We start from the raw sequence: 142,476 nt of genomic DNA, 5'->3' as shown, positions 1-142,476 counted from the left end.
CATCTCTACCTGTATTACCCAGCTCCAGAAACAGCTTCAAAAGACTCTCTCAGAAAGAATCAAGGGCAGTTCCAGCTGAAGCTCTCTGAAAGAAACTTGAAGTAGACACTCTCACCTTCAGGGTACTCTGACACATTAATTTCCTTCAGCCACCCCACTTAAAGCAGTAAGTCTGGCACCACAGTGGCGGGGGCTCTAATCAGATACCAAACCGGTGCTGACTGCGTCAGGAATGATGTCAGATGAACGGCAGTCCCCCCGACCACTGCCTCATTTGGAGCAAACACTGAAACGCTTGTTTTTGAGGCTACTTTATGACTTGCTTGAAAAATGACTTTGTTCACCATGGAAGGCCAATAACGTATGAGGTGTTATCCGGGATTTTAACACTTCTTCTGCATGCACGACATTCTTTATGTACACATAGCTACTCAGTGAGCGTATCCCTGAACTGCTCACAGCGTCACTACCGTCTACCAGGGGAGCCACGGCATGGCAACAGCTGTGTTGATACTTCCCCGTACATAAAATCTGGTAAGAAACCATATTACCAAAAGTACAGGAAGAAATGTTTTCATTTGACGCCATATGGTTTGGCTTATATCGGATTTACACATTTGGGCTTTCTTGTTTATTTTTAATGGTGGTCTTTCACCTCGGGTACATGAATGTGCTTTTCACCTCTGCTCTTTGGGGACTGTGCCTGTCAAAGGCTCGGTCAGATGCAGTCTGAGAACTCACGGCCTCTCCTATAGGCAGATTCTCCATTCTCCTGCCTCCTCATAAGAAAACCACGTCGTCTGAGAAGCAGCGCGGGGTGGAGGGGGAACTGTAACCACCGCACTGGGACAGCAACGGGAGCATCATGATCCTCTTGGCGACATGCCTGTGATTCGCTCCCTCAGTCGCTGTGGAGTTACACAGCACAGAGGATATCTGCTCCTCCCGACTCTCCCTCTCTTCTGCCCTGCTACTGGATAATCAGGCCCAAGCCTGGTTCCCTTCTGAAAATTATCTGGTAATAAGAAACAGACCTGAGTCAGTGTTGTGAGGTGAGCCTGTGACCTTTCACCATCACAGACTGGGTGCTGAGCCTTTCTGGAGGTTGGTGGTCTCCACCTAGCCCACAGTAGGTATTTTCAGTGCCTCCAAATCATATGACATTTGTAATCAACAGGGCCTGGATCCCAAGGAAGAGTCTGTACCACTGTATTTAAGCACAGGATCTATGGGCAAGTAGAACCACACTATATACTGTTCTCTTCTATCATCACTGTTTCTGATCCAGTAGACTTCTTACTTTAATTCCAGCATTTTGTAGTAGATCCACTTTTTTTTTGTGGAGGTCAAGTATAGTATAGTATTCGTGATTTGGCTTCAAGTGTTTCTACATTGTGATCTGTCCAGATTCTAAAGCATGCTAATGGATGTCATTCTTTGGATTTATACTTCTAATTTCTTCTATTTAAGAAACTTCAGCTGGAACAGATTGCAGGCACATCACAGTAATATTTTTTTCCACCTTCTTTACCTTCAAGTATAACCTAAGTATCAATTTCATTGATCAACTGTGTCGCCTTGCTTACTTTAGCATTGCTGAGCATTATCACACACCACATCTTCAAATGGCTTTATACTATCATCACAGATCCAAGATTAAGCTACAGACACTGGGAAACCCAGGCTCTTTCAATGTCTCAGTGCTCCAGCTCCCCAAAGCCAATTACATACAAAGCTAAGTTTCAGTGGCTCTGAGATTAGTGGGAGCCATGGTGCTTGGGTTCAAATCCCAGTTCTGTCTCTAATTGTGTGACTCTGGGTGAGGTACTTAACCTCTAGGCATCCCATTATTCTTATCTATGAAATGAGGCTGATAACGGTATCTTTGTTGGAAGTTGTGGCTTGGCCTATGTGAAATGCTTGGAACTGTGTCCGGTACACAGTGTGTTAAAGAAAGGCTATTATCCCATAAAGAAAATCAACAACAAACTTCCTCTAATTTGACAAGCATTTCCAAATGATCATTTGATAATGGAAGTACTTCATGTGAAATCTAAAAACAAATTACCTGTATACTTCATTTTCAAAGAAAGAGAGAGACAGAGAGAGAGAGAGAGAGAGAGAGAGAGAGAGAGAGAGACAGAGAGAGACAGAGAGAGACAGAGAGAGGGGGTAGGGAGAGGGAGAGAGGGAGAGGGAGAGAGAGAGGGAGAGGGAGGAAAGGGAGAGGGAGAGAGAGAGGGAGAGGGAGAGGGAGAACAAAATCATGAGACAACACCACTAGCCAATATCAGTGTTAGATCAGTCAGTATCACTGAGACTTATGCATGTAGAAAAACTAGAGATGGTTGCTTGTTCATTCTCTTTTGGGGCTCAATTTTTATCCAATGGTAGCATTTAATATTAAGTATGCCTAAGATGTCCTTTACTCATTTTACTCCAAATATAATATTCCCCAGACTCCCAAGGTCCTAAGTACCATTGATTTTCAAAATGCACCTACTAGGGCTCAAATAATCAAACAAGAACAAAAGAAAAAAACAAGACTAGTTAACTGGAACATTGACCTCTACACATTGGGCAGTGAGTAGAATTTAGGAGTTTAGGAAGATTCTGACTATACTAGTGCTTCCCGAATTGCTTGTCTGAGGCACTGCACTGTTTTGAAAGAATGGACAGAGGAAAGATTTTATGGGCCAGGCCCAAAGGTTTTTCTGACACTGAACAGCTAAACTGAAAAAGTCTTCCTTTGGTGCAGGCACATCTTTCTTAGCATAGAATGAGCAAAGATGTTCAGGCCACTCATGGGAGATACCCTTCCTTGTGTATAATCTTCCTTGCAGCACCTTTAGGGGTTTTTGTTGTTGTTTTAAGGAAGCAAAGAGCATATACACCCCCAGAGTGAGGTGGGCAACACCCTGTGATGCAGTGGAAAGGAATTCTAACTCCGTTTTGGAGAAATACATTTGATTTTTCTGGACTATAACTGAAACATTGCTTCAAATACACATTTCAGATCTCAGCACTGAATAATCTTCCATAATAGAAATGCTAGCTTAAGAAAATCAAGTTTACAAATTATTTTTAAAATACGTAATATAAGAAAAGTTATTATATAATTAAAAGTATCATCCTTTATTATATGTTATGCTTAATTTTGAGATTGCTGTTAGTGATAAGAGTATGTATCTCCTGCTCAGAAAGCATTAATGGCAATAAAATCTACAAAGGTATGAGATGAAAGCATGCATGCTATCTGGAAGCATGTAAAAGTTTTCTTGAACTTGAAGATGCTCATTTTAAGGCTTGAAAATGCTTCCAAGAATTTGAAAAAATGTGTGTTATTATCACATCCGTGACTCAAAGAGCAGCATTTCATAGAAAATAAAGAAGATTCTCATGCATGGATTTCCTATCAATATCATGAATTCTTTAGAGAAATGAATGATATTAGGTTCCAAAACTGTTGAGATTAGTCCCGGAAATAATAGTGTGCTATAAATTAAGAAATTTATTTTAAGAAGGATTATGTCAGGGCTGGGAATATGATTCAATTATGGGGTAAACATGAGTACCTAAGTTCAGATCCCCAGCACCCACACAAACAATAAGCAGATTTAGCAGCCAATTCATAATCCCATAACCCAAAAAACAGACAGAGGGCATCCCTGGGCAAGCAGTCTAAATGGACTAGTCAAATCTTCAGGCTCTGGATTCAAGTGAGTGACCCTATCTCAATAAATAGAGTGAAGAACAATTAAGGAAACACTTAACACCAAACTCTGGTCTCTGTCTGTGTGTGTGAGCGCGCGCTCTCTCTCTCACACACACACACACACACACACACATGGGCATGCACACAGACATACACACACATGCACACACACACACAGAGATATGTGCATAAATACACATGAACTACATCACACAAACGTGCATGCACATATGAATACACACAACACACATATACCCACACAAAAACAAAGGAATTATGTCATGTCAAATGGACAGAGCAGACAACATGAAGATGAGAAAATTTAGTAAAAAATATAACCACAGCAAATGAAGACACACCATGAACATATGGATTTATAATGATGCACCTCTCCCAGAAAGACTCTACATTGGGTATGTTTAGAATTGGGATATGTAGCATATTGCCAAAAGCCTCAGTGAATACCAGGAAAAGGCCTTGAATATCTCATGTAAACTAGATTTCAGCATAACTACATAGTTGATCTATGCACTCTTGGTCAACGGAAGCTTAAAAAACCTAAGTGAAAGTGTGTGAGGCTCATTATACTAGTGAAGCAGGCTGACCTCTGACCTTGCTGATCCATCTTAGTAATAGTGAGAGCAGGATGACCAGACAGGTGCCACGTAGAAAGGTGTACAGGTGCTACAGTACAATTTCAGCACCGTCTATAAATAGAACTAAATTTAATGTAATCAGCCACAGTCTACCGACTAAGAAACAAAAAATGGCAATGGGAAGCAACTGAACAAATGCAGGATGCAAAACTTTCTAATTATTCCGTCAATCCAGGGGAGTAAATGGACCAAGGAAGCCCAACTAGCAACAAAGCCCCATTGCATTGATGTCATTTGAATCCTTGTTGCAACAAGCCCTGCGTACACAGACATTTTAAAGCCCATCATTACTTTGAATAGAGATTGGAAACGCGAGCAAAGATTATATTTGGTAGTTATTTGTTGTTGTTGTTTTTTTAATGATGGGGCTTGGTAACTAACTGAAGAATAAGAGTCTTTAAGCCCATTGTTTTACAGGTAAAATAAAATGAAACTTGTATTTTTTTTTATTGTTTGATAGTTTCATACATTACATAACAAGCCTTAGTCATTTACAAGCCCCAATTCCTTCCATCACCCCATGCCTGTCTCACTGAAACCTCTCTTCCTAAGCCTCTTCTCTTGCTTTCACATCTTTTTTCTGTGTATCCACTAAGTTTAGAGGGTTTTTTTTGTCCCTGTGTGAGTGGGAGGCTATTTACGGGAGCAAGGGCGAATCATCAGTGGCTACATCACTGAAGAAAAGACACCTCTTCCTCCAACAGCTGTTAATTGCTAATGAACCCTTAGGGAAGGGTGAGGTTCCATGATATATATATACCTGAAAACACATTTTTAGAGGAAGTTATCTAAGAAAAAATTGCTGGGAAATGTTGATCACATTGAAATTCAGTGAAGGGTTATGCAGTTCTACTTTGTGGGGTGGTCTTTACTTTTGCTTATTCTTCCAACTCAGTTTTAAAATCAGTGCTTAGAATCTGGATAATAGAATAGGTTTTTCATATCTGGATGTCTACATGTATGCAACAGACTGATGGATTTTCTGGAAGATTTTCTATCTAGTTTTGTAGTATAACAGCATGATAAAAAATATCACATCATTGTTATCTATTCTTGAGATTCTGTGTCGAGTATTAATTTATTAGGCAAAATTGCGACAGAAGCTGTACTTATTCTTGGTGTTTTCTGACTAATATCATTGGCAACAGCTGAGTACATGTTCTGAATTGTTTCCTTTAAAAATGATAGTAATGAAAATAACGTTAGACTGCAGTGAGGCACCCTGAGACAGCATAGAGATGCACATCACCTTTTGAAGACACTCTGCTGAATTTGGAGTCACCTCCACATCTCAGAATAAAAAGGAATTGAGAGCTTTGTCTCTTAATGTGGATTCACGAATTCCATAGGAGCAAGTCTTTGCTAAGTTTCCTGGTAATATAGCAGCCATTGGATGGTCCAAGATTCTCCTAGATAACAGCTGCGGATGCTGCAATCTGAGGAAGGGCCAGCTCCAAGCCTTACGCAGCATTCTCTGAAAGATGCCGTCTGTTAGTGAAATAGTAACAGGTTGTCAACACCATTGATGTCTGGTGTCTGCACACATTCTGTTACTGGTATCCATCATTCTGGCATTTGTATTCAAATATGTATTTGTTAGTGCTTTATGAAGAATGAAAAAGATCCTTTTCAAACAAATAGAATGACAACTGTCACTTCTATAAGTTCTGCAAAGGTCAGGTGACATCTACAGAGTACTTGGGAAGAACTTGTTCAACTTCTGATTTGCATATGACTTCTAAGTATTTGTGAGTAAAAGTAATGCAAGTGTTTGCTTAGGTCCAATTCAGTTTATTTCTACCTGTCATTGCCCCAAATCCCTTACCAACTAAAGGAATCTGAAGCTTTTGCTCCCAAATCCTTGCTAGTTTACAAGTGGACTAAGGATTGAGATACTGGGTGGCAGCCCTGCCAAGCTGAGTAGAGAACAGAGCCTCTGAGTCTATATACTGAAGGTTAATTGTGCATCAAAAGGAAACTTGAGAAGCTGAGTTCCAGAAGCCTCCACCAGCTGCTGGTCCATTTCTCCCAGTTACCCCACATACATGGAGTAAATACACTAAGCAGCATAGCAACTCATAGAATGAATTTTATTGAAGTCACTGAGTGTAGAGAAGGCTAATTTAAAATCAACCATGACTTTAAACAGGGTCTGAAAGTTTCACCTGTGAGTCAACACTGCAAGCCTGTAAATAAGCTTTGAGTTAATGAAAGTATTCTTTATAAAGCCCTATAATTCAATTTAAAAGAAAAATTTAAATGATACCTTAAGAGCTAGACCATGAATTCAGTTGAGTTGTATATTGACCTTTCATAGGGAGTTTTGAAAGACTCTACAGCTCTTTATTAAAAAGAAAGGACACCTGTTAAGGTAGATAATGACCCTATTCAATTATGTAATTGATTATATATATGTATTTATGATCTATATAATAAATATATTATATTTATGAATAAATGCATGTGTGTATTTATTCAACAAATATGTGCATTGACTACTGTGTTCCATGTATCACTCTAAGAGCTTAAAACACTTAATAAAGCTTGTGTTCAAGTGAATATACAACAAAAATTAATCTACAAGGGTGACAATTTCCCCAGATCTAGAGATGGAAAGGGTGCTACGATTTTGCAATATAATAAAAAATTTGTGTCTAGGAAGACACTCCCCATCAAAAGAGTAGCCTGTGCTTATTGCTTACCAACAGGCTATTGTTTGACTCTTAGGTCTATAGACAGACTTACATTTTGGGAGACACAATAATCATAAGAAATGGTCTTTAAGAAATCCTTGCTCTCCTGGACAGGAATAAGATACTCAAAAGATTTCAGGAACCTTCTGTGAGCTTTGAGAAACTGCTTACAAAAAGGCTGTCTAAACGAAGCCAGAAATGGCTTTCTAAGTCTAGTTTCCATGCCAAAGAACCTGAATTATATCCCGGAGGAGGGTAGGTAAAATGGTGATAATTGAAGGATATTGGTTCTGGGAAATACAGTTTCTATGAGTTCGTGTCAGATAACAAAAAGATTATGCAACTAAGAATACAGGAGATAAACTACTATTGTTTTCAAAAGATAGCTCCAATGGCCTTTCACACCCTTCCCTCTACCTCATTTCTTACGATGTTTAGAAAGAAAACACTGCTGAGAGAGAAGATATTATGACATAGCCTCTCATATGTAAGAAGCTTCGGCGTGTTTACACTGTTTATGATTCATTGCTATTCCCTTCTCCATGGGAAAATTTCACCAGTGAAACACTCACATTCTTCCATTGTAAAATAAAGGCTTAAAAATAATACCCATCCATCCTTGTAAAACGACAAGCCAATTTAAACTCAGGGGGGAACAACTTGAAATAAGTTGGGGAAGGGTACCAAGGAGCTTTCATTTACTGACTTTTGTTGGCTCACTAGATAAGGACATACTCCTTCACTTTTATGTTGGCTGATCTCCCATTGACCCTCAGAGCCATGATGTGGCATCCATCACTAATTGAACAGAAGGATTTTGCTCTCTGATTGCATCCATTGACACTTTTTCTTCCTGAAGACAGATTGTCTTCTTTCTTCATGGAGTCAATTTAACTCAAGTTAATTTTTATTTCATTCAAAATCTGAAGGCATGCTGTTTGTAGGCAGGAAAAAAAATCTTCTATGCAAATTCCAGTGGAATGATGTATGTAATTCTCATATTACCACAACATTTTAGAGTATAAATATCTGATTGTTTTTTATTTAAGCATTTCTGTAAGCGCAACATCAAAACAGCCTTGATGTTTGCAGGAGAACAGCAGTTCAATGAGTTGGTGTGTGCAGTTAAGAATCAGTCACAGAAGAAAACACTGTAGGCTGGTTTACAGCCCCCAAATTTACTGAGCCAGATGTGAGTACTTTAAAGCATCATTGATGGGCTAACCTTCTTTGAGAGGTGAAACGAAGTTCTTTTTAAAAGTGGCCTAAGAATCTGCCTCACTTAAGGAACCAATGGCATCTGAGGTGATAACAGAACAGAGTCACTTCAGGCTGGCTGCCCAACTTGACTGAAAACTTAGTGACAGATAAAGCATAAATCAGAGCTCTTATCATCCCCCTTCCTTGCTTGCCAAATGGGGGTTTAGTTTATCAGCGACCTGGGGCCCACAGACTGCTATTCCCCTTAGAGCTGGCCAGCCTGGTTGAGCTGGCTGGAAGCTAAATGGCTGTTCTAAAACATGTTCATGTAAACAAGCTGGGGGAAGACTTCCTTGAACTGCCAGCTAGTAAAGTGTCATCCATCTCACTAAACTGTACATTTGATAGGGGCATATCATCTATATCTACAAAGAAAACAAATAATAAAAAAACAAGTTCTGTGGTATAGGCTGGGACCTCTCATGGTGATAAAAGTACTCAGAATTAAATTGCCTGACTCTAACGGCGTCTGCACATTCAAAGGAGTTGGGGGATGGGGTGGCACAGGAAGAGGTGGGGTTTTTGTTGTTGTTGTTGTTGTTATTCATTTCAGTTTGGGGAAAAAAACATGTGATTAGTTCCTTTAATTTTCATGCAACATTATCCGAACTGAAGTATGTTTTTGGAGATGTAAAGGGACAATTCCAGGAATGTGTTGGAAAGATGTTTCCAAACAAGCTTTTCCCATCATCTTTTTATCCAGTTTCCATGTGGTAACAAATGTGGTGTCCTAGCCATAGTTTTGAAAGCTCACATTCCCATCCAACATTTCTGTCTCACATGGGAATGTATTGATACTTGCAAAGTGTTAAGCTATCTTTTATACATGTACTAGTAGATTTGGATTTTGTTGTTGTTGTTTTTCTTTTTTAAAGTAGCAGTAGTCCAAGTGGTCCCTGTTTGGAAGAATGGATGCACATGGTTTTGGAAATAGCTAGGACAACGCCACTTAGAAGGCAAATATGCAACCATTATTAAAGGCCAAATTGTCATGTGCTGGCTCTGAGAGGGAAGAAACATTCCAGACCAAGATAGAAGGGATGGATGGAACTAACTATGTTTGGCATGGTTAAAAATGTTTGAAGGTAGGTGATGGTTTAGGAAGATCAAGAGGAAGAGGAGGAGGAGGAGGAGGAGGAAGAGGAAAACAGTAGATTCCTTATAGGAAGATCTAGTTAAAATTGCTTTTCCTCAGTATTGTCGTAAGGATAAATCTCCTAGTGATTAACTCTACTGTAAGTTCCTCATGTGGTGGAGACACGAGATGCATATAAATGTGCGTTATTTTTGGCTGCACCCAGATATTCTACCATGTGTTGTGAGAGTACTACTTCCTCTCCCAGGATTGGCTCACAGCCACCGAAAATGCAGATGTTTCCATTTAAAAATTAGTACTTGTATATAAAGATACAGAAAACACCTGTGACCCACTCAAGCTATAAGCGTCTGGCTGAACTGAGTTCTATGAAAGTGGAGGACAGGACATTCTGTCTAAAGAATCTAAAATCCCACGCTGCAAGTCACTTCAGATGTACTTTGCAATGCACCATGTGTATAAGCCACGCTCTTAACTTGATGGAGAACTTCCATTTCAACAGAATGCTTTCACTTATGAAGTTGGGTGTCCTCCTTTGGTTGTCTTGTACTAATACAAATAATGAATGTTTCTTCACTGAGTAATTAAAGCCTGTGGGAAGGGCTTATCGTGCATAGCATTTTAAAGTACCAAAAATGTTAGAGAAACTTGTTAACTTATGGGTACAGATAACTAACCCATATCTGTCTTATAAAACATCCCAGCTTTATTATGCGTAAGTGTAATAAAGTAATCTTCATTATATAAATAGATGCACTGGACCCAACATGAGGATGAATGGGGTGGCAGTGGGTTTCAGATACTCTTTAGCTCTTTTGTCTACTCAAGCTACGGAAATGCAGACATTTGATACTTTTTATTATTCAATATGTACTTATTCATCAAATAGTTTTGAATAGCTATTGTGTCCTATAATGCTAATACACATTTAACAATATACTTACATGCATACAAGGGATTATTATAATAAAAGGTAGTTTTTATATAATAATACAAAATTTTGAATAATAAAATACACTGTTTATATTTTCAGGAACTTTCAGATTTTTCTGTGTTTTAACATGTAAATTTTCTAAGATGATGATAAGGGACCATTAAGCTTAGGGGGATTGTCATTAACATCTTAGAGAAAAATCAGAGATGGCTTCAGATAGACATCTACTATGTTTATGAGGACTGGTGTCTCGTCCCACCTTGTCACCAACTTTCAGAGGCTCTCAAAGTATCTGAGGAAGGGCTGCTATCTTAATCTGTCTCCTCCAGTCTTGCACTTATCTGAGACTTCAGAGAAAACCCTACCTTATTATCATGGCCCTCCAGAGAAGGAAAAGCCACAGACTTTCCCAAATACTCAACAAGCCCAACTCTTTAGAAACCATTTAGTTACCCTCCGACCTTCATGCTGCAATCTAAGGGAGCCTCATTGGGTCCATAGCAGTTACTTCTTAAATTCTATCTTACAATCCTCTCCTCCATACTGAACAGTGCCACTTCTGCCTTTCTAGAAGTTGAATATCAATTGTCCTTTCTTTTTGCTGGTTTTTGTAGGATTTTCCTATTAAGTATATATTACATGTTAGGCATACCCTCCAACCCACCCAACCTTTCTTTCTCTCTCTCTCTCTCTCTCTCTCTCTCTCTCTCTCTCTCTCTCTCTCTCTCTCTCATTTGTTCCCCTAGACAGTTTCATTTCTAATCTTCTGTCCTATATATGGTCATGATTTTATTATTGCAATATAAAATCTAGTAACTCCAAGAGAGAGAAAACACTTAATTTGTTTTCTGAGATTGACTTAATCCATTTAGTATAAACATACCTAGGTTCATCCATTTTTTTAAATAAATAACATAGCATAACTGAAGACTTCATTGTGTATCTATACCACATTTTCTTTTGCTTTGTTTATTTTCCCATTTTATTAAACATACTCTTTTCTCATACAATATAATCTGAATACAGTTTCCCCTGCCTGTATTCCTCCCAGTTCCTCCCCACTTCCTCTCCCATCCTGATCCGGCTCCTTTCTGTCTCTCATTAGAAAGGAGCAGGCTTCTAGGATATAGCAACAAACAAACAAATCAAATATAACAAAACAAAACGAAAGCCATCATATCAAAGTTGGACAAAATGAGCCAACAGAAAAATCCAAGAGCCCCAAGAGAAGGAGCAAGAGTCAGAAACCCACTACTTACATGTTCAGGAGTCTCACAAAAATACTGGACAAAAAGCTGTGGTGCATATGCTGAGAACCTGGCGCAGACCCACACAGGCCCCCCATGCAACTGCTTCAGTCTCAGTGAGCTCATGTGAGCTTTGCTCAGTTGATTTAGAGGGTCTTGTTCTCCTGGTGTCCCCCATCCCCTCTGTCTCCCACACACCCTCTGCCTCCTCCTCCAGGGGGTTTCCTGAGCTCTGAGAGGAGGGATTTCATAACGACATCTTGTTTAGAGCTCTAGGTTCCAATATGATATTTTCTTTACCCATTCCTTTGTTGTGGGACCCCTAGTGATGGTTCCATAACTTACTTACTGTGAATATGCTATTTTCATTCTTAAATAAAATATTGGCATTATGATACTTATTTTCCATTTATTATTATCACAATTCCCACCTCTTCAATTAAGAGCTAAATGATTTTGCACACAGTCTGGCTTAGGGGATAGAATGGGCTAGAAAACTGAATCACATCTTCCACAGGTCAGAGAGGACACTAACTCAGGGAAGCATGAATGTGGTGCGTATGCCCACGTGCAGACAAAACAGCCTCCCACACAAACTACAATGAAAAAAAGTAAGAAAAAAATGCCAGAAAAAAAAAAAGAATAATTCAAATAAGGACCACAGATCTAACATAAACAACCAGTTCCAAGTACTCTATCGACAGCATTTTCCTATTTACAAACATAATCCCTTAATAGCGGATTTTTCTTTTGAAGCAAGTGAATTCAACTGCCAGTTTAATTTTATTAAAAGTCTGGATTCTTATTAGATGTTCTACCCAGGCTCACGCAAAACACAATGTGCAAAACCTCCCTTGCCTCAGCTCTTTTCCTCTGTTATCAGGTGATTTTTTTTTAGCATCCTTTCTTCTAGCTTTCAAATTTCTATGACCTTAATATGACATTTGAGTTGGGTGATAAATTGCTATTAAATGGCATTTTGCCGATTAAACAAGGCCTTGCTGGCGTAGCAGTCTGTTACAATGCTTCGATTCAGTGTGATAAGCTTAAACATGTACAATTAGATGGAGGGATATCTAATTTGTCAAAGCTCTTGTGGCTTAATTTTCTGCCACAAGGCTTGAAAGGCACGGAGGCCGAACAAAAGCTTCAGATTTATTGCTCCTGAGTCTTTAGTAAATTGCTCTTGCCCATTGTGTAATTTCATTTTGGACATTTTGGGAGACATTGAGGAGCAACCAGATTGAAACCTCCTTAAAAATAGGCCTGAGGGTTCCTGATCAAGAACTTGGAAGCTAAGTGGCAAGATATGATTGTCTCTTCAGAGGCAGACAACAGCCAATTCGCCTGACCGGAGCTTTCTCTGCAGGATAATTGCATAAAAAGAATAAATGTCAGTAAAAGGATGAAAGATTCATGGAGGGAAGTAAAAATATACACCAGGTCCTGAAAACATCAGGCTGACACAGACTATGGCTCTATTATGAGGAAAATAAAACAAGAGTGGCTAAGATTTCTTCTAAACCAGTTATTGAAATCATAATTATTTTATAGTAACAACAGTCGGCTTTCCTGGCATATATCTTCAAAGCCAGTGAGAATTTTCTAATTGGAAAAAAATAGATACAAGAGACCCTTCTCTTGCAATCTATAAAACAGCAATTACTCTTCTCTTTGGTCAGTAGGAAAAGAGTGACTATGAGCATTTTTTTTTAAATTAGAAAAAAATACCTATTTGAGCCTACTAAGTAAACAGAGTAAGAATATACCTAATGAATATCCCACAATTGTATATTGGGTTACTGAGAGCTTGTTAATATATGATATACTTCCCTAGATATCATGGAAAGAGGAAAATTAGTAAGATTATTGCCCCTGTTTTGAAGTCACAAGTAGAATCTATAGCCAAATGAACAATGATATCACATGACATGAAGGAAGCTGAAAGGAAGGTTTAATGTCATCAGAAACAGGCTAGATGATACAGGATCAGCTCAGGAAGAAAAGCAGTGTCAGTACAAACTAGTATGTCAATGGTCTCTGAGAGCAAACTATTGCTAGAAAACTAGAATTCATACCCATGGGCATGGGCATTATGAGGTACAAATAAAACCTGATATTGTGAAGGTACAAGGTGAAATTATTTTATATGTAAATCAATATTCCATTAAGTCGTTTACACAAATTTCCACTTTAACATCCATTGGTGATAGTGTATGCAGTAAGGTCTAGACATAGAGACTCCCCAAACACAGTTGTCCAAACATGATGGAAGTTTTGTTCTTCCTTGGAGCAGGCTCAGTGGGAGCTGGAAGGTCAAAGCGGGTAGGTATCCGAGCTCCATGAAGTCATAGACCTTCAGAATTATTGCTTATGAAATAAATCTGGTCTCTTCCATGACTGTTAGGATCACCCTCACCTCAGGTTGAAGCAAGCTCACTAGAATCCTCCCTGCTTTCTTCCTTCTGGGTAAGAGAAATGGTGGAGAGCAAGAAGGCTCTTTCCTAAGGATGGCCCAGGAATGGGATCCATACCCAACATTAAGGATCTAGTCAGGAGGTTGATGTCTGGAAATTCAAAGAGTTCTAGGACTAATCATAAGGTGAGATCAGACACTGAGACAATTAAGCAGCTTCAGATAATAGATATGTGGTCAATGCTCACTGCAGAACTAATAATTGAATAATTGAATGGACAATTGAAAGTTTTCATGTCTCAAACTGAACAAAAGTTAACACAGGCATCAGTGACTTCTTACTTCCTTTTGTGAACCAAAAGAATAAAAAAAAAATATTCTGTAAGTAAGAAAAACTGAAACTGTCAGAGAAAGACTGGGGTGTTACTTGTAACAGCAGCCTCCCCTTAAATGCCGTCTCCTTTATTAAGGGAAGAACTTCTTCACAAGAAAGACAGTTGCTAACTTTTCAGCACTGAGGTCCTGGAGTAGTCACACTAGCTCCATGGTTCTACTCTACCAGCCATGTGTTCTCATTGTTTTCAACAACACGTTCATTCTGTGCCTTTGATCCAGCGGCTATGAAATGGCTTTCCCGAGGGAGAAAATACACAGTACACGATGATGGGTTTCATATCCCCAAGTCTCCAAGTGTTCCTCCACCTGCTTGTAGCAATATCCAATTTTCACTGGAAAAAAAAAAATGTGTCTGATGGCTAGGAAGATGTCTCAGTTCATAAAGTGCTTGCCTGGCAAGTGTAAGGATCCGAGTTCAAGCCCCTAAAGCCTATGTTAAAAAAGCCAAGTGTTACATCATGGATGCTTATGATTCCAGTGCAAGAAATAGACAGATCCTGGGCTTCCTAGGCAGCCAGTCTAGCTTATTTGGCAAGTTCCAGGTCATTTAGAGACACTATCTTAAAAAAAAAAAAAAAGTAGATAGTTTCAAGCAACAGCGTTAAGTATTCTTATCACAAGTGAGGGTGCTATGAAAACCTTGAAAAGACAAAGGCCTTGCAAAGAAGCACTGGTAAGTAGGATGTTAAAAACAACTGGTGAGGGGCTCAGCTACCAGGAATGAAACTCTGGGGAGCTGTCAGAGAACAAGGAAAAGCAGAAGGGTGACTGGTTGAAGCTTGTCTGCGCGAGACCTTTCTTTGGACAGTTCACATCCATCTTGGGCAGAATCATTGTTGATTCTCGTTGGGCCATGTTTCCTCTAGTGTGCTGCTGCTCCTCTGGGGTGTCATAGTCCGGTAGTTTGAGTTTTCAAATTTCAAAGAGTTTTGAGATTCCAAAACAACAACATGTAAAGGATAGCCCGCAGCACAGTTTCCTTAAGAGGTTTTAATCATAATACTCTCCATAGTGTACTGGACACTTCCTGCCTCCATGTCTCCTCTCTTTCTCTGTAGCATCTAAGGAAAAGCCAAAAGCTCCCCCCACTCCCCATTTAAATACCCTATAAAACTTTTGGAAGTATTTTGTACCATTCTGTCTTCTTGCGAATTGTATTTTCTGTTTTTACCAAATTAACATGTAAGAGCTCCCACTGACACCATGTGATAAAGTGGGTCACAGGTAGAAAGTCAAATGCTGTCTTACGACACTTTGTGGTGGACACTGTGAAATTTGGACAGCCCTGTGAATGCCGGTGTATGTCATGGCCCTGCGTGCATTCTACATCTTCTGAGATCTCGCAAGACTCACCGCAGCCTCTGTTGAGCTGGAACTGTAAATACTGACTTTGATGAATAGATGTCTGATAGACGTGATCGAAAAACATCGTCTGGGCAAAAAGGCATGAAGCAAGATCAGACTCCCATAATTCGAGCATGACAAAGAAAGCGGTCACAAAAAACAGCAATGCACAATCATCACGACAGACAGCGCATGAGTTATTTCTCTCCTGCCTGGTCTTACCACAGTCGCCTCCCGCTTGGTTACACATGGCAAGCCTTCAACTAACCTCCATGGCGATCTCCCAGCCTTATCAGGAGATCTTCACTCCCCACAACTGGAGCAGGATGGAGTACATATCTCCAGGGAAAAGGGATTGACATCATTTTTATTTTAATTAACCAGTTGCTAGTTTACATTTTTCCCCTCCCTTTTCTCTCCTTTTCCTCACCCAGTGAAAATTCCCAACACACACACACACACACACACACACACACACACACACACACACACAAATTAGTTCATTACATTTAGTGGAAGAAATAAAACTGGTTGTCAGTATAGGCCAGGAGATTCTGCAATAACGTAGTCTGTTTTCTTAGCTGTCACAATACTCCTGTGGTCACTGAAGTGGTGATGTGAGGGCTGGTGACACTGTCATACTGAGATCTTAAACTTCCTTGTGACAAGATAGTCTTTAAGAAAGAAAGAACAGGGCGTTTCCTTGAATGGCTTGTCCCAGTGAAAAGAAACTAGTCATTTATTTTATATTTATCAAGAAAGAGAAAACAATAAACATAAATTTAAAATGCTGATAAGTTAACAGTAAATATAAACAAAATAAAAATTATAAGCATGGTTTATCAAGGGTGATCAGACAAATAAGTTTGCTGTACATAAAATTACTTTGTGTTCAGCTTTCTCTGTGAATTTTTATACACACTCTAAGGATTGTGCATTTTGCATGCATAACTTGACTGAAACGCTTTCGGAGACTTCAGGAAGAACGGTGATAAGCATGTTACAGTCTCCTCAAAGGTCCTTTTAAATTTCTCAGTACATTTTAAAAAACAGGTTTGGTGACACACATATTTTCTCCGACTTGGAAGAATCAGCTTCCTGTTGTAATCAATACAGATTACTCTTAGACTTAAAAAAAAAAATTAGACAAATATTCTAAATTGTTGAACTTTCTGGGTATATGTATCTTCTGCCCAGAGTTTGTTTACTTTATACAGTTTCCCTTCTTTATTCCTTCAAGGCCTGTTTAATGTCAATGAGTAAACCACAGCAGGGGCAGCAGAGCAGCAGCAGCATCTACTTGAGGCCCAGTCACTGAAGCAAGAAAATGTTTGTTCAAAGACCCGGGATAAGTGCTGGATGATCTCTCACCTTTGCTCACTGGAAGACTCACATATAATACAGATACTGTTTGTAATTAGAATACACCAACTGGATATCCAATACCAAACAGTTAGCCCTGAAAACATACACAGAAGTAATATCATATGGACTGAACAGCTTATATTTAGAAGTATATATATATATATATATATATATATATATATATATATATATATATACATATATATATATTCATACAATAACAATTAGTAAAAAAAAAGGCCATGAATTTGGGCTTGGAGGGAGGAAAGGGGAAAGAGAAATGTAATTATATTATAATCTCAAAAGTAAAAATTAAAAGAGGAGGAAAAATTTCATCTAAAAAAGTCACATTTTATGTATTTGCAACCATTTGAAAAACTGCACGTGCTAATAATCATACTTTTAAAAATAAATTTATTTATTGGTATTTTTCTTCTTTATTTTATATAATGGTTTATCTTCTTCTTAAGTTTATGTTTACTTATACCCAAAATGCCTCATTCTACAGTCTTACCATAAATATCTAATTGAATATTAGAGTCCTTAAACAAGATGAAATTACTACTCATTTGTTTTAATGTCAGTAACCATCATTGAATGTCCCCATCTTTCTCCTTTTGGGTTACAGCACTTGAGATGAGGATTTAAAATTCCTCGAGAGAAAGACACTTGGTGATCCAAAGTATGGACCCAAAGGGTAGAAAATTGAGAGGGGATGGAATGAGGGTGTCTCCAATGTCATCTGCACCACAGCCAGTGGTCAATGAAGGGAGATAGCGGATTAAACAAACCTTCACATTATAGAGAGGATAACAGAAGGCAAGAGGCATAGAGTAGAGCCACACTGGCTAACCAAACAACACGTTTCCTAGTTTTTCATAAAATGAAAACAATTATATTTAACTGAAATCTCATGCTCCAAACACGAGTTAGTATAAGCCTCTGTGGATTAAAATATGACTCCTATTCTTTTTCATATTGGATTGTAGAGTGAAATAACCAGATGTTCATTTAGTATTCGGCTGATCTACATCATAGCATAAGCTAATTTTTAGGTGCAGAAGATACCGAGTGATCAAGAGTTTCTCCTCTCAGGATTCACGAGCTCTAACTATAGTTGGAGGTAAATGGAAAAAAGGCAACTGGCTAATGGGCAGTTCCAAATAGGGAGATAAATATATAATACAGACAAGACATGCTGGATTGCATGATTTTTTTTAAAACATTTGAATTTTCATGTGATAGGAAAAGAGCAATTAGTTTACAAATAACATGTTACGTGCTAACTCAGAGCAACCATAAGGAATAAGTCTGTTTGCATTAATGGATGAAGAACCTGGGATTCTTGTCTCTAAACAGACACAAACTATGTGTCATTAAAAGAGACAGATTCAATGCATGCCTGTAACCCCAGTATTTGGGATGCCAATGCAGGAAATTTTCCTTGAGTTAAAGACCAGTCAGGGCTATAAATAAATAAATAAATAAATAAATAAATAAATAAATAAATAAATAAATAAATAAATAAAAACAAGCATCAGAAACAGTGACATGCTAGGATTTGAACATAAGGGTTTCTAAATGTCTAACATCATTACATGAGAACACTGGGGATATCAATGTGAAGACAGACAGTGACACAGAGGGAAAAAATATGTTTCCATGGGGCAGTCACCCGCACAGAATAGCAGAAGTACAGAGTTCTGAAAAAGAGGTCAGAAAGGTAGAGTGGGTAAGTAGTGTAGGTTTAACTCATACGGAATACTCTGTTTATGAGTCCATATTTCTAGCCCTCATGGACTGTCTGTAGGATCCCTGATGCTAATTCTATATTTTAAGTTTCCAAATATTTGGTTTTGAATGAAATAGTGATTTTCCTTACACGGTACAAATGATATAATTCTTCTATATATCAGAAAGTAAAATTTCAACGGGGCAAGGTAATTTGTTCATGACCACATTAGAGATCAGGAACACTAGCCAGAACGTTGGTGTCATATCTTAGCTGAGCGTCTTTTCACTCTGCCATATGTCTACCTTGTAATATAAGGAAAACTGAAGCTGCCTTTCTCGATTTCTGTCTCCTATTAATTAGCCCAGGTAATGCCAGATTATCATTCAAATATTTAAAGTACAATTTAAAACCTGTTGCTCTTTTATTTACACATAATCATAGAATATCTGTCTATGGCCAGTAGAATTAGTCAAATATTTAGATTGAAAGGATTTATTATCATTTTGGCTCATAATGCATATTATACTGTTCAGTTCACTTCTTGGAACTAAAGAACTATTTAATCAATTTTTAAAAAGTACTTTCTTTCCCATGAAACTGGTAATATACATATTTGGGTAAAAGCGTTATCACAAATTTGGTTTTATCAGAGAATATGGAGGATGCTTCAGAAAATAAGAAAACAATGTGATTTCCTCTATACATCTCTAATCTGCAATTCCATATTTTCCTTCTGGGAACCTTCATCTATCCTCTGAGTCACCATTCAGCTCTTAGTTACTTTCATCTTATCTCTACAAGTTTCCTCCACAAAAAAGGAGTCACATGTGAATTCAAGATAGAGATACTTTTGAATGGAAATACAAAGGGAATGTACTGTGTTTTTATAAATTACCTATAGCTATTCACTCTATCAACAGGAGAAAATTTGAAAACAGATACTCTATAGATTTAAACTCTAAAGAGTAATTTTATCAAACCATTTTATTTTAAATCTGCTTTAAGAATATCATATTCTTCTCTAAATCAGCTTTTCCCTAAAACAAAGTTCTGAGAAGGCTTCTGCTCAAACACTGTGACTAGAGGAATGTGTGCCTTAACAACTTGTGCAGCTCTAAAGCACACATATGCTCATGTAGAGTAGAAATCCCTGGAGTCCAAGAAGCCAAGATAGCACTCCCAAGACACCTCTGCAAGATCCGATACCTAAAGCAGAAGGCTACAAATGTTTCCTCATATCCCTTTCTATGTCAGAACAAAGAACCCCAAAGAGTTAGCTATCCCATCACCATGTTTCAATAACTGATTCTCTTTCAGTCTCCACTGCATCCTTCCTGATTCCACTGCAAGATTTGCTCAACATCTGTCATTCACTGATGCAATCTTCAAAAGGCAGTAATTAAAAATGTAGGACTACAAATGTGGACGCTCTTGTGATTGGGGGTATAAATGTTGAGTATTGAGACCTCATCTTGGTGGATTTTTCCTTTGATGAGTATGAAGAGTTCTTCTCCATCTCTTTTGATTAATTTGGTTTGAAGACTATTTTGTTAGATATTAGAATAGCTACACCAGCTGGCTTCCTGGAATTATTTGCTTAGGATACTTTTTTCCAGCCTTTCACTCTGAGGTATTGAGGTGTGTTTCTTGCATGGAGCAAAAGGATGGATCCTGTTTCACTTCCACTTTCTTAGTTGGTATCTTTTTATTGGGGAATTGAATCCATTGATATTGAGAAATATTAATGACCAAAGATTGTTAATTCCTGTTATTTTGTTGTAGTTGTGAATGGTGGTTGTGTGTGTGTGTGTGTGTGTGTGTGTGTGTGTGTGTGTGTGTGTGTATGTGTTCCCTTTTAGGGTTATGCTGGTGTGAGATTATTTATTGTATTTTTGAGGGTTTATTTAACCTCCTTGGCTTGGAGTTTTCCTTCTAGTAACTTCTATAGGGATGGATTTGTGAATAGATACTGTTTAAATTTGGCTTTATCATGGAATATCTTGTTTTCTCCATCTATGAATATTGTCAATAGGACAGAACTGTAATAGCACTGTCAATAGCTAGAACCTGTAAACAACCTCAATCAAATGTCTCTCAATCAAATAATGGCTAAAGAAACTGTGGTACATTTATTTACACGATGGAGTATTACTCAGATGTTAAAACTGACATCATGAAATTTGAAGGCAAATGGATGGAACTAGAAAAAAAATACATCCTGAGTGAGGTAACCCAGACTCAGAAAGAGAAATGTGGTGTGTACTCAAGTTTAAGTGGATATTAGTTGTAAAGTAAAAGATAACCAGGCTACAATCCTGAGACCAGAGAGGCTAGATAACAAGGAGGACTCAAGGAGGACAAATGAATCTCCTTGGGAAGGGAAAATAGAAGAAATTTCATGGATGGACTGTGAGTGGGTGGGGATGGGAACATGAGGGGTCAGGTGGGAGTGGAGTGGAGAGGGGAGAATACTGAACAGATGACTGGAAAGAGAGATATTTCAGGGTCAGATAGAAACCTAATGCAAGGAAAATTCCCAGGAATCTACAAGGATGATCCCAGATAAGAGTCCTAGAAATAGGGAATACATAGCCTGAACTGGCCATCTCCTGTCACCAGGCAAGACTACCAGTTGAGGGATTGGGACACCAACCCAGCCACACAACGTTTGGCATACAGTCTGCCCTGCCTGTGTGATGTCCTGGGATAAGGGTGTCACAGAGATTGTGGAAATGGCCAACCAATGACTTGTCCATCCTGAGACCCATGCCATGAGAGTGAGTCCACCCTGACACTGTCTGGAGTGCCAGGACTCAGAGGCTGGATGACTCAGAGACCTAGATTAGGACCAAACAAGACTGGAAGAAAAAAACGTCAATGTAATGATGCCTAACGATATTCTGCTATACTCATAGATTGGTGCCTAGCTCAGTAATCATCAGAGAGGCTTCATCCAGCAACTGGTTGAAACATGCAGAGACTCAGTCAAACGTTAGGCAGAGCTCTGGAAATCCTGCTGAAGAGAGGGAGGAAGGATTGTAGGAGCCAGAGGGGTCAAAGACACCACAAGAAAACCCAGAGAATCAGTTAACCTGGGCTCATAGGAGCTCACAAAGACTGAACCAACAACCAGCGAGCCTGCATGAGACTGACCTAGGCCCTCTGCATATGTGTTACAGTTGTATAGCTTGGCTTTCTTTTTTTTTGCGGGGGGGGGGGGGTTAAGACAGGGTTTCTCTGTGTAGCTTTTGTGCCTCTCCTGGAACTGTAGTTTGGCCTTCTTGTAGGACATCTAACAAAGGGAACAGGGGCTGTCTCTGACTCTTTTCCTGGCTTTTGGGACCCTAATCCTCATACTGGGTTGCCTTACTCAGTTTTAATACAAGGCAAGGTTTCTTAGTTCTACTGCAACTTTATATGTCATGTTTTGTTGATATCCATGGGAGGCCTGCCCCTTTCTGAATAGAAAAGGAGGAGTGAATGGGAGGAAGACAGAGAGAACGCTATGGAGAGGGCAAGCGGGGGACTGAGAGGAGAGGCGGGAGGGAGAACTGTGGTCGGTATATAAAATAAATAAGATTTCTTTAAAAAAAATAGTACTACTAGCTGGGCATGATGGAACATGCCTTTAATCTCAGCAGTTGGGAGGGAGGTGTGTGTGTGTGTGTATGTGTTTGTGTGTGTGTGTGTGTGTGTGTGTGTGTTTGTGTGTGTGTTGCACTACTTCTTGAAATATTATTTTATCTTTATAAAAGTTTCATATGCATATGAAGTCTATATAGCTTCATATTTAAAGGATGACTGAAAAAGAAAAGCTATGCTTATTTCTTCTCAAACCATTAGTTTTATTATCGAGGAATGCTGGAAGTCACACAATTGAAGCTTGAAATAGTTAATTTTGCAAAGAAACTCATTCATTACTTTCAGTGATGAAACTCTTAAAGCTAAAACATTCAATTCTTGGGTTCTGTCCAAAGGTTCTGTTCAGTTGTTTTGAAGTTACAAGGAGAAAAAAATGTACTTTTCATATCGTACCCATTGACATTTTTAAACAAAAATAATTCAAAAATTTTTAAACAGTAAGACTTCACATGTCTGTAGTTAATCCATTGCGGAGAAGAATCTGTAGAAGAAAAAAAAACATGAAAAAATAAACTTAGAGTTTGATCATCTTTCAAACACTGGAATCAAACTAAATTTTTCTAGGCTTTTGATTGTCCTATCAAAGTGTAGTTTATTTTAAGCTAAACGAGAATACAGCTTCCTTTATTGTTTTCATCTAAGGTCCTTTTAAAGCCTCTTTTGAAAATCATTCCAGATCCTATCACATTTAGAATCTCAGAAAAAAAGGTCACTTATCCCCGAGTTCCTGATCATAAAAAATTAACTTAATCATTCTATTGTTTAAGACCCTTAAAGAGAACCTATTAAGATCGGACAAAGTAAAATTAACATGTGACCTTCCCATTATAACTAAAATCCAAATTAAATTCTTTTTGGGAACTGGGGATCTTTTCAAGATGGGTTTCTCTGTGTAACAGAGTCCTGGCTGTCCTAGAACTTGCTTTGTAGACCAGGCTGGCTTGACCTCACAGAGTTCTGCCTGCCTCTGCCTCCCAAGTGCTGGGTTTAAAGGCATGCTCCACCACTGCCTGGCCCAAATTAAATTCTTAAACAGTCAAGAATATATACATAAATGTGTGAAAGTGTCATGGAGCTAATGTGATTAGTCAAAAATGCATAATTTAGAGGGAAAAACACATGATACTGTAGCACAGAGAAATAAGTTTACAGATATGTAATCTTGTAGATGCCATAAATAGCCTCTTGAATTTGGAGACATGGAAAATCTATGGGTTTGAATATATTAACAAACATGTATACAATAACACATATGTCAAACGGTCATGATATATTTAAAGCAGTGTAGATAATACTTTGAACAGCATACATATTTTGTACTTTTCAGCTCCCTTCTTTTATTTAAGGCAATTATTCTTTAATGTATTTAAAATTATGAAATACAGGTAAACTAAAACAACAGTTGATACAAAAAATAATAATGAACATTCTCGTAATGTTTTTCATGTTGCCGTATATATACCATTAGTGAATGTAAAATCATCTTGTTGATTCTTACCAAAGAGTAGTAAGGAAAAGATAAAGTATTAGATTGTATTACATGTGAGGGTATTTCTTTACTGAACTTTCAATTCACTTGCACACATGCTGTATATAGGCTTTATAATCTTGTTCATAATATAAAATGTACTTCTCACTAGGGAATGAAGTTTTTTAAAAAAGTTAGTTTTCCTGTTCTCACTAACTTCATTTTCCATTTGAAGGTTTGTATGTGTAAAGATCACCTTGTGCCATTAATGTTTTTTTTTTTTTTCTGTGAAACACATGCTCCCTATCACACAGTATAAAACATTCTCAGCATTTGAACCACACAGGCGTTGTTGGGTGGCCTCTGAGCCACATTGTAAGTGTAGAAATCGCTTCCATGGCTAATGCCCTGTGGTCAAAGGTTTGCTGAACATCGAGTAAAACATGAAGGGCAAAGAATGTACCACACAAAGGAGACAGCACATGACTGGTAATGAACATTTCCCTCACAGAACAAACTGGGTCTATCAGTGACCGGTTTAGTCATAACACTGTTAGCCTTTTAAAGAGTCAGAATTGTATAAATACAGTACAGGAAGTTCAAAAAGTAATATTTTAGAGACTGCATTCCTTTCTCCAGAGCAGACAGGACAGAAGGTCCCATTTCCCACATTAAAACACTCTGTCTTCTCCTGGGGACACAGTGAAACATTTACCAAGAAGTCTGAGCAGCCAGGATCATGAACTCTGATTTTTTTTTCTGTTGTGTTCACAAGAGCAATGGATTCGATGGCTGTCCAAGATTCTGAAATAGCCTGTTCAGATTTCTTTGCTCCTGCTCAGCTAATACGAAATCGCTTTGACTAAGTGTTGCCTTGCTTTGCAGAACGGTATTCTGACATTATTAATAGTTGGCTCAGTTGAGTTGACCACAATAAGAGCTTTCTCCAGCCTGAGATACAGCCAGCAAGCCCTTGTGAATGTCAGCATTAAGCTTGAGATGGACTCAGATCCAAACTCTAAACTATAATAAACACTCTCCAGAGATAAATTACAACGGCTAGCTACTAAAAACCATCATAATAGTGCAATTGTGGAACTCCAAATGAAACTTAATTTTTAATGTTTCAAATGAGAATATATCATAGAATGGAACTTCTTAAAGGAATTTCATAATATTTACTAAAGCATGTTCATTTCCTGCTTACTGGATGGGGGAGGGGCAAATGAACCCCTATCTCTACCTGACACATGATTGACACTTGATGGCTGCTAAGGGAGGAAAAGCCATTTTTTTATCTTTATTTTAAGGATGTGATTCCTGCTTGGTTGACCATACCCTAGTGGATGGGCCTACACCCATGCATATATGGATGGCACTAATTGGATTTAGTGGGTTATAAACAAACAAAAGAAGAGGGCACGATGTTGGAAAAATAATGGTGTCTTCAGGGAATAGTCAAGAGGAGACTGGGGATGCATATGATCTGTGAGTGACATCATATGTTTCACATGAGCCAAGTAGAAAGAATACTTGCATGGACCACACTTACCGGGGCTTTGGGAACTGACTCTAGACACCACGTGTACCTTAATATAACACTTTCCCACTAACAAGTGATAAGATAGAACTCCAATCAAACAGATTCAAGCCACCATATTTAGACGAGAAGAACCATTTAAGTCATGTAATTTCATGCCTAGACTAAGAAAGGCTGATATTTAATGACAAAACTATCATTTGTCTGCTTTTCTTGGAGGAAAAAAAAATGAATTTTCAACAATAAAATTTTAGAGCATTGTAGAACTTTCCCTTCATTCTAGTCCCTCGCACTACAACAGAACACAAGCTGCAGCTCCCCTCCCCCTGCCCACATCCCCTGTTGTTCCCACAGATCGTCCCCTCCTAACCTACCTTCCCCCACTCATTGCTGTAGCTCAGCCCCCAACTCTAGTACCACAGGCCATACCTGACAGAAAACCAGGTGGGCTGCCTACAGATCTTTTCCCCTCTCTCCATCCCTCCAGATCCAACCCCTCAATCTCCCCCACCAGGCTAAATTCCAGCCTCCAACACCAGCAGATTGCAATCCCTGTGAAAACAGCAGCTGAGCAGGTCAGGAAAACAGGCAATGCACAGCCATCTCACTCTGAAAATGCAGAGAGGAAACAGAAAACAAGCAACAAATACCCACCCACAAAGACAAACCCAGAAATCATAACCTAGACCTATAATAACCCCAAACCGAGATGCTTAGAAACCAGTTTAAGAACAGAATAACAGCCAGGGCAGAGCCCAGCTATCCTACCACAGTAGGCCATGAATATTCCAACATAGCTGAAACACACGTGTGTACACACACACACACACACACACACACACACACACACACACACACGAAGACCTTAAAACCAACTCTCTGAAAATGATAGAGATCCTTAAAGAGATAATGAATAAATCATTAAAGAAATCCAGGAAAACACAAACAATTGGAAGAAATAATAAACCCCTTAAATAAATTCAAGAAAAAAATGAAGAGTTGAATAATACTGTTTAGTAAATGAAAAGGAAAATAGAAGCAATAAAGAAAACACAAACTGAGGGAATTCTGGAAATGAAAAATTTAGAAATGTGAACAGCAATGACAGAGGCAAGCTTCACCAACAGAATACGAGAGATGGAAGAAAGAATCTCAGACATTGAAGATACAATAGAAGAAATGGATACATCAGTCAAAGAAAATGTTAAATCTAAAAGTGAAAAAAAATTCTGATACATCCAGGAAATCAGGAACACTATGAGAAGACCAAACCTAAGAATAATAGTAATAGAAGAAGGCCAAAGTTTAAAGGTCCAGAAAATATTTTCTTTTTTCATTGAGACAAATTTTTATTATTATTATTTTCACATCCTGGACACAGTTACCCTGATATTCTAACCACATAAAGGCTCAACAATGGAAGAGAATTACAGACCAATTTTCCATATGAACATAGATGCAAAAATACTCAATAAAGTACCTAGAAACAGAATGCAAGAGTACATCAAAAAGATCATCCATCATGATCAAGTAGGCTTTATACTAGACATGTAAGGTTCAGATGTATGAAAATCAGTCAATGTGATCCACCATTGAAACAAACTGGAAGAAAAAATGTGATCATATCATTAGATGCTGAAAAAGAATTAATTGTGTAAAGAAGATACAACATTTTATGATTTTCATATATCACAAATACTATTTTCTTAATTTTCCATTTTGTTTATATTTTTGTAGACACTGAAGTTTGTGTGTGTGTGTGTGTGTGTGTGTGTGTGTGTGTGTGTAGCTTTCAATTTGTTATAGAAAAGTCAACCCATAGTGCCAGGCATGGTAGTGTACACCTTTAATCCCAGCATTTGGGAGGCAGAGACAGGAGGATCTCTGTGAGTTCGAGAGCAGCTCCGTCGACACAGTGAATTCCAGGACAAAAAAAACAGACTACCAAAAGAGACGAGAGAGAGAGAGAGAGAGAGAGAGAGAGAGAGAGAGAGAGAGAGAGGAGGAGGAGGAGGAGGAGGAGGAGGAGGAGGAGGAGGAGGAGGAGGAGGAGGAGGAGGAGGAGGAAAGGAAGGAAGGAAGGAAGGAAGGAAGGAAGGAAGGAAGGAAGGAAGGAAGGAAGGAAGGAAGGAAGGAAGGAAGGAAGGAAGGAAGGAAGGAAGGAAGGAAGGGAAGAAAAGAAAGAATGGGAAGAAAAGAAAGAATGGGAAGAAAAGAAAGAAAGAAAAGAAAAGAAAGAAAAGAGAGAAGAAATAAAAGTCTACCCATGTAACTGCATGCACAAGACCTATATATAAGGTCTACCCAAACTAAATTTCAGCATGGATGGGGAAGGTAGTCATGAAGTCTCACCCCTTGTGGAGGAGCTACTGGCAGCTGATGGCTGCTGGGGGAGGAAAAGCCAGTCTTCTTCAAGACTCTGCTCTGAGAGACCACTCATGCGCCAATAGATGATCCTATACTCATACACATTCAGATAGCACTAAGTGGATTTGATAGTTAAAGAAAAAAAAAAGCATATGAAGTTAAGAAGGAATAGGGAGGTGAGGTGGTAAGAAAGGCAGTGGAGGGGAGGAATGAAGAGTGGATGAGTTTAAAGCACATGATATGCATGCATGAAATTCTCAAACAACAAAGAAAAAAAAGTCCATTCGTGGTTTCTTTTATAGTTTTTTCATCTGTTAGTGCAGAGAAAAATCTTTACCACTAAATTAGGCTATGTGTTTTCTAATTGTTGTAGATAACAAAACATAAACCCGTAACTCTTTAATGTGCTAATTTCCCTGTTTATGCCAATGCAGTGCATATGTCCGCAGCTTTTCATAAACTTGGCTCTCTTTAGCCAAGGAGTTACTCAAAAGAGTGAAGCATGTTTGTATAAAATCACACATGAGCACTAATAACTCTTACCTTCCAAATGGACTTCTGATGTCCATATAAGTATTTACTGGGTAATATTTTTTCAGACTCATTGGAATTCTGTCTCTTTTATTACATAGTAAATTCTGAGGGTATCACTTCTCAAAATGTGGCCTGTGGGCCCTGTGGGGGTCACTAGAAATTTTCACAAGTTCTAAAAGATCAAAAGATGCTTTGATAAAGTATCAAAAATGATTTGTTTTGTCAAATTTGACTTTGAGTAAATTATTTTTTGATATGCTGTGTGATGTGACAGAAAATACTTGGAAAAATCTTTTCCTACAGAAAGGAGAACATGTGTATGATTGTCTTAAAAAATGTGTGTACGGTTCTCAAAATGACTCATGAACACCACTTTTACTTGAATGGATGATTGATGAACTGACCTGTGCTTATTGAGTCTTGGGGACAGTTTCTTGAAAATTAGTCACGTGAAATTGTCACTAAAAAAGGAAAACAATTGAGATTATTGTTCCCAAATGACATAAGTCTGAGCTTTCATGTGAATATTATAACTTGTGCAGAACTGGCCTTCAAAGATTCCCTTGATGAGGTATGTCTCTGACTCTGTTGCCTTATTTTGGGACCCATTCCTGCTGCCGGATTGCCTCATCCAACCTTGGTGGAAGAGAGGGAGCCTGGTCTGAAGAAAAACAGTGGAGAAGGGGTGGATGCGGTATGGGGGGAGGGAGGGGAAGCTTTGGTTAGGATGTAAAAACAAGGACATTTTTAAAAAAAGATTCCCTTGATGAGACCAGCAACAACATTAACACGTTTGATATTCTGGCATCGTGTAATAAAGTCTGTCAGCATCTAGAAGACCTGCAGAACTAGATTCAAAGTGGAAGACAGATGAGTGGACGCTTCAGTACCCGAGTTTGTTTCTTGGGATCCCATGCTTCATTCTTTAAGAAGTCAGCATGGTGAGTTTTAGCGCTGTATCAAAGAAGCACAGTGACACTTCTTCCCTCCTCCAGCATCATGTCTGTGTGAGGCCAGGGTGGTTTTCTTTTCTTTCTTTCTTTTTTTTTTCACACACATTAACTAAAGCAACATATGGTAAAAGGACTGAGCGCAGAGGCAAATATTAAAGTCCAGCTGTCTTTTATTAAGCACAACAATAAAGAAATTTTGAAAAAGCGCAAAGCAATACCATTCTCATTACCAGTTGCTTTTTCATTTTGGAAAAATAACAGGTTTTGAAATACAGACATGGTGTATATGCTCATATGCAGTTGATTCAATTGTGGCTAATTTCAAGTTAAGTCCATTAATGGATGGGTATTTATTGGTTCCTCAGTTATGATTTCTCATAGAATAATGTTGATAAAAATATAACCCACACAGACAAGTGGGGCCCCCCTTTCTCTCTCTCTCATGATATGTCTACTACATTCTTCCTCTCAGCTTTTAAACACACTTGCTCAAGCCCTGACATTCTTAGCCCCACTTCCTCTCCTAGATACTGCTCCCTGCCTCCCCTTGAAAACCATTCTCTGCCCTTAGACTCTCACTGAAAACAAGCTGCCCACATTTCCTTCCCTAATGGAGCCTTATGCTCAAGCAACTTCAACTCTGCATCAGCCTTTATCTTGATAGTTTTCAAACGTTTGGAGTACTGTAAGCTCACACCTCAGCTCTTGCCACATTCCTTCCTCCTCTGCCCCTCATTGCTTGCTTCCATCTTTATGTCTCTGCAATCCCCATCAATATTTATTCTCTTGGGTTTCGTTTCATACAGACATATGATGGATTTTTTTATGTTGCTAAAGCATTCTGCTGAAAATTACAATGCTTCATCCACCCACGTTTCGTACATTTACAGAAATAGAAGGATTAGACTAGCAGTTCTCCATCTTGTACTGCAGCCTGGCATGTTTCAAATGGCGATCTCGGGTATGAACCAGAATTTGGAAAGAGCAGGCAATTGTTCATAGAAAAGACTTAAGCAAGCTGGGTGTGGGGGAGCAAATCTTCAATACCAGCTTCTGAGAGGGAGAGACAGGAAGACAACTACTTTAAGGCCAGCCTCAACTACTTACTGCAAAGTTTGAAGCCAGATTAAACCACAGGAGACACTATCTCAGATGACAAGCAAAACATTTAAGGTGCTTCAAGGAGAAATTAACTGAATAAGTGAATTAAATACCATCACCTATGACTATCTATATCCTTCCCTTCAAGAAGTTTACAAGCTTGTATCATCAGTGTACTAAATTACTCATATAATCCCCATCAACTAAACTATATTTAAAAGGATACTTAAAAGAAATCAACCACTGTTCTTATGGAACAAAAGAGGTTTTTACACTTCTTTGTTTTTTCAGCAGGACTTTCACACTGTTGATTCATGTTGGAAGCATACAACCAATAATTCATTCATTATTTTCAATACAATCATATATGTGAATGTACAAGTACCCATGGTTTTAGTTGAGTATAAATATTAAAATCTATTTTAGTGGATTTTATAAGCACATAATGCAAATTATGTGATTTGATCTATGATGAATGTTGTATACAAAATGCTAACTTTGGAATTTTGTTATGCTGACATCCGATTGGAATATTATTTACTTTTCTGCTCTATCCAAATTCTCCTGTTGCTTGAAAGCCATCCATGACTCTCATTCTTACAATATAATTATGCTGCTGTTCTGGCATGTATGAACTTACTGTGTGGCCTTAGGGTAGCCTTGACCTCTTTGATACTTGGTTTCAGAAATTTTAAAATCTATCATCAGCATAGCCTGATCATAGACATGAAGCTGCAAATAAATAAATGCATATAGAATTTCATTTTACCACATTGAAATTCTACCGCAGTTAAAGGAAATTCAGGAATTTTCTAATATTTCACATGCTACCACAACATTGATTTTCTATTTATTTCCTCTTGAAGCAGTGTCCCTGAACTGAACTGTTTGGCCATCGCCACTAAATAACATGGGTTACACTGAGTGGGTAAAACCAGCAGTGAACGTCTAGATTGGTACATTTGCACACAAGAAATCGATAGCAGACCACCAACTTACTTCACATTGAGACCAAACTGCACTCAGATGGAAACAATGACTTTTAGTCATTAACAGCCCGATTAAACAGAAACCATTGACCCAGAGGTGAAAGGCTCCATCCTCCATTCCCTAGTCTTGGGCCTGAACTAACCTACCAGTTTTCTTGGCTTAATTACTTCACTCATTAATGAAATGACAAACTGAACATGTGTGTGACCCACACCCACAGACACATGTCTGCTACTAGAGCAGATTTCATATTTCAGCCGTCCACTTTCTCAGCTTCATTTTGGAGATAACCCGGGGGAGTCGGTGGCTTTGCTCAAGTCACACATATCACACGGGAAAATACATGGAACACAGAAAGGACGCTTAAGAAGATCAGAGGAGATTACATTAGAAAGCGATATTTATACCATCACATACACCAACAGTCCTACAATGATTAGGGCCATGTTTCAGGTTTCAGAGGCAGGCAGTTCTGGCAGGGATGAGTTATTGCTGCACTAAGAGCTATGTGGCTGTTGAAAGACTCCCAGCCCCTGATAGGTTTGTGAACTGATGGGGTCTTTTTTCCCCTTTCTCCAGATGAGTGCTATCAAAAACATAGTGAGAACTTCAGAGTGTTGCTGTACAGCACTGAGGGGAATATATTCACATGAGGTGATTACCCTTGATGTTTCTGGACAATCTAAAGATACATTACATTTTCCTAATAATACTTACCTTCTTTTTAATATGATGTTTTAGAAGAACAGCTTGCACTTCTAATCAGGACAATTTATCACCTACCCCCAAAGTACCCTGCCGCTGAAATGCCTGACATATATATTGGGTGTCATGGATTTAGCAAAAATTGAATTATAAATTGCCCTGCCAGTTTTTGCCTCTGGAAATAATGAAAAAGCAAGGTAAAGAAATGTTCTCCTGAAGGATTTACTTCTAAAATGAGTAGGAAGAAAGAAACAACCAGAGCGGATTGCCAAGATATTATCTCTCTGAGCAGAGGTTATTTGGGCATCTAAGAAACCTATGACAACAGAATTAAGATAATGTGAAAACTCTACTTCCAGGGGGAAAGGAACAGTGGCAGAGGCAGTCACTTTAAACACACGAAGAATTTAATGTCTGACAATTTCAGAGTCCACCTACACAAAGCCCAAACCAAGGCTACATAAAGTTCTTCTTAGAAATTCTAAACATTTTATTCAGATGACCAAAACGCTGGTCTGCTGGAGTTCATTATTTCACTGATGAACCGTCAAAACTGACTTGTTCTTCAACATCATTCAATTTATTTAAACTTGTTACTAGGTTTATGAACAATTTCATGTAAACGTTTTATTAAATGTTCATCACATAAAAATGGGAAATGCACAGGTTTATGGAAAAGCTAAATTTCATGCCTTACCCCAGTCTGATGTGTGTCCTCCTAATCTTTTATATCTTAAACAAAATTATGTGGATATTCCATATGTTTATACATTCTTTTCCAGCCTAATTATGGGCTAGTGATTAGATAGTACAAGAAAATACATGGTGGATGTCACATGAAAATGTGCCTGCTTTATTTGAACTTGGGGTTTTTCTAATTTTCACCTATGGGAAATAACAATGTAATAAACAATGTAATAAAATTGTAATTTGTAACTAATCTGTCTGCCTTTTCTAAATATTTGCTGAGAAATAGAATTACTGAACCAAAATAAAAAACTTTTGAAGCTGCTTGCGGAAATTTCCAAGTGTCTCTTTAATATTTCAGATCTTTCAATCTACAAGGGCCCAGTTGTCTATCAGACCCACAAGAGGCTTAACCAATCTTAAATATTTTAGTATTTTGGACTTTGAACGGATTAGATATCTTCTCTCTATTTAACTGGAATATTTTGTTAACAAGTTACAAAGGTTTCCTTTTCTTAGAAGTTTATTGGCTTTGAGCCAAGAATTGCCTATTAGTGATCTTCACATTTATCAAGATGAATAATCTATTTAAACTTACTTCAGTGGAATTGAAACTACAATTTTTCTCTTACTAATATCATAAAACGAAAACCATGATTGGTTATACTTGTTTTTCATTATATATATAATATATGTATATTAGAACATATTTTTAATATCCTGAAAGATGCTGAATCACCATTGAAGTATGTTTTTTAGACTGCTTTATCTGTAGTAACTATCTAGCTTGATCTTCTTAAATCTTGAGTCCTTTCAGGCTTTGACCCAGTCATGTACATTTAGAAAGGAAGATCTCATAGGATGGCTGACAGTTTTCACAGAATTTCAGCCTTTTGTTGTTTTGTTTCTGCTTTCTTTTTTTCTCTCATATTAACTTCAGCAATACATTTACCTAGGTAGAGGCATTTATTTTAGAGGTTTACAGAGCACCCATCGTACCTGAGGTTCTTAATATTGTTTTTCTGTTCATTTCTTAGCCAGAATGGACCATAAAGATCTTGTCAATTTCAAAGAATTTCTCATGATCATGCAAATATATCTTTGTTCCCTCTCAGAAATAGAGGCCTTATTAACTCATATTCTCTTGGGTCCTAATGCAAAAGCTAGAACTATGAAAACAGGAACATAACACGAACCACTTCAAATAAGAAGAACAAAGTACATCTGCATGTTCTACCCAAACATATCTAACATTCACCTCTTGGCTTTAATATTACAGTGCACGTTTGCTGAGAATCTTCAGACAAATTGCTTGTTTGTCTGAAATACAGCTTTTTTGTCTCACGAAGATGGCATTTAAAAAACAGTCCACAAAGCTATTGGACATTAAAAAAGAACTTTAGGAACACCATTCAGAACAGCTGTTAGTAGACACTAGGAGCTTCTAAGGAAAATGTGATTTGAGTTTGACTATGACTTGAGTATCAGAGCCCCATGTGTGGAAGACTGTTTTTCAGTGTGGGGATGCTGAGAGGCAGTGGGATCTTTAAGAGGTGGATCCAGTGGGAAGTAGCTCAGTGACATGGAGCATCACATGTTGGAGATATTAATATGGTTCTCATAGATAGCTAGTAAGTTCCTATAAGAGCAGCTTGTTATATTAAAAAAAGGCAGGCCATGTCCCTGGCTTCTTTTCTCACCATGACTTCTTCCACAAATGATTTCACCACTATCCTGCCTTCCACCTTGAGTTCCTAACCAGAGGCTTAACAGGTGGTGACTTTGAATCTTGAACATCCATTCTTCAAAAAGTGTTGACTGCATACCCTGCTCTCGCCCTTTGGAGAGTACTCAGACTCAGACATTTTGTTATACCTACAGGAAACAACTAATACAGATATTCAACAAATGATAGCCACAATACCTAATTCTATTACCACAGTTTCTGTGGCAATATTAAGATACTCATATTTAAATATGAAATTATTAATTTATTTGAAATGGTATTCACTTCATGATTTCAATAAAAATATTTTCAATTTTATGAAAAACTCTCGTTTGATAGTAGTTCACTCAAAGCTCTCATCTGACCTTTACAAAAAACCCTTTGGAATGAGCAAGAGAGGTATCATGGCCTTAATTTTATAAATGCAAAACTAAGTTCTAGGATTAGAAATAAATTCTAGCATTAGAACCCACATCTTAAATTTTTATTTTGGCCTGTTTCCACCTTCTTTGCCATCATCAGGGATAGCTGTCAGTCTTGAGGATATAGATTTCAGATGAAGGCAAATGAGTTCCCCTCTTCCGGTCCTCTTGGTACATTGGCTTCTTTCACTGTCTTATTCATCAAATAAATGTCACTTGGGTTCTAGGGAAAAGACCCATTCTTCTCAAGGTAGGTAAATTAATGAAATGAATGTGTACACTAAAGCTCTCATGGGAAGTGTTGGTCACTAATGCTGATGGTTTACAAAGGCAGCTGCTCCTAAGAAGCTTTTGCACAATTAGGTGTTCCCTAAAGCTTATGATCAGTCTTTATATTTGTGTGTAAATTTGACAGCATAGCATAGTTGGAGTGTCTATATCTACATCATGAATTGTTTTGTAAAAACTTGAGTCCAAATTTTAAGTTTTTGAAATTATTGCTTTGCTTGTTTATTGAGCAGCACAAAGAATTGGCATTCTTGTTCAGTCTTTTGAAACTGAAAATTCTATTCTTAGAGGGAGAATAAGCTGGGCTTTACAATGCATAGAAACCCAGTTCTACTTCCAAAGTTATTGTGGCCCCCTTGATCTCCTGCTAGGTGATATTTCACTCCAGAGAATTAAGAATCAAGTATTTAAAGAAACATCTACAGACAGAGCAAACCATAAATCTACTAACTCTTTTCTTCTGGGTTTATGTGTGGCAGGACAGACAAGAAACTCAGATCTACATAATAAAAGTAGCCAATATATCCTTGCTAATAGCAGGCTTGCTGCCACTGGAATTACTGTCCTAAATAAATGCTATTTTAAAATATCTCCTGGGCTTCGTTTTATTTTGGCTGACTTCCTGACTTTCCAAAATAGTGATAGAAGTCAAGACCCCAAAGGGAGAATAGAGCCAAAAAAGAAGGAGGATTCTTGTCACATAGACATAACACAGATCAGCTCAACCCACCTTCACCTAACAAACACTAGATAGGGGAGACAGAAAATAGAGCCGCTGTACTTCATAGAAGGAATACAGACAGCTCCAAACATCCATGCAGTGTATATGCTCATAATTTAATCCTTCCATTAAAACTTTAAATCTGCAATCAAAAAAAAAAAGGAAAAAAGGAAGAGAAATAGGAAAAAAAAGTAAAAAGTATAAGGAAAAAAGAAAAGAAAAGAAAAAAAGGAAAGAACCAACCTACAGAAATTGCTTTGGATTTTGATGAGTCTAACTCAATGCTAAGTTGAGGATCTGGGCTATGAAATGTGGAAGGGTGGATTTCCTCTCTTTCAGGAGCCTGGAGAAAGGAGAAAGGTTTCAAATCATATTTCTTTTGATTTTTTCATAACAGTACTGTAGCAAATGAGATCGAAACACACTCACATTCACAAAAATAGTTATGATTCATCTGCAATAGCCAGAGGTTTGTTTAATTGCCATTTCTGATTCTAAATGATCAGATCCTGATGGCCCAAAGCTACCTCAGAAAAAAAAATAAAAATAAAGGTTTGCTGGGTCAATTTCTAAAGCCAGTATTTTGTCTCTAGTTTTTAGAATTAGGCCAAACATCATTATTTGGCTTATTTGATTTGACTCAACTCTAGGAAGACATTATTTTTATAAATAGAAGGTGTAAAAGTTAAGAGTTTTCCTAAGAGTTAGGAAACTGTATGAAGATCTTGTATGTACAAATTCACATTAAATAAATACACTGATATTTTATGAAGTCATATGAAGTGTTGAAATATAAATAAATCTATCTAGTAGGCTGTTTTATATCTGTAAGGAGAGGGTCTGTCTGATAATATCAGTTCTGACTCAGACTTTAAAAATTCTAAGATTGACTTGTTGCCCCATCTGCATTCTTAGTCTGTACACCTCACTGTGCCTTTCCTGTCCCTTTAATTGTTAGGATTTTATCTTGACCTGTGTGCTTACAGGATCCCAGGTCTGTCTTAGACTTAGAAATACAATCTTCTATGTTTCCTCCTATAAAACTCTTAGAATGTATCACTGAAATAAAGCCTAGGAACATTGCTTTGTTGTTGTTGGTGGTGGTGGTGGTGGTTTGGTTGGTTGGTTGGTTTTTGTTTTTTGGCTTGTTTATTTTTTAGACCAAGGTATACACTAAGTAGCTCTGGATGGCCTCAAACTCTATAGAAATCTGCCTGCCTCTGCTTATGCCTCCCGAGTGCTGGAATTCAGGGTGAGCACCATCACACCTAGTATGAAAGAAGAATTTTAAGTAACTGCCTGTTTGTTCTAGAATTCTGCCTGTTTGGGATTCCCAACAACGCTAACTTGGCTGTGATCTCCACTGGCTTTATAAAGCATCCCTGTAGGAGAGATGTTTCACTCCAGAAACCTAGTTCAGATACCTCATCCGTGTTTGATGTCATACAGATATCCTACACTTAAAACGTTTTGAAGTGATCTATTGGTCATCCACCCCATATTTACTCCTTTGGTAAATATGGCTCTTTTATCTGCAAATGACACTGAAATCCGCTTAGTTACCCAAAGGCCTGGCAGCAGTCGTGATCTCTCCCTCGTTCTTAACTCCTACTTTCAAACCATTACCAAGATCTGTGAATCACACCTCCAAAACACACTGTACCCATCCACTATCATCTTTTACATTTTCATCACCACTTTCTTCAGAAATAAGACAACAACAACGCCTTGCCTAAAACACTGTGATCGTGTCATATTTTTGCTCCCAATAACCAGATGATCTTAGCTTGCAACCTGGATCAGCCTTCCCCGACTTCCCCGCCCGCCCCCCGAAAAAAAAGAAAGAAAGAAAATTTCTAACTGTTTAGAATAAATTCCAGTTCTTCCCCCAATCTTCCTTAAGTTGCCCCCTCTCTAAATATCTGGAAGTGGCCTTCCACGTGTGCCTTTTGTCTTCCCGATGGCCAGTCCCATGCATGATGATTGGCATTGTCATGGCGGAGGTTCTCTCTCACCCCTCAATCAAATCCTTACCTCCCACAAACTCTTATACACTTTTCCTTTTCTACCATTTATGTGTTTATTTCCTTTTTGGCAATGTAGTCCACTAAATCACACATGCTTGAAGGCAGATCTTTTTCACACTTTTCTAAGCATACTGCTCTATGGTTCAGTAGATTTGCATGCTGGGCTTTTAATGATGCTCTTTGAAGGAAGGAAGGAAGGAAGGAAGGAAGGAAGGAAGGAAGGAAGGAAGGAAGGAAGGAAGGAAGGACATCAAGTACTGAGGACACATTAAAAATCAAATAGAAAAGAATTCATGCTTATAAGGATCTAAAGTTCAACAAAGGAGACATTATAACCAGAGTCACTTTCTATATCTAGGGACAGAGGTGGGTATAAATTAAAAATCCTAACATGAAAACCTTTTACATTCATTTACATTCATTTATTCACGATATGGAAGCTAACTACTTACCATGTAAGGAGCTATGCTGTTGAACCCTTTGAGAACTTGTAGAGTAATTGGGATTTTTTTTTTAATTTCTCATGGAAAACCTTTTAATGAGATTTTGAATTTTGTCACCAACTTTTCTGGATAAAGGATAAATCCCAAAACCAAGAGACTTTGCATAGAGAGAAGCTACACATGGTAGCCCCATGCTTATATGCTGCTGTTCATACCCCCACTGAGACACCAGAATGAGACTGCTCTCTCTGCTTTATTAGTGAGGTGGAAGCTGAGGATAAAAGCCATGAAGATAGTCCCACCAGGGGCCTTACAAACGCAAACTTTAAAACATTCACACTAACGATGAAGTGAATGACAAACTATTGAAACTAAATTATGGACTGGGAATGAGGCTCTGTTGGTAGACTGTTTGCCCAGCATTCACAAAGCCCTGGGATGGGTCCTCAGCCACAGATGGGTTGATGCACACCTATAATCTCAGCAACATGGGGGAACTGGAAACAACAGTAGTGCAAGATCATTCTCAGCTCATTGAAGAGTTCAAGGCCAGCCTGTGCTACATGCAACCCTACCTCAAAAAGGAGTGAGAAACTGAACAGTCGGAGCCTGCCAATATGCTACTTCAGAGTGTGCTTAATGTCAGAAACATTTTATAGAAGTGCTAGAAAAAAAAGAGAGAGAGAGAGAGAGAGAAAGAGAGAGAGAGAGAGAGAGAGAGAGAGAGAGAGAGAGAGAGAGAGAGAGAGAGAAAGCCTCTACATCCGAACTCGATAACAAGTTCAGAATAAACTCCCAGGCTGTGTTAATGCTAATCAGACTACAGGGTAGCTAAAAGGCACCTGGTGGAGAAAAAAGACCAACAATGTGCCATGTTTTCTTCCCTAGAAACCAGTGAGCACAGTCTGTTTTAATTGGAGCCCTCCTCACACTCTACAAGGAAAACATTGTCCTGATTTTCATTGCCTTGAAAGCACGAGATCCTGCATAAAAATGTCAGCATCAGATTTCTAAGCAAATGTTTCCTTTTACAATACGGCACACATCATAACTCCTTTGCCCTGGTTCTCCCTGGAAAGGGGGGAGTATAATCCACTAACTAGCAGACACTCTTCTTCTAAAAAATGCAGTGAAAAGAGATGAAATATAGGCACAACAAAAGGAGTTGTCCAGAGCAAAGGTCTTACCCGGGATTTATCATTTGTTTATACTTCCTTTAAAATTCTTAGGTATATCCTTAAAAAAAAAAAAAAAAGAAGACACTTAGTAAATTCATCTTGTAAGCATTTTCTACAAACAATGTGATTAAATCCATGACAAACAATTGCTGGAAAATTTTTATTGTGTTCATGTTATAGCACGATGTACCTGGTAGTCTTCAGTTCTAACACTTAAGCCAATTGTTTTTAAATGGAGAAATTCTCCTTGCACAAAGAAAGAGCCCTCTTAATGGAGAATGAGTTCCTTTAGATCCATGTGTTCCTGGCTTTCTCTTTTCCCCTGGGGATTTATCTATTTGCACACTGAGCTTCATGTGCCAATTTTCAGACCATTGTTGTTCTAAAAATGTTATAAGACTGACTTGACTGTAACAATATTCAAATATTTAACCAAGTGCCATGAGCAACATTGCTGCAAAGAACAATCTATCCTTTAGTTAACTTCAAGGGCCATGGGGAACTTTCATCTCAATTCCATTCCATCGTCTCTAAAGACTGAAAAGGGAAACTTCTTAGAATAATATTGTTAAGCTTCCCACTCAGGATAGTGGAAACTTTCAGATAAGTGTGGATAATTGTTTTGTCCCAAGAGGCCCTTGCAAGCCCAGTAGATCTACATGGGAGCAGTCTTTTATAAGCTATTAACATTTACAACTCTTCATAGTTTACCTCAACTGTGACACTGGGAAATTAGGAAGGATCCATCCATCATTCCTGCTATTCACCTAGCCAAAAGTAAAGGACCGCCAAACAATTAAAGATCCAACTGATGCCTGCGGATTGTAAAAAACACATGCGAGACCTTTACAAAGCATCTCATGATTTATTAATAATGCTATTATATTTTTCTTCCTCTGAAAGTTTCTCTGTAAAATCTATTGTCATGCACTCTTGATTTATTTTTGCTAAAAGACAGTTATAACAATATTCCTTCTTTGAAATATTAAAAAAAGAAAACACTGATATTCTATTCTCGTCCAAATAAAGAATAGGAATATGCTTATCAAGATATAAGATGTCAAGATATCAGCTGGGTGGTGGTGGCACATGCCTTTAATTCCAGCACTCGGGAGGCAGAGCCAGGTGGATCTCTGTCAGTTCGAGGCCAGCCTGGGCTACAGAGTGAGATCCAGGACAGGCTCCAAAGCTACACAGAGAAACCCTGTCTCAAAAAGAAAATACCAAAATAAAACAACAACAACAACAACAAAAAAAAGATATCAAGCCCTCAGAGATATGGCTGAGATTGGGAGCACAGTCAATAAATAAAAAAAAAATAGAAGATTATCTTTGAATTCAATACTTCTAATGACTTAATTAACATAAAATGCAGAGTGTGTGGGGGGGGTGTGTGTTGGATGAGAGAGTGATGCATGCATGTGAAAATGTAGGTACCTATGATTGTGCATGTACATACGGAAGCCAGAGAAGTACATGGGGTGTCATTATCAGTCACTGCCTTTCTGCTCTGCAACAGAATCTCTCACAGAGCTGTAAGCTCACCAGCTAGACTAGGCTGGAGGGATGGATTCCCAAACTCCAGGGATTCACTTGTATCTACCACCAAATGCTCAGGTAGTAGACATGCATAGCTATACCTGATATTCTGAGAAGATGGAATAGGGATTCTTGGGATTCAAACTTGGATCTTCATGCTTGCATGCTTGTAGAACAAACACTTAAATCCACCGAACCATCTTCCAAACCCCAAATGCAGCTGTTTCCATGGGTGATGGCCTGACATATGTATCTCATGTATAAACAAATGTGCCGCATTTCTATCCCTGCTCTACTCTTATTATTCTTACTTCCAAAGAATGATTATTGGACTCTGATACATTTTAGGTATCAGTGTGCCTGAAAAGTCACTCAGATTTTAAGGACTGTCAAATCTATGAAGTAAAATTTGTAAGGACCTGTTCATGTCTTTCCAAAATAAATACAGCATTTGACAACATATGGCTAAATAAAATTTGATTCATTAAATAGACATTCATTAAATATATTATCTTCAAGTCTTTCTTTAAGTGACAACAGTGAGGACAATAGAATATGAGGTTTTATGACTTAAAAGAGCTCTGATGGGGTGGCTAACCCCAAATTGTTAAGATGTATGCCATCCAATGGCATAAGCTTAGAGTAAACAGAAATTTTAAGTCACTGGGAGTCGAAACTGTACATGAAAATAATGCAGCTTATTACAGCTCAGTACTATAGATAGACAGCCCAGCTTATAGCTGCTCGATAATGTGGGTAGGTAACCCAGTATATGCTACTCAGTACTGTAGGTAGGTAACCCACTATATGCTGCTCAGTACTGTAGGTAGGTAATCCAGCTTGTAGCTGCTCAGTACTGTAGGTAGATAACCCAGTTTATAGCTTCTCAGTACTGTGGGTAGGTAACCCAGCTTACAGCTATTCAGTACCATAGGTAGAAGCATATAAACTGGCTATAAGTGTGCTTAGATTTCCTGAATTGCATTTTGGTTGCTTTCATTTTCTCCCTTCAGTTCTCATTGTTTGTTTGAACTCTTTCACAATTAACCTACGATGAAACAACAAATCCTATATTCTCATGGGCATTCCTCACAGGAATCAAGAAATTTCCTGAGTTAAGTACCATGAGATATTACAGCAAAATAATGTTGTTACAATGTTACAGTAATTCTATAAGTGATATGAAAATCTTAGGAACCCACAAGTCACTCATACTACCTGGAACAATAAGAACACTTGAAAGTCAATGTATAGAGTTTGCTTAAGGAAAACAAAGGCACACACTGAATAAACGGCTTAAGGTAATGTTTAGCAATTCTATAAAATGGCATAGGACAATGAGTGTATTTTAAAGATCACATAGGCTATATTATCTTTCATGGACTAAGTTGAACTGCTCATTCATCCTTTACTGTGTTTCCCATTGCTGTGTGGCTGTGTGTATCACTTGAGGTTACTCTTTTGTCACCTTCTTCTCTTGGCATCCATAGCCCTCTCACTGAAAGTATTCTACACCCACCCTTTGTCTTCTCGTTTCCGCTCAAGTGCTAGTAGCATATGCAGGATGGAATCCTGAGCTGTCTGTACACAATGCTGGACCACTGAAATTCAAGTTGGAAGATGACTTTCTGTAACACAAATTGCTAAACAGTCTTATTAATTGAAACAAACAAACCTGGAGCCAGGTATTGGGGTGAAAGCTGAAAGATCAGAGAAGCAGAACAAGCCACAGCCAACCTCACCTCGCCAGCTCCTCAGCCAATCCTGTTTCCACGAGTCCTCAGATTGAAAGCCTCTGAGTCCTCACCCAAAAGTGTCCTCACACCATAGTAGCATGAGTTCCTGTTTCCTCACACCTTATGTACCTTTCTGCTTCCTGCAATCATTTCCTGGGATTAAAGGCATGTGTCCTTCCCAAGAAAAAACATGAGTTCTCAAGTGCTGGGATTAAAGATGTGTACCACCGTGCCTGGCTGTTCCCAATGTGGCCTTGAACTCACAGAGATCCAGACAGATCTCTGCCTCCCAAGTGGTAGGATTGAGGGTGTGTGCCACCAATGCCTGGCCTCTATGTCTAATCTAGTGGCTGGCTCTGTCCTCTGAACCCAAGTAAGTTTTATTTGTTAGAGCACAAACAAAATATCACCACAGCTTGCCATCATGAAAAAAAAAGAAAGTTCCAGAAATAATAATAATGTCTCAAACCCTGGGAATATCCGTGAGACTAGCTAGGAGATGGAATCTTATATTAGTGATGGGCTTAAGAAACTGTAAAGAGATGAGCTACAGCATTATATTGTTCGTTACATCAAAATCGAAGATAGAGATTGATAGGGAAGACACATGAAAGAAAACAGAAGAAATGGCTTTTATTGTAGGGAAACACTTTTCAAACTGAATAGGCTGAAATTCCATGCGCCACCATAATCAGAACTGCTGTTCACTTATACGAAGAAAATATGTTTAAAAGCAAAAACCTTAGTGCTTTCGATGTTAAATTAGTCAGAAATGTGTAAAATAAATCTCATATAAGGTGTTTAGAATTATAATGAAGGAAGATATGCTGTCTGATATCAAATGTTTAAACGCTCTATTGGAAGAAAAATGATGAATAGAGGAGGGAAAATGCAAGGAGCCTGGGGTAAAGGAAGAACACGAGAAGTATGAGATAGGTTTTAAAGCTATTTTTACACCATTTTAATATCTTTATGCATGTATATCCTCCCTTGTAGCAGACAAGATTTATGGCACATCCATGGTTACAATCAGGGATATTCCAGGAGCTGCAATATACATCAGCCTTAACAATTCAGAGGGAGGTTACAGGCAGGAGGATAGGTACAGAGAAAATCTCTGGAAAGTCGTGGAAAGTGAGCCTCTGGGGGCCGGGGATGCATATGAAGGATTTCAAAGGCCAAATGGAGGATCTGGGGTGTAAAAGATGGGGATTCTTCAAGGGGTCTGGAGTAGTTCTTTGAGAAGAAAAGCTTATTAGTCTGGTCATGAACTATCTGGAGAAGACAAAGAACTGGAACCAGCAATCTTTATGCAACAGTGACCCAGGCACAGGAGGATGTGTCCTTTTACTCCTTAGTATCATGGACAGGAAGGGTGGGACAGATCTTATCTGGAAATCAAGAGGATAAAAGAGACAAAAAAGACATTGAAGTCGTACACAAACTCTAATATTACACAACTCTAACACTGGATATTTCACATACACTCACCCAGTCTCACACTCTTTCTCTCTTCTCCCTCTTCCACGCTCCTAGGGAGCGCTACTAGGCTAGAAGTTTGGGTTTGCATAAGTTCACAAGTTACTTAAGCTCATGTGTAAAACTGCATCTACAATATATGACTGCAAGCTCTTTTTCAGTAAATCGTATTCGGCTCCCCTTTGTAGAATAATAGCATTTGTGAATATCTTGCATTCCTCTCAAGATATGTCAAGAAGAGATGAGAGCTGCTCAGGATGGAAGACCACTCTGAAATCATTAAGCAAAGTTGTCTGCTTCAAGCCAGTGAACTAAAGCACTCCCACATGGCCTGAATCCCAAGAAACACTATATTAAAGGTGAATTTTCTCAGCACATTAATTGGAATAGAGAAAGCATAATTGGATTCCTGACCCATTTGCCTACTCCATGCTTTAGAATCCACTGGTTACATACACTTTACTTCCATATACCAATGAAAACATTTGGAGAGAACAAGTGTCAAAAAATGTGAATGCAAAAGAGAAAACTTAATTCAACCTAGATTAATCATAAACTAGAATCAGGACAAATTTAAATAATAGGTTATAGTCAACACTTAGGAAACATGAAGTCACAGCTAAAAAATAAAAATTTCTATCCAGATTTTATTCTCTGACACTGCTGATAGACTTTGATACAATGAAAATAATTTGGTGATCTGACCAAAATCTTCAAAAATGACAAGCCTTAATTCCAATTCTATTAATAATAATTATCATTATTCCTTAATAATTCCAGTATTCAGTAGGCAGAGGCAGGAGAATCTCTGTGAATTTAAGACTGCACTGGTCTACACAGTGAGTCACAGGACAGCTAGAGCTATTCTGCTTCAGAGAGAGGTAGAGAGAGAGATAGAGAGAGAGGGAGGGAGGGAGGAGAGGGAGAGAGGGAGGGAGGAGAGGGAGAGAGGGAGGGAGGAGAGGGAGAGAGGGAGAGCAAAGTCAAGAGATGAAGATGCTGCATTAGTCTCTCATTTGAAAAAAAAGCTTTCCTATAAAGAAGCAAAAATTCTTCAGAAATTTTACGTGTGTGTGTGTGTGTGTGTGTGTGTGTGTGTGTGTGTGTCCAGACTAAATATCTGAATTTCTGAAACTGCCATTAGAAGTCCATTTTAATGTCAGTCTACATGACACTAACTACTGTAATAAGTTCATCAAATGTGTAGGTAAGTTACCCTATTAAAGAAGAAGATGTACTCAAATTCCTCTGATTGCTATGGTATCATCAGCTTTCCTAGATTAAAATTCTATCCTCTCTTCATATGTGCAGTCCCTAAAGGAGATTGAGCTGTCTAATAATCAGGTGTAGTAGACATGGATAGGTATGCTTCTCTGCCTTGGTCTCTCCTTTGGAACTGGCGTATTCCCAAGAGCATAAGTTGGAGGCTGCCCTGAGCCGTTCACTCTAGTAGTAGACAGTGAGAGTCTTCAACCCGGGTTCACACCTGTTTCTACTGGACAATCTGGAACACACTGGATACTCAGAAATGATCTTTCATATACCACCTTCCTAAAAGTTTTATGAAGTAACTGGTGTGATCCTTGGTGTAAAGTTTCTTTAATTCTATCCTATTATTTCATTTTTTGTTTTTAATTACTGTCTGTAATCTACTGGATTGATCTAGAAGCCTAAAAGCTTAACCAGCCAAATGCTTCTAGTTTTTGGTCTTCACGCCTTAAATATCTTTCTGATTCTGCCACCACTCCCTGGGATTAAAGGCGTGTGTCACCATGCTTGGCTGTATCCTTGTGGCCTTGAACTCACAGAGATCCAGAAGTATTTCTGCCACTGGAATGCTAGGATTAAAGGTGTGTGCTACCACTGCCTAACCTCTATGTTTAATATTGTGGCTGTTCTGTTCTCTGACCCCAGATAAGTTTATTAGAGTGCACAATATTTTGGGGAACACAATACCATCACAGATCCCACAACCCACTAATAGGTAATATTATAAAGTCTCAAAGAATTTCCCAGGCTCCTCCCACTTGGCCTTTTCATCAAAGCAGAATCTTACTTCTGTCTGACTTCCTCGTGTTCCCAGAATCTAGATTTCCTTCTCCTTTACCTCTCTGGAACATAAGTGCATGCTCTACCGATGTCTCACCGAAACTATCTCAATAGTACAAGTAGTGACAGTAATTCCACCACCAGAGCTTACTCTATAACAAGTCTCAAAAAGCTTTGCATGTGTCATATTGCTTTCCTGCAAATCACAGTCTTGGATCATCTCCACACTTGACTCGAGATATACAGAAGACTCTTCCACCAGCTTTCCAAATTGGTTCCAACAGAGTCATTAGAAATGCAAGCGAAAACACATCACCCTGATATTTGCAATGACCCCAATTTAAAGGACCAGCTCCTTAGCAGAAAACATCAGTCTTAGTGGGACCTCCCAAGCCTGTCTACTTCCCCTCCACTAGCACGTTCTGCTCAAATCACCTCCTGACTCCTTCCTCCTGGCTTAGTCATCCTCTGTGCTCCCACAGGCTGTGATTCGTATCTTCCACCCATCTTCTCTTTGGTTTGATGTGTTTTCCTGACTGCCTTCCACGGGACTTTAAGCCCCGGGAGGGTCAGCACTGCAATGTCATCTCTACACTCCTCCTTACATTACAAAAATTCTACAGGCTATGCTAACCCCATCCCTTCTGGACCATTGTGTGCCACTTTGGGAACATTAAGTCTCTAAGTGCCATCCTGGTTATGTTGCTATTCCTGTTCAAGCAGTAGTCTGTCATCACGTCTTGACCTTTCAAATCCAATTTTTGAGCTTTCTCTCTCCCTCTGTCTCTCTCTCTATCTCTGTCTCTCTCTCTGTCTCTCTGTATGTCTTTCTCTCTGTCTCTCTCTCTCTCTCTCTGTCTCTCTCTCTCTCTCATACTTTTGATGAGACAGAGCTTGTTAAGTAGCCCAGGCTGGCCTCAAATTCACTACATAAAGCAAGCTGGGATATCGTCCTGCCTCAGCCTTATCGGTATGGAATTACAAGTGTACACCATGATATCCTGCTTTGACTACATTTTAGAGCCTTTGGGACTAGGCCACTCTCTACAAATATGAACAGTGTTTCTCATATCATTATCCATAAAGATCTCATATTTAGTCTTCAGATTGGACCATGCTTGGTGGTAACATGTCTTATATTTTACAGTCAGTCCTTTGTATGCTATTTAGATAGAATCTAAGAGATGGTGGAGCATCCTTGCTGTCTGATATGTTGAGTGAGCTAGCCCAGGCAATGCTGGAGAGCTTGCCTGAGTGATGACGATGAAGGAAAGCTGGCAGGCTGAATAACCAGCTACTAACCAGGCCCAGAACCCGGACTATAAGATGACCCACCCTAACACCCACTTCATCTATGAACTGCTGCAGCATGTGAAGGGGCCGGACCTGCAGATCCAAAGCTACAGAATCTCGAAGACACAAAAAAACAGTAGGATACCCAAGAGGAGTCCCTGTGAAGGCCCAGTATTGAGAGTGCATCAGAAGCCAGAGGCTTGAGCCAGACCAATGACTCATTGCAATGAACACTTGCAAGCAAAGACGTATGGACTAAAGGGTAAACTGTGTGACTCACTGGGCCACACTACAGCTTCCATGCTGAGAGATTTTTGTTTGTTTGGTTGGTTTTTTGTTTTGTTTTGTACTTACTTTTAAATTTTGTTTTAAGGGGGAAGTTCCAGGGGCAGAGGCTGGAGGGGCAAGGGCACAGGGAGATGCATGGGATCAGGATGCACGATGTGAAATCCGCAAAGAATTAATAAAAAGTTTTAAAAAATAAAAGGAGGCATTGGAGCATAAAATACTTACTACTGAGTGTATCCAACCAACAATAATTATCCACCTGAATGACCTTGTTCAATGTCATGAAAATGAAACTCTAATTCTAATTTAATTAATACAGACAGCATAAGATAACTTCTTATTTTTAATTATGCTATAACATTTGTGGCATAAGTAGTATGCTGCATCTTAGGTTTAGGGATATATATAAGACTTGGTATGCATTCCACTGCTTACAAGCTTTTCAAGGTCCTCAAGTGTCTTTTTGTTGTTATTTACATTGCCTGCAGAGCCCACAGTCCTTATAGATTATTTTCTTTCTACATTCTTGATCAAAGGACAATGTGAAACTGAAATTGTTTGTATTAAAGTGTAGCTAGCTTTAACACTCATTTATAAACAAAGAGGGGAAGAAAAGCAGGAGGGGGCCTTGGCAGGAAGATCCGAATGTATGACTGCATACTTTTGAAGCTAAAATAAAATGACCTTTCTTCCTACCCTATAGGATTATACAACCAGCAAATTAAGTAATCTGGGATAAAAAAAGGAATGTTTTGTGATCTATAATTGTACACAGACATATGTTATTATGTTATCAGCTTTATCTAAAACCCTTTTGCTACTAGATAAGTGTACCAATTTATTATAAAAAATATTAAAGAAAAATCAATAATAAAATATCAACATAGAGGGCATGAATGATATCATGAATGCACTAGATCAGTGGTTCTCAATCTTCCTTATGCTATGATCTTTTAATATAGTTGTTCATATTATGGTGACTCCCCCAAACCATAAGATGATTTTCATTACTACTTCATAACTGTAATTTTGTTACTGTTATGAATTACAATGTAAATATTTTTGGATAGAGGTTTGCCAAAGGGGTCACAGCCCATAGGTTGAGAACTGCTGCACTAGGTTAAGACTCTGTAGACAGGTAGGAGAAAAAAACACTAAAGAGAACAAATTTTTCGCCAGGCGGTGGTGGCACACGCCTTTAATCCCAGCACTCGGGAGGCAGAGCCAGGCGGATCTCTGAGTTCAAGGCCAGCCTGGTCTACAGAGTGAGTTCCAGGAAAGGCGCAAAGCTACACAGAGAAACCCTGTCTCAAAAAACCAAACAAAAAAGAGAGAGAGAGAGAGAGAGAGAGAGAGAGACAGAGACAGAGAGACAGAGAGACAGAGAGACAGAGATAATTTCCTCATTTTATTTTTCAAGTATAATTAACTAAAATAATGAAATTACCATATAACCATATAATAGAGATATTATGGCATGACATATTTCTCATCTTTAACAATGGTTTGGTTTTGAATTTAGATGTCTTACCATGTCAATTACAGACTTTTTCCTGCCTGACACTCTAGGTTCTCTTTAGTATGGACCAGCCTGACTTTTCCAAGCTTATTTCCATTTCCTGTGCACTGTAAACCCTGATGGCCTAGTAATAGTCATAATTTTACTGTAGTCAGAGAGCGCCCTAAATGTTGTTGGCCTGCCCTGTTTGTGATGGCTCCTTTAGGAGAAGAGAACAAGGCTACCCAATACACATTATACCTTGTACAGCAATGAGCTCATGATAGGAATTCAATATACCATTGTTCAACCAGCCAAGCATCAGATGAGCACTTCATAATTTATATTATTCGTCTGAAACCTGCTAAGTATGGTTGAAGATTGAGATGCAAACCACAGAGAATATGTACCAAGAAAAGAGTCATTTTTTTTTTTTACAGCAATGAACAGAGACACTTAACACATCACATGAACAGGTGCTAGGAAGCAACACATAATTCTGAACTACTGTTGTGCTTCTTGGTTCGTGTTGAATGTGCAGCTTGCTCCCTGATGTGTAAGGTCATCTCTTCTTCGGGAATATTAACACAGTTATTTAACATATCATATTAATATACAATATACCAAAACAGTGTTTTGGTGAGTATTGTACACATAATACTCTGAATTCAAGCAGGTTGTGCAGACCAACTGTAATTGTATGGTGGTTAAAAAGTGGCTGGCTATGAGACCAGAACATCTAAATCTAAGTTCTACAAATTTGTAGCTGAATGACCTTGTTCAAGTTAATCTCTATGTCTGATTCTATACTTTTGAAACTAAAATAAAATAACCTTTCTTCCTATTTTATGGGATTATATAATCATCAAATTAAGTAATCTGGGGTAGAAGGAGCATTTTGTAAACTACAGTTGTACACAGGCATATGTTATTAGCTTTTTCTAAAACCTCTTTGCTAACTGATAAGTATCCAAATTTATTACAAAGAAATTAAAGAAGAATCAATAATGCATTATCAATTTAGAGGACATGAATTTTTTTTCCAAAAGAACCATCCTGGGCCAGAAATATTTAATAACATTTTAATGGCACCAATAGATTTGGGAGGCGCTCATTATGAGAGGCACCATGCTGCGTAGGGAGCTTAGCAACTTGGGAAAATAATTACACTTTAAAATGACCTTGGGAAATAAACAGAAAAGTAATGAGAATAAAACTGTAATCTGAACAAGCAAAAAGAGGAAGGTAAACTTTACAAACAATGATAAAGACTTGGTTACAGGCAAATACAGCATAAACAAAAGACAGAATTATAGAGCTCACATGAGTCATCAGTGCTAGTTAATGTTCACAACTGTATTGATAATGAAGTGAAATAAATAGGATTTTAGCTTGTGGGAGTTCCTAGACAAGTTTCCCACCAGCCCCCAAATTTTATCATTCTGAAAACAACTTCTCAACCACCTACTGCCTGAAAGGCATGGTGATAGAGAAATGTGTCTGATTTGAGGCCTTAAAAATGAGGTGTGGACTCCTTGGATGGGATCCCAAAAGAAGCAGTAAAATGATTCATAGTTTGCAAAATTAAGGGCTCTCAAGTAGAAGTTAAAAGGATTAGGTTTATTTAGGACTGAGGAAGAAAAGGCAGGGATGCGGAGGCTGGATGCAATCAACACATGTCTGGAACTACAAGAAGGAATGTAGAGATAGAACAAGAGACATAGCCGTGTACTGGCCACTGGAAGGATTTTCTTGGACCATGCAAAGCACTGTTAGAGGATGCCATGGAAAGGCATCCTGCCAAAAGAGGACTTCTGTTATCATGTCCTGAACGACTGTGTGTTCAATAAAGGCCAGCCTATGCAGCTGAAAATGGAGCCTGCATTTATTAAAACTGTCTTCTGAGCCCTCGTTTTTCTCGGTTTAATTTGTGAAAGCTTGGCTGCTTTTGACATCTTATTGCTTTCCAACTTTCCAGTCTATTTCCTTATGCAAGCTGGATGCCCACCAATCAACCTTGGTTTCTCCCTTCCCCACTTGTAACCACCTCCTGAATTCCCCTTAAGTTTCCATCTCCTCAGCCTCAGCATCAGTCCTTTTTGTTTAAAAAGCTTTTTATCATACAATATATTCTGATCAAGGTTTCTCCTCCCTCATTTCCCCCCAGGACCTCCCCACCCTTCCCACCCTTCCAACCCCATGCGTTCTTTCTCTCTCTCTTAAGAGAGCAAATAGGTAAATCTTTGCTGATAACTGACTGCATCTTACCTGCCAGCCTTCTCAAGCTAGGTTCTTCTAGTTACGTCATTAATAAAGTTAAGTCCAGACTCTTTGATTGACAAACTTGTTCTTGATTGACACCTCCTCATCACTCGGAGGTTGTTTTTCTCTCATCTGCTGCTAGTGCTCTTTTTTTTGCCTCCGGATCTGAACTGGTTTCTCTTCTCCTTTCTCAAATCAGTTCCAAGGGCTCTTTACATGCTCTGCTGAGACATCTATCCTGACCCCTTGCATTAAGAGGCACTATCGCTCATAAGTCTGTCTCTGAAATACCTGGTTATGTGACCATCTCACCCAGATAAGTGAGCACCTCGCAGACAAGATCAAGAACGTAGAACCTAGACTGAATCATTTTGGATCCCCTAAGGCCCTCCCATAGTATCTATTAAAATAAATGTGGGATACATTTTTAAAGATCTTTTTTTTTTTTTTTTTTTGGTTTTTCGAGACAGGGTTTCTCTGTATAGCTTTGTGCCTTTCCTGGAGCTCACTTGGTAGCCCAGGCTGGCCTCGAACTCACAGAGATCCGCCTGGCTCTGCCTCCCGAGTGCTGGGATTAAAGGCGTGCGCCACCACCGCCCGGCTTAAAGATCTTTTATAAACTATAATTGAAGGAATGAAGAACAAGAGTATCAGCTGCTTCCAGTAAAATTCTTAATAAGCACTTCGATTTTCTTTTAAATTTAGAACTGGGGAAGGAGCTGAGCAGCTAAACTTGGTCCTTGCTTAGCAAAAACTATGCCCTGGATTCAATTCCTAGCATTGCAAGGGGGAAAATAATTTACAATGTGACTTATAACTGCCCCCCCTCACAAACCTGTCTTCTTTTCTGAATCTACATTTAAAAAATCTTCAATGGAACTTCCTGCATTGGAAGTTAGTCAATGGATTGCTCCGCTTCTCGAAATTAACAGTCATTTATACTTGATAACACCTCTTTCCCTTAGAACTTTAAAAACAACAGAAAATATAAATAACAGTTTTACTCTACATTAAGTATTAGAATTTTTATTATAAAATAGTTAAACTAGTAAGAATTTAAGTTCTACTGGAACAGAATATCTGCACATATATGAACGGCAAATTATTTCTTTTTCATTTTGCCAGTCTAGACAGTTAGATAAAATGACTGAGTACATGATAGAAAACATTTTTTAATGAAAACCATGACAAAGCATGAAATATGATGACAACCACAAGGCACTACTGAGTTAGAAACTTGAAAACTTTCGGAGGTAAAACTTGAAAAATATTGGAAATTTAGTATTTGCAAAATGAACGTTAGAAAAATTGATTAGTTAATGTGAACAAGCTGAGCAGAATCCATTCTTCCTATTTGCTATGACATCACAAACTCTTGTGTTCTCTGGTTTCCACCTACTTCTTCCTCACTCCACTTTTCCCCAGGGCTACCTGGCTGTCTAGATCAGGCTCTGGATCAAGGATGTGCTTTCTTTGAAATGCATCCCGCAGCTTGCTGAACAACTCCTAAATTATTACGCAATATGCATCCATCGTGCAGAAAGAATGCAAGAAGGGACTGGGTGAACAAGTTCAGTTTTGACTTAGTTTACTTCCTGCTCCCTTGTCTGGTAGACTTTCTCTCAGTCTCAGCATGGGGACTTAGAAATGCTATCTCTAAGCCAGTAAGTTTCCCTGTCCTCTGCAGGTCATTCTTCAGCTTTTAATTTGAGCCCCGCCCCCTTTCACAGCAGGAGTCCTACCTCTCCAATCAGAACAGTTCTACAGTCAGTAAGCTTTCATCAAACCCCAAAACTCATATAACACTTCCAAGTATGTTTTTGTAGAATCGCTGGATTGATAGCTTTCCCACTGTATCAGAAACTCAATTAGGCAACTAGGAAATCTATTTTTATTAGTATTATAGCCTCAGAATGTGTGATATGTGTCAAATATTTATAGAATTAATACATTAATTTCTGAAGACCATAGAAGGTCATGTAATAAATTTTGCTCAGTGATTGAATTGCTACATTTCATTCCCAAATCATTTAGTTGCTATTTAAAGTAAAATAAAATCTGGTATAATGGTCTGTCTTCTCTACACTTTGATTGGTTCTTCTTCATTTATCTTGATTCATCTTTGCAGTGATATGCTCACTTATTAATAATACATTAATAATTGACTTTATACCCTAGAACTCAGAAGCATTTATTTAATCACCCATCAAAACTGAGTTTAACACAGACTTTCTATACAAGTTGGTAGAATCTTAAGATGTATGCCTACTAAGTAATGAAGTTAATACAAATTTCGGTAATGAAGACAGGTTGATTATAACTGTAAACTGCATGCTTATATGCTTAGGACTTTTACAGCTTTTAATTTATCAAAGGAAATAATTAGCACACTGTGGCAGTGAGTGATGGAATTTATTCATTTGAAAGGCCATGGGTTTCCTGTCATTAAAACTACATCATGTCCTTCCTTTTCTATTAAACCCCTTCTAAGGGTAGTAAGAAGTCACCAAGAGGAAATGAAGAAGGTTTTTGGCAACGTTCTCCCACAATGATTTAATACTCTTAAAAGATAGCAAACCCACAATGTATGCCAACAAGTGTATTATATAAGATGAGGGGCCCAATTACCACATTATTTCTTTTATTTGAAGTTTAATTTGGGTCTCAATTAGCTGCTATTTGCAAAGCTGTGTCAATAAATTTAGCTGCTTTTTTTGAAAGCTAATGTACTTTTTGTTTTAATTAGTAATGTTTCGCTAAAGCAAAGGAATAGATACATATTCTATAAGCACCACATGAAGATTTATATGCCAAAGGCTATTACTTTTCTCCTGGGATAATCAGTGGCAACTCATTAGCCATGGAATCATTGTAGTTAGAGCTCAAACACATTTTTTTTCCTGCCTCCCTGAAGGGTTCTTCAGGGAGATAAATAGCAAATTCTGATATTTGTTCTATTTAAATAAGACTAAGGCTTGATGTCACTCTGTGCCAAATCCTTGAATTATATATAGCTCCTAATAAATGTTATCCAGTTTGGGAAGATTTTCCTAAGGTCTAAAATAGGCCTGTGGGGGAGGTAGACTTGGCCTCTCACCCCCCAGAAGTGGGTGGTCCTTTGAAGCCACAATCAAGGGACACTGTGGGTAAAGGTTTTAGTCACAGGGCTCCATTAAGGCCTTTGCAGGAGAAGGGAATTCAGACAACAGGAGATGGGGCTATTTGGCCTAAATGTAAACAAACAGTTGGTGAAAATGCTTCACTCAACTTCATGGGGTCCTTTTGCATGGCATATACTAAGAAACAAAAATGCCCTTCCTGCTTAAAATGAAAGGATAAGCAGCATCACAAACTCCAAAAAAACTTGGTTTCATCTTAAGCCAAAAATAATGGACTACTCTCTAGGTTAGCACACCACAATTTTATCGGGGCTTGTAGGTAGTTCATGAATTTTTTAGGCCACATTTTATTGAAAGGATTGTCATATAATATAGATAATATGAATTCTTCTCACCTAGTACCTCTGATTCTTATCAGCATCTTACCCAATTCCTTGTAAAACTGAGAAGTTGACATTTAATACATCAACATTTAAAAAAAGGAATTTCATGATTAAAATGTTCTCTTTTAAAAGAAAAGGGTTTTTTTAGTATAGTAGATATTTTGGGGAATTTCTATGGCTACATCATTAATTTCAAGATTCTTTTCTCTGGGCCACTTAGAGCAGGCCCTAAGATTGCTGCTGAGTTTGAAAATTAAGATGGAAGATCAGAGCCTGGTGAGATTGTCATATCGTCTCCTTTAATTTGGAAAAGTAGAAGGGGGCTAGAGAGAGACTCATAAAACAGACTTTATGACTCTCTCTGAGACAGATATGGAAGTCCGTGCTCCAGCCCCTTCGCCCAGCTTCTGCAATTACATTTCCGCAGGAGGAAAGAAAAGGGATTAGAACAGGATAATGTAGTCTTAAATCACCATTCTTACCCTTTACCTTCTTGTGGGAGCCCCGAGTTTTTATGACGTGGCCCTCATATTGTATAGTGTGACACAACAAAAAACACAACTTGTTTGACCCTTCCTCAATAAAAAATCATTTTGTCTGACATCCTATAAAACCTGCACACAAGTCCACACTAAGCTCAGTGTCTCCTCCAATTGGCAAAGGAGAAACACCGTGAACACATACAGTGCCGCTAGAGATGTTTCAACACAGTGCATGAGGAGCTGGTAATTTCACATTTCTGCTGCACCATTCCCAAGTCTGAGGTAGACTGTCAATCACCAATGTGGAAAAATAGCACAAGTGTGGAACACTGTCATGGCATGGAAGATAGAGTCCTCCATTGTTTAAGTTTCTTCCTAATTCTCTACTGTCCCCTGTAAATTACATGAAAGTGTTTTTAGAATAACAACATAATTTGATTGACTATCTAAGCCAAATTTGTAGCACACCAACTAGTTGACAAAAGAAAATTGACTATCTTGAGCTCATTGGAGGTGGATGACGGGTGTAACACGTTACAGTATTTTCCCCCAGAAAGCACGGTTGATCCTCAAGCTTTTCCCATCACTGCTCATCTGAGACATTGGCAATGTCAAGAAAGCAGGCCTTGTGTGTCTGAGCATGTTCTGGAGAGGCCTCACAGTCTCTGCTAGCCACTGGTTTACAGTAAGGCCAGTCCCAATGGTATGGAGAGTTAGGAGAACCCATGACTCACAGCTAGTCTAGATAGTTTACATAACAATTCCTCTGAGCTGACCGTCTGTGTAAACTGGTACTAGCAAACACATACAAATCCTACATAAATACATACATTTTATGTGACTGTTTTTCATAAGATATTCCACATCATGATAATGCTATGACTATCAAAGTTGAGTGGAAGTGGAAAGAGTTTTTCAGGATATACTACCCTTCATTTTCTAGCCTCATTTCTAGGTCAAAAAGAGAGATTTTTTGCCCTCCAAAATGAAAATAAGTAGTTATATATAATATATTGCATAATTAAATATTACTTCTAACTAACATATGAGCATCTGTCTCTCCAGTTTTTGTAACTGATAAAGTAAGTAAAGATTTCATAGCAAAAAATGCCATGATCTGTATTTTGCTGTGATTTAAAATTAGTACATTAATTATAAATAAATAAGCATTCAATTGTCTTATAATGAAACTATAGCACTGACCAAAGATGGAAAAACCTAGGTTTTCCCCTCTCTCGACCAGGTGTAGAAATGTAATCTCATCTGCCTTCCTGAATGTTTCATGCCTCAGTTTCTCCTCTGACAGAATGACTAGGATAGTAAAAAGAGGGAGAGACAAAAAAAATAACGATAGTGATTTCATGTGGCTGACTTAGATTTAAACTTATACCATCAGCATACATTGAAATAAGGTACAGTATCACAACACACACAAACAGAAATCAGAATTCTTTTTACTTACAGAACAAGAAATAAATCAAATCTACTTTGGTTTATAAAGCAACTTATATATGGACAAGAACCATTTTCTAAGGGTTTGGTATTATACATTATAACATACTATGAGTTATATTTATTAAAAAATAATTACTTTCCTGAATACAACGATGGGTCTGTCCCCTACAGATCTGAACACATAAAATGCTTACCTAAGCTTTGAAATTCTGACATTTTCTCTCTGTATATAAAACTAAACATTGTTAAGACTTGCAAAATATTTAAAAGTTGTCATTTACACATATATTGTTGTGGTTCCCCATTCTTAAAGCATGTTGTGTAGATTTGGCCGTAAAGAAAAAACAATCCTTCATCAATTATGCTTAAGGATCCCCAAACTGAAACACATGTGGATGAACATCATTCAAGGGGCCAATCTACCCTCGTCTGGTGAGGGGTGGGGGCAGGGAAGAGGAGACAAATGGCCCACATGATTGATTTCAACTAAGACCAAAATCTTAGAGGACAATTATTGGATTTACTGTTTGTTTTTCAACATTTTGGAAGTTGAGAGCCAAAAAAAGAAATTATAAAATCAAAGAGATGTGTGCCAGCTTTTTAAAAAAATAAATAAATAAAAGTGTGTGTGTGTGTGTGTGTGTGTGTTGTTTTTCTAAAATTTTTAAATTTATCTTACCTGACTCAAAGCATTGGAAATCACCATCCTTGGTGAAATCATCAGCCATAAAACTTAAAATGTGAGACTGGTGCAAAACATAGTCCAGTGTGTATTTCTACAATACATGGATCTAATATGTGTTTTAAAGTTTCAGTGTTAAAGTACTTTAAGTTTGCACTCGCCTTTTATCGTCTGACTTTTTTTTTTCTAAAAAGCTAATTCTTTCCATTTTGTCCAAAGAGAGGTATTACATCTAATTAACATATCAACTTGTCTCCTCCAGTAACTGACAAATGCTAAATGCTTTATCAGTCTGGCACCAAAAATGATGTTGTCTCGGGTTTTCCCAGACTGCCCTGTCTGAAACGCTACATGAAAAGCTTTAATGATCATATATTAGGTGGGAACTTTAACCTTCTTTGTCCCAGGTCAATTGAGTGGGTCATTAGAAAAGTCAGCTCCACTTGTAATCCATTCAAAAGGCAACTTAGATTTACACGAAATGTGGCCTTGTGGCCATAGAAAAAGTGCAGGGCTTTGCAGAAGAGCAAAACAGGACACAGTCACACTAGATATCACCTTCCATTTATTTAATGACACCGGGTAGAATATTAAAATAATAACAAGTGTGCAGCACATAGAAAAACCTTTTTACATTGTATGCCTTCCTTCTGAATAATAGAAAAAATTAAACTTACTTATCAATTTAAATATAAATAAGTAAGTTATTGGGAGTTGATTATGTATCTGAAACTACATGATTTTTACACACACACACACACACACACACACACACACACACACACAACATATCATTTTATTTTACCCTCAAAACAATCTAGTAAAAGATAGACACTTATAACCACATTACAGCTATCACTTGTATAGTAGCACTGTTAGGTGTCAAGACCTGGTACCTCACTCATATCTATTACTTTTTACCTGCATAACCTAAGGCAGGTGAATTCACTTCCTGATGCATCAGATTTTTCCATCCTTAAGAAAATAAATGATACAGTATCCACCTTATAGGGATGCTGTGAGGAGCAGAAGGCTGACTGCATGTTCCATGGAAGTAGTTCTTTTGTTGCTATTGTTGTTATTCAACAGATAATGAGGCAGAGGTTATAAGAGGTTTTAAAACTTAACTAATCACAGTTAAGTGGCAGGACAGAGGTCTGGGCCTACATGTTTTTCTGGAATCTACAGATTAGTAAAAAAGGCAGAGAAAACCAGATGTACGTTCCTCTGATTTAGAGGTGGGATGTAGGATCGTCCAAGACTTCCCAATGGTAAAGCAACAGATAGGCTTCCAACTAGATAGAGCCCTCCCTGGGGGTGTATGGAGCAAAGCAGAGACTTCCAGCTATCTGGAAGAAGAGATGGATCTGTGGATAGATGTCCAGGGGTGGATTCAGATGCAGGTGGAACACACAAAGCTATCCTACCTATCCACCCTGTCATTCTTTTCACTGTAACTGACAGTTGAAGTCATGGACAGGACCGATCGTGCTTCATTAGGGCCTAAAGATGGAAAGTGAAAAATAGAATTCTCTGCCAAAATGTGTAGCATTCCAAACACACCTACTTCTACAAGTGAACCCTTTCCTATGCACTATGTATCATAAATTAAAACTATTATTTTCAGACTAGATGTCAATTTTCTCTGTAAAGTCAGTGAGAATTGACATAATCCAGCCAGTCATATTAAGTAATGTCTCACCTTGGAGCAGTCTTATCAACCTCCCTCCATTAGGGGTCCCCTTGGAGCCACAGAGCTTTTGAAGATGTTATTCCCATTGTTTAGGACACTCCTTTACACCTATGCTATGCCCTACCAACTTTTTTTTTTTTTTTTTTTTTTTTATCTCAGTTCTGGAATCACTCACAAAAGGAAGCTCTTAGTCAAAAAAGAAGCTCTTTGAAGACCATTTGGGAAAGAACATGAGCAGGGGATGGGAGAGCAAGCCGGGGGCAAGTGGAAGAAGTGGCCAATGCATATGAGTAAAGTAACTAATACGCATGTACAAAAATAAAAATATTAGAATGGACCCCACTAACTTGTATGATGAACACATGCTAATAAAAGAAGCATGTTTTCTCCTTTCTCATTTTCTTTCCTATTCTCTATTTTCCCTGCTTTCTTTTTCTCTCCATCTTCCTTGTGTTCTGATAGATCCTAGAATTTCCTGCCCCTTTATTGATTAAATAAACTGCCCTATTTAGCAATTACTTAGCCCTGGGAATACAAAAGTGAGGGCCAGTTCCTGCTTGTACTATTTGTTTTCTTCATGAATTTGATTCACCCCCTTCCCCAGCAAGCATGTGGGCTCCAGGACCTGTAGCTAGGGGTAATTTTGCTCTTTATTCACCTCAGTTGTTTCCTCCAAATCTTCCATAAAGTCCAGGTCATAGAAAATAATGAACATTGACTGAACAAGTTACAAATGAAATCAATAAGAATGAAATTCAAAGTTAGTTCAGGTTGTGGTTTGAACTTAAAATGTTCCCCCCACAAACTCATGAGTTGCACGCTTGGTTCCTAGTGGACCATCAAGGATACTTTGGGAGGTGGTGCCTACGTGAAGGATTTGGGTCAGTAGGGGCATTTGTTTGAAGGCCATAACTGGTCCTTGGCTCCTTGCTCCCTTTCTGCTTCCTCTCCACCCCGTGTAAAGAGTGACATCCTCCATGCACTCCCACCAGCGTGATGCTCTGCCCTAATACGTGAAGCAAGCCTCTATGGTCCAACCCCTCAAAAACTATGAGCGAAAATGTCTTTCTTCTCCTGCTTCCGTTAGGTATTTGGTCACAGCAATGGGAAAGCTAATATAGCCAACATACCCTTAAAGTGGCTTGAAAGAATATGAACATATAAAGTCCAGAGCTCTCTAACAACAGATAGAAAGGACTGGAAGCCACATGACAAGACTTCTCCATAGCTAGACCTTGAGTTCCCTTTCATGAGCCTGATGAACTGTTCAACAAGAATTCTGAGGACATGAGGTCATAGAATACATTTTTGAACCTCCTCTAAGGAAAGTAGGTGTATGGAAAGGATGAGGGGGTAACTACTTTGGATTATGCCTGCTAAGAAAGATGCACTGATGCCACTCATAATCTGTGTTCATTTTCAAGAGGTAAGATGAAACAAAATTCTATTCTCTAGTGCATGCATGTTTTGCTACTTGTACTTATTATAATAATCAAAAAACAGAATGAATTTAAATTTTTAAGTGAAATAAACAAGTAGCCGGGACATGTATGATTAAATCTGGTACAAAAAATGAAAAATATTAGATTATATAAATATTAATTAGTGAGAATGAAATTGATATAAGGATCATAAACATAGCAAAAATTGAATAGGTAAGTGAAGTCCATAGATGATACTATGAAAAATATTTCAACTGTATCAAGAACCAAAGATTAGAAACAGATAAAAGTCTTCTAAGAATGACAATGTTTGCTGGGCAGTGGTGGCGCACGCCTTTAATTCCAGCACTCAGGAGGCAGAGCCAGGCAGATCTCTGTGAGTTCGAAGCCAGCCTGGGCTACCAAGTAAGTTCCAGGAAAGGCGCAAAGCTACACAGAGAAACCCTGTCTCGGGGAAAAAAAAAAAAAGAAGAAGAAGAATGACAATGTTCACTCATTGATGTAAGAGGAATTCCAGATCTTATCAAAATTAAATTAACCAAGCAGAAAAAAAGACCAGAGCCAAAACCAGATGTGAATTCTCAAAGCCAGAAAGTAGTGATGGAAAATAAGGGAACCAGGATTGTACTAAGCATAATAACCGAGGCACACCAAAGCCCTATTCTCTCTTCTAAATCACTCTGTCACTCAAAGCTCTCTGTAGTACAGAGAGCTCAGAATCATAGAGAGCTGTAGCTCAGTAGTAGAGTGCTTGCCTAGCAGGTGTGAGGTCCTGCTTTCAATCTGTACAACTGCAAAAAGAGGAAATAAAATCAGGAAAAGAGAGCAGAGGCAGAGGCACAGCACGGGAAAGTGGTTTACCGCTACAATCTAGCTGAAGTACACCAACTTGTGGGCATGTGGACTTACACAGCAGCATGGAATTTGGTTGGGATCATAACAACTATTACATCAGAGTGCTTTCTTTGATGCTGATAGCATCAGAGGGGCATCCATATTGATGAAGTTAAGCCATCTCTCTACAGCTTGATTTTTATTACGAGCAACATATATAGTTTGTTTTATGGATGTTTTTTAATTGAAATATGCTCACTTAGAAATTTAGCCAAAAATCTAATTTTAAACTCTGTAAAGTTTATGTCTGAAGCCACCAAGAATGTTACTCACCATACCTTTTGTTTCTTTTGATAGTTCATAACATTTTATTTTTTATGTGTCTCTCTATGTGTGCAGTAATCACATGACCATGTACACATATGTGGCGGGAGCTGTGCACATGCGTGCGAGGGGGTGGGGGTTCAAATCAGATGTCTTCCTGGATTGTTCTCTACCTTACTTTTTGAGACAGGGCTGCTCAGCAAGCCTGGAGCTCCCCTGTTCATCTAGTCCTGCTAAGCAGCAAGCTCCTTCGATCCGCCTGACTCTACCCCTCAGTACTGGTATTACAGACATGTGAGCCCATGCCCGCCTTTAACATGTATGCAAACATTTCACCACCAAGTGATCTTCCCAACCATGGAATGACCTTTCTTACTTTTCTTTGATGTTGAGTACCTTCCCTTGTATCTGTTTTCTTGATGCTAAATGCAAGATGGGCAACAAGGAAGAAAGAAAAAAAGGAAAGAAGGAAGGAAGGAAGGAAGGAAGGAAGGAAGGAAGGAAGGAAGGAAGGAAGGAAGGAAGGAAGGAAGGAAGGAAGAAAACAAACAACAACAACAAAAAGCACAGAACAAGTTCCTCTAAATACTTTTCGACTTGTAGTACCTGAGAAACTATGCCCTTAAGCCTTTGTAAATGCTATATTATTTCAAGTAAGATTTTTTTTTAATTCATCTTAGTGTAGAATCATTCTAGTTGAATGAAACAATGTATGTACTACAAATGCAAATTAATTAATATTTAAGAAAAGTATTACTCCACAATAAAAATTCCTCCTGGTCATAGTGTGTGTGTGTGTGTGTGTGTGTGTGTGTGTGTGTGTGTGTGTGTGTGATTAGATAGATCACATTAGTTTTAGTTTTGCTTAGTTATTGCTTATCTGAAGTGTTTATTCCTAACTTACATCATTTAGGGATATTTTCGATTCCTGTGGAATTTTGGCTTTACTGTGTCTCCTTCATTCAGGACTTTAAAGATGTTGCTATTGGACTTCCAGTCCCTATTACTTATGTAAGGAGCTTGCAAGTCACCACCACACCTTTATCAATAAGTTAGAAGGATGGACAAACTGAAAAGTCAAAAAAGCTCTTCTTAGATTGGACTCTGAGAGATATAAGGGCTGCAGTCACTGGGCATGCATCAATTTTTTTTTCTTTTCTGTGATAGACTATGGGACAGACCAACATATGAGAGGAAGGATTTCTTTCAGGTCATGGTTGCTAGGGAATTTTGGTTCACTATGGTGGAAAAGTATGGCGTACCTCATGGTGATAGGAGATGAAGCAAAGACTTCTCACATCAGAGCAAATAGGACTCAGAAAGCATTGAGAGGCAACCAGAAAAGGGTATGACCTTCAAGGCCTGCCCCAGTAATGCCCCTCCTCCAGACTTCCAAACAGAGTGATAAGGAAGACACTTTATCTTGCCTGGCCTACTTCTTTACAGCATACTCAATAACCTCTGGAAGAAGGGGCAGTGTAGAACCTGGGAACTGAGCAATCAAACAGACCCAAACTTTAACAGGGTTGCCCCATTTCTATGACTCCTTCAAGAGACATATTTATTTTTATTTTAAGCATATTAGTGTTTTGCCTGGATGGTTAAGTAAATAAGCCATAAGAATACAGTGCCTGTGGAAGCCAGAAGAGGGTGTCAGATCTCCTGGAATTGAAGTTACAGGCAATTGTGATTTGCCATGTGGGTGCTGGGAAAACACCTGGTCTCTGAAAGCACCATAAGTGCTTTTAACTGCTGAGCCATCCCTCCAGCCCATTTATCTCTAAGAACTTACAAGAGTTTTCTTTAGAAATATTGGGGGGACCATTTCCTCGTAATTATGGCAGGGGAAGAGAGACAGGCTTTTGAAGTCACCTGGGTGTTGTGTTCTTTTTCTGTTTGTTTTTAAAGACTTTTTTCTTTTTTTTATTATTAAGAAATTTTCTATTCACTTTACATACCAATCACAGATGCCCCCCTTCCCTCTTCCCGCCCCCAGCCTTCTCCCCCCAACCCACACCCTATCCCCACATTTCCCAAGTCAAGGTCTCCCATGGGGAGTCAGCAGAGCCCAGCACACTCAGCTGAGGCAGGCCTAAGCCCCTCTCTCCTGCACCAAGGCTGTACAAGGTGTCGCACCCTAGGCACAAGGCTCCAAAAAGCCAGCCCTTGCACCAGGGACAGATCCTGATCCCCCTGCCTACACCCCCCCCCCAAACAGTTCAAGCTAAACAACTGTCTCCCATATCCAGAGGGTCTAGTCTAGTCCTGTGGGGGCTCCACAGCTATTAGTCCACAGTTCATGTGTTTCCACTAGTGCGGCTGGTCATCTCTGCATGTTTTCCCATCACAATCTCGATGTCCCCTGTCCACAGAATCCCTCCTCTCTGTCATTGGATTCCCAGAGCTCAGCCTGGCACCAGGACGTGGATCTCTGCATCTGCTTCCATCAGTCACTGGATGAAGGCTCTATGACGTTTTTAAAGATTTATCTATTATGTATACAGTGTTCTGCCTGCATGTGTCCATGCAAGGTAGGCCCTCAGAAAAACCCATTCAACCAGCTCCTAACCCCCTTGGTTGTTATTAGAGTGGCAGTGACCTGGTGAGTGAAGGAGATGCCCAGCTCCAGCCCACCTTGCTGCTCTGTACCACCACTGCTTTTGAGAGGCAGAAGCTGGAAAAAAAAAAATGTTTGTGAAGTGCAGAGCCCACTTCATCACGTCATGTCCTGCTACTTAAAAAAAAAAAAAAAAAATCACAAGAAGAAACAGAAACATAGGTTTGAAGCTATCATGTGCTATCCAGCCAGCACCTGCCGCAAAAACAAAATGCTGCAGAAAGTAGGCAAAACCAGAGGTTTAAAGGGATGTTTTTCAATAAGCAAATGCAGAGCTTTCACATGGTGAGTCACACTTACCATCTCAGCTCATGGATGGCTAAAATAGGATGATTTGATGGGAGTTAGAGGCTGGCCTGGGCTACATAGTGAGTTCTAGGCCATCCTTGGCTATAGAGTGAGACCCTGCCTCAAAAATAAATTTCATGACAACAACAACAAAGAAGAGACCTAATTTAGAAAATAAATGAAAATACAGAAAAACCTAAATATACATTTTCTCTATATGGAGTAATTTTATATTATCTTTTTTTTTTTAAATTTTTCAAGACAATCCTGGCTGTCCTGGAACTCTCTTTGTAGACCAGGCTAGCCTAGGACTCACAGAGATCTGCATGCCTCTGCCTCCCAGGTGCTGGGATTAAAGGTATGAGCCACCATTGCCCAGCTATATTATCTTTTAAATGTGTTTGCATTCATATTTTCTGAAACAGAGTTTTACTCTAAATCTCATGTTTGCCTGAAGCTTGTGACTGTAGCCCAGGCTAGACTAAAACTCACAGCAATCTGTGAGTATGGGAAATACAGATGTTAGACACTGCCTGGCAAGCACACATTTTTCTAAGATCTTTTAAAAAAAGAAAACATCTAAATTGGAAAAGCAAAATGAACCAGGCAGTAGTTGCACGTGCCTTTAATCCCAGCACTCAGGAGGCAGAGCCAGGCAGATCTCTGCGAGTTTGAGGCCAGCCTGGTCTACAGAGCGAGATCCAAGATAGGCACCAAAACAACACAGAGAAACCCTTTCTTGAAAAAAAAAAAACAAAACAAAAATGTGAGAACTAAAGATGATAAGGTGATTCAAGATAAAGGAGAAGTGACTTCAATCTCACTGAAGTAGAAAGTAGTGTCAGCAGCTGGTCATAAGGCTAAGGACATTGAGAATTTAAAATAAAATCTGAAACAAGCCTTGTTTTTCCCTGTTGAATCCCAGAGCAAAGTAGAGAGGATAGAGCAGGGGGACCTCAAGACGAAGGAGACAGGCCAGGGGTGTGACTCAGTGACAACATCCCGCCTAGCGTGCAAAGCAGGGCTTCCATCCTGCGCATAACAAAACAAAACGACAAGAAAAGAAAAAAATCATTAAGGTAGACGTATGGAGACAAAGGAAAGATCCCGAAGTTAAGTCATGAGTTGGGAGCAGAACCCTACAAACATACATGCAAACACACGTGCCACAGAATGCAAAAGAATTCTCTAGAATAGTGAAGTTCTGAGTGGAGATGAGACACTCAATGGGGTCATTTATAGAGACCACCTTAATTCTGTTCATAGAGTTGAACTTCTCTGTAAGAACACTAACCCACCACACCCCCACCGTGACGCCCAAATTCAAAGTTATTTTTTAAAATATAATCAGGATTTTGAGACAACTCAGAAATAACATGCCGAAGTATCAAATGTCATTGACATTTTTTTTTAAACTTTAAGTTTCCCATTTCTGGTGAGTAGTGTACACTTCTCTGGTAAGCAAGCGGGCGCTACAGTCTCGTGGACCTCACATTCCATTTCAGTTAGCAAATCTGTCAATTAAAGAGACACACTTAAATGGCTCATCAAGGGGTCCTCCTTGGAGCTCGGCACTCCATCCAGGCATACTGATTTACTCCTCTCAGCCCCAGTCCTTGCTAGGACTGAATGCTTGGTGCCTGAAGTACAAAGACACTGGCTTGTTTGATTTGGCAGTAATTGTCTCTCTTCCCTGAAACAGGCCCTAAAATTGCTTCTATGTTTAGAACAAGATTGCTCTGTTGTTGCTATTGGTCAGAGAGACTTACCTCTAAGAGTTGTTTGACTGATGAACAGACATTTGTTGGACACAAGCTAAAGACACAGGAACCCTTATTATGTGCATGCCTATTGAGCCCATAATGACTTTCCTATGAGAACATGAGTTGTGAGGGTTTTACTGCCTAGTAACACTTTGACTAAACACAGCGATGATTTCAAGTTTCTGGTTGTTTTTTGTTTGTTTTGATTCAGGCAGAGCTGGGCATTCATCCCATGGCCTTTAAGCATGCTACCAAGTTTTCTACCCCTGAGTTTGCATCTTCTACCGAGTTTCTGATTTATTTGATTTGATGAGGACAATTTATTTGTTAAGGAAAAAGGCACTTGAGCCAAGATACAAAAAGTAAATCCCAATCCAATAACCCTCAATTGCACAAATAGGGGGGTAAATATGGCCAGTCCACATTTAATATACTTGCAGCTGAAAGAGTCCCTAAGCCCTTCATACACATCCTCCTCTTTATGTCACACAGAGAAAGCCAGCAGAATATTTTTGACTCACCAAAGCAGCTAGAGTCTCACTTGGTGGACATCCTGAATATTCTCCAGTCCGTGGCCTAATTCACCCACACATTAGTGCTTCAGTGCTCAGTAAGAACTTTCCATTGATGTAATCTTGCCCCAGACTTTTTAAAACCCCAAGTAGCTGCTTCTTTATTTAAGTTAAACATATGTTCCCTGGCCTCTGTACCAAAAAATTATCCCTGTTAAGAAAACAGGAAAAACAAATCCATGAAATTTGTGTGTATGCCGATTGACTAGAGAGATTTTCTATTTTTATCATGAGCAACTTCAACTTATTGTCCTTTTAATTTATGGTAGACAAAAACCTTACTTGGTATCTTAAAGATACCAGACCCCCGGAAGAAATTCTGTGCAGAATAAGGTAAGACGCCTAAATTAAAGCTCTCTAGACTTGTTTACATTTGAAAATGAAAAGTGCTGCCCTCCTTATGATGAAATGAAATTGTTGCTGCCTCCCACGTCCCATGCACTCTGAAACCCTCTCCTCCACACACAGCCTTCCCTAGTTCAGTCAATAGCAGCTCTATTTTCCTAATGCCTCAGGCCTAAGGATATCAGATCATCCTTGGCTCCCTTCCTCACTATAGCAGTCCAACCTGTTGTCATTGCCTGCAAGATATGTTCAAAGTCTGAGCAATTCTTTGTTTTGGATAATGTTTTTATTCTTTGATTGTTTCATACATTTATACAAAGTATATTGATCATATCCACCCAACAAAACCCCTTCAAACCCCCCCAGGAACCGCACCCAATCTCCCTCCCAGATTTATGCCATCTTTTTATTTAGCTTATTGTTTCTGAGCCTAAATAGTGCTTTGCATATGAACGGAGATGTGTGGCCCTATGCTGGAACATGAGCACCTTTCAGTGTCCACATCTCAAAAGGAGAATGACTACCCCTCCCTCAGCCGTTATCAACTGCCAATAGCTCCTCTGACAGGTGAGGGTCACATTCCCACATGTGTGCTGGAATTTTGACTGGTTTATGTAGGGAACCACAGCTACTGTGAGTTGATGTATTCAACAGCCATGTCATATCCAGAGGTCATCATTTCTTAGCTCTCATTCCCACCTGCTAGGTCTTACATTCTTTCTACCTTCTCTTGCATGAAGTTCCCTGAACCTTAGACGGTGAGAGGTTGGTCTAGATGACCCATCCACAGCCAAGCACTTGGGACTATTGATAGTTAGCATGTTGACCACTTCAAAAACAGAAGCTTCTCTGACCAAAGTTAATTGCAGCTCAGATATGGACACAAACACAAATATTTATAATGTAGGTTAACAGCATGACCATTTGGCAAGAAAACAACAGTAGATTTCCATCGGGGACTATGCTTGCCCTAGTCGTGGGCTTTGGACCATGTTTTCAGCCCCAGACATAAAATACAGCTCCAGTGTATTAGGCCTCATATTTAACCACAAAGCACTTAGTTCCTTCCATAGCTACCATGCCATTATCGCACCAATGGGCACATCATGCTGGTAGGTCAGCATTGTAATATAAAGAGTACAGCTTTGGATAAGACCATTGATGTCTTTTCTCCCCAGTAGCCTTCATAACACGTTCTGGTACTATGTATAACATTTTCTGGTACTATATATTCTAGGTAGCAGGAAGGAAGTTTCCTAGAGATGGAACATTTTTCAACACTCTCATTGGATGATTTTCAGCAGCATTTAACCTGACCTTTCTATATCTACCTCTCTGCTCTCTATTCTCCTCTTGAGAGGTCATGTCCCACCGCCATTATTCTATTGGTTAAAACATAGGTCTAATATGGTCCGCATCTGTTCTCCAACATTATCTATCACCATTTGCCCTTAGCTCCTTCTCTTCCACTCATCTTGCTTTTCTTCAAACACATAAATTGTCCCCTAAAGGACTTTGGACTTACTATTCTCATAGCCAGGAATACTCTTCACCCAAATGACCAGGTGGCAATGCTTCCTCATTCTCTTCAGGTCTTGTTACCCATGTAAAACAGCTACAGCCTTCTAGTACTCCATACCTTACACCTTGCCGTGCCTTATTTTTCTTCATTGTACTTATAATCTCCTTGAATTACAATACATTTGCTTATTTTATGTCTTCCTTGGTCTGTGATTCATAATAGGTACTTAATAAACATATCATGAATAACAGTGATGACAACAAGAAAAACAAAGATGTTGTTGTCTTCTGGATTTCATGCAGAGCAGTGGTAAGACAGACAGGATGAAAAACAAAAAACAATAGAAACTTCAGCACAAGAGCTATAACCAATCAATCACAACTTCTACTCCACGAGGGCTTTCATGGAACTAAACCTTCTGAATTTTAAACTTAAAGAAATTAAAATTAAACTCCTACAAACGGTGCATTTGAACCTGAACCAAGTTGCCTCTTGTCACCCATCTCTGAGGTCTAATGCTGCCAGGATCCTGAGGCTTTCCTCTTTCATGTCACAAACCATGTTGCACCCGCTTTCAACCTGCCCCACAGGTCTGTTATCACAGTGTTTGGAGGGGGGGCTTTTTGATCCTTCTTTGCTAGTGTAGGCTGTTGTTTTCGTTCCCAGTCTGTAACTCTCTTCCATCTTGGGGCAATCCAGATCTGGCACATGGACACATGGGCCTTTGTAATCTGTGGGTTAATTCTAGATGTGATACAAGGGCCAGTTGCACTGTTCGAGCAAGTGAAGATCCCATGACACAAGATCTCTGGGAGATCCTGAGATCTTAATTAAAAGTTGTCAAAAAGATATCAAATGATAGAAATATGGGGGAAGGTATCAAGTAGATTAATATGGGGAAAAATGCTTAGTTATTTAATCAACTAAATGTCTGAGCTGGAATTAAAAAGAAGCAATAAAAATATTCCCTTCCTATAAATTGTCCACAGTTTAGAATAAGGAAGCCAAGTGTATGACTCTTATTATCCCCTAGTGATATGTGCCGGGGTTTGTGGGAGAATATGGAAGGGAAATCTGACCAAAACAAGGCTTGGATATAAGAACAGACTTAGGTCTAAACCAGTTCCCCAACTCTTATCTGTGACATATTATACAAATTACTCAAATATTCCATCATTTGGTTTTCTTCTGGTAGGAACAGGGGGAAAGGCTAATGAAAATAATTTTAAAGTGGCTAAAATTTGCATAACATTGTGAGCACTTGTTTCCTTTTGAAATGCCAGTTTTATGATTATAGTAAAAGTCTTTATCAACATTACACTTTTTAACTTTATGAAATACAGACTGGAATTCTTATATGCCGTGTGGGGAAACTGAGGCATCCATTGTTAGGATCCACAAGATGGCATTCTGTGGTTCTGCAGCTCCAGAGCACATCAACAGAGATCCATATGGAAGCTCATAGAAAAGACTGAAGCAGGGGACCTGGAAAAGAGTCACAGGCGGTGAAGGTGGGGAATGGGAGGTGACCAGTGTGTATTAGTCTAGATTCTTGAAACGAATCGGTAAAATAAAAAATAAATTGAAGATAGGCAAGAATTTAAAGAAAGGGGACATTAAAAAAAAAAAAAAAAAAAAGTTTGGTTAGAAAGCTTCTTTTCACTTTTTTTTTTTTAACCTCTCTCAAACTACAGTGAAAGTTAATGAATATGTGTCCCTAGCAGCAGGCTGACAGTTGATATGGAAAATAGATGTCTACATCTGCAAATCTGAACTCAGCCAGGCCCATTCTTAGAACATTCTAGAAGCACACATACCTTGTGCTGAAGAAGAGTCTGTGGGTGCTGATATTTACTTACTTCCTAGTGTGGACTCACGGTAAAGCTAATATTTCCTGCTGCTGCTGCTGCTGCTGCCTCTGCTGCTGCTGCCTCTGCTGCTGCTGCTGCTGCTGCCTCTGCTGCTGCTGAATGTCACTGTTGAGACCACAGGAGTGGTATTGCTAGAATAATAAGTGTGTTGTGTTGAACTAAGGACCATAGTTAAGCACTGTGCAAATAATTGCATGTACACCATTATATGCAAGTCTTTTAATCATTCTATGAGGTAAACTTATTTTCTCCATGTAATAGATGAGGATATTCAGCCTCAAAGAAAGGAAATAACCTGCCCCTGAGCCCTCAAGGACTGGGCAGAGCAGTAGAAAATAGCTGATGTGCCATGCCTTTCCAATCTACATCGACAGCAGTTTTGCATGGTTAAACCCCGAAAAGTGTGAGACTCCATCAAACCCAGACTTATTTGTGTGATCAATCACTCTGCCACAGTATTCCTGGTGTAAAACTAAATGTCCTTGAACCTGAGAAGAGAGAAAACCTGGCTAGAACCCAGCAAATGTTTAATGTATATGAGCTGTTGGGTTCAATCCCCTCAAAGAAAAAGAGAGGAGAAGGGAGGAAAGAGAGCAGGAGAGGAAAGAAAGAAAACCCTAGCCAGGTGTGGTAGAGCACACCTACAATCCCAGCACTTGAGAGGTAAAGTCAGGAAGACCGGGAGCTTGAGAGCAGCCTGGGCTAGAAGAGACCCTGAACTGAAAGCAAAAGGACAGTCCTAGCAAGGCACCCACAACACCACATTTTAGTGCTTCTTTAACTCTGCATGCTACCATTAATTACATGGATATTCAAAACAGAGAAACTTTTATAGACCAAGAATTGCTCATCCATTTTCACATATGTATTTCTCTTTGGCCTTATGAAAGACTTAGGTTTAAAAATTTTCTTGGCGGTGTTTGACAGATTTAAAACATTATTCATTCATTTGACATGTATTTATTATGAGTAATAGCATGGAGCGTTTCTTACAAAACTTTGTCCCTAAAAGGAAAGGTAGGTTTTGTAATAATGGCAAAGAATGTATTTAAGATAATCTGACTGAAGAGGTCTTTGTGGATTCATGCCATGGTAAGAAATGAAAGGGTTTAATTTAATCACTCAGGCATTTCTATTAAAATGCTATGGGCTGGGTTATATGAAGAGGAAAGTGGAGAAAATTGGGGGCTTTAATTCAGTAGGAGGAGGACAATACAGAGAGAGAAGAAGGGAGAAAGAATAGTAACACCAGGAGGTTTGAAAACCCACAGGTAATTATATTATGTTGAATTTACTGTTTTATGTTTATATTTGATATAATTTAAACAATTATATTACTTTATATTTATATCACACATAATATACCTAAATACATGTGTATGAATATGCATATAGTTTAAATGAAGTTATGCCACTTGGCCATACACTGTCTAACAAAACCGCAGGTCTAGGTATGAGAAACTCCCTACACAGCTGTGATACCCAGGATCCACAACAATGATCACCACAGCAAGACATTCCTAAAGGTGTGTGATGGCTGCTCTTGGTTATCAACTTGACTGCATCTGGAATTAACTAACACCCAAGTGGCCAGGTACACCTGTGAGGGAACGTTTCCTTCATTAAATCATTTGAAGTTATAATCTAGACCTTTCGAGGTGGGAAGATACTTGGCTAATTTGAGCCGCGCTTTCTGTTGGCAGCCGATATAAAGGACATGGAAAATAGAAGCTTGCTCTCTTTGCCTGATTGCTCTTGTTCTCACTATCAAGACCATCCCTTCACTGGCATTAGAGACTACTGGTTTTGGAATTGTGGTATATACTGAAGACCAACTGAAACACATAGCTGTGTGAACTTGACAACTACTGATTCTTGGACCTTCCACTGATGGACAGCCATATTGGACTAGCTGGACCACAACCTGTAAATGCATCTAAGAAATCTCTATCTCATATGTGTGTGTGTGTGTGTGTGCGCGCACGTGCACGTGTATAAGATTGACTATATGGTTCCTAGCTCCAGCTGATATATCTACAGCACAACCCATATACCTAAGGCTCAGGGAACATACCAGAAGATGGAGTAGAAAGGTTGGAAAAGCCAGAGGATCAGAAACTCAGATGTTATATTATGTCTTCTATATATATATGACAGAAAGGCTGCACCCATGAAATGTCAACAATACGGCTGCCTAAACAAGACCCAAACACTGACAACACCAGTTCACATGCCAACATGGATGGAGGAAATTGCATGAGGCCCCACCACAAGATGAAGAGCTACAGTCAACTACTGACAGTTGAGAAAGGAAGAATCGGCCTTTCCCGGGGATGAGCCCCCTAACTGGTTATCCAATCCCAAGTGGTCAGCCCTAAAACTGTGAGCAACACTAAACACAGCAGGTTGGGTTTATATATTCATTCATATATGTGTATGTATAACAATAATAATTAAATAAAAAGAGGGCATGAACTTTTTGCAGGGTGCACATAGAGTGATTGGGGTGGGAAATAATGTATTATATCTTAATTGAAAATAAAATAATTTGTACTTAATTATGTAGGCTAAAAGAATAATGTTCAAGGAGACTCAAAGCATTTCTATTTGTAACAAATTAAGTTGCCCCAATTGCCAAGTGTTTCTTCTTGCCTAGTATTTTAAAAGTCTGATAGTCACTACATGCCAGAGAGTAGGGAGCGCACCTAAATGTTGTTGATCAACGTCTCCTGAAACTGAAAAGATCTGGGAAGAAGAGCAGTTTATCCTTACACATAGTTTGTAACAATACAAAGATGTACATCATAATACTTGCCTCCAAGCCTGATCACCTGAGTTAGATCCTGGGTCTCACCTTATGGGTGGAGAGAACCTCTAGCAATGTGTCCTCTGATCTCTAGACCATGGCACTATGTGGTGCACACACATGCAGATGCACAGATACACACAATAAATGTAATTTTTAAAATGTCCATATAAGTCTGCCTATTTTACTTTTCCTTTGAAAAACTATTTTCACATATTCTATTTCAAAGGATTGCATAAAACTCTAACATTTGTTTATTAATACATAAAATTAAGAAATATGACAAAAATTTTAATTAAATTGCATTTATTTCTATAACAAATAGCAAAATTATTACATGCTTATTACCTTTCTTGTGATTTCTTTTTATCATATGGGTTTTTTATACCTAAAGGGGGATGTAGGCTAGACCAAAGACAGTACCTACCAGGATTTATTTATACACTCTGCTTCCCCTAAGAATCCAGTGCACCATGCAACAAATATTATTTCCTAACTCATAAAGTAGGCTTAGCCTTCTATTTAAATTTTTACATGTGAATACAAGGCTATTTCCCTTCTGGTATAATAAAATATAAAAACATGATTGCTAAATAGCTACCTAATTGAATTCTAAATAGCATTTTAGAAGAGTGACTTCCAAGTAGAAGACCAACATAAGATAAAATAGAATTACAATTCTAAATTCAATTAGAAAATCAATAATAGAAAAGGGTAAATTATTTCCAAATTTTGGTAGGAAATGCATTTTCTCAATACATGCCCCCTCAGTATTACCCATCATATTAACAATGCTTCAAATCCAATTGTTTTAAAATTATATCAATTTCAAGTCCAAATTAGACTCATCTTTGAAAAGGCATGTGTTATCTAATCTTGATCATTTCAATAATGACTTAAAGTATAATGGGGAGAAAACTACATGTTGGTGTAATGGACACTTGAAGATGGAACTTGAAAAATACCATTTGTCTGTCACCCAGCACTAGCACTTCTCTTTCTAACACTTCTAGCTGTGCCCTACATAAACTACTGCACAGCCTATCTGCGCCATGTGCCTAGCTCTATGGAGGGCAGTGTAATGAATTTGGAACTTTTTTCAGAAGCAAAACTAGTCACTGCCAAAAATGAGAAGACAGAAAAATAAGGCCCTATTAAAACTCTCTTTGTTTTTAGTGCTAGACTAACTCCTATTGGAGAAATTTATGTTTTGAAGACCTTTCCTTAAATAGTGGGATCAACTGTGTTGGGGGCTAAAAGACAGAAAACACTGATGAGGAATTTATTTTCTAAGCATATTTTCAAAACCATTCCTTTACACCTACAATGGAGTTGAAGTCAGCTGTTTTTAATCACTTGAAGGAATGTTAGTCCTAAAGTTTCAGGTAGAGATATGGGTTGAATTTTTATTTGTGCATGTTCGTCAAAGTCTGTACCTTATACTTTAAGACATACATGTGGACATGGTACAGAAAACCAATGAATGGCTAAGTAACCTTGAATGTAAATAGTTGAGAGACTTGATCCATGATGGTAGTCGAGTATCTATAGACTTTTGTGCTGAGTTTGGGTTCAGCTATAAGAGTTGTGGAGTATTGCAGAGTAAAATGAGGTACTGATTGATTTGCATGAGTCACATTGTCATATAATAATAAACCTGGGGCTATAACCCAGGTCACCTGACTCATATCCCATTAAATTTTTCATACCAAAACGTTGTGGAAATGTATGTGTTGTATTAGAGAGGTTTGCAGAGCCCATTCCCAGGAGTTCTAACACTTCTTGCATCTCTGTGAGGAGTCTCAGATGAAAAGAAAGATGACTTATTTCACGTCCACCTTAATCTAAGTGGTTCTTTTTTCTCTTAAAAGAGATGGGTAATTGTTAATAAAATTTCACAGTCAAAGATGTTCTCCTACCAAAAGAGGTTAAAACTTAATTTTTAATTTCTGATCTCACACAATGAAACAAAAATTCTCCTGCTATCCATACTAAAAGTTACTGAATAAAAAAATAAAAGTTCCTTTAATTGTTTATAATATTGTGCAATAATACCCAAGTGTGAGAAACAAAGAGGATTTCAAATACCAAGAATCTCTTAGCAACGGTTTTCTGTCCCACAAACTAGGGATATTTTCCTCTTTAATAATCTCCGATGAGAAATAGATGAGGCCAAGTCTGTGAACTTTGGGATAACCACCATAAAAGACCCATTCAGAAAAGGGGGAGTGGAATGTGTGCACAGCCATTCTGAAAGCAAACTGGACTCCTCTTGCTAGTTCCTTGATTGAGGTTCAGTTCTGATCTCTATGAGATCTTCTCCATGCCTCCTGCCTCCACCTAGTACAGTGATTCTCAACCTTCCGAATGCTGTGGCACTTTAACACAGTTCCTCATGTTGTGGTGACTCCCCCAACCATAAAATTATTTTTGTTGGTACTTCATAACTATAATTTTGCTACTGTTGTGAATCATAGTGTAAACGTTTTTGGAGTCAGTGGATTGCCAAAGAGTCGCAACCCACAGGTTGAGAACCACTGACCTAGTACAATATCCTTTGTTTTCTACATAGAGACACCTGCTTTGCAGATGAGTCCATTTCTATTTCCTGTCATTAGTAGTGAAAGCCCAGGGCCTTCCTTAAGATCAAGGAGTTGTTATGAGTTTCCTGTAAATCTTACTGAGGGTGATTCCATTATATATGTGTTATGTATTTGAAGTAAGACCTTGTGAATTTGTGTTTTCTGTTTTGCTTTGATACACAGTGTTATGACTGTAGCTCAGGCTGGCCTCAAACTCACTGTATAGCCTAGTAAGCCTCAAAGTGGCCATTCACCTGTTTTAAAATCCTGAGTGCTGAGATTACAGGTGTGCTGAATTTTTAGATTCGGAGATGTTATATCACTTTTAAAATGTAAGGCCTTCAAAGGCATGCCCTTTGTATCTTCAAATGTTATCTGTATCTGTTTCTATGGTTTTATAAGACATGACCTTAAACAAGAACAAATTTGTTCTGGCCTTTGTTCTTAGTCCCTTTCTTTCTTTGAGAACACTTTGAAGGCAAGAGGAAAAATTCTATTTTTCATCCTTTATAGTTCCTCTGAATTCTATTCAAAATCTGCTGTTCACATGTGCCCATGTTTCTCTCTTTTTTGAAGCTACTTCAACATTGTGCCTAAAATCTTGTCAGCCACATCATCAGGATTCTGACATGCACGTCTTTTTTTTCATGTAATTTGTATTAGCAACTCTGCTAAACTTTCCACCATGAAATAAGAATCTCACTTTCTCTCACTTCCATTAACAAAACTAGGCAACAAATGTGAGAATTTTGTTGAGATGGCATCTTTACATCCACATGTCACATTCTATCCCAGTTCTGGTTGCTATGTGACAAATCATTCCATGAGTTAGTGACCTAAAATGACTCTCACTGTGTCCTCTCTTGTGGACCCTGTGGGTAAGGGACTCCTCTGTGTGATTCCTATTTAAAGTTTTTCATCATAGAGACAATGAAGTTGGAATTCACGCACTTCTTGTGTAGTTTCCCAGCTTCTTCAGTTTCTCTATCCACAAATGATAAGCTAATTTTGTGTTTCCTCACATCACAGCTTCCTTAGATGAACAGTACCACATATACTGGTGGCTCCAAATTTATGACTGTCTTGACATCATGAGGATACTTTGCATCAATTTATGTATACGCATTAGCTGCTTTGGAACCATGCTAACAAGAGTTGCAATTGGCGTTGTATATTACTAACTGCCTTTTTAAAGAAAAAGTGTGCTGACATCTGTAGAAAACAATAAAGGGGAGCTGGGCATGGCGGTGCATGTCTGTAATTCCAGCACTCTGTGGGCCCAGGCAGAAAGACCGTGAGTTCGAACCCAGACTGTGCTCCATACTGAGCTCCAGTCTCAAAACAGCCATAATAAATAAATGAAATAGGTGTATGTGCTGTGGATATCGTTCTGTATACATAAAACACTGATTGGTCAGTGGCCAGGCAGGAAGTATAAGTGAGACAAGGAGAGAGGAGCATTCTGGGAAGTAGAAGGCTGAGAGGAAGGGAGACACTGCCAGCTGCCGCCATGACAAGCAGCATGTGAAGATGCCGGTAAGCCACGAGCCATGTGGCAAGGTATAGATTTATAGAAATGGATTGATTTAAGATATAAGAACAGTTAGCAAGAAGCCTGCCATGGCCATACAGTCTGTAAGCAACATAAATCTCTGTGTGTTTACTTGGTTGGGTCTGAGCTGCTGTGGGACTGGTGGGTGACAGAGATTTGTCCTGACTGTGGGCCAGGCAGGACCAGAAAAACTCTAGCTACATGTATGCTCTTTTGTGAAAGGGTAATCCACAATAACAATAAAATTTTTCTCCAAAGTTTCATGAAAATGTTTTAAGGGATAAGTGAGTAAAAGGAATTAATGATGGAGAAAGTGTACATTGAAATGTGCCTTTGAGAAGTAGTTGTTACTCTTTAATGATATCAAGGGAGAACACATACTAAGACTTTAAAGTGAACAAAGCCAAATGAAATAGCTGTAAGAGAGACTAAAAATCAAAACACTAGTACATGGCTTGGGAGTAAACGTTCTTGCCTGCAAGCCTGAGCACTTGAATTCAACCCTGGGACCCATGGAAAGGTAGAAGGAGAGAACCTACTTCACAGAATTGTCCATGAGCAACACACACACACACACACACACACACACGTAGCTGGAGTTACCTTCAGTCCCACCCAGGCCCACAGCCACTCAGACCCAAATAAACACACAGATGCTTATATTATTTAAACTGTTTGGCCGAATGGCTCAGGCTTCTTGCTATCTAGTTCTTATATCTTAAATTAACCCATTTCTATAAGTCTATAAGTTGCAACGTGGCTTGTGGCTTACCAGTACTTTACATCTTACTAGCCTTCCACTTCCCAGAATTCGCCTCTCTGCTTATCCTGCCTATACTATACTTCCTGCCTGGCTACTGGCCAATCAGCATTTTATTTATCAATCAAGCAGAGCAACACATCACAGCATACAGAACATCGCACAGCGCGTGCGCGCGCGCGCGCGCACACACACACACACACACACACACACACACATACACACATACAGAGTGGCATAGACATCCCAAATTATACACATAAACACACATATCATTCACATAATAATAAAGTTTAATTTAAAAAAAAACAAGAGTATATTAAAGGGCAGAAATAAAATGAAATGGCAGTTACAGTAAGTACTCATGGCTTCAACATCTCAATTTTAAGATAGATTTTAACTGGCACGTCCTGTCTTGAGACTGTAGCTTGTGAGAACTTGTTTGTCACAGTTAGAAGGTGGAGACCTACTAGAAGGGGTTTGGCCCACGGAGGAGGAGTCACATGGGACTGGTTTAGTTTTGCTCTCAAGAGTCTGGATTAGTTACTATAAGAAAAAATTATTATATAGTGAGGTTGCCCCTTGTCATTATCCCCTACTTTATGTAACCACTTGCCTTTCTGCTTTCTGCTATGAGACGCCACTGCTCCATATTCTTTGACACCGCCAGATTAGTAATAAATAAAAAGTTCTATTCTTCATAAATCATCCAAACTCGGTTATTTTGTTATAGAAACAGAAAGTATATTAAGAAAACTAGTTTCCAAAAACCCAATAAGAGATAATATATAAGAAATACCCTGGAAAACAAGGGTGTGGAAGTTTTCAAACAAGGAGTCCAAAGAACAGTGTTAAGAATTTGAAGTTAAGTAGTTACTTGAGTTTTGTTGCTATGTTAGTACATTTTATACCAGTTACTTCCTCTGAGATTATTTCTTCACACTTAAAGTAAGATACAGCCACCTAAAACCATGAGAATGAAGTATGATGGTATGTGTAAAAGGAACATATAAAATACTTGACATCTAGTATCATTAATTAAGTCTAGTATCATTAATTAAATGTATTTATTCTTTAAAATAAGACAATAGGGAAAATACATGCTCTGCATTTTTTTTTTGCTTTAAAATACTGGTTGCATTTGTAAACCATTTGCAAAACAGGGTAGCAATACCAAGGGTCTTAACATTCATGTGCTTTGGTATATTCAAAAGAATATCATAAACAAACAACAGATATATACTTGGGGTTAGTACTCACGTGAGTACCCCTGTGCAAGCATGTCAATCACATTCTCAAACATAACAATTGAGGAAGAAAACTAACTCCAAATCTCTGTAGCTGAGTCACTATTAAATTATGACATGATCATATACAATAAATTAAAATGATATTCCTCAGTATTACTTCATGGTAGGAATTCCTATTGGCTAAAATCAATTTCACCTTTCTAGTTCCGCAGGCTGAAAAAATTTGGATTCATCCTTCACTACCCCCACCACTTTTTTCTCCCGGATGTGAACTCTGATGTGTTGTCCCCAATTGGACATCCCTTCAAATATAAAGTGGTTCCAACCACTTCCTATAACGTCCTTTGCTTTCCCCCTAGCCCAAGCTACTGTTGATGCTGCCTGGATTATTCCAACAGCTCTTCGCCCTGCCCACTTTAAAACCACTGCCAATGACAAAACGGAAGCGATCACATCCACGCCTGGCAGCTCACTTCCATTTTCTTCTTCCTCCAATCAGTGTCAGAGCCCAGGTGCTCAGAGAGACTTTCAAGACCCTGGCTTTCTGTCAGAACTACCAGGCACAAGTCAGCCTCTGTGGTGACTCTTCCCACCTGCCAATCATATGATTGCTGTATGTGACCCAAATTTGTCTTGTAAGTACTTAATACCCTCTCATTCCTACAGCGCAGCAATGGGAAGAAATGCAGTCATCTTTACTTCCATATCAACAAAGCTGAGAGTGAGAATTATAAACCCAGAATGATCCTCCCTTTTGCATGTACATGAGTGTTCACATATTGTGGGCATGCGAGTCTGAGGCTTGAAGTTGACATCAAGTATCTTCCTCCATCACACTAATACTTTGTTTAGTGAGGCAGAAACCCTCCTTGAACCTGGAGCTCACTGGTTTTGGCTAATCTAGCTAACCAGATTACCCAAAGATCCTCTGTCCTTGTTTCCCAAGTGCTGGGATTATAGGAACCCTCCAAACCTGTCCTGCTATTACATGGTAGCTGGGAATCTGGACTCTGGTAGTCGGTAGCACTTTGTCCACCGACCCATCTTCCTAGCCATGTTTTCTTATTATTTTGAGAATAGTGCTTGTGTGTCCCTACTTCCATCTAGGTATGTGTGTGTCTGGAGGTCTGAGAAGTCACAGCTCTCAAAGCTAAGCAGGTAAAACATGAACTAAGTCGGAGGTAAAACATGAACTAAGTCTTGTTCTTGCTAGCATTAGATAATATCATTTCTCCTCTTATGTGAAGTTTGTTTATCTATTTTTTCTATTTATGTATTCCAGTACTTGAAAATGTTGTTTTAATTTTATTAATTTGTTGTTTTGTAGTCCTGCTATCAAACTGAGTACTGCATGTAAAATAACAGGAAACTGAAAAATATATCTTTATTGATTATGAGTTAGTGATCATAGTTATGAAATATGTAATTAAGTGAATTGGATATTTATGTTACCCTGAACTTGATAGCAGAAGTCAAAATCTAGATGGTCAGGAACAAAGTGGCATATTACCAGAATAATGTGTAGCACATGCTCTCCACCACTCTCTTTTCTCAGTGAAGTTATTATTACGCTAGTCTTGGTACCTCAATTAGAGAGAGAAATACCAATTCCCTATCCAAGCAATAACGTGGCTTCTCCTAATGCTCACTTTCATTCCCCACATTAAACTAAAGGTGGACCCAGACTCATGTTTTCCACATCGGGCAAGTCTCATAATAGTTAAGTCCTGCTGCTCACGATACAGGTTCAGTTTTTAGAAAGCATAGTAAAGGTTTATTTAGTTCATGGAATGATGGTTTGGTCTGAGAGCCCAGATATTTTTAGTTCTGCATCAGCACATAGCTCCTATTCGAGGTACTAAAGCTACTCTGAAACCCACTGAGTGCTAGAAAATTTTCCCAGTGGACTGGCCCGTTTGCAGAACCAGGTGTTTCTAGAACTATTAACTCGGTGAGAAGCATTCACGGTGCTCCAGGGCCCCTTAAACACTACTTCCACCTGTGTGTTTTTGGTTGAATCCGGTGGCCGCTTATGCTTTTCAGGGATCTACTTGTTTATGTAGGTGTCTTTCTTTGTTTCTGAAATTATTTTGCTACATTTTTAAAGAGGAAAATTTATAGAAAAGGATTTTACAAGCTGGTGTTGGGAGTCATTCCCATGTCAACCAGGTGCACGCTCAATGTGCAGGTGTCGGCCAATGAACAGGTAAGGAAGGCGTGACGTGAGCCGGGTCTCCGAAGGATTAATTGTGCATGTCCATAATGAATGCACCCCAAGGGACACTTTCGACATCTGGTATAAATTCAGGCCTTCTCTTTCACCCACTCCCCTCCCAGTTTTTCCAGTTTCCTTATGTCATTTTAAGCGTGGAGTAAGTATCATTTATATTTAGATATAATGGGAACAAGTGTCACTTTTTATATTATATAATAATTTATATGACTTTAATTTATAGATAACACATTTTTTTTTGTTTTTCCAAATGACCAATTATTTATATCTCTTTCTTTTCTCTTTTTTGTTTTGTTTTTTTTCAAGACAGGGTTTCTCTGCATAGCCCTAGTTGTCCTGGAGCTCACTCTGTTGACCAGGCTGGTCTTAAATTCACAGAGATCCCCCTGCCTCTGTCAGCTGAGTGCTGCAATTAGAGGCATGTGCCACAGATGCCCAGCTAATTATTTTACATTTCTGAATAATGTATTTCTACTTAAGAGCACCATACTAAGAACACAGTTAAATTTAACCCTTTTTTCATTTGAAGTAATAATATAATCAGTTAACCAAGCTTTAAGCATTTTAAGCTTTAACCCAGTGCCTTAAGTGCTGTCAAAAAAGATCATTTTTTATTTGTATTACTTAGTTCCATCATTATGGAGAAACATTGTGGAGATGCTCAATCCAAAACTTCAAATTCTACCCTAACTAGGCTTTGATGATTACTCATTCTAAGTAATACATTATTTTACTTCCTTTTTTTCATGCTTTAGAACACCGTAGCTGTTTACTTTCCTATGTAATATATATTAAGTAATATTTTTGTTTTTTTATTACAAAATTGTCCACATAATGGTGCTTTTATAAATTTATGATTAATTACATTTTTTATTCTAAACTTGGTTTTAGCTTTTCTTAAATAACATTTTAATAACTATTTTAAAACATGTAATTGGGAAACAGGACTAAAAAATGTACAGTATTTTGGTGAAATGAAATACCATGCCCCAATTCTATATATCTTTGTGTAGAGAAATCATTTTTAAAGAAAACATTCCACTTTTATGGTTTTTTTCATATTCCAACATTTATAGTCATCCAGCGTTTGCTTACTCAATGAAAAGTAATTGGATTGATATTCACAAACATTAAAGAATTTAACTGTAGTGGGTAGCCATTCTAACCTTGATCTGGAAATTCCAATGCCCATTGAGGCTTCGGTAACTGTCACACCTACAAGGCCGGGCCAAGAGAGGACCTTGAAGACCCAAGATCCAGATGTGCCATCTTTCTTGGTTCCCAGACCCTGGATGCTGGAGGCAGACTGAGCAGAGCTCTCCAGAGAAAGCTGCCTTCCAGACCTTAATAATTTCACCAATATCTGGCGCCCAACGTGGGGCAAATTCCAAAGGCCTGGGTGGCTCCCACCCTCAGCCTCCTCCCCAGCTGGTGGGTACCTAAACCTGCCTACAAAGTTCCATATAACCAGGGAACGCCTACACAGTTCCATTCCCAAAAAAGGGAACAGCTAGTCGGGTCTCAAGACCAGCGAAAAACCACTGTGAGCCCCCCCCCCCCCCCCGCCCCCCGAGTGCCAGCTCCCCACCATCACGGCTCCTGCCTCCAGCTGCCGCCAGCCAAGGTCGCCAGCAGGCCCTGATTTGGAGCTGTACCAACGCCTCCTGCTGGTTGAAAAGTGCTACTACACCCCCTAAAACCACAGAAAGGTAAGATAGACAAAGCAGTATCTTATTTCAGGTAAAAGTACTTGATAATTTTACACCTTAAAATTGACTAACAAATTTTGAGTAATTATTGTAATATGGCTGACAACATTACCTCACAAGAATTTAAAAACCTTTTTGCCTGTATAATAAATGACATTTTCCTGGAAACATATGACCTTCCTCAAGCATATCTGATCTGTACCATTTTGACATTCATTGTAATAATTCACACAGTGTTCAAACACTGATTTAATAATAAGAACAAAGATGAGTCATTATTGGGACTGATACAGGCTTTAAAAGATAGCAATGAAGGCTTACAGAAAAAGATTCTCTTTCTAGAATCTGCTAACCAGGATTTACAGACCCTGCAACCTACCTACCCCTTCATTTGTAAGTTACACCACTAAATAAACTTCCCTTTTAACTACATGGAGTGGCCTTAATAATTTCGCCAATACTTAACACTATCTATTCATTCAACCAATAAATATTTTGACAACCCTATCATACATAACACAAGATCAGACTCCAAATTGTTAATGGAATTTTTTTTATTTCCAAATAATTTGATTTTGATGTGAATGGATGCTTAGAATGTTGCTAGATGGCAGAAAATATGAAAGTCAGCATCTGATCATTTGAATGAAGGAAGCGATAGTCAATTTTCTTCTCCCGTTTTCATAGGTGTATGTGGTGTTATATTGTGTAACCTAATAAACTTGCCTGAGGATCAGAGGACAGAGCCAGCCACTAGATTAGAAACAGAGCCAGGCAGTGGGGGAACACACCTTTAATCCCAGCACTGGGGAGCACACAAGCCTTTAATCCCAGGAAGTGATGTCTGGGCAAAGAAAAGTATATAAGGTGTGAAGAAACAGGAACTCACTCTCTTTAGACTGAGGATTTCGTAGAGGTAAGAACTAGTTGCTGCCTGCTCTGCTTCTCTCATCTTTCAGCTTTCACCCTGATAGATGGCTCTGGGTTTTTTTTTTTTTTTTATTAATGAGACCATCTAAGATTCAAACAACAGGTGTGCTAGCTGGAAGTCCCAGGTCCAGTTGCCTTCAGGTTAGGATGTCTGAGACCCCTCTTCCAGGGGGTGTAGATGTTCTGTTCTAGGGTCTCTCCTCTGTGCACACCCACCCCAGGGATTTCCCCCTCAGACACCAATGCTGCTGAATTAGAGCTCCATTCAACCTCAGTTACCTCTTTAAAGGTTTCTGACTACCCACATGTGGTGGGAGTTTGGGCTCCAATATGTGAATTAATAAGCTTAGTGGGGACATAATTCAATTCACAGTGTAAGATAATTAGAAAAGGCCTGGGGGATGGGGGTATGGCAGGGAAAGGCTGGGAGGGGGAGTGGGAGGAAGGATGAGAGAGGGATCTGTGGTTGGCATGTAAAATGAATAAAAAAAATCTTAAATTAAAAAAAATAAATTAAGTTTTAAAAAAAGATAATTAGAAAAAGCCCAAGATATCTATGTAGAAAACATCAGCTGTTTGTGCTGTTGAGGTAACTATGAGTACTCCAAGCATCTCTTTCCTTTCATGCAAAGCAGTAACAATAGCTAATGTATGTATGGCTCATTACTTGAAGAAGGGTGTAGGTGTAATATTTGGTCCAAACTTTAAATTGCTAAAGCAAATTTGGTGAACTTTTTGTTGAGGGGGAGGTCACTTTTTGTTTCATTTTTGATGCGGGGAGGGCGTGTTTGTCTTATTGATTTTTTTTGTTTGTTTGTTTGCTTTGATTTTCCTTCTTTGTTTTTGTGTTTGTGTGTGTGTGTGTGTGTGTGTGTGTGTGTGAGAGAGAGAGAGAGAGAGAGAGAGAGAGAGAGAGAGAGAGAGAGAGAGAGAGAGAGAGAGAGATCGTAAAGTAAAGTTGGGTGGGAAATGAGCTGAGGAGAATCTGGAAGATGTGGGGGGTAGCAGAACATGATCAAATTATAGTGTATGAAAAACCTTTTTAAATGAAGAAGAAGAAGAAGAAGAAGAAGAAGAAGAAGGAGAAGGAGAAGGAGAAGGAGAAGGAGAAGGAGAAGGAGAAGGAGAAGGAGAAGGAGAAGGAGAAGGAGAAGGAGAAGGAGAAGGAGAAGGAGAAGGAGAAGGAGAAGGAGAAGGAGAAGGAGAAGGAGAAGGAGAAGGAGAAGAAGAAGAAGAAGGAGAAGAAGAAGAAGAAGAAGAAGAAGAAGAAGAAGAAGAAGAAGAAGAAGAAGAAGAAGAAGAAGAAGAAGAAGACCATTTCTGAAAAAATTTAAGTGAAATAAAGTGGAGTCAACCCACAAAGTTAAAATCAGAGTTCACAAGCTGGCAGCTCAGGAGCCTTAAACAACCTGCAAACTGGTTGTTAATATGCACAGTGTTTAAAAATTGTGACATTGGTTTTCAATTTTAAAAAGTCAACAGAAGCCACTTAAACACCTGAATTTTCAGCTTTGCCTATTTCTAAGCATGGTAGTTCCAGACCAGTCCTTGGGGTGTTAAGGTTGCCGCCCCCAATTCAGCTTTTCCAGGGATCCATAATCCCTGTTTGTACCCTGATCCCTGTCATCTTTTGTCTCGACTGTACTATTTATTGTTGACAGAAATATAATAACAATATAGTGATAATTCTCTATGTTGTTGTTTCTCTGTGTGTGTGTGTATGTGTCTCTGTGTGTGTGAGACAGAGAGAGACGTGTAAACATGTGTGCCTGCATACCTATGAGTGTTTAGAAGCCAGAAGGAGGACTCTGTCACTGTTTGCCTTATTCCTTTCCGACAGTCTCCCACTGAACATGGAGCTAGGCTGGCGGCCAGTGAGTCCCCGTGGTCCTCCTGTCTCCCCCTCCCACAACACTGGAGTTACAAGCAGGTGCACTTACCACTCCTGGAATTTTACATGGATGCTTGGAATTCTAACTCGGGTCCTCCCACACTGGCCTTGCCATCTCTCCAGCCCCCAGTTGCTGCTTCTCAACCCACCAATTGTATTCATCTGTACGTTGTTGAATAAGAAAGCAATAATGAAACGTTTTTGTGGTTTAGTCATAAGAAAGAATGGATAATGCATGAAAGCAGTCATAAATTACAAAAAGTGACAGACTGAAAATAACCCACCCGGTAATAATGCACGTGCATATCTGTTTATATTTTTATTCTCACCATAACAATAAATTAGTTCCCACAAACATCTGAGCCCTCCACACTGACATATTAAAAGCCTTCCTTTATGTTGAACTTTCACATCCCACAACCCTCTGGTCATTCGGCCAGTTGTTTTCCTGGTTGAACTATTAACACTGCCTCACAGACAGTGCTACCCCTAAACTCCCCCTTCATTCGTTTGGAAATGAAGATGAATGCTTTGGAGAAAATAAGGCCGACTGTGATGGACTTCACAGAACTAATCGGCATGAGGCACGCAACCTGAACATTAGGGACTGAATGGCTGGACTGGAAAGAGCTGAGAACAGAGCTCCCGGCTACCCCACACTGAGTCATAGCTCTGAAACAAGGCTTTGACTCAAGACTATCAGGCTGGAGCTGCTGTTTTCCTGGCTCATGATAAGCCTGTCTCTTTTTATCCGGGGGTTGGCCTGTGATTTAACATAGCAGTGACAGCGATAGTTATCCCCCGAAAACATCCTTCACAACTCGTTTCTAATATAAATCACTTATTCTTTGTGAATGGAGAGTGACTCATGCGAGAGCAGACTGCCCATTAGTGGTCCATTGTTAATTGACTCTTTAATTAGTTTAGTGCCATATAATTATTTGAGGTCAAATAATAATTAAATTTTTGTACACCCCTGGTAAATCACCGCTGGACCACCCTCCATGATAAAGGATCTCTAAATAACACACAGGATGCTTGCTGTATAACACAAGGAAGTGTGTAATTTTTCCCTACAAAAGCACCCTTTAAAAAAAATCTCCTCTTTAAAAAGAGCCATTTTGTCATCATTGTGGACAACTCTCTGTTTAAGAATAAAAATTATTTAATAAAAAATGTAATAAACTCTATTCATCTAATTGAGTTGTCTAAGCAAAACATAAAATACATCAAGCTTTAATTCTTAGCATAAATCACAAGTTAATTGAAATTACAAAGAGTAAACTGAACTATTCTGTAGAAGCCAAACCAAAAGAAAAATAATGAAGAATTGTACAAAAGTTGCTTTTATGGCACAGTCCAGGAAACCAAGCAGCTAAACCATCCTCAGCATTTCCCCCCACAAAAGTCAAGCCCTTAATTGTTAGTTAGGATGATTCTGCTAAAATTTCATAAAGTTCTGATTTAAAATTAAACCCAGACATTTATTTTGCCTTTCTTGACTTAATTATTTTTCAACTTCTGAATAATTTTAAGCATTTTGAAATATAGCCAACGAAAACATGATTCTGGAAATGCAATTTAAGGAAAGTTAGATTAGTATGTTATCAATACTGAGTAAGAGAGCCTGCCTTTGGGCTTTACAAAAAAGTACTAAATATTTTCAGCTTTAATTTACGAAAGCATATTCTTGAAACTAGAGACCATGTTCCTACCATGTTGGGTCTGAGCTAACTGAAGAAAACTCAGCCAACAGCACATTTTGATTATGTCAAACCTTTCAGAAAAATCTTGACAGACATTTAAACTCTATCCAAACATAGGTAGAGTTATAGATTTTTAAAAGTTAATCAGGAGGAAAAGTCTAAACAAAATACAAGCAACAACAACAATAAAAAAGAATCCCTACATATAAGTATTCAGACACGTCTAGCTGATAAATTCTTACAAGGACCTTCCATAATAAAATACTTTGTGAAATTTGTTTATTAATGTAAATTCCTTTGCACAGAATTAGCATAAATTGAGATTTTTTTCAGGGGCGTGCGTGCACACGCACACACGCAGACACACACACACACACACACACACACACACACACTTATCTACATGTCGAATTTGCCCATTTTCAGAGAAGTTGGTAAAATTCAAAATGCACTACAGGCCCAGTGTTGATGTTATTCTGAACTATCATGAATATTAACTAATCAAATAAACTTATTCCTGGCCAAATGGAATTTAATTTAATTTTGCCATACTGCCATTGCTTTCGTAGAACCAGAGCAAAGTTCTCAAGCTTAGCAGATCTCTTCTCTTTGCCATGAGTCAGAGAAACTTACTGATAACCTTTGAGAAAGGCGATCTACATTTTTAGTGACTTTCGGTGGTTCTGGATTTTTTTCTTTTTAAGTTGATTTAGCAGTTTCTTCAGAGGAAAATTACGATCCAGTATATAAGCCTTAGCAAACAAAAATTCATATGCACACCTTTCATTTTAGCTAAATGGAGATTGCAATTTTCTTATCAACTCATACTTGTACACAGCCTTCTACTGCTTCATTGTTTCAGTAGAGTCCCCTTTAGGCTGGGTGGCACTGTCGCTGTGTTTCACCTCATAGATTGAATAGCAAATGGCGATATACTTAGGGGCTGCTGGAGAAAAGATCAGGTTACCAGAGTAAAGGCTCACAGTCCAAGGATAGTCTTTATTTCACAAACATTATATTTGGACAGTACCAGTTACGAAGCTTTGGTATAGGGCCTTATATATTGATGCATGAACAAGATCCTTAGGAAAGACAGGTTCTTGAATATCCATCCACTTGATGTCATTGTGAGCTGCCTAGATTAGTTAAGCACACTTCTGGCTTTGTAAGTAAGTCATGTTCCAGGATGAATTTTCTAGGGAGAACTGAGGAAGACATATACTGAATGTGGGTCATACTATAAAGGATACTGGGGTCAACATGGAAAAGAAGGGAAGCAGGAAGTACATAGATGCAGATATGTACATTCAGCGCATGCACACATGCACGCATGATAAAGACATGTAGCATCTCAGACAGTGCTAGGTGAACAACTTTGTTCCACCAAGCAGCCTCGTGCTCTTGCTACTGTAGTGTCTTACTATGGGCTCAAAACAACTGGGCAAGCTAAGCATGGACTGAAACTTCTGAAACCATGAGCCAAACTACTCCATCCTCCCTGCTGTCTCGGATATCTGTCACAATAACAAACACAGCAACTCACACAATAGATGTAACGAGACCCCTAAAACAGAGAAGACACACCTCTGCTTCCCATTCTTCTGCCATCACTTAAATTCCCATAAAGTCGTGACTAGAAACACTTCCAACAGGAGTCAGTGTGAACCAGTTAACCACCTTGAATACTCCGATATGAATGTCCAGTTTCTATTACTTTTGATAAAATATAAAGTGATAGTGATAACAGCTGATGAGACCCTCAGATCTTGAAGAAACAAAAACCAAAACAAAACCTCAAAGCTGTACGTGGGACAGGAATCACCATGTGTCTATTGTACTGCAATGCTGCACTGTGGGACTTTCTATAAGCCATTATAGAACAGTGGGCAGGGTCTCCGAGGGATCAGCTGAACAGATTAAGCATAGGCTCTGACTCCAGTCCCTGGAGCAAAGGAGTTTGAGAGTGTTACCTCTTCCAAGCCACAGAAGACACAAACAGATCTGCGGATACAGTGATTGAGCACAATTTTCAGCTTAAAATGGATTTCGCAAAATGGAAGCAATGGTTCATGCTGAAATGTTACTGAAATCCAAATTCAGCCATTTTGTGACTCTCTTGGTAGCATCTCATGACAAAGTTATGACCAGGCACCCAGCTGCATTCTTATTTGCTCGCATTTTACATGAGTAACTTAGGATGCCCAGACACTATCATGGTCTCTCCAGGGAGAGAAGAGGTATATGACATTCTAAATAGACTTCTCACCATGCAGTCTGCCACCAAATCTGCATCTCTGTGAGCACTGTGGTGTGTCAGAGTTTACAAAGCCATATGCAATGTCCTTAGGCAATGCTATGTTGTGACAGTTCTTACAATTGACCCTCATTTCTTGTGGCTTAATGCCACCTTGATCAAATGAACCATTAACATAGAAGGAAATAAGCTGCTAAGTGTACCTTCAAACTAATTTTTTTGTTTGAATACAAGTTCCCCATGCTTCCTGAGTTCAAAGGATTGAAAAATAAACTTCACAAACCCCTTCAATATTAAATATTATGAACTAAGATACACAGATCTCATGTTTTAGAGTGTATGAGATATAAATGAGCAGTTGATGCTAAATACAGAATTCCAGACCCCATCTCTACAGATTCTGTAGAATTCTTGTAAAGTCCAAAAATGTTCAGTTTTAATAATTTGTTTTTAAAGACCACTCCTTGAGGAGCACTGTTATTCCCTGGGACACCTGAGAGTTTAGACTCATGTTACTTTATGTGGTTCTTCATGGTCATTAGGAAACTAGACAAAGATGCTACATGAAAACTGTTAGATAGTCTATGCAGGAGAAAAATGAATGATACCTTTTGCTATATCCTACAGAGAATAATCCTCCTGAGATATACTGCAACCTCATCTCTAAAAATAAAATATTGACTTTTATTTAATAGTCATAGTGTATCATAATATAACTAAGAGATGACCTCAGAGATTTAGGAAACAACAATAAAGACACAAGTTATATCTGTTGATGTTAAGACATTTTTTTCACTCCTATTTCCCATCCCATATCAAAAGTGCCTTTGGTGGCTGGATCCCCTGACCTTCAGAGGAAATCCTAAAGTTTCAACATTTTCAGTGTCATCACTAATGGCTACTGTTATCATTGCTGACATGAACTTATGAACTATTGAATAAACTTGACATAATTTATATCCATCGAGATGTCAGATAGGTGTACTTATCCTATCTCCAATTGACTTATAGATGCCATATTTTCTTCCTTTCTTCATTACATCAGTTGAAAATTGAAATGTAGCTTAAAGTCAAGTGGGTAAATACATTAAAGCTATTCTTAGATGTTTAAGAACACATTTCTCAACTTATCACCAAGAAACAGTACATCATAGGAAAGAGGTCTCACTACTAGAGCCCATGGGGGACCTTGCTAAAGACAAACAGAGGGAGGCAGGAAAGAGTTGAGAAAGCAAAGTAAGATAGTTGGAGAACCAGAAGAGAGCAATAGCTAAATTACTGGCCAGAAGGCATAATATTTCTCATTTGTTGTTCAATGTTATCTGGGAACTTTTTCCAAGACTTTAACAGTTGACTAAGAAAAACAGGTGTTTGACTATGTCAACGTAATTGTATTAAAGATTATGAACTGAAAGGAGACCTAGTGTACCTAGGAATAAGCCTGTAGAAATCACATAGCCATCCTTAGGGAAATCTAATACGCTTTATTCCATATTTCATACACTCTACTTTTCCTTTAGCCTATTTTTTTCAATAGGCCAATGTTTATTTGCAATGGGAACTGCATTTCTCGTAATCTAACAAGATGAAGTGGCTAGACAGGGAACTAGAGCATAACACCCATCTAGGTGTACTTTAGAGAGATTCAACTTATTAATAAAATATTTCTATCTGGGCATAGAGGTACACATCTTTAATACCAGCACTCTGGAAGCAGAGACAGGAGGATCTCTGTGAATTCAAGCCAGCCTGGTCTACAATGAAAATTTCAGAACAGTCAGGAGTACATAGTGAAACCCTGTCTCAGAAAACAAAAAGACAAGAAACAAGTAAAAATATTTCTAAATATTGATATAATTGAAGCCAACTCAATGAATCTTAAGACTTGGGGCTTTTCATTTGTATAAGCTCTTTCCAAGACCAGTTGTAAAAGAAGCACCTAACAATTACATAAGATCTAGGTCTCTATAAGCCGTATGAGTTCCTTGGTCGAATTTTTGGGGTCACTTATGTACTCTATCATGTCATCTGCGAATAGTGAAAGCTTGACTTCTTTCTTTCCAATTTGTATCCCCTTGATCTCCTTATGTTGTCTTATTGCTCTGGCTAGAACTTGAAGTACTATATTGAATAAGTATGGGGAGAGCAGACAGCCTTGTCTTGTTCCTGATTTTAGTGGAATTGCTTTGAGTATCTTTCCATTTACTTTGATGTTGCCTGTTGGCTTGCTGTAAATTTCCTTTATTATGTTTAGGTATGTTCCCTGTATTCCTGATCTCCCCAAGACCTTTATCATGAAGGGGTGTTGGATTTTGTCAAAGGCCTTTGCAGCATCTAGTGAGATGATCACATGTTTGTTTTTTTTTTTCTTTCGGTTTGTTTATATGGTGTATTACATTGACAGACTTTCGTATGTTGAACCACCTTTGCATTTCTGGGATGAAGCCTACTTGATCATGGTGGATAGTTGTTTTGATGTGTTCTTGGAGTCTGTTTGCCAGTATTTTATTGAGTATTTTTGCATCAATGTTCATGAGGGAGATTGGTCTGTAGTTCTCTTTCTTTGTTAAATCTTTGTTTGTCTTGGGAATCGGTAATTGTAGAAGGGATTTGGTAACGTTCCTTCTGTTTCTGTTGTGTGGAACAATTTAAAGAGTATTGGTATTATCTCTTCTTTGAAGATCTGGTAGAATTCTGCATTGAAACCATCTGGTCCTGGGCTTTTTTTGGTTGGGAGACTTAATGACTGTTTCTATTTTCTTAGGAGTTATTGATCTATTTAAATAGTTTATCTGGTCTTGATTTAACTTAGGTGAGTGATACCTATCCATAAAACTATCCATTTCTTTTAAATTTTCCAGTTTTGTGGAGTACAGGTTTAAAATAAATAAATAAATAAATTATTTTTCTTGATTTAACTTTGGTAAGTAGTACCTACTGAGAAAATTACCCATTTCTTTTAGATTTTCCAAGTTGGTGGAGTACACGTTTTTAAAGTATGTCCTTATAGTTCTCTGGATTTCCTTGGTTTCTCTTGTTATGGTCCCCTTTGGGTTCTGATTTTATTAATTTGGATATTCTCTTGACATCTTTTTGTTAATTTGAATAAAGTTTTGTCTATCTTGTTGATTTTTTCAAAGAACAAACTCTTGGTTTCATTGATTCTTTGTATTGTTGTTTGTTTCTATTATATTGATTTCAGCCCTCAATTTGATTATTTCTTGCCATCTATTCCTTTTGGGTATGCTTACTTTTTATTTCTATATTGACTCATTATTCATTCTGTAGAGAGTTGTTCAGTTTCCATGACTTTGTAAGCTTCCTGTTGTTTCTGTTGTTGTTGATATTCAGCTTTAATCCATGGTGGTCTGATAGGGAGCAGGGAGTTACTTCAGTTTTCTTGTATCTATTGAGACTTCCTTTGTGTCAGATTATGTGTCCAATTTGGAGAAAGTTCTGTGATGTTCTGAGAAGAAGGAATATTCTTTGTGTTTGAGTGGAATGTTTTGTAAGTATCTGTTAGGTTCATTTGGTTTATAACATCAATTAGCTCCAGCATTTCTCTGTTTAGTTCCTGTCTAGTTGACCTATCCTTGGTGAGAGTGGGGTACTAAAGTCTCCCAGTGAAAGTATGTGATATAAGCTGTAGTAGTGTTCTTTGTTTGTTTGTATCTTTACAAAAGTGGGTGCCCTTTGGGACATAGATGTTAAGATTTGAAATGTCACCATTGACATTGAGAGTTATCAATGAGAGGTTTTTGTTGGTTCCTGTTACTTTGTTATGGTGTGTGTGTGTGTGTGTGTGTGTGTGTGTGTGTGTGTGTGTGTTTCATGTTGTTAACCTCTTTAGGTTGAGGTTTTTTCTCCTAGTGCCTATGTTGGGCTGGATTCATAGATAGATATTGCTTAAATTTTGTTTTATCATAGAATGTTTCATTTTCTCCATCTATTGTGACTGAAAATTTTGCTAGATTTAGTAGTCTTGACTGGCATCTGTGACTTCTTAGAGCTTGTAGAACATCTGTCCAGGTTCTTCTGACTTTTAGAATCTCCATTGAGAAGTCAGGTTCTATTCTAATAGGAAGGCCTTTATGTGTTACTTGGTCTTTTTCCCTCATAACTTTTAATATTTTTTGTTCTATATGTTTAATATTTGATTATTATGTGATGAGAGGAATTTCTTTTCTAGTCAAGTCTATTTAGTCTTCTGTATGCTCCTTATACCTTGATAGGCATCTCCTTCTTTGGATTAGAAAATTTTTCTTCTATGATTTTGTTGAAAATATTTTCTGTGCCTGTGACCTCAGTCGTCTACTTCCTCTATTTCTATTATTTGTATATTTTTGTCTTTTTATATAGTGTCCCATATTTCCTGGAGGTTTTGTCAAGGAATCTTTCTTAGATTTAGCATTTTCTTTGACAGAGTGAAGAAATATGACATTCCATGATAAAGTAAAATTTAAACAATATCTATCTACAAATTCAACCCTATATTTCCTGTGTTTTCATGTGTGTTAACTACACACAAGAAAATGCAGAAAATAAATACTCTCATACCGGCAAAGTCAAAATAAGGGAAGCATGCACCCTACCACCACCACCATCACCTCCACCACAACCACCACCAACAACAACAAAATAACTGAAATTAACAAACACTGGTCATTGAAATCTCTCAATATAAATGGTCTCAATTCCATAATAAAAAGACACAGACTAACTGGATGAATGTGAAAACAAGATCCATCCCTCCCTCTGCTGCATACAAGAAACATACCTCAACATCAAGGATAGACAGATGACCGCCCCCGTTTCTGGCTCATCCTTGTGTCTCAGTCCCCAATTCAGGAAGACACCCCGATCAACCACAGATTATGGCTGCCAGATGACCAGGTAGGCTTCCCGTAGTCCTTCTCCACTCTCTTTCTCTCAGACCCAATTCTCAGGGTCATCCCTAGCGCTGCAACAGGTCAGTCCATGTCCCCCGGCCTTCCTTTCCCCCAGCCTCCAACACAAGCAAGCATTCTCTGTGAACACACCAGCCAAGCAGGCCAATAAAAGGGCAATACACAGCCAACACACTTCCTGAAAATCTAGAGGAAACAGAAAACAAGGAACAAATATCCTCCCACAAAGACAAATCCAGAAATCATAACCTAGACCTATAATTACCCCAAACCCAGATGCCTAGACACCAGTGTAAGAACACAATCAGTAATAGCCAGAGCAATAGGTCTCTACCACAGCCCAACTATCCTACCACAGCAGGCCCTGAGTATTCCAACAGAGCTAAAGTACAAGAAAAAGACCTTAAGACCAACTATATGATGATGATAGAGGTCCTTAAAGAGGAAATGAATAAATTAGTTAAAGAAATCCAGGAAAACACAAACAATTGGAGGAAATGAATAAATCCCTCAAAGAAAGTCAGGAAAACACAAACAAACAAATGAAGGAAATTAATAAATCCCTTAAAGAAAGTGGAGAAAAATACAGCTGAAGGAAACAAATAAAACTGTTCATAAAAGAAACACTACTAAGACTTAAATCACCTATTGGTCCTCACACACTGATGGAGGGAGACTTCAATACCCCACTCTCCACAAAGATAGTTCATCCAAACAAAAACTAAACAGAAGTGCTGAAGCTAACTGACATTATAAATGAAATATTCCTAACAGATATTTGTAGAACTTTTTACCCAAACACAAAAGAATATACCTTCACCTCAGAACATTAAAGAACTTTCTCCAAAATTAACCACATACTTAGAAACAAAGCAAATCTTAATAGATATAAGAAAATTAAAATAACTCTCTGAATCCAATTTGACCACCACACATTAAAGCTGTATTTAATAACAACGAAAGCAAGAGAAATCTTACAAACTCATGGAAACAGAACAATTCACTACCAAATGAAAAGCAAATCAAAATAGAAATTTGGAAAGAAATTAAAAACTTTTAGCTGAGCAGTGGTGGTGCTCACCTTTAATCTCAGCACTCAAGAGGCAGAGGCAGGTGGATTTCTGTGAGTTTGAGGCCAGCTTGGTCAACAGAATGAGTTCCAGGACAGCCAGGACTGTTTCGAAGAGAAATCCTGTCTCAAAACAAGCAAACAAAAAATCTTTCTGGAATTGAATTAAAATAAATAGACAACATACCCAAACTTATGGGACACAATGATGGTGATTCTAAAAGCACTGTGCCTACATTTAATTAATTAATTAATTAATGATATTTCATACTACTAACTTAACAACACACCTGTAGGCTCTAGAACAAAAAGAAGAAATTACACCCAAAAAGGATAGATCACAAGAAATAATCAAACTCAAGGCTGCAATCAGTAAAATAGAAAAAAGAAACATTACAAAGAATCAATGAAGCAAAGAATTGGTTCTTTGAGAAAATCAGTGACTGACAAACCCTTATTCAAATTATCTAAATGACTGAGGATCAAGGGGGGTGTAATAATGCAGGAGTGAGGGAGAGAATACTGGGAAAGGCAGCTAAAAATAAGCACCTTTTGAAGGGTGGTGTAGAAACCTAATACAGTAGACACTTTCCAAAATATACATATATATGAAGGTGATTTAAAAGAATTCACCAAATAATTAGGGAAACAGAGCCCCAGCTGGCCATCTCTTGTCACCAAATGAAGATTCTAGGACCAGGATCAGGTTACATCTAATTGAGTTGTTTGGGAACCCCCAAACAGCCCAAGCTGTTGCCAAGACTATAGATTTTTCTCTACAAACTGACAGCAAGGCCCAATTGCTGAAGACAACACCTACACAACTCATTGAACATGGAGAAGTCAAGCTGGTGCCTACATTGAGTCCTCACCCCTACCTGTTAGTATCTTTGGTGCAGGAGGGCACTCTACACACTACCAAAAGAGAAACATTAACACCAAGCCAGTCACAAACCCTTTATATTACAATGGTGCCGCCTGCAAGATATGTTAGTGCAAGGGTGGTACAAAGCTTGTGGGGGTAACCAACTGATGTCTGATTAGATTTAAGGCCCACTCCACAAGATGAAACCCATACTCTACACTTCTTGAGTGACCGAGGACCTGAGACTAGATAACCAGGAACCTAGGGTAAAACCAAATACTACTGTACCTAGAGACCAAGTATAGAACCAAACAAGATCAGAAAAAAATAGTCCATGAAATGATTGCTGATGATACTCTGCTATACCCATAGACTGGAACCTAGTATAATCATCATCAGAGAGACTTCATCCAGCAACTGATAGGAACAGATGCAGAGACCCACAGGCAAAAATATTAGGCAGAGCTTGTGAAATCCTGCAGAAGAGGGTGAGGAAGGATTGTGGGAGCCAGGGGGATCAAGACACCAGAAGAAAATGGCCCACAGAATCAACTAATCAGGGTCCAAAGGGGCTCAAAGAGACTCAACCTACAATCAGGGAGCCTATTTGGGTCTAACCTACATCCTCTATATATTATGTTATGGTTATGTAGCTTGGTGTTCCTGTAGGACTCATTACAGTAGGAGCTGTAGCTTTGGGGACAACAATTTAGGATCATAGCACATAGCAGAGGAAAAGCACCTACTGCTTGGTGAGCAGTCCACGGTGAGTGAGAAGGACCTGTGGTTTCTCCTTCCTCTTCAAGGGATCATCCACCAGTTATGGCACTGGGACTCATTTCTTAAGGTTTCCATCACCCTCCTTTCGCACCCTGGTCTCAAGCCTTTAACATTGCCCTTTGAACGACAAAAATACAAAATATAGTGTCAGTCAACAGCCGGAAGACGATCAATACCTTGAAGCAGGATGGGACCTTCCTCATTTCCTTACTTTGAGTAAGCAGAAAGAAATCAAAATGTGGGTAACTCAAGAGCTGAACTGACTGGAGAGATTCAAATTGATCCTCTTCTGAGAACAATGCTGGATAACCACGGAATGCAAAGAATTATAAAATATTCCCTAATTTCAATTAGTATGGGATTGTGTGTGAACAGTTCTGGAAACAATAAAGCAAATAGCACTAAGGCAATGGGGTACAAACCAAAAACTATTTCATCTTTATTTTCTTCTTGTGTCAATATTTTCTTTAAAAATGATGATATAGACAGAGATGACCCAGATGAACCTAGCACACATTATGTGAACTTTGACTCTGCTTCTATTCTTATCAATGTGATGGTTACCAAATTTCTCACTTCATAGAAAACAAAAATTCAGTTACAGAGATATTTGGCCATTTGTCACTGTCCTCAGTAGTTACTATTATTTTAAAGACTCCTAAGGCGTTTCTTTTACTTTCTCCAACTTGAGACAAAATCCCATCATCTCGTCTTATCTACTGTCCCATAAATACTACCTTATTTCCATTTCTACTTGAATCATAATAGTCAAAAATCACCCTGACTGGCCAATTACATGAGAAGTCTAAATAGCTTTTCACTACAATATGTTCAAAACATGGCGGCATATTAAACCTCACAAAATGCATGAGCCCATAAAGAGGAATGCCTTAGTTACAGCGTAAATTCTTCCTCTAAAGATAATCAGCGTTGGTTTTTTTTTTAAGAATCATTAATCTGATGAAAATGTATATTTTAATACAGTTATATTACTAGGCAAGAACAAAATAAAGTAATTATGGAAGATGAACTTTTGTTGGAAACAACATGAACCAGAGATTAGTTAAATGCAATAGTGCAACTCTGAGAATTACAAATAAAATGATAATGATAAAGGATAATAAAGGAATACAGTTGATATCACCAGTCTTCCAAGATTTAAAAAAAAAAAATGGCCTATGGGGAGAAAAACTGTGAGCTTCACTGATTTCATTTTGAAGTCATATTTTACATTTTTCCCTAATATTGTTGAAGTTTAAAAATAGAATAAAAAAGAGGAGAATGTGGTGTATCCAAAAATATTCAAAATAGATTAAAGTATAATATACTGGGGGTGGGGTCATAGGAATTGACATAAAATAATCCCAACAACCTGTATCAACATGAAAGCAATGGGAAAGTTTATTCAAATTTTCCATTTCTCAGTTTCTTTACAAAACTCAGTGTAGTTACTCCTGACTCTCTAGTAACTAGCAAGTCATGAAATAGCATAAATCTTTTGTAATTCTCTTTAAGCCGTCCTGAAGATAATTCTGTCCAATCATACTGGTTCTTTCACACCAGACTTGTTCGTATATTTATTACAGCTATTTTAAGGTCTTTGTGGAATGATTGCAATATGTGGGCCATCTGTAAGCTAGTTTCTATTCACTTTTTTCATATTCTTTTTTTTATTCTCTTGATTATGCTTCATATTTCCCTGCTTCTTTGGGTATCACATAATGCTTGATTGTATGCCAGATATTATACATGAAGGAAGAAAAGGAGAGTGGAGAAAGTAAACATTCCTTACTCCCAGAAAACGATCCACCATATTTTCATTAGGTGTCTAAGTTGGGATGGCAGGGGTAGAAAAATAGAGTCAAAACAATCCATAATTAAGATGGTCTGGCTTCACCATATGCAGAATTAATTCCAACTGACCACTGTTTTTTCTCTTTTATGCAAAGCTTAGCAACTGAGCACTAGTGAGATGTCCATATGTCACTCTGTGCAGAATAAAGTCCTTCCCACCCTTAGACCTATCTAATTAATAGCTTTACTCAAGTCTCTCCTGAATGCAGAGCAACTGCTGTCCACAGGCTCCTGGTTTTGCCCCCACAACATTGATGATCAGAGCCACAAAGTCAGAGAACACTACCATTACTAGGTCAGCACTCACCATCATCATCGTTAAAAAGCACATACAGCTGGCCTTTCCAAAATGATACAAGTGCCTTGAACTCAGAGACCATCTTACCTCATCGTCATCGTCACCCCTCTCAGGACATCTAGTCGAATGCCCTGCACAAAGTAGACAACCTCAGAACATCAGGGAATTTCAGAGCTACTTTACCAAACCCTAGAGTTCCTTGTTGTCATGGAAGACAGCCAGTGCTACTTCTTGTGGATCAGGATTTCTATTGTGTCTCGTTTCTTAAGAAAAATAAACTGTATTTCTTTACTCACTGTGCTTTCTCACAGCCCTTCTGGCCTCCAGATGTAAGAAAAAGAGATTGAGCTCTCCACAATAGTTCAAACTCTATCAAACACCAATTGTATCAACATGAGAGCAGTGTAAAAGTTTGTTCAAATTTCATGTCCTAAGATAGTTCAATTCAATTCAGATACTGTCTTCTTGGAGTAAGCATCAGACCCCATAGGTTAAGGTTCACTTCTACAAGACAGAGGCCACTTCAGATGTCAAGTGCATGTACAGATTGGGTCCTGTGCTTCTATCTGACCAGCTGTAAATATCACCATTTCCTCTCTGGGTTTGGTCTTTCCTTGAAACGTTCACAGAACTCAAGAAAACAGTTTGCCTACTACTCCACTGGCTCATCAGTAAAGGACCTAACTTGGGGACAGACTGATGGAAGAGACTAAATAGAATGAGTGCTCAGAAAGTCTTTCAGCTCAGAAAACACTGTCTTCTCGCTTGATCCCAAAGGATATAGCTAAAAGCTTGGTATCCCAGCTCTTCATTCTGTTTGTCTCTTGCCTAACTGTGCAAGACTACCCATGTAAAGCTTGCTGAAACCTAACCTTGAGGTAGAAGGCATACAGGTGAGTTTTCAAGGTATCTTACTTTCAGATTTTACAGTGTCCTATACCATATCCTATGAAATATGCTTGAAGTTTTCTAGTCATTATTCCAAACTTGCACCAACCTTGGAGTCTGGAAATAGCAGAGGTTTACCAACATTACATCCCAGCCAAAACAAGGAAAAGAATTCTCCCATGGGAACCAGCTTGTCCCAAGCAATAAGGACTTCTTCAAATCACCTTGAAGAATAGGAAATGGGATAGTAATCAGCCATACTTCATTTTGAGCAAGGCTGTTCAATTTAGCATACGCCTTGTGTCCTATTCAAACCCATCCTCTATTTAAATGCAAAGTTCATGTCAGTTCCCTGAAGATGAACTTGGGGTCACTGAATCAATTCCTTTATCTATAATTCTCAAAACCATCCCATTGATTGAATTTCTCTCTGATTTTCACCATTATTCATCTCTTTAATGGGTATGTAAGGAACAGGTGGCCCAGCCTAGTGTGTTGGGACTCCAGAACCAACAGCTATAGATGATTTACAAAACCATTTCATTAAAATAAATGCAGGGATAACTTAGGGTCATGTTAACAAATAGAAAGGTATTTTTTTCACCTTTATGGCTCTGGAATTTTCACAGGGATAGAAGGAAAGTTAAAATATAAGATGTTCCCATCACTCTTGCCATTTATAAAATCACAGCCATTTTAGCTCTACACTAAAAAATGGGAATGAAGATTGAATATACACCCCTTATTATAAGTACAATGATGCACTCCCTATTATATTAACACACCATAATGATGATGTTCAGGAGGTTGGAGCAGTCCTGTCTCTGGCAGACAGTTCTCATTATTCATGTTCTCTCTGGGTAGGATCAAGTGGGTGCATCTTATTAGCCTGCATAGTGCTATATAGGGTGTATAGGTACTCTATCTCTCTATGAAGATTCTGTAATTATAGTTTATTGGTGTGGAATAGAATATTTGTTTAACTATGTAAAGATGTGTTGCTGTTTCACCTTGCCTTCCTAAGGCGCCTGAATGGTCTAATAAAAAGCTGAACAGCCAATAGCTAGGCAGAGAAGGGATAGATGGGGCTGGCGGGCAGAGGGAAATGGGAAGCAAGCCTGGTGGCTATGTACTCTAGAGCATCCCCAAAGCAGGATGGACAGTACGTAGATGAGGTAAACGAGCCTCAGGGCAGCACATAGATAAATAGAAATGGGTTGATTTAAGTTTTTTTTTTTTTTTTTAAGAGCTAGGTAGAAACAAGCCTAAGCTAAAGCCAAGCATTCATAATTAGTAATAAGTCTCTGTATCATGTTTTGGGGCCTGGCAGTCTAATGACAAACAGGCAAATTAATTCAAGGAAAACAATACAAACTGGTTACATGAATGTACAGAAGAGTCACACGATGTATGTGACCAAAAAGGGCAAGAAAGGGGCCAAGTTCTGAAAGCATGCATAGCGTTTTGAGCAACAGAAAGCAAGAGGGGCTTTTATGGGAGGTTATTTTACTATACAGGTAAGATGGTACTGAGTTTTAGTCTACCCTCCTGGGACTTAACTCTATGTTTGGTGAGTTTCTGGGAGGGGCGCGGTCATGAAAATCACCTTTCTTTAGCCAGATAAGAGAATTTCAGAGAACATTTCCTTCCTGAATGGAGGGGTCAGAGATGGGGGGGTGGTAAGGGTATGAGGGACCTTAGTTATCCTTCAACATCTCTCTCAGGTAGAATACAGACTATCTTGATGAGCTTATATATCATCTGTTTTAGAAATAATTTGAATAACACAAAGACAGACCATGTAAATCTCAAGAGGACAGGTCAAAGATGCAAATTCATAAAGACACACCAGATGGCTCTCACCTTCAGAGGAAAACAAGAAAGAGAATAGAGGTGCAAGCCATTTATAAATCCCCAGGTAACCACCCCAATATTTTGAAAGATCTCACAATCCATAAACATTAAACTCAGAAATATACAATCAATGTTTTTGGTTTAGACTAATGAGAAGCCCATAAAAGCAAGTGGCTTTCTTTGTTTCCAACAGACTCTGTGTAAGGAGATTGACTCAACTTCACCTAAGTTCCCCTATAAGTATCGATGCTAATTCATCCTCTATGTGTTTCTTTATCTCCAGTGTTACACTTGACAGTGGGAACTTGCAGACTATGTTACAGATTTGTACCATTTTTTTTTTCTGCAAGAATTTTAGGTATGTTTAAAAAAAAAAAAAAACTTCTTACTATTTCACAGAAAAAGCCAGCCACATGGTCATTAAAATTTTCTATGGCATTTAAACTTAATATGACTAAGACGTGGTTATAAAATAAAATAACACTCCATATTGGGAAACCTTTTAAAAAGCTGAATGAACCTTTTTATTCTGCATACATCAGACTCTTAACGGCTTTTCAACAGTTTGGGCCATTTTGTGAAATTGCCACAGCTGCTTCACATTAGCACAGAGGTTTTGTTATGAAAGAGCGTGTACAAACTTGCTAAGTCAAACTCCATAGCCCTAATGTTGACTTTCTTATTTATTCCGTGTGGATGTCATGGCTTGTTTTGTTTTCTATTTAGTGAAGACTTTCCAGGAATTTTCTAAAATACAAACAAAAAACAAATGTATATTATGTTCCCCTCTTGAAGCTACCCAAACAATTCAATTATTTATTGAGTGTCTAATCACAGCTGGCAATAGGCCTATTAAAATATTAAAATACGTCCTAAGAACTTCTGAAATCCCAGCTTGTCATTTGTCTGACGTTGGAGAAACAAGAAAACACTCCAGCGTAGACACATGGTTTTGCGGAAGAGAAAAATTCATATTGACTATTGCTTTTCTATTTAACCGCAAACTTTTTTTAAAGGCAAACAAAAAAACTAGTTTTATTAGTTAGTATTCAGAATATGCCTTTGAAGTGGGCACCTAGTAACTGTAAGCAGGACCCTTAAAAAGTAGAAAATGTGAGGAAACCCTCACCACTTTTTCGTGGACCACATAGAATTTTCATTCAAAGCCCAGGAAAACCTTTACAATGGCTTAAAATGGGCTTAATAAAACCTACAAGGTCTTGTTACTTCTTCATGGAGAAAAATCTCCCCCACTTAACCTAGATTTAAATTTAAATCACTTCAATTATTACAAAAATTAATAAATCTTTTTTTAGTAATGTTTCTAAATCCTAAGATCAGTCCCCCCCCAAAATTAAGTAAACTTGTGGCTTTTAAATGTTATTACAATGAAAGATCTGAATGATTCGTAAGGAAAGTTGAAATTTGTTAGAATCTATGTGCTTCAAGGCGGAGGAAGCATGAGACACGGTGCCCTGATTAAGTGTGCAAAAGCCAAAAGGAACCGGTTTTTCCCCTGGAGAAAACACAAGGATAACGTCTAAACTTAACTACCTTATCTCTTCAACTTTGTATTTTCACACACACACACACACACACACACACACACACACACACACACACACACACCTATGGGCCAGAATATATTTTCATAATTGTTAAGAGATCAACAATTTGAGATTGTATATTTCACCTGTGAATCTCATAGCCTTTCACTAACAGTGACTATTTTTATACTGGGTCACGGAATACAAAAAAAAAAAAAACTGTTACTTGGGTAATATGATTATTAATATTGACTGTCAACTCCACGGGATCTAGGATCATTTAGGAGGCAAATCTCTGTGGGGAAATCTGTGAAGGATTATCTACATTAGGATAAATTATGGTGGAGAGGCACACCCTGAATGTCTCCCCCATCGTTCCTGGGGCTTGAGTCCCAGACTGCAGAAAAGATGAAAGCATGCTAAGCACTAGCACATGAGTATCCATCACTCTGCCTCTTAACTGAGGATGTCATGTGACAAGACTCCTCAAGCTCTGCCTCCGTGATTCCCCTGCCATGGTAGACTATACCTTCAAACTGTGAGTCAAAATGAGCTCTTTCCTTAAGTCGCTTTGGTCAGGGTATTCAATCACAGCTCTAAGAAAAGTAGCTATCATAAGTCACGTTTGTGTTCTCAGACTCTGAGGTTGTATACTGTACACAACCTTATCTAAAAACCCAGAAAAGATGCTGGAGAACAGATAGACCTGAAAAAGACTGGTGTGATCTCGACATCTCAAATATCCATCTTCAAGGGCTTCTGGAGCATGGAGAACTTTTTAATAAGACAAAAGGTGGTACAGGGCAACAGTGAGCAAGAACTCTCTGGGGAGTGTGGGCTTTCTCTTCAAAGAGCTCTCTTCTTCTTCTTCTTCTTCTTCTTCTTCTTCTTCTTCTTCTTCTTCTTCTTCTTCTTCTTCTTCTTCTTCTCCCCCTCCTCCTCCTCCCCTTCTACTCCCCCTCCTCCTCCCCCTCCCCCTCCTCCTCCCCTTCCTCCCCCTCCTCCTCCCCTTCCTCCACCCCCTCCTCCTCCCCCTCCTCCTCCTCCTCTTTCTTCTTGAAGTTGATCTGGACTTCAGATCTCTTGGCATCAGCACATTCATTTGCTTTTGTAGGCAAATCTGTTTATATAAATGTGAGGAAACGAGGGACCAATTACCGAGAACATACTGTGGAAAGACTGAATATTAAGAGATGAGAAGAAAGACTGGAAATTGGTCACCTCATATCCTAATTCTCCTCCTCTCCCAAATAACTAACTTTATAAGTGTGCAGTTCTGAACATTTGCCCACATTGTTACGTTCAGAGTATAATTGTAATTTCCACATATATAACTACAAAGTTCACTATCTGTTCGTCATCCCATTTCTGTGGGATGCATGGAAGTGTTTCTGCTTTGGCTGCTTGATTCTGAGGTGTTAAAACCTGCACGTAAAGAATGGAAAGTCTTTACATGAGTTATATGTAGATGTGCACAGGCAAAACCTGTAAAATTCTGAAAGTGTCTTCTTCTGGCCTTATGAGAGTAAGAAGACAAGGGAAGAGAAAGGCTTAAACAGGAGAGACAGTTTCCAAGGAGCCCCCGTGGCATACATAGGCTGAAGCCCTGACTCAAACACAAAATGTTGGCTTTATTTGCAGCTATAGATGAAAATAAAATTGGAAATCACTAAATTAGTGCTTTTGATGGTGTAAACCTATCAATTAAATGTAGTACATATTAAGACAAACCAGTAGTTACAAAATGCAATAGAAAAGGTGGGAATGGAAAAAAGAGAAAAGAGGGAAAGATGGATAGAAGGAAGGAAGGAAGGAAGGAAGGAAGGAAGGAAGGAAGGAAGGAAGGAAGGGAGAAAGGAAGGGAGGGAGGGAGGGGGAAGGAGGGAGGGGGAAGGAGGGAGGGTGAGGGAGGGAGAGGGGGAGAGAGGGGGAGAGAGGGAGGAAGAAAAAAAGAAAAAGAAAGGCATGAAGTAGAGAGGAAGGGAGACAAATTGATTTTCAAATGTTCAATTTATAGGCTCCCTATAGACATTTCTTCAGAAAGCCAAGGAAACTTATAGCTATATATCTATATGATTGGTTAAAATTCCACACATTTGACTTTTATTGTGTATTAAAATACAGCCTACACAGGCATCATTATATACATGCATTCAACATCCTGTTTTCCTTAACATTTATACATATGGTCAAAGAAAAGGCAATATATAAATAAAATCCATAATTCCTAAAAGTAAAACTTCAAAAGAGCTTTTATTTTGGACATCTGCTATTTTTAAATCAAAATAGTATAATCATATTTTTAAAAGAAGCCCCCTCCCAAAAAAATCAATTCTACATTTAGCTCTTCAGTGCTATTAGACTAAGTGCTCTCTGAAGTTTTGAGAATTGAAGACTTGAATGGAAAATATTATTTGCTAATAAAAATTTTAAAGTTTGACACTTTTAAACAAGAGGGTATTGGTTGTGCAGTTTTTTTCCAAATTGAAGCATTCCCTACTAGAGAAAGGAAGGAGGCTCCTAAGACTCAGGAAGTAAAGAAAACTGGCATGTCTCAGGAAGCTCCTGAAAGTTACAAGATTCACAAGGCTCCTCCCAATGTTATAGTAATTGTAATAATCTCTGGGGAAAGGAGACCATCCTTCTGGGTTAATATAAGCTTCCTACAGGTGTACTAGAGTTCAGAGATGCAGTTAAGTGAGTCTTCTCTGCATTTGGATCACCCATACCCATGTGAGTAACCCCTCTCCTATGCTTCTGTAAGCAACCTCTAAAACTCATCAGTTCATCAAGCTAGACTTAGGAAGAATCTGTGATCTGTACTCAGTGCCCAATCTGGGGTGAATGAATGTTTATTCATCTCTTCCAAGGAAAAGTCACACAACAGTACATGGTAGAGCCCTTCAGGCAAATAAAATCAGTGCCATGTATCTAGAGACACAGAAAGTAGTTTGTTATGAAAAAGTAGTTTGTGAGATAGTAGAGTCTGAGAAGGCCTTAAAAAGTGAATGACAAATTTCCAGCCCATGACCTCGAAACTAGGAGTACCAATGTACAGGTAGAAGGCAGAAAAGGATTAATGGCCACCTCAAGTAGATATCAGATTTGACTTTGTTCAACCTATTTGATCCCTTTAGGTCCTCAATAGGTCAGGTGACACCCCAGCGCCTCAACAAATCAGGTGACACTCCAGGATCCTCAACAGATCAGGTGACACCCCAGCATAGGAAGGCCACCCTTTTTACTTAGTTCTCAAATGTGATGGCAATCACTTCTGCAAATACCTTCCCAAGTGTACCCAGAAATGACACATGAAACTTGAAATTATTTGGTCATATTTTAGCCAAGCCAAGTTGACACACTAAGATCAACAACTGCTATGCATGAGTCAAATTTGCATCTTATATCTGTATGTGCAGTATCACATGATTTACATTTTTGTAAATAGAAAAATTACTATGTACAAGCAAATTATCATGGACTTTGGTTCTTATGGTTCTTATCCTGGGATCTTATGTCTTTAAAAGCTGAGACTAAATATAACCTTTATACATATAGAGATGAATTTTATTTTTAAATATGTTCACAGGAAGATAAGAATGGACAGAAGGAAAATTCCAAAGTCGAGTGGGTTGTAAAGCAGGGGAAGTGAAGAGTGTCACTCAGATTATCTTTTTATCTAGGGTTATTTTATTTTTCTGTATTTAAGTCCACTAAGAACAAATTGTATTATCCGTTTACCCCTTATTTTTACTGGCTGTACTTACTGAACCAGTTAGGTTATAAAAAACACTTGTAGGTTCTTTAAGTGAAAAAAAATTATACATTTTTGAAATGATCATGAGGCAAAATGTAATTATGTACTGATATCTTGACTCAAGCTCCCAAACTGAAAATAAAAAAAGAAAGAAAGAAAGAAAGGAAGGAAGGAAGGAAGGAAGGAAGGAAGGAAGGAAGGAAGGAAGGAAGGAAGGAAGGAAGGAAGAAAAGCCTAAATTCCATTATAGTGACTGTTAAGAACATTAGGTTTCTTGGCATATTTCAATCAAAAGTAACCAAAAGAAATAGTCCCAGAGTTAAATCATTGACAAATTAATACAAATATTTTAAAAATTTCAAAGATTGCTTAGTGATAACTAAAATCTAATCAATCATAGAAATTTTGTCCTTATCAGCAATTAAAAGCTATTTAACTCTACAAAGCTCAATTTATAGCAATTGGCAAGTGTATTGCTTCTTTTACAAATATATTTAATAAATAGTCCTGTGATAATTAAAAACAGTTTGTACTCTCCAGATGTTGTTAAACATGTGGAAGCCAGCACAGTTCATTATTTGTGAAGTGACTTTTAGGACTGATACAAACATTTCTATCTTTTATATTCACCTTGCATTCCTTTAAATATTGGATTGTGGCATAGAATGATCTTTTCTTGTCATTTATTAAGAAAACTCAGAAGTAAAAAGGGGAAAAACATCTTTATTTAGAATATGAAAAGGTTTGCCTTATCAAATTGTTCTTTAGCATAACAGTAACTATAAAAGGAGAAAATAAAAGGCAACTGTGTCAAGTATCCATGATGTGTCAGAAATAAAACTGCTCTGTTTGCAAAGTAAATTATGACTCACATAATGAAATGTGACATTTTCTATCAACTAATAATTTCATCTTTTTGTAACATCAAAAAGTGCAGCTCTTGTAAATAAGTATAAATTTATGTTAGCACAAAACCTCTGAATTATTTAAAGTATTTTATTATAACATACACAGTATAAAGTACATGATATAATTATATATGTAAATACTTTGAAGTACATATATCATATGTATGTAATTATATATATATATATATATATATATATATGACACAACGTAAAGAAAATAATTGTTTCTAACACCCTTGTGTCGTCCAAGGTCAGTAACTCCCAGAGAGAACCATAACCACCAGTGACTAATTTTTCTGTATCAAATTTCATTTAAATGGAATCACATAGTACATTGTCTTCATATTTTAGTTTATTTTTAAAATATTTTAATGTGACAATTCTGTAAATTTTAATGTATTCACAAATCCATGCAATTGCAACTGCAATCTGGTTTCAAAACATACTTATCACTCCCAAAGCAGCCCTGCACCCCTTAGCAGCCATTGCCTGGGGTTGTCTCCTTCACTCGGGCACAGGCAACCTTTAGTATGCCTTTTCACAATAAAGTTGCATGTTATAGACTGCTGTTCGAATCTTAGATGGTCTTTTAATAAAAAACCTGGAGTCAGATACTGGTGAAAGCTGAAAAATCAGAAAAGCAGAACAGCCAGCCACTAGCTCTTACCTCTATGAAATCCTCAGCCTAAAGAGAGTGAGTTCCTGTTTCCTCACTCCTTATGTACCTTTCTCTACCCAGACATCACTTCCTGGGACTAAAGGTGTGTGTATGCTTCCCAGTACTGGGATGAAAGGTGTGTGCCACCACCGCTTGGTTCTGTTTCCAGTGTGGCCTTGAACTCACAGAGATCCAGATGGATCTCTGACTCCCAGGTGACAGGATTAAGGGTGTGTGTCACCACTGTCTGACCTCTATATCTAATCTAGTGACTGGCTCTGTCCTCTGATCCTCAGACAAGTTTATTAGCGTACACAAAATATCATTACAGTAGACGTTTCGTTTGAATATTGTCATACAATGTTAACTCTTCTCTGTACAATCGCTTCAACTTTACGTACTGTTTTTCAAGTTTCATCTGTGCTGTAACATATATCCCCCACTCCCTTTCCTTTTATGTCCAAACAGTATTCCAGTGTATCAATAAATTACGCTGTTTGTCTACCCAGCTGTTAGTGGACATTTGGGTTTACACTTGAAGATACTATGGTTAATTTGGCAATGAATATTTGTGCACATTCTTTTATAAAGATGCATGGTTTGGGTAAATTTTTTTTTCTTGAGTGGACTGCCCAAGAGTAGGACTATTGGAGAAAATGCTGTTTGTATTTATTTTTTAAAGAACTGCCAAACTGTTTTCCTAAGTTATGTCTCCATTTCATATTCCAGCTAACATAGATGAGAGTTTCTTCTGGCTCTCAGTACCATTTATTACCCATCTTTATTATTATAACCTTCTAATGAGTGGCTTTGGGGCTTTATTTCTCAATAACTAATGACTTTGGCATCTCTCCAACAACTAACAAATGTAATGATTTTAAACACAGTTGGAGATGATTTTAGTCATTTTATATCTTCTTTAGTGATGTGTCTATTCAAATCTTTTTTTTTAATTTCTAATTTTCTAATCTAACTTCATGTCATCAAGAATTACTCCTATTTTTTTTCCTGAGAGTTTCCTGATTTTGTCTTTTGTATTTGATCTGTGGCTCATTTCAAGCAAACTCTTATACAATATGGTTCAAGGCAAAGGTGTAGCTTCATACTATGGAGTACATAAATCCACTTGTTTGTGGTTTTTCTTTTTACATGTTTTTATTTGTTTGGATTTTTAGTTATGTAATGTCTGTGTGTGTGTGTGTGTGTGTGTGTGTGTGTGTGTGTGTGTGTGCGCGCGCGCGTGCGCGTGCGTGCATGAGTGCGTGCGCGCGTGCGTTTGTGTGTTCAGAGTACAATTTTTCTGAGTTGGTTCTCTCTTTCTACCGGTATCAGGAATTGAACTCAAATTGTCAGGCTTGGCAGCAGGTGCCTTTACCCACTGGGCCATCTCACCATCCCCAATTTTCTTTCGATCTTTTCCTGGGAAGCAAAAAAATGATGCTCTGCAGCAGAGGTGTCCAACACCGAGCCCACAGAGGACAGCTGGGTGTGCAGCCCAATACAAATAAACGGTAACTTTATTTAAAACACTGAAATTTTTTGTCTTACCGTTATATTTATAACTCAATACTGCAGTCTTGGGTGTGAACTTTGTAAATGACAGCATCATGTCTCAATGCCACACAAAATAAGCATGTAGGGTTTTTTTTCTCCCTCTCTGTAAGCAAGACTGTCTTCAGTTTTATGGTGGCATGCTGCTTCCCGTGTGTTATCAGCCAAGCATAGACAATCAAATGAGACATGGTAGACAACCTTGCTTCCTGTTTTTACTTTCAGTTACTTTCCATAATTAAATCAAGATCCTTAAATATTACTACCTTTTCATTTATTATTGTTAGTAGTAGTGGTGGTGGTGGTAGTATATGTGTGTGTGTAGTACATGTGCATGTATATTTATGTGTTTTCCTTTTTCGGGTGTGTGCATTAACACTTGCTAAGACACCAGGTTAAATTTGTGTTATTTTTTTTCCAGCTGTAAAATTGGGCACGGCTGCAATTTACAAAGTAAGAAATAGCATGGCTTCTCAGGGCACCAGTATAAGATTCAAGAATGAGAATTCCAGAGGAATAAAATTGGTACAAATGAAGGAGAGGGTTCAAAATATTCAAAAGGGAAGCATTATTAAACATAGCTTGTTCAAACAGGTAAGAAACCATAAACATGGTGTAACAGACCCAGTGCCTCCACATGGGTAATTGATAAGAGAATAATGTGATGATACATTGTGTCCCCCAATATATTGTGTACCCTAATAAAACTTATCTAGGGTCAGAGAACAGAACAGCCACTAGATTAGACATGGAGGCCAGACACTGGTGGCACCTATCTTTAATCCCAAGACTTGAGATCTCATGTCTTGCTTGGGAAAGACACATGCTTTTAATCCCAGGAAGTAATGGCAGGAAGCAGAAAGGCATATAAGGTGTGAGGACCAGGAACTAGGGCTTTTAAGCTTTTAGGCTTTTAGCAGCAGTTCAGCTGAGATCCGTTCCTGTGAGGACTCAGAGGCTTGCAGTCTGAGAAAACAAGATCAGCTGAGTAGTTGGCAAGGTGAGTGAAATTGGCTGTGGCTTGTACTGCTTCTCTGATCTTTCAGAATTTACCCAATATCTGGCTCTGGTTTTTTACTAATAAGATCATTTAGCAATTTATCTTACCGAATAGAAAAATTGAATCACATATTTCCAGTAGTTTCTCTTTTGTGAGAAACAGAGTTTATTTAAAACACTAAAAATAAATTATTCCTCTTTCTAGACAAGCTAAAGAATCAAGTTTTATATATGTTGAAAAATAAGGGCTGCATGTAGCTCAGTGGCAGGGTATTTCTTAATGTGCTTAAGATTCCCAGTTCTATCCCTGATACCACAGATTGGGGGAGGTTGTGGGAAAATGAAGATTTCTAACAATGTAGATGCATTACCTAAGAAGCTAAGCGACTCTCTATGATAAGGGAACGTTGTCTATTTTGTTAATTGTTGCTTATTCCTCTCAAAGTAGCAGAAAAAATAAATTCCATGATAATATTGTCTTCATCTTAAACTTCAGGTTATCACTATTACTTTTTTAAAGATAGGTGCATGTGTCATAGACAAAAAAACATTCATTTCTCAAGTATCCATTTGAAATTTCCCATATTAATTTGTGTGTGTGTACTATACATTTTATACTTACTTATACAATAAAAAAATCAATGAAAATATAGACCTAGTATTTACTTGGAGCCAGAGAAATGATTTATTTGAAGAAAAATCTCAACACTGTGTTAAAATACATTCTGATAGAAAACTTACATTTAAGGGATGGGGAGGCAGCCAAGTTGATAATGTACTTGTCTTGAGAGAATAAGGAGGCCTAGAAATCAATGCTCAGACCACATATAAAAATCTGGGAATGGGGGTGCATACTTTTCATTTTAGCACTAGTGAAATTGTAACCACCAGATCTCTGGGCTAACTGGTGTGCCAGCCTAGCAAATGAGAGATGCTTTCCCAAACAAAAAGTGGAAGGCCCCTAAAAGAACAGCAATGGAAGTTGTCTTCTAACTTCCACACATACATATATGCATACATGCTCACACCTGTACTCATGCATACATGCATACACACACACACACACACACACACACACACACACACACACACCAAGAGGAAAAAAGAAAGGAAAGAAATCTTATATTTGGACTGTAATGTATGTGTATTATGAGGATCATACTAAAATTATCTCCCATGCATAGCAGGAGTTTCCCAAGGTCTGTATTCGTCAATACAATTCAATTCTGGAGTAGAACTGAAGACTGGCAGGTAATATAGAAAGAGCACATCTACCTTTCTCGAAGTCACAGGTGGTTAAGGGACTGAATTTGAAATGAGTTGACTTACCCTAGCCCTGTCCTCCTGAGACTGGTAAAGAGGCCCTTACAGCAAGACATTCAGCCAAGAGCAAAGAGCTTGATGTCAGCCACGGTGTGGTGGGTCAGGAACATGGCAAACGGTCATCCAACGGCAGATCCCAATCACGGATTCCATCTCCTGGATGCCTGAATGACTATTTCTTGGTAACTCACTTCATATTTCTTACTGGTGGATTTCTATCCACTTCTACAAGTCTCCAATAGCAACTCATGAAAAAGAGCCCAAAGAGCAGGCTCACCCTCTCAGGGTACCTGTGATGCTGTAAGTGGGCAAGTAGTAGTAACAAAGAAGGTATTGGGGGTCCTTGGGGTAACTGTGATGCTGTAGGAAAGCAACAGCATCAAAGAAGGTAGTGAGGGTCCTGCGGATGGCAGGTTTGGTTCTGGGAAGAGAAAAGCAGGATACTTGGAGTAGAGCTGTGTGCAGTACCCAGACTGACCAGGTCCCCAAAATCCTCATGAGGAGAACATGCAATTAAACTGTGTAGATCCAACAACCACTGCCAAGAGCATGTGGGACTCAAGCTAGTGAAACCCGGAAGATCCGTTTAGTAACTTGACTCGACTGGAATGACACAGAACTCACACTGCTGTATACTAGTGATTTATCATAAACAATCCTCGGAGTTACGCATTTAAATTTATTTATAAATGAAGAACTCACTTTTTATTTTTATAGCATCTTGTTTTATATTTCATAGTGAAATATTTTAAGAGCTATTTGGGTTACATGTACACTTCAAAGTTTTGTAACCTTTATTTTTTTTTTAAAAAAGTTTATACATACTTTTTTATTATATTCTTTCACCTCCCCCATTTCCTCCCACACACCCCTACCCCACCCAAATTCATATTCTATCTGTCTCTCTGTCTCTGTCTTTCTCTCAAAAAAAAAAAGAACCAATAAAATATATCAAAATAAAACATAAGCCTACAAAAAAAGAAAACAAACAAACAATATACACAGAATGAGTTTTATGTGGCCAACTACTTCTAGGCATAGGGTCTGCCTTGGAGTATGGTTGATATACCCAATAACCCAATAACACACCATTGGAGAAAGTTAATTTTCTCTTTCCCAGAAGTCACCAACAGAAAATAGCTTCCTGGTTAGGGATGTGAGTGTGTGGCAACGCCTCCTGCTTAGTGTTTGTATTTTGCCCAGTTTGAACGCGTGCAGATCCTATAAAGGCTGTCACAGTCCCTGTACATTCATATGTATACCAGTCCTGCTATGTCTAAAAGTATTGTGCCCATGTCACAAGGGCCTCAAGCAAGACCACCACAGAGCCAATATCCAATGTAAAACACACAGGGGTTTATTGATAACAAGCAAGCCCGGGCTTGATTGTGTCCAACACTTGACGCAGCAGGTGGAGGAGGACGGCCCTGAGCTCTCAGGGTGAGGGGTTTATAAAGGGAAAAACCACAAGCAGGGTGATACAAGCCTTTGCATCATTCGATTGGGTGAGGGTGTGTAACCTTTGAATTTACTGGTTGGGGGTTACAGTTATCATTTTAGGGCAGGCATGGACAAGTCCCAGGCTTTGTCCTTGAGCTGCCACAGGGTTTGGCTGGCCTTGAACATTCACATTGACCCATGCATGTAGCTCTAAGTTGGTGAGGGGTCCCAGACAGTAAACAACTGGCTAAACCTTAAGCAGTCAGAGTCTGTGCAGAAAGGTAGCTACTGCAAGGACTATGTCTTTTGTTCATGGCCCTCCGAGAAACTGTTTGGTCTAGTCTCAGGAAACTGAAATTGAGGCCTGATCTCTGAGAGAAGACTGAGCAGCCTGTTAAGGCATCTGCTTGGTCCTTTCAGAAGACACTGCTTCTTTGGAGTCATCCACCACCTCTGGCCTTAACAACCTCTCTGCCTCTTCTTCCATATAGAACCCTAAGCCTAAGGGAAGGAGTTTAATCAAGGCCTACCACTTAAGACTGAGTGCTCCAAAGTCTCTCACTGAATAACTGTCCAGTTTGCAGTCTCTGTTTTAATTGTTATCCACTGAAAGAAGAAGCTTCGCTGATGAAAGGTGAGCAATGCTCTGATTTATACATTTAGCAATATATCATTGGGAATAGTTTTCGTCACTATTTTTCAAGAGTAATAGTAGTGGGTTTTCCTCCAGGGCTCATGACTTTCGCTTCCCAGGCTCTTGGCCACTTTAAAAGTGTCAGGTATGAGTTTCATCCCACAGAGTGGGCCTTAAGTCCAATCAAAAAGTGCTTGGTACTCCCATGACATTTAGACCACTAGTGCACCAGGATATCCTGCGGGCAGGCCACTGTTATAAGTCACAGGATTTGTAGGTGAGTGATACTGTAGATTAGCTTTATGCTCTGGTAGCATGCAGAGTACCTTCCAGCACTATGAATTCTATTCAGTAGGAGGGAAGCTTCTTGTTGGGCACCAGCTCAACCTCATTGTGTTTGATGACATGAGTGAGTGCTGTCTTCAGCCACAGGGCCTTACCATCAAGTTGTGAAGAGCAACCAATAGCATTAGCAGTAGCCTGAGATGTTCGGTGGGTACCATGGGAACCTTTGCCCAGGGATTCCCCAAGATGTGACCCATTCCTGGGACTGAACGATTTCCTTGGTGGCATAAGATGCCTAGTTGGTGCATTGTCTCCCCCATTATATGGTGACTCCATTCAGATCCCTTCCATACATGTATGCATTTAGGAAGCTTCTATGGTAGTAGGTTTCTGTATGGCTTTTCAAAAGGCCTTTAGTGTTAGTTGTCCCTTCCTATATTCTCTCATTTACCCTAATCCCCATTGCCTTATCCATTTAATCCTGCTATTCTAATTTCTGCTTTATCTCTTTATATTGTTATGACCTATTTCCCCTTCCTTGGAAGATCCTCTCCTCCCCCCTGGCCCCTTACTAGGTACCTAACCTCGGTAATTATTTGGTTGGAAACATACATATGAATACCTTAAAAGAAAACATCTCATATTTGTCTTTTTGAGTCTAGGTTACCTCACTCAGGATGATTGCTCTTAGATCTGTCCATTTACCTGAAAATTTCGTAATTTCATTTTTCTTAATAGCTGGATTATATTCCATTGTATAAATGTGCCACATTTTCATTATTCATTGATGATGGACATCTTGGCTATTTCTAGTATCTGGCAAATCCCTCTGTAGTATGATGTAGAGACCTTTGGTATATTCCCAACAGCAGTAAAGCTGGATCTTGAGGTAGATCTATTTTCATCTTTTTGAACAACCTCCACTCTGACTTCTATAGGAGCTGTACTAATTTCACACTCCCACCAGCAATGAATATGTGTTCCCCTTTCCCACATTCTTGCTAAGATGTTCTGTCATCTGTTTTGTTTTCTTGGCCATTCTAACTGCTATAAGATAGATGTGTAGCATGAGTCTAAAAGTTCTTATTAATAAAATCAAACCCAGGGCCAGTTATTGGGGTGAAATGCTGCATGGTCAGAGAGACAGAACAAGCCACAGCTAACCTCACCTGGCCAACTTCTCAGCTTGGTCTTGTTCCCTCAGATTGGAAGCTTCTGTGTCCTCATCCCAATGGCTCTCAGCTGAACTGCTGCTCAAAAGCCTGAAGCTTAACTAGCCAAATGCTTAACCAGCCAAATGCTTCTAGTTTCTGGTCCTCACACCTTATATATCTTTCTGCTTTCTACCACCACTCCTTGGGATTAAAGGCTCGCTTTCTGGGATTAAAGGCGTGAGTCACCATGCTTGGCTGTATCCTTGAACACATGGATTTTTGCCTCTGGAATGCTAGGATTAAAGGCATGTGCTACCACTGCCTATTCTTTATGTTTAATATTGTGGCTGTTCTGTCTCTGACCTCAGATAAGTTTAATAGCATGCACAATATTTGGGGGAATACAATACCACAAAGATGGAATCTGAAATTAGTCTTAATTTACATTTCTCTGATGGCCTAAGATGTTGAACCTTTTTTTGTAAGTGTGCCCCAGACATTTGAGTCTCACTTTTAGAGAACTTTCTGTCTAGTTCTATGCTCCAGTTTTTATTTGGGTTAGTTGTTTTCTGGACGTTGAGTTATTTTAGCTCTTTATACATATTCTAGATACTAATATTCTAGCAGGTGTATAATTGGTTAAAAAAATTTTTTTTCCATTCTGCAGACTGCCACTTTGCTTGAATGATAGTGTCCTATGCTGTATAGAAACCCTTTAGCTTCATAAGGTACCATTAGTTGTTGGCATTAATGCCTGTGGCATCAGTATCCTATTCAGAGAGTTATTTCCTGTGCCAATGAGTTCAAGCCTATTTCTTACTTTTTTTTTATCACACTCAAGGTATCTGCTCTATTATCGGGGTCCTTAGTCCAACTGGAGTTGAATTTTGAGCAGGGTGATAAATATGGATCTAGTTATATTCTTCATGCAGCTATCCAGTTTGACCAGCACCATTTGCTGAAGATGCTATCTTTTCTCCTTTGCTCCAGTACATATTTTTTAATTCATTGTCAAAAATCAGGTATCTGTGGATGTGTGGACTTATGTCTGGGTCTTCAAATTGATTCCATTCATCAGTATGTCTATTTTATTACTAAAGCTCTGTAATACAACTTGAAATAGGGATGAGGACACATCCAGCAGTTCTTTTATTATTCCAGATTACTTTAGTTGGCCTGAGGTTTTTTTGTTTGTTTGTTTGTTTTTTGGGTTTGGAGATTTTTCTTGTTTTGTTTGCTTGTTTGTTTGTTTGTTTGTTTGGTGTGTGTGTGTGTGTGTGTGTGTGTGTGTGTGTGTGTTCATATGAAGTTGAAGATAGATTTTTTATTTAATGTGAACATTTGTGATGAAATTTTGATGGGGATTACCTTGAACTGTGCATTGCTTTTTTTTTTTTTTTTAATTGGTTTTTTGAGACAGGGTTTCTCTGTGTAGCTTTGCGCCTTTCCTGGAACTCACTTGGTAGCCCAGGCTGGCCTCGAACTCACAGAGATCCACCTGGCTCTGCCTCCCGAGTGCTGGGATTAAAGGCGTGCGCCACCACCGCCCGGCTGTGCATTGCTTTTCATAGGATGGTCATTTTCACAATATTAACCTTATTGATCATGAGCATGGGAATTCTTCCCCCTTTTTTGGTGTCTACTTCAATTTCTTTCCTCAATGTCTTATAGTGTTTATTATATGTCTTCCACTTGCCTGGTTAGAGTTATTGAATGATATTTTATTTTGTATAGGATATACACATATGATATGATGATACATGATAGGAATTGCTTTGTGTCTAATATGTGGTCAATTTTGGAGAAAGTTCCATGGGCTGCTAACAAGGAAGTGCATTTCTTAAAGTTTTGGTGAAATGTTATGTAGCTGTCTCTTAGGTCTCTTTGATTTAATGACATAATTTAATTCTAATATGTCTCTGTTTAGATTTTGCCTAGGTGACTTGTCTATTGGCAAGAGATGGGTATTGAAGTTACAGCTTTTAATATCTTTCTTTGTTCTGTACATTTAGTATTTTTATTATTATGTGTCATGGGAGAATTTCTTTTCTGATCCTCTCTGGTATTCTGTATGCCTCTTATACCTTAATAAGCACCTCTTTCTTTATATTAGGGAAATTTTCTTCTTTGATTTTGTTGAAAATATTTTCTGTGCCTTTTATCTGGGTTTCTTCTCCTCCTTCTATATGTATTATTCAAAGATATAGGCTTTTCATAGTGTCTTTCTGGATGATTTGTGCCTAGATTATTGATATATATATGCTTGTTAATCGTATTGAGGATATAGCTCTGGGGTAAATCATGTACATAAGGTCCTGTTTTTAGTTCCCAGTACCACAGAAGAGGAGGAGGATGAAGAAGTAATTAAGGTCCTCATTAATAAAAGGCTTCATTTCTTTGAATGACAAGATGCCTGGAAATGTAATAAAGAGGATCATGTGGATATGTAGATGTCGAACTATACAATTCCAACATTCTGTAATTCTCTTTGGCTGTGAGTTAATTAAAAAACACAAACCAAATTACTTCTAGTGATTTACAAGTCAACTCTCGTGGCGCTTTATTCTTGGGTTTTTATATTCCCACATTTAGTCAATGAAAACAAGAAAGTCTGGTGGTTATTTTAGAAAAGAACAGGAACACTAGGCCTTCTGTGACTTTTTCTTAGGGAAGCAGATCCCACCTGAGTGAAGCTTCCCTGCTTCCAAGACTGTTGCAACACTAACAAGGTCAAATGTGATGATTTTCATGGCTCAGTGGAGTGCTGCCACAGAGACACACAGCCTCAGAGGCTAGCAGAGAACACTCAGAGCCAGGCTGTCTCTGCCAAAGTGATGAAAATGCCAAAAGGCTGCCAGAGTCTTGCCACAACACAGCAAGAAGACCCTGAACACCAGCCGTTGTTGGCAGTGACCCAACCACCACTGGAGTGCAGCTGGGCTTCCAGCCCTACTGGGCATCTCATAAGCTGCAATTACTGGGTAGGCAGAGTCAACAAAATATTTTGTCTCAGCCTATTAGTTCCTAAACCCTCTGTGTTCTTCATCTAAATACATGATTCCCATATAGGAAACTACGTGCTCAAATGTCCCACATTTGGACCTCAACCGTCCCATCAGATCTTTCTGCATTCTTTGTATTATGCCTTCCTGTAACTTGTTCTGTTATTTCAACCCTTCTAAAAATGTATCTACAATGTGTTTGTAAGAATTATCCTTTAAAACCCAAAAGAATATACAGAAAATTTTCTAATCTTTAATGATAGAAGCAATAGATGTTTTATCAAACCATCCACAGTGACTCTCCTCTGTTGCTCTCCTGAACCCTGAATAACCCAATATCCAGAGCCATGTAAAAATAGTCTATAACAATCTGTCAGATGCTGTAATTTCAACATTTACATCAAAGAGGAGGCCACTTTTCTTGGAAGAATAATTTCTGAAAATATAAAAATGCTGAACAGTTTCAATTTTGTTTTTTGGAAATGTACAAATAGATTCTTGCTAAATTATGCAGACATTTTTTTCAGAACTGTGTGATCTTTCCAAGCCCCAGAAACTTTTTCTAAGATACTGCAAAAGATACAAACTTTCAAAATAAGCAGACATCATTCTGTTGGCCAACATGTGCTCTTAGATTCCCTAATAAATGGGTCAATAAATTAAGGGTAGCACTCTAATGGTATGGATATAATTAAAAACTAGCAATTCAGCTTAACTTCATAAGGGAAAATGTTTTTTAAAAAAATAAGTTTTATCTACTAAAAAGAATTGCTAAGCCCTGCGCCAAGATGATTCTCCCGTTGGGACAACACAAGAACTGGTTCTATGAAATGAGCAAGGCCAGGACTATAATTAGACAGTTAAGATACTTGTCTTCATCAAAAAATTCAAAAGAGTGCCAAAAGACTCAAGAAATGAGACAAATAGTTAATAACTTAATGCACTAACTTTAAAAAATCAAAGTGAGTACAAAAAAGAACTATGACAAATTAAATATCAGAAGTTTAAATGCCAGAGTTTAATTTTCATAAGCAAAAGAGCAAAACAGAATACAATTATTTAATAATTGATAATGAATTATCAAAACCTCAATTATAGAATCAAAAGTGTGTAACAAAGAGAAGAAACATATGGACTGATGAACGATTGATATCAGGACCACGTTCAGGGTGGAAAAGACTTGCCTTTTAAATTTTTAAAGCACAGAGAACTTTTCTAGCTATAGGAGAGCCTATGGGTTGTATGGATCAGAAGAAAAAGAAACAAATACCTGCTTTATGGAGACTAAATAACTTTTAAAGTCTATGGCCTGAAGGAAAAAAGAAATAAAAAGAGTAGTGAGGAGGTAGGTACCTAGGAAGAAAGACATGGGGTGTTTGTTAGCTGAAGAACTTACAAGAGTGGAAACTAGTTACCAGTCAGTTACAAATAACTGCCTCTTCCATTCTGGAATGTATGTATTCCTTCAGTGGTACCAAACAGGAAGAGTCTTCCCTTATAAGCATCCTTGAGTCAGAGAAGTAGGGGAAAGTCCAGCTGTATTTGAGAAGGTGCAGTGTTTACTAAGCCATACTTGGGAGCTAGACTATTTGGTCTCAATCCTGTCTAAACCAGTTTCTTATATTGCGTATTAACTTATTAAAACATTTATTAAAAGTTAATAGCCTATTAACTTTTATTAAGTATTAAACTCATAAGTCTGTCCCTCCTTCATATGAAAAGTAGAAGGGCAGATTAATAAAAAGAATGTGGTATGCATGTGCGCACGCACATTTTAAGCAATTGATGAGGAATCTTAAATTGATGAAGAAATGAGAGAAAAATCAAGTAATAAGTACACAAATAAAATAGGATGATAATTACTTACATTGTTTCAGAACGGTGTTAAATCAGCCTTAATCACTTCAGTAATATGCCCAACAGAAAGAGTGCTCTTTAGGTCAACCAAAGGCAAGTGATGAGGCAGAGTTTATTTATATTTCTCCATGGCAACACCTTGGGCCTAGAAACATTGTGAAGGAACTGATTCCTCTTTCCGACTGCCTGAATTCTGGGCTGGCCAAGGACATTCCCCCTACTGAGTGTACATAAGAAAAGCATACTACATTGTAGAAGAGTTCACAATTACAGGAATAAAAATGCCCCAGAAACAAACATTTTTATTGTTTTTATTCCTTAATGATGCTCCAGACCCTAGGAGACTAAAGGCCTACCGTATGAACACAACAAATACTTATAGAAGGAAGTTTTCCTTTTTAATCAGTGATTGACTCATGAATTTCTTTCATACATGTAATTGCTTGTCATTTTGTATTTTTTCTTATCACTATGATTATTCTTTTTCATAATCTTAATGGTTTATGATAATGAAAAATAATAAGGACCATAATTAAAACTTAACTGTAAAGGCAACAGGGGTTTATGTTCATAGTATTCCCTCTATTGATTTACTGTCAAGTGCAATCTAATATCCCTGTCTTGAAGAGTACGAAATTTACCCTGCTCTGTTAAAGTTTCTCTAGTGTTGTTTAAAGTGTCTAATACTATGTCAGTGACAGCTCTTCTCACCATAAAATACTCTGATATACTAAAGTACTTGGACATAGCTTGTAAAGTGTGAACATAAATTCATCTTCAACATCCTTTCAATTTCTATTTACAAAAATTGGGGGGAGAAAAAAATTAATGGACCAAATGTGGTAACTCCCCCTTAATCCAGCACTCCAAAAAAAAAGAGGCAGGCAAATCTTTATTCAAGGTAACCTGGTCTACATAGCAAGTTCCAGGCCAACCAGGGCTACATAATGAGACACTGTCAGAAGGGGGAGGAGGTAGAGGTCATCAGGAATTATACTCATTTTCTAAATGATCCAGAAACATACGCGTATCTGCCTAAGTTTTTATGTATGTGGTCAATTACTTAATGAAAAACATTCATATCCAAATGCAACCATTTGTACCTCAAAGGTAAAGAATGCTCAAATATGGCCAGGAGCTCACATTACTTGCACAGATATAAAGGAATACTCAAAGACAGAGAGGTAACTAAATATCTATCTGTTTCTGGGTTTCAATTTACCTAATACTTTAGGATGCCGTTGTATGTGCGTGTCCTTTCCAATATCATTGTGTGTTTTTACATGTCAATACATAGTTTCAAAAGCCATAATTTTTTAGCTACTGAAGGAGATAATAAAATTTCTTAACCTATCATTGATGATTTCAGGTTAATTCTAATTATTTGCATCAATAACACTGGGAAAGAAACATGCACAAAAATCTTATATGAAGATTTTTTTTTCCTTCTCCAGGGAAAAACATTAGAAACTGTGAGCCCAAAGGACAGGAAATTATATGGTCATGGGACTTCTTTACTTACTCTGTGAGCATTAAAATGACTTGTTCCAAGTCTTGACCAATTTCATGTGACGAGGCAACATGGTTTAAGCACTGAGGAACACTGAGCATCCCCCACCCCCATGACACATCAGTCATCTTTGGAAAAAAGATTTCAGTAAAAGGAATGTTCCTTGATCCTGCCATTTGCCGAAGTACATGTTGCTTATCTTTTAGTCATGTGATTCCTCTATCCACAGACCAGAATGTACCTTAAGAAATGATAATGTCAGGGACAATGTGTGGAAATCAGGAGAGGAAGAGATGGGAACACACGTCTTTATTACTTGAAAATCGTCGGTGAGATAAGATAGGCATGATTCCTGGGGAGTTTCCAAATTCTTGTTTACCAATTGATTCATCTTGGAGATCAAGCCATAAAACATCAGGACAAGGGATGTCCTTGATGACCAAATCTGTTCCCCCACCAAAGCAGCCTTATACACTCCCAAAACTTTACAGACTTCCCCTAAGTGAGTCAAGAGATGGGAATTTCACCACTTCTGTTACAAGATTATTATGTTTTTACCCTTAAATCTTACCCATTATGAAAGTCTTCCTGATGAAACATTTTCCCCTTTTCTTCAGATCATCCATTACCTTTAGATAATCCTCTAAAGACCACCTTCACAATCCCTCGCTTTCTTTGGGACTTTTACCTTCAATTATCTGCAAATGATTATCAGCCCCCCTCGTGCCCACCGCATACTCATGCATGCAATACTCCTTAGCTCGTCAGCCAGCCTCCACACATGTAATTCTCTTAATCTTTCCTCATACATCAAAACCTCCAGCTGCTTAATCATTTTAGCTCCTCTAATAAGCAGCGAATTTGAGGGGGGATTATGGTTTCCTTCTCAAGCTTTTCTCATGTCAGCTACACCCCTTCTTCCCAGTCTCATGCCAGATCTCCGTATGCCAATAGCCATTCATCAGCAGAAATGAGGTTTTCCTGGAATGCTGTGCTCTATGGTGAAAGGGGAGGGGGGAGGCCCTCTTCCCATAAGTCATTTCTAGGATGAATTAATATTTATACAAACTATAATAAAGAGGAAAAAATTTGGAAGAAATTTGAAACTACCCTAAAGTTTTAACCCACTGAGAAACTTCTGAACTAGAATACAAATTTCAGAATAACATTTCTCTTAAACATGAATCATGAACTAGTGAGACTCAGTTGCCTCTTGGTAGAGAAAGCATTAAAGGAAATTGAGTGAGAAGAGACCTTCTTTGATTCGTTAAGCACTCTTTGTATAATTGGTAGTTTCCTTGGTCCCTAGAGGAACTCATGCACAGCACCTACATGAGCTTTAATATCATCACCAAGTAAACCTCACCTCATTCCACCTTGGGCCCTCTTCTCTCTACTGTCCTGCTCTCCAAAGATCACGGACATCTTTGGTTTGCCAAGACCCCATTCATCCTTGCTGAGCCTAAAAGAACCTTCTCTTTTGCCCATTCTCTTCCACAAACTCACCCCCTATCAAGCTCTGGCCTTGACTCTATCCCTGTTAGGGTATCTGCCTTAAACTCTAAACCTCATAATGTTTAATGTGTCTACCATTTAAACATGTTGCCTCGCATATTACTCACTTGTACTGTTTAATGACTTTTACCTCAATAAGATTTGTCATGTTTACTCAATATCTCTTCAAAGAATCAGTCCATTGGGTTGTTTTTTTTTTTCCAAAGTGATTGTTTACACTATTCCTTTATTCCAGTTGCAGTGAGAAGCTCATGAGAAAGCTTGAGAGATTTGAAAAACTCTAAGCATTCATAAAACGTTGTTGCATCTATTGATATATACAAATTGGCACACAATTACAAAAGTTCAAAAAAAAACTTCTTTCCGGCACTTACTGGAGCATAGTAAAAGTTAGCATGTCAATCGATCCATATTTCACATTGGATTTTATTTCCATATTTCCTTGAATTCCATCTCTATCTCTTATCTCCTATAAAACTCTGCTATTTTTCTGTTTCTACTAATATTAGTCCACTTCTCTTCATTCTGTCAAGCTCCCTGTCTCAAGAGTTAAAAACATGAAGGCATTTATCTCAGTTGTTGAACCCAATTGTTGTAGAGCCTACTAGTCGGAGATCGGCACCATTAGGCATGATACAAGTGAACGGTCACAAACCACTCCTTGGCATTTGCTGTAGAGCTCTGCGTGTGTTGTGTTCCACTTTGCATCTTCAGCTACTGAACAGTTAGCCTGGACTTCAAGTTGCCTCGGTAAATGTGCAGCAGATTGCTGAATCACAGGCCGAAATTTATCAATAACAGCCACAGTTTTCCTTGCAAATGTGTTGTCCTTGTTGTACTGAATTGTCACACAGTTCTTATTAGCTCTGTTGTGTTTCTTGCAGCAGCCCCTAACTGGGGATGGTACTGTGCACCATGATGACATCACAAACTCTTCAAGGATGTCTCTAAGTGAAGCCAATAAAAAATACTCCCCAGAACCATTCAAGTAAATCTAATGAACAGTAGTTGTGGCCCTCCAAATATCACTGACCTCTTTCGTTCTGGAAAATATAAGCCTTATGCAACAGGATAAAATAGTCTTGCTTCTGGGATGTTTTCGCTATAAAAAGAAAGGTACCATGGATACAAACTGATTTCTAGGCCCATGTGACAAGTTAATAGGCATCGTACAGTTGTATGGAGGTACTCGAAACAGACTTTCACCTACCTTCTTCCCATTCTTACTCACTTCTGGTGGCCTATAGATGTTCTTTTGCTGAGTCTGTTTTAATAATAAAAATAGAAAAAAAAAAGCTATTATTGGAAGTTAGACTCAGTTGAAATTCATGTTTCTTTTGCCCTGTTTTGGACAAGTCACTGTTGAGTTTGTATCCTTCCTTATGTAACATCCTTGAGTCTATATCCTTCCTTGTGACATCAGCTATATAGCAGTTAGCAGAAAGAGCTCTCTATGTTGATTTCTCACCACTGAGTAAATTATAACTTTATCCCAGTCTCTTGTTTTTTAAGTACCTTAGTGACAGTGACATTCATGTGAGAGTTGAATAAGATAATGTGTGTATGGCCACTGGGGAACTGATACATAAGATATATACTAGGTTGTATAATTGGTCAGTATGCATTTTATTTCATTCTTTTTTTTTCTTTTTTCTTTTTTTTATTTTATTTTACAATACAAATCAGTTCTACATATCAGCCACAGATTCCCTTGTTCTCTCCCTTCCTGCCCTCCCCTTCCCCCCAGCCCACCCCCCATTCCAACCTCCTCCAGGGCAAAGCCTTCCCCGAGGACTGAGATCAACCTGGTAGACTCAGTCCAGGCAGGCCCAGTCCCCTCCTCCCAAGCCGAGCCTAGCATCCCTGCATAAGCCCCAGGTTTCAAACAGCCAACTCATGCAATGAGCACAGGACCTGGTCCCACTGCCTGGATGCCTCCCAAACAGATCAAGAGCTGGAGAAATGGCTCAACCGTTAAAGGCTAGGCTCACAAACCAAAAATATTTCATTCTTAAGACTCAAACAGAGAAATAGAAATGAATAACCAAGTAACAGCAATTTCTGAGATCAGTGAAAATCCAGATAAACAAATTTTACATTATATCCTCCACAAATGTCTGGCTTCAGGTAGTTCTTTAACCATTAAAATCACTATGCATGAAAGCATTAGTTTAGGAAATAATATCACAAACTATCTCTTCAATAAGAGTATATACTTTTCAGTTATGAAAACACCACTACAAATTTCCAGAGAATAGGCTCTATAGTGTGTTAATATTTAAGATATTTTTAATTTATTATCAGAACTTTTAAGTATATTCAAAACTAAATCTAAATTAATTACCTTCCAGTGATTTCTTTTTGTGTTTTGTATGTGTTGAGACAGTATCTTACTCAAGCTATCGACAATCGTTGTGCCTATGTCTGTTGAGTTCTGGAACTATTGGCATGAACACACAAACCTAGCTTGTAGTGTTTTGGAGTAATCAATACAGAACTCTAAAATTTAAATGTAATAGTTACCAACTGTAATACGTATTGTAGCTGGAGTAAAATATTAAAAGTGCTACTGAGAGCTAAATTAGAATCATCTCACTCTACATCACTAAACCAAGAGCATAAGTACAGTGAATCCTGAATTTCTGTATTTCAGAGAAAGCTTGACTCTGTTTGGACAAATCCTCACTTAACTTCTTGGCCTTAGGACAGAGAGGCCCTAGAAAATTCGTGTTGAAAGACAGTGAATACCTAGGAAAATTTGGATAGACTCGTTTATGCATAGAGCAACTGTTCAAACCATGATACCAATCTTCAAACTCTTAACTATGCCAAATACATGATTTTAAGTTTCAAAATGATAAAAGTGCATTTAATTTCTAAAAACAAGGAGCAAATGTCATTATTTGGGCAGTAGAACAATAAAATATTTCCTCTCAAAAAAGTCTGACTTGAGAACTGATACCAGACAACAGGTCTGTAAATTTAAAAAAGCCTCTACTGATATAAATGGGGAAATAACATTAATAATCTTAAGTATAAATTCTCTAAGTTAAATCTTAAGTCACTAAAAAATATTCTATTTTCACAGTTGACATATCATAACTTACAATGTGATATTGTAACACACACATATATATAATTTATCGTAATCAGATGAGGGTAGTTGCCATATCCACCAAATACTTATTGTCTGGTGACATAGTCTTTTTTTTTTTTTTAAGTCCAACTTCAAGAAGACACTTTGGCTCGCAGGATCCACACATGGTTCCCTAATAACAACCCAGTTGGTTTGATTGCCTTGTCACGTGGTGTTGTAACATAGAACATAACAGACAGAGCTGGGCTTGGAATGTAATCCCTTCATTCCTTAGATGCACTGACTCACATCCTTAGTGTGAGTAGCTAGTCCACAAACTAGCAGTAAGGCTGGATTTCAAAAATAAGCCCAGGAAAAACTAGAGATAACACTCATAAAGATTAGTGTTTTTAAACCAACTGGTTCTCTTCCCTGACTCAGTATGAAAATGTCAAGTAAGTTTAAACCGCCAAACTGCTTATAAGAGTACATCTTCACAAAGTTTATGTATGGCAGATAAAATTTTTAAAAATCCATCAGAAAGTTCTCAATGGTTCTGAACTCACAAGTGTATAGACTAGGACATAAAATTAATTTTAAAGTATGTTAGATACCTTAAACACATTAAATGCATAAATATCACCCTTTTTTAATAGTCTCAATGTTGCTGACACAAACTTGTGATGGAAAAGTTTTGTTTCAATAGAAAGAATGGAATCATGCCAGAATAATTTAGACTTTCACCTCTCAATGATAAATTGTCAAAGTTGTGGACCAACGCTGTCCAATAAGACTTCATGGAATGTTGGAATGAGTATCTTTGTTATACAAACACAAGCTTAAAGTGTGGTTAACCTAAAAAAAACTGTATTTTCAATTTTATTAATTTTAATTCACTGCATGGGAATAGATGACAAAAAATGAAAACAGTGAATCTTTTGTAATGGCACACCCTTTCTCAAAAATTCTACTTCATGAACTTAAATGTCACTGCTAATAATCGTAAAAGAGGGTATGTATGGTGGCTTACACCTGTAATCCCAGCACGTAGGAGGTAGAGGCAGGAGTATCAGGTTCAAGGTCATCCTTGAGCACATAACAACTTCAAGGCCAGCCTGTGCTACATAAGACCCTGTCTCAAAAAGCAAACAAAATGTTTTATGAAATACAGACAATTTTTCTATCATGCATTACCAGGGTCTCTTCTAAATATGTCTACACTAACAAAAGAAAATTTTAAAAATTATTTGCTAGTTATGACTGCTGTGGGATGTTCTGTATGTCCTGTGGGAGCCCTTCTTGGGTTCTTTGTGGCGTTACCCAGCAGGTCCGCATAGAGGATGATTAGGACCATGGGCCTGAGTGCAGGTGTCTGAGATGGTCTGCACTTGGCTGTGCTGGGGGATGGTCTGTATGTCAAGTTGTTCTGATTGATCAATAAATAAAACCTGATCGGCTGTGGCTAGGCAGGAAGGATAGGCGGGACTAACAGAGAGGAGAAATAAAAGGACAGGAAGGCAGAAGGACTGATTGCCAGATGCCGCCATGACCAGCAGCATGTGAAGATGCCGGTGGGCCACCAGCCACGTGGCAAGGTATAGATTTATGGAAATGGACTAATTTAAGCTATAAGCACAGTTAGCAAGAAGCCTGCCACGGCCATACAGTTTGTAAGCAATATAAGTCTCTGTGTTTACTTGGTTGGGTCTGAGCGGCTGTGGGACTGGCGGGTGACAAAGATTTGTCCTGACTGTGGGCAAGGCGGAAAACTCTAGCTACATATGACTGTAAGTCAAAGCAACTGATAGCTCCAGAATATATTTTCCTCCTTTCAAACAACACCACAATTTGAGGATTAAAGGTATATTAGGTTCTTCCAGGAAAAGATAATATCTAGGCAACTGGGAGGAACTGCCGCTGCCTGAGAATGCCTTTTGAACCAAAGCCCACAGTTTATTTGACCATAACATAATTTCCCAGTCACTGAGCAACACTGAATGGCCTGTTGTTGGATTAACATAATTTGTGAGTTACTAGGTTTTCTCCCTATCCAAGATTTCTGTAACTGCGTGCGTCATTAGAGCTGCTTGGGTGATGTTAAAATAAAACAACCCATAAAAGAAAAAGAAAAAAAATCAAGTTGTCCCCGGACCAGAGTTCTGCAAAGACATTTCATTGTTGAGGACAAGTCATAATGGGGGAAACTTGGTTGGTTTCGTGGTTTTGTTTTTTGTTTGTTTTTGTTTTTTTAATAAAATTTTAATATGAAAATTAAGCGGGTAAAAGTAAAATTGCCCTTTCTTCTGTGTTTCCAACCTCAGACGGGGCCCACTGTTATCAATGGCCTCTGGACCAGTGGAAAATACTCATCTACAGGTCAGATTTGTGTGCAGCAGAGAACAGGCACAGTGTAGTGAATTTGGTCTCATATATCTAAGATTGGGAGGACTGTGGGGTGAATTTTTTCCTTTGCTTGGCCAGATAGATATACTGTTTCTATGGTTTTAGAAACACCAGTGCCAGGTGGTGGTGGCACACGCCTTTAATCCCAGCACTCGGAAGGCAGAGCCTGGATGATGATCTCTGTGAGTTCGAGGCCAGTCTGTTCTACAGAGTGAGATCCAGGACAGGCATCAAAACTACACGGAGAAACCCTGTCTCGGAAAAAAAAAAGAAAGAAAGAAAGAAAGAAAGAAAGAAAGAAAGAAAGAAAGAAAGAAAGAAAGAAAGAAAGAAAGAAAGAAAGAAAGAAAGAAAGAAAGAAAGAAAAATACCAGTGAGCTATCAATGGCATAAGCTGGACTCTACAAATCCACGGTTGACAAGCAGTATGATCTGAAAGTTTCTTTCAATTATTCAGCCCAGCTTGGGCTTTGCTTCCTCATTCTACCTGTGAATCACAAACCACTGTGTTCCAGCGTCCCTGTGAGTGCATAGTGTCAAGACCTAGAAAGCCAAGGCCATCTGGTCTTTGTTATCAGTTATCCCCTGAGGCGGGCATTGTGTATAATGCCTATTGTTCTAACGGGGGGGTCCACTAGCATCAGTCCACTCAGACGCTAATGTGGCGCTCATTCCTGTTTATGTGATCGCTACAGCACAAGCTGGATCGCTTCACCATCCAGCCATGCTCGTCAGCCTATCTTTCCTAATGTCTGTGGCTCTATATGCGTCTACCTCGCCCATTCCACAGCCTGCCTTCCTCTGGGGTCCTTGCAATGAATTCCCTGTGTTCAAAGTATATAAATCTAGCTTCTGTTTACCAAATCCCCATGAATCTAACTACTTCTAAGGCATAGGGCGTCTCTTCCCAAGATCTACCAAGGTCTGTGCTCTGGAAACTTCTTTCTTTCCTCCCGCTTTCCAGGCTAGAGAAATGCATTTTGTCGTTTCCTTTTCGTATTCTTGCAACATAACTGACAAGTAGCAAGTTAAGGAAGGAAGGGTTTATTCTGGCTTCCAATCAAAGGGAACTCGTTCTGTCTTGGCACATGGCATCCAGTCGGGAGGCGGAGAGTGGTAAGTGCTTCTTGGCTAGCTTTACTTTTGGTTATTCGGTATAGAACTGCAGCCTAAAGAACGGTGCTGCTCACGCTCAGGCTGAATCTTCCCAACCCAGTTAATGTACTCTATACCATCCCTTACAGACGTGTCCAGAGATTTCTTTTCAACTCCGATCAAGTTGACAATCACAAGTAACCGTCACACCCTTGTTCTTCAGATCTTTTAAGTTTTTTTTGACAACTCCTCAAATCTACATTCAGCTTTTGAAAATTAAGGTCAAAAACATGGTTTTTTTTTTGTTTTTTTTTTTTTTTGTTTTTTTTTTTTGTTTTTTTTTTTTTTTTGGTACCAGGAACTAGAAGCAACAAGTGATGGAACTGATAGAATTTGGGTTTGAAGTAGTATCAGGTAGATGAAAAAAGGAAAAGAAAAAAACTGCTTAATGCATTATTTTTTTAAGTACGGATATTTCTATCTGCAAGGTAGAAGGAGGATTTTGGCAGATGATAATGCTGTACCTGGGTGTGTGTAACAGATAAAGCCAAATGTAAACCCCCAATGGTCTCCATTTCCACAGCTGATGCGTGTCTCAGTCCTGAGCATCTTCTAAGGTACCCGTTTATCTGGAGTGTGAGACGCTGAAACAAGGTTTTTACATCTGAACCTTCTACTTCAATCACAAATCATTTTCTCATTAGATCCATGTCAAGGATGATGCAGAAGAAACTCCTACACCAGCTAGGGAGTGAAGTAAATCCAGGCTGATGGGAAGTAGTCTTGCTTTCTATACTACAAAGAAATATGGGGGGGGGGGAGGCAGATGGACGGACTTTGTATTTTTAGACTGATGTAATTTATATTTAGCTTTTTCTTTAATTAAACATTAGACCATTTCCTCCTTCCCTTTCCTCCCTTCACTCTCTCCCATATAACCTGTTTGCTGCCTCTCACTATCATGCTTTCCTTTTTCTTTAATTGTTAAATATGTGGGTGGGTATATGTGTATGTGTTGTGTATACATACACATGCATGCTCTCACACACATGCATATGCCTAAATATATAAAATACAACCTACTCAAGTCTATTTAGTGTTCCTTGTATGTATACTAAATTCAGTTGTTGTTGTTGATGTTTTTAATGTACCTTTTTGTCTGCCTTTCATTGAGTTAAAGCATGGAAGGACAAGTTTTCTCAATCAGAGCCCTAACCCACTTAGTGCCCTGTAGTTTTTATCCTTCAGTGGCTTGGAGGAGAAATCCACCTTGACAACCCACCGGTCTCCTTCCCTCTAAATCTATTGTTAACTTCCTTTCTATTTAGCCAACAAACATTTACAAGCCTCCTCCTTGAACAATATTAGGCACTAAAGTGTTAAGAAATGAATGACAGGTTTTGTCGATGGCAATTTGCAATCCAGTGTTGGAAACTTTCTGGGCCTGTCTTCTCTGTTTCTTTTACTCCTCTGCATACCATATTTATCTATTTCTTGCAAAGAATTTATAAAATCTTATTATTCCATATTATGTACACTTCTAAGGTGAAGTATGTTTCCTCTCTAGCATCCACATCAATAAATATTATTTACTAACTATATTATCCAGGCTTCCACTAGGTGATACACACCATTGCTAGAAAAAATGCAATTTCAAAATCTAGCCTGCAATAGTGAGTGGCCAGTAGTGTGTGTGTGTGTGTGTGTGTGTGTGTGTGTGTGTGTGTGTGTGTGATTATAATTATAAACTTTGTTCTCTATAATAGCTTAATTGGAAGAGATAGTTTTAAAGCAGAGCATAAACTCTATAACATTGTTACCCACTACAGTTTTGATCAATATTTTCACTATTCCTTGCTTGTCTGTGAAACATAATCTTTTTCATTTTTCTGATCTCAATTTCAGTAGTTTTTCATAGACAGTGCAGATAATTTTACAAGATCATTATTTGGTGTGCAATGACATAAATAATATATTTACAAGTGTGTTTCTATTACTAATGCAAATTGTGGAAAATTGTATGTCATCAAATGGTATACAACGCTATTTGTTTTTATTTTGTTCTTTCATTGAATAGGCCATCAAGACTGTTTAACACACATTTTCCAGAAAAAAAAACAAAAAACACCTAGGCTCCAAATATGCCCTGCTTCATCTTGTGACTCCTTTCCAACTCATTACATCGAGAGATGGTGATAGTAAATAAAGCTTAAACATAACTATAACAGGAACCTTAATTTATTATTCCTGCTTTAGTAATATACCCATGATCCTAAAATATTTCTAGCAAACTCTGTCATTCTGTTGCATGACAACTTTCTAGTTCGGCCTGACATTGTTATTCAGCTAATCCTTGGGAAAATGCCCATGCCATGGTTTATTCCCTTTGGAAATTATTTCAGAGTGAAAAGTGACCTCCAAAATAAACCCGTTTTAGCTGCACATAATATTTTCCCCAGAAGTGCCTATAAAGTCTGCTAAAATAAGAAAGTGCTCATTATTTTTGATAAACAGTGAAGACTGGAAATTCATATTTCATTTTAGGACCACAAGTGTGGAGCTGAGATACAGTAGCTGGCTTTTTCTGCACAACATAATGGCCTATTATTTTATGAATTACTATTTACTTTGTGTCTGTAGCTTAACCCTGGGCAAATTCTACTTTTCTTCTGTTGCTAGCTAAATGGAAGGAAAATTCCCTCCAACCCTACCAAGTGTCAAAGCTGCCTTAAAATCTTGTTATTTAAAGGGGGTATAATACCAATAAGTCTGAAGTGCTTAGGCATTCACAGTGAAGATATAAAGGTCTGGCCTATGTAGTTTGTGACAGAAACCTTAAATTAGTCCAGCAGCATGGATGGGTAACTTTCTCACAGGCAACAAGAAAAACATGCCAGTTCTTTAACTAGTGGTGATGGCACTTAGTAAATATCGGTCTAATAAAGGAGCAAAGAGTATATGAGTTTCTCCAATTCTGATTTTTTTTCCCCCGGTCAGAACTTTGAAGTTTTTAAAGCTTTGTTCTCTTCCTCTCTGCCAGGCCAATAAAAAGAATTATTATTACTACCACATTTGTGTGTCTTGGATTTGAGTTTTGGCTAATGCAAGCACTTTTACAACATGATCTCGGTTGAAGGAGCAATTAGAATTAAGGAGTCTTATCCAACAATTACAGTACTTATTGCAGTTATAATAGTAACTGAGTACGTTGACGACTTACTGAGTTACCCAACACTACATTTTTATTTTGCTTTTAAAGTTATCAAAAGCCTGATGCTGGAGGCTCCTAATGACTCTGTGGTAGCCAGATTTGAAATCTGAAGCCTTGTCTGCCACACTGTTAGCCATCAAAGGAGGCCTGTCCCACCATGCTCTCTGTTTTCACAACAGGATATCTGGTTTCTTTTATGGGGACACAGCTATGTTAATTTGGTTTAGTGGTTTGTTGGAGGTAAGCAGGCTCTTCACAGCACAAACACCAAAATCCCCTTAAAGCAGTTCCCTGTTAATAGCTGGAGTCTGATTGGCAGATTCGCATTGTAAAGTGTGATTTGGTTGGATAAATATGTTTAGTCTAGTAAGCACTTTAGTGATTGAGTGTCTGTTAATGGATAAAGGTGGATTATGGAGAAACCTCTACGGGCTGTCACTGGGCACTTAGCATCGGAGATGTCAAGAGCAGTGGGAAAATAACTGACACTACTACACAGCTGAGGGACCACAAATGCTTAAAATATTCAGGGCTAACCTCGGAATTGAGGTTTCCAATATTAATCTCAATGTAACAGAAAGATCAGCCAATCTAATGGGAAGGCTTTTACAGTCCTCATAGAGAAAAAAACAGGCATGTCCCATACACACTTTTAAAAGGTGGACATCTTTTACAGTATTCAGGAGTCCAAGAGAACTGGCATATAAGAAGTTCAGGATAGTTCCCTGATATCCAAAAACCATCAAACTCCGGTCGGAATTTTTGCATTCATATAATCTAAAAGAAGAATGGGAATCAGAGAAGGCGGGGGTTGGGGCGGAGGAGGCTTAAGAGTTAGTAAAAAAAAAAAAAATGTGGACATATCTGTCCATATGTACACATGGTTGTACATAGAATTTTATACTTTTTGAAAAAGATACACTGTTGAAGGAATCGTGGCTAATTTCCTTCCTTCCATCTCCAAGCATCTGGAAATGAAGATTTTGTGCCATTTCTTCCGTTTGAAAGAGGTACTGGGATTCTTCATGAGAGCCACCAGGAAAAAAAAATGTCACTTTTTCCTTCTCAGGTGAACATGCAAAGGTATTTTTATGAGGTGAAAATATCAGTTTACCCAAGGACCCTGATGGTATTTTAACATCCCAGGCACTGAGATGAGGATGCTGGAGCGTCTGTTCCTAGCCAGTCATGAAATGCTAAAGATTTTAGGAACTCATGGTTTTATGGATTGGCTTTTCAACTAAAGACAAACATATTTCAGCCATCTTTCTCCAAGATACTTCCAGAGACTGCTTGCAGTTCACAGATCCTTTATTAGAATCAAGATCTTGGACCATATATCATTTAACAATGCTGCTCCAGGCTTTATGACTCTAACTTCTTATCCATCACTCTTGAACCAGGCTGGTTTCTGCTGGATGAAATGGCATCAAAAACAACATTCTAAGAAGCTGAATTCAAATGAAACCAGGCCTTCAAAAGACAAGGAGACTTTATAAATCCCTCCATTTTCTTAAACAATATATGAGGATTTTGCTCTGGTACCCTTGATCACAGCATTTCACTTATTGGGTAGAGCCAGAAAGAAGTCCATACCTACTCAACCCAGTGCAGCAAGGGACAGTCCTCTGATAGTCTGAGTAGTCCAACAGACAGACAATGACATCTTGTTAAATTTTTGCATCTCACCCAATTTGACTCTCTAGAAGAAAGTTTCCCTTTTCTTTTCCAAACATTTGCAAATTAATTTTTTTCTTCAAAATGCCTAATTTGATCTTCATTTGATAAATTGATAGGTGTTTTCATTCCATCCACTCACTTGACAAATATTTATAGAACACCTATCATGTGCAAGTCCTGGGACTAAAGAACTGACTGATCTCAAAGAACTTAATTTCTAATTGCGGAGGAGCAAAAATAAATAAAGGTGACATCTTAAATTTTAGAAAGAAAAGTATGTGTAGTGCCACTTGCTGGTCCTTGTGCCCATGCTAGTGCAAGACTAAATTCTATATCTTCACATCATCTCTAATCCAGTCTTTTTACCATTAGTCAAATGTTCCTCAGAACTGCCTGATCCAATCATCATGTAAGACTCACAAGGATTCCCACTGCCCAGTGCTCATTTGCAGACCCCTATAGTCCAAAGATCTCATGTGTCCTGCCCCACCAGTGGTCAGGACAAATCTCTCTCAATGGTAGTCCCTCAGCCGCTTATAAAATAATCACTCAGAGGCTTAATATTAATTACAAACTGTATGGCCTATGGATAAGAATTCTTGCTGGCTAGCTCTTTCATATTAAATTAACTCATTTCTATTAATCTATGTATCACCACATGACTGTGACATTAGTAGTCTGCTGGCATGTTGCTCCTTGGGTGGTAGGCTAGTGTCTCCTCTGCCTCTGTCTCTTTTCTTCCTGTCTCTTTCTTGGATTTCCTGCCTGGCTATAACCTGACTCACCATAGGCCAGAGCAGCTTCTTTATTAACCAGTCATAGCAACACATATTCACAGCATACAGAAAGACATCCCACAGTGCTTTCTCTTTTCTGCCTAATCAAAAAGGAGGGTTTTAATTTTTACATAGTAAAATTACATATAACAAAACAGCTATCAAACAAGAATTACAGTTATAATATCTAGTCTATTTATATTTGGCAAAATTAGAAAATATTCTACCATCTATCCTATTTTTGTGAGTCTCAAGATTTATATCTAATTTATCTTTTATCATGACTGAGGAAAGCTATAATTATAACTATCTAGTCTTCAACTCCATCAAAAACCCCCAGAAGGATATAATATTGCCTAAGTAAACAGAAAGTGCATTGCAAGCAACTTTCATAATACTAAAAATGACAGAGACATCTGGCTGTCTGGACAGTCATTCAAAGTTCCTCTGTAACATTGGGGCATCCATCTTCAGCCTATAGGCCTAGAGTCTCTCAGTTACTTCTCCCTGTGTCCTGCAGACTGTCTGGCAGGCTCCTCCACGAAGCAAGAACCTGAAGGATCATTTTGTCTTGTTTTGGCAAAATTCATTGGTCATTTTTCTATGGGTCCTGTATGTCCAGTTTATATAACATATTATCAATCAGTCCAGCCAGGCAAGAGCAGTTTCTTGCCCTGATGGCCAGTTTTGCCAAGAAGAAGATAAATTCCATGTGGACTGTCTTTGATGCCTATTTTCCTCTTTGAAGTAAGTTGGTGCTGCCAGGAGCAGACATGTCTTGTTGTCCAGAAAAGTCTAAATTTTTAAAGCATTTTAAATGCCATATTATGTAGGTCTTTGAAGTGTTTGAAGACTACCTACCTAATTGAAATATATCTATGTATACCTAAAAAACTTAACTAACATGACTATAAATTTGATTATCGTAGATGACTATTAATCTGCATTTCTTAATGATAAATTATAATTTTAAATGAGTTGCATAAACATAATGCCCTAAACAAGAGTAAAATATATACATACAGTCTAACAAAATTAACTTTAAATTTTTATCAATAAACTAAAATCATATGTAAAACATTTCAAATAAATTGTTGCTTTTTAAAAGTAGATTCAATAATCTACCCTTTTATCCTATCATAACTATTCCCTTTTCTTCTTTAGAAAGAGATTGACTATGACCAATAATAATTTGTAACCAAACCCCTAAACAAAGACAAACATCCATAATCCATTTTTTTGGAATGTGGGTGTGGTTTTCTAGGTTACTTTCTGCTGATTGGGGGTGCTGGTAGTCTTATGGGGACACAAAGAAAATTTTAGGATTATGGTCAAACCCTGACTGGAGTAGTCTGTGTGGCTGTATTCTCTGAGCCAGTTGCCTTGAAGCTGTTCTGGATGTTGGATCATCTGGAGACCTCCCAGAGTTCTTTGATGGAACCATATTAACCTGGAAGGAATCCACAGATTCTCATCTTCTGTGGAAAGAAAAGCAGAACATCTTTTCCAAAACAACATATCCTTAGACATACATTTTGAAGTCAAGATACCTTTAAAATATACATATTGGTTTAACTGAGTAGCCTTTATAATCAAATGTCTTTCTGCAGTTAAAAATCCTAAAGACACTATAATCCAGACTCTCTGTATAATTTCCATCTTTACGTGGCTTTTTTTTTTCAAATTATTTTATTCCCCCTTTTAAGGAATTTGTTTTATTATTTTGAAACTATGTATTTCTTTTTTATGACTGTCTATACCTTCTGACCATTTCTTTAAACTGCAGTGTGGCTAGGACCACAGCAGCAGCAGCACTGGCTGCCGGCCCCGCTAGGTTTTTTAACATGGTACAGTACCAACAGCCATGCTTATCTCCCCAGTTCTGGGAAGCAGTATTACGCAGTATGCCTGTGTTTTTAAGTCCACGGCTGTGCTCCCAAACCAGCAGGCAGCAACTGGGGGAAGCCTCTTTGTACCATGACCTGGCCCATCAGAGACTCGGGGAGTCCTTCATGTTGCCTCTGAAGCACGCTGCAGCCAGGGGACATGTCTCTGTACTGCAGCCCGCCATGAGCGATAGGAATTAGGAAGCTGCACTTGGCTCCATTTTAGAACCCTTTTTTAAAAGCTTTCTCGGGATTTTGGGTTGGAAATTCTTGCCCCACATTGGGTGCCACTTATTAAGATCAATCCATGTGAGTCTATTTAATGGATAATAGGGTTTTATAAAGATATAAATTGAAGAAATATACTCACAAATACAAAACGGAGTAGACAGCAGAAGTCGCCCTCTGATCTGACAGGAAGTGAATTCACCTTGCAGGCAGGAGCAGGGAGAAGAGGCATCTGACCCTTCTCCTCATTTTAAGAGGTCACATACAAAAGTAGAAAGCACCACCTCCTTCAGGCCCTATAGCCCAAGGTCATGGGCAGAACAAATACCACTACAGATCCCCCAACTCCTGCTTTGCTATGACCTAGTCCAACACACAAAGCCTTCTTGCTCATCAGTCAACCTTGCTAAAGAACTACTTATAGGCCACTTCTGTGTCTATTCCTTCAAGAATATACATTCCTCTCCTTCCTTCTCCCTTATCTTTGTAAATTCAAACTTTTATTAAGATCCAACCAATATCTTTTTTTCCATTACCCATTAAACCCATCCAACACTGATATCTTCCTTCTCTGCAGTTTCATGGTACAGTAAGAAGGAAGAGAGGGTAAGGGAAGAAAGGAAAGGCAGAATGAGAGGGAAGGAGAAAAGGAAGGGGAGAAGGACAGAGAATGAGAATATGCTTTCAGTTTTCTGGTATTGGAAGTAAATGGTATTCCAACACACACTAGGCAAAGACAAAGTGAAAGACTATGTAAGGCTATATATAGGAGGCAGTAACCTCATCATCCAACATTGGACAAGTCATGATCTCTGTGGATATCAGTTTGTTGCATGGTATTGATAGTTATCAATATAATGACAGAATCAATTTATTTTTATTTTTTAATTAATGAAATTGGACCTTTATACAACCACACCTACATTCTCTCTCTCTCTCTCTCTCTCTCTCTCTCTCTCTCTCTCTCTCTCTCTCTCTCCTGTGTGTTTGTGGTGTGTGTGTGTGTGTGTGTATGTGTGTGTGTTTACAGGTGAGACAATAACCTTGGGTGTCAATCCTCAGGAGCTATCTGTCTTCATTTTTGAGGCAGGGTCTCTTTGGGGCCTGAAGCTCACTAAGTAGGCTCAGCTGGCTGGACAGGTAGCTTCAGAGATCTGCCCATCTCTGCCTTTCCAGCACTGGGATTAGGAATGTGTGCCCCCGTGCCTGACTTTGATAGCTTCTGTAGATAGACCTTGGGTTATCATGCTTATGCAGCATGCAGTTTACCAACTAACTGAACTATCCTCCCTGCCTTCCAGTTTTTCTTTAGTGTTATCATATAAGACATTTCTATTGACTTCCTGTCCCGCTGAATGGAGAGAACTATATATCTACATGTGAACACCAGTGCAAATTTTTATTTATTCATTTATTTTGTTTGTTTTTGCATCTCAACCGCAGTTTCCCCTCCCTCCTCTCCCCCCAGTCCCTCCCCTTCCCACCTTCCCTCCCTCCCATCTACTCCTCCTCTTCCATTTCTCTTCAGAAAAGGACAGGCCTCCCATGGATATCAACCAGCCATGGGATATCAAGCTGCTCTGAGACTAGGCACCTCCTTTCCTATTAAGCCTGGATGGCAACCCAACAGAAGGAAAGGGCCCTGAAAGCAGGCAACAGAATCAGAGACAGCCTCTGCTCCCACGGTTAGGAGTCCCACAAGAAGACCAGGCTACACAACCGTAACATATGTGCAGAAGGCTTAGGTAATTATTTTAAGATCTTCACCTGACATCCAATCTTGAGAATCACACCTGTGTCCTAAGAGCTTCCAGAACACTAAAGAGGAAGCCGGGGAAAGGGTAGAGAATGGGCGGTGCTTCTACCCCAGCTGTACAGAGGAATGCCTTCTGGGGTATTTCACTCTCACTTGGTTTCTGGTTCCTCATTGACAAAGAACACAGCCCACACTCCAAACAACATGTCCAAGGGATACTTGGGATGGATTCTCTTGGGTTTGCGGTGCTTGTCTCATCAGCTCAGTGGGATGTGGGGAAAACAGCACATGACTCTTGATTTCTCCTTCTAGACACTAGGACAACATAGCTGAACTTTCCACACCATCTTTACTGTGGAACAGCCTCCACTAGCTGGGCAAAGAGCAGATTCCTCTTGCCACACACAGCCCCTGGATCTGTGCTGGATTTTATGCTGTAATCCCACACAATTTGTATTCTCAGCTTTCTTGTTCCTACTCCAATTCTTCTTCTTCTTCTTTTTTTTTTTCTTTCACAGAATCTTTACTTAGAAAGAGGTAAAATTGGGTCTGATGAATCACATACTTTATATAGGAAGACAAAGCAAAAAAAATGTATCAGGAAAAAAAACACATCACTTAACATACCAATATGTTTGTTAATGATAACCCAAAATAATGTTTTTTTCATTATAAATATTTTTATTTTAATTAATATAATTTTACGTATCAGTCACAGATTCCCCCGACCTCTCTCCTCCCACCTCCCAGCCCTCCCCCTCAACCCACCCTCCACTCCCACCTCCTCCAAGGCAAGGTCTCCCTGGGGAGTCAGCCCAGCCTGGTACATTCAGTTGAGGCAGGTCCAATCCC

The 142,476-nt window shown here is 38.5% G+C and overlaps 1 long non-coding RNA gene across 3 annotated transcripts; it reads right to left on the bottom strand.

The window, feature by feature from the left end:
* Positions 1 to 22,690: 22,690 nt before the first annotated feature.
* Positions 22,691 to 122,592, bottom strand: LOC121823445 (uncharacterized). Of its 3 annotated transcripts, none has more exons than XR_013045459.1 (3): positions 122,499 to 122,592; positions 98,446 to 98,596; positions 22,691 to 22,980 (listed from the first exon to the last, which is right to left on the bottom strand). It is a non-coding gene; the product is annotated as an uncharacterized LOC121823445 (long non-coding RNA). The 3 variants fall into 3 exon arrangements; XR_013045457.1 differs by lacking the exon at positions 22,691 to 22,980 and adding an exon at positions 30,280 to 30,414 and having other exon boundaries at positions 98,442 to 98,596; XR_013045458.1 differs by lacking the exon at positions 22,691 to 22,980 and adding an exon at positions 30,280 to 30,414.
* Between the last annotated feature and the right edge of the window lie 19,884 nt (positions 122,593 to 142,476).

The sequence above is a fragment of the Peromyscus maniculatus genome, chromosome 17 (assembly GCF_049852395.1).
Source record: "Peromyscus maniculatus bairdii isolate BWxNUB_F1_BW_parent chromosome 17, HU_Pman_BW_mat_3.1, whole genome shotgun sequence".
Taxonomy (NCBI): Eukaryota; Metazoa; Chordata; class Mammalia; order Rodentia; family Cricetidae; genus Peromyscus; species Peromyscus maniculatus.
Note: the sequence above shows the minus strand (reverse complement) of the source record. Positions and strands in the feature narration are given on the sequence as shown.